Source organism: Aquarana catesbeiana, linkage group LG05 (assembly GCF_042186555.1).
Source record: "Aquarana catesbeiana isolate 2022-GZ linkage group LG05, ASM4218655v1, whole genome shotgun sequence".
Taxonomy (NCBI): domain Eukaryota; kingdom Metazoa; phylum Chordata; class Amphibia; order Anura; family Ranidae; genus Aquarana; species Aquarana catesbeiana.
In genome coordinates, this window is record NC_133328.1 from 366,466,977 (window position 1) to 366,611,155 (window position 144,179).

The 144,179-nt window shown below is 42.9% G+C and overlaps 2 protein-coding genes across 3 annotated transcripts; both read left to right on the forward strand.

Annotated features, from left to right (window-relative positions):
• Nucleotides 1-9,570: 9,570 nt before the first annotated feature.
• On the forward strand, nucleotides 9,571-96,174 carry LOC141144857 (serpin B5-like). The gene is made up of 7 exons (XM_073630938.1): nucleotides 9,571-9,729; nucleotides 32,861-33,031; nucleotides 39,316-39,447; nucleotides 52,732-52,849; nucleotides 58,482-58,624; nucleotides 72,079-72,246; nucleotides 95,347-96,174. Exons 2-7 carry the CDS (start codon nucleotides 32,864-32,866, stop codon nucleotides 95,740-95,742), a joined length of 1,125 nt encoding a protein of 374 aa, XP_073487039.1. The 5' UTR covers nucleotides 9,571-9,729; nucleotides 32,861-32,863; the 3' UTR covers nucleotides 95,743-96,174.
• A 10,866-nt stretch (nucleotides 96,175-107,040) lies between these two features.
• LOC141144858 (leukocyte elastase inhibitor-like) lies at nucleotides 107,041-124,971 on the forward strand. Of its 2 annotated transcripts, none has more exons than XM_073630939.1 (7): nucleotides 107,041-107,132; nucleotides 113,467-113,639; nucleotides 116,560-116,697; nucleotides 119,772-119,889; nucleotides 121,647-121,789; nucleotides 123,193-123,351; nucleotides 124,218-124,971. In XM_073630939.1, the coding sequence occupies exons 1-7, from the start codon at nucleotides 107,120-107,122 to the stop codon at nucleotides 124,617-124,619; spliced, it is 1,146 nt and encodes a 381-aa protein (XP_073487040.1). In that variant the 5' UTR covers nucleotides 107,041-107,119; the 3' UTR covers nucleotides 124,620-124,971. The 2 variants fall into 2 exon arrangements, with proteins under 2 accessions (XP_073487040.1, XP_073487041.1); XM_073630940.1 differs by lacking the exon at nucleotides 107,041-107,132 and adding an exon at nucleotides 109,455-109,607.
• The last annotated feature ends 19,208 nt before the right edge of the window (nucleotides 124,972-144,179 follow it).

The following is a 144,179-nucleotide window of genomic DNA, read 5'->3' on the forward strand; positions in this document are numbered from 1 at the left end:
GAATCACCAGAGATGCTGCTGGTGAATCATCCAGCCTCCCTGAGTCACTCAAACCCTGACTCAGAATAAACCCAGGCTTGGCTGCCAGCTAAGCCAAATTTACCTACACTAAACAACTGTACAACTCATATTCTAGCACACTAAAGAGGATTACATGTCTATTGTTCTTTATTTAATTACAATAGTTTTTTGGCTATAGACCCAGCAACAGGACCTAGGATTCACTGTAACCCATTGTTTGACATTTTCTGGCTGCGTAGCTCAGTGTCCAGTGGTCAAAACAGCTCTCTCCTACATAAGAAATAAAAACAATTCTCTCCTCTAATGCCCTGTACACACGGGCGGACTTTTCGGCAACAAAGGTCCAAAGTCTTTCCGACGGACTTTCAACGGACTTTTGACGGACTTCCGACTGACTTTCTAATGAATGGACTTGCCTACACACGATCACACCGAAGTCCGACAGATTTGTACGTGATGATGTACAATCGGACTAAAATAAGGAAGTTGATAGCCAGTAGCCAATAGCTGCCCTAGCGTCGGTTTTCGTCCGTCGGACTAGCATACAGACGAGTGGATTTTTCGACCGGACTCGAGTCCGTCGGACAAATTTGAAACATGTTCCAAATCTAAAGTCTATCAGATTTTCGACCGAAAAAGTCAGCTGCAGGTCCAATGGAGCCCACACACGGTCGGATTGTCCGCCAGATTCAGTCCGTCGGACCAGTCCAGTCGAAAAGTGTGTACGCGGCATAAGCCCTGGGTTCAAAATGAATGCCGCTTTGAAATCGTGCCATTTCAGGTGCAGCTTTCCAACATCTGTGTGACAGTTGTCCATGAAAGTTGCACACGAAATCGCCAAAAATAGTGCAGGAACCTTTTAAAAGTCAATGCAAGTCAGAGTCGCACCAATTTGAACAGTTCCATAGCCAGAAATAGGTTGCAACTTGTCATGCGACTTTGATCTGTCAAATCGCATGACAAGTCACACTGCTGTGAACAGGGGCTAATGGGTGTATCAATCCATTTTGAAATCTGAACATTTAATGATTCAGTTCTAAAGCTATGTCTCTGAACAAAGTGGTTGGCAACTAATTAATGTTATTTCATTTGCAAAACTCTCTCAAATGATCTCTAAACCGATTATGTAACATACATATCCATATCCATATCCAATGAACTGTAGAAGTGAAGGGTTAATTTGTCCACTGGCCTCCACCTATATGTAAAAATATCACTTTTGGAGTTTATTGACAACTGTGTAAGTTCTTCATTTTTGTAACTCCCCTACCCTCAGGTCCCCCCCTAGACTTATACCCACCTGTTTCCTCAGGGCTGCACAGCCTACTATCTCACTTTTGTCCACCAGGCCCACGAATGCATACCGCAATGTCCCTTTAACCCTTTCATGCATGAATTATGAAAGCTACAGTCAGAATTTTTTTTCTCAGTGTTTTTATTACTTTTTGGGCATGAAAACACAACATTTTACTTAATTTTCTTTGAACTCTCATTTTCCAAGGAGTTTTTTACATATCCACTTGAGTAGATTGCATGTGTTTGAGTTTTTAACTGAAGACTTGACTCAGATGGTGTTTGCGCTACTATCCTATAGCCTTTCTATCATGTTCTGCATTTGAGCTTTACAAATATAGAGACATTAGGGCTGGGTTCACACTAGTCCAGTGCAAATTGCAGCTCCAGTTTCCCTGCAAAAATAAAAATGATTCATTCAGCGGTTCCTCTCCATTGTAGCTGCAGATCAGCTGATCAGGGAGATGGGGGAGGTGTAGGGGGAGAGAATTCCTGTTCAGAACGGAACACATCTGCGAATCAGATGCGTTTCCATTGAAGATTATGTGCCTGCAATTCGCAAAGCACTGCCTAGTAAATGCAAACGAATTGTGTGCAATGCGGAGTGCACATGCAACGCACATATGTGAACCATACCCATTGAAAACAACATGTTTTCAAATGTTCTGCGAATTGGATGCGGTGTAAGCATCCAATTCGCAATAGTGTGAACCCAGACTAAAGTAGTAGTAAAGTCTCCTGGAAAAAATTAAAAAAAGTTCCCTGTGCAGATAATGTACTAGTATGCCTGCCTAGAGAGCCCTCCAGCGCTGCACTGTCACAGCTCCCCCAGGTCCCCGACACTTCCATCCTCACCCTGTTTTCCTTCCAGGTTCCGTATATTCAGACACTTGAATGGCTGGAACTTATCTGCACAAAATTATGTTTGTGTTAAAATAAATTGCATATTACATTCTAATAGCATAAATAAATATATTTACAGCCAAAAAAGTTACTGCAGCTATATTATTTTCAATAAAAAAAACAAATTTTCGGTAACAGTATGAATTGTAGCTGAAAGATAACCAGCGATGCATGATGTCCAATTTTGTGGACGTGATTAATTGTAATTTCTGCCCAAGATAAAATCAATACAATGAAAATGTAATTACAACATGATTATTTACGTGTTACTTGCTGTTACCATATTTATTTATTTTTTCTACCTCTGAGCATCTCCTCCTATAGAAGGATTGGCAAGATATTCCTAAACTGCTCAGCCTTTCTGACCTTCCAACAGACATCTCGGTTTTGAGAATTTTTATTTGCACTTACAATGGCTGACCAGTGGGTGGCAGAGTATGGGATGACTCACTAGTATCCACTATACAGGGTGATATGCAACCACACAATCAGAACACATGCACATACAATAAACAACAGCTTTTTAACTAGCTGTCCATTATTGTGAACACTATGCATAGGAGGGTTAATATATTAGGGCGGCACAGTGGTGTAGAGGATAGCACTTTCACTTAGCAGTAAGAAGGGTCGCTGGCTTGAATCTTGACCACGACACTACCTGCCTGGAGTTTGCATGTTCTGCGTGGGCCCCCTCCAGGTACTCCAGTTTTCTCCCACACTCCAAAGACATGCTGGTAGGTTAATTGGATCCTGTCTAAATTGTCCCTAGTATGTATGAATGTGAGTTAGGGACCTTAGATTGTAAGCTCCTTGAGGGTAGGGACTGATGTGAATGTACAATGTATATGTAAAGCGCTTTATAAATTGATGGCGCTATATAAGTACCTGAAATAAATAAAAATAAATAAAATAAAATATACAGTACATTATACCATACAGAAACAAAACCAGAAATTATTATCATACTTACTTACTTATCAAAGTATGTTTGATTAAAATAGGAAAACTTATGGACAGCACTAAACTTTATCTGTAAACCTAAATTGCGGAATAATTTGAAGCTCTGAAAGTTTGGACATTTTCAGACATGTCTTTAGTGACACATCACATGTACTTGAAAATGATGACAGATGTTTCCTTTTAGTTTGAAGATGTGATGTCTCAGTATACTAAAGCATTCATAGATACAGTATGTAAGAGAATCCTGTGTGTCATTCATACGTACCCAGTTGACATACCATAGAAACAGTGTTGTTTCTGAAAGACTTGATGAATCATTTACTTACAACGTAGATCAAAATTGCCATTTACTTAGATCAAAATTAAGACATGTAAAATGAATGAATTCCCCAATTTTGTCTAAATCTCTAGGTATATCTTCAAAGTATTAGTATGTAAAGAGTGTGCTTGGTGTAAAGCTGGAGATAGGAAGGGCTAAACTGTTAATTAATATATATTTAGTAAAATGTAAATAGGTTGCTAAAGTTTCTCTGACCTTTGAGAAACAAGGTGCTTGCAATGGCAACTATGGATGACACCATGTACATTATCTCACAAAAGTGAGTACACCCCTCACATTTTTGTAAATATTTTAATATATATTTTCATGTGACAACACTGAAGAAATTACACTTTGCTACAATGTAAAGTAGTGAGTGTACAGCTTGTGCAACAGCATAAATTTTGCTGTCACCTCAAAATAACTAAACACACAGCCGTTAATGTCTAAACCACTGGCAACAAAAGTGAGTACACCCCTAAGCGGATATGTCCAAATTGGACCCAAAGTGTCAATATTTTGTGTGGCCATCATTATTTTCCAGCACTGCCTTAACCCTCTTGGGTATGGAGTTCACCAGAGCTTCACAGGTTGCCACTGGAGTACTCTTCTACTCCTCCATGACAACATCACGTGGTTGGTGGATGTTAGAGACCTTGCGCTCTTCCACCTTCCGTTTGAGGGTGTCCCACAGATGCTCAATAGAGTTTCGGTCTGGAGACATGCTTGGCCAGTCCATCATCTTTTTTTACCCTCACCTACTTTAGCAAGGCAGTGGTCGTCTTGGAGGTGTGTTTGGGGTCGTTATCATGTTGGAATACTGCCCTGCGGCCCAGTCTCTGAAGGGAGGGGATCTCGCTCTGCTTCAGTATGTCACAGTACATGTTGGCATTCATGGTTCCCTCAGTGAACTGTAGCTGCCCAGCGCTAGCAGCACTCATGCAGCCCCAGACCTTGACACTCCCACCACCATGCTTGACTATAGGCAAGACTCACTTGTCTTTCTACTCCTCACCTGGTTGCAAAATACGTTATTTTGGTCTCATCAGACCACAGGACGTGGTTCCAGTAATCCATGTCCTTAGTCTGCTTGTCTTCAGCAAATTGTTTGTGGGCTTTCTTGTGCATCATCTTTAGAAGAGGCTTCCTTCTGGGACGACAGCCATGCAGACCAATTTGACGCAGTGTGCAGCGTATGGTCTGAGCACTGACAGGCTAACCCCCCATCCCTTCAACCTCTTCAGCAATGCTGGCAGCACTTATACATCTATTTCCCAAAGACTACCTCTGGATATGACGCTGAGCACCAGAATCTTTGGCCAACCATGGCGAGGCCTGTTATGAGTGGAATCTGTCCTGTTAAACCGTTTGGTATTGGCCACTGTACTGCAGCTTATGTTCAGGGTCTTGGCAATCTTCTTATAGCCTAGGCCTTCTTCATGTAGAGCAACTATTATTTTTTCAGATCCTCAGAGAGTTCTTTGCCATGAGGTGCCATGTTGAACTTCCAGTAACCAGTTCCCCATTCACACCTGACACCTTGTAACACTGAGTCACATGACACCAGGGAGGGAAAATGGCTAATTGGGCCCAATTTGGACATTTCCACTTAGGGGTGAAATCACTTTTGTTGCCAGTGGTTTAGAGATTAATGGCTGTGTGTTGAATTATTTTGAGGGGACAGCAAATTTATGCTGTTATACAAGCTGTACACTCACTACTTTACATTGTAGCAAGGTGTCATTTCTTCAGTGTTGTCACATGAAAAGATATAATAAAATATTTACAAAAATGTGAGGTGTGTACTCACTTTTGTCAGATACTGTATATTCCAACAGAAAATGCACAAATCACCAGCACTCTAGTAGTGTTCTTTTCACCACTTTTTTGTGAAAAATATTGTCACTTGAGATATTCTTCTGTAGCGCAGGTATTTTTGCCTACTAGTGTTATATAATCACACACATAGGTTGGACTTGATGGACTTGTGTCTTTTTTCAACTTCACCTACTATGTAACTATGTAACTATAATGTTATCCTGTGAGCAGTGTTAGAAATTGGCATTTGGCACCATCTAGTGGCTTAAACATGAAATGGACTTCATTTATTTTTCTATTTCAAGAACATGGAGAAATGTTACAGGAAGTGACTGTTTGTTTACATTATACAAGAACTTACCTACCCACAATGCCAGGTGTCCTACCCATGAGCACCAAAAGACCGAACTGCATGATAGGTAGGTTATAAAAGGACCCGAGTGGCCATCTTGGGTGCTCTTTCTGGACGCATGGCCTGCCTACAGGGATCTGTGAGGAGGTGGCATAGAGAGTGCGGCCTACAACACTGCGGAGCGGAACATCCAGAGATCCTGCATTACATCCCTGAGTGAAAGAGACAGTGTGACTGGGCAACAGGATCCAGAGACACCTGACGGAGCCATCTGCGGGTCCCAGCCATCCTGTAAAGTGGAGCGGCGTGCTTGTGCTGACTGACAACAGGATCCAGAGATGACCAGAGCAGAGGTTTCCAGTCCTTCCAGGCCCAGTGAGGTGAGAGGGCAGCTGCCCACAGTTACTTGTTACACTTTCACACTTAGACTCATTACCACAGTGTTGCTGGAACTTGTAGTTCCGCGGGAGAGATTCCATCCAGATGGACTGAATTACCAGCAGGCCTAAAGTCTACACTCCTCTGGGGACTAACACTGTGTGATTTATAGACAATCACACTGGAAGAAATAATAAGTGTGTTACATCTCTAGAACAGTTCCAATAACTATTCTATGGTATGGAATATGCCAACCCAGTCCTCTTCTAAATGTATCGTACTGTTATGCTCTTATCTCTACTATTTACATTAGATGGATGAGTTCAGCTACAGTGCTTTCAAAACGGTTTTATACCCATTGAAATTTTCCACATTTTGTCATGTTGCAACCAAAAACGTACAGGGACAGGGAAGCTGGTCAGAGTTGATGGGAAGATGGATAGAGCCAAATACAGGGCAACCTTAGAAGAAAACCTTGCAGAGGTTCACCTTCCAGGAGGAAAATTACCCTAAACATACAGCCAGAACTACAATGGAATGGTTTAGATCAAAGCATATTCATGGCCCAGTCAAAGTGCAGACCTAAATCCAATTGAGAATCTGTGGCAAGACTTGACAATTGCTGTTCACAGATGTTCTTCATCCAATCTGACAAAGCTTGAACTATTTTGCAAAGAAGAACTGGCGAAAATGTCACTCTCTACATGTGCAAAGCTGGTAGAGACATACCCCAAAAGACTTGCAGCTGTACAGTGAATTGGAAAATTATTCACCCCCCTTGGCTTTTACCTATTTTGTTACATTACAGCCTTTAGTTCAATGTTTTTTTAATCTGAATTATATGTGATAGATCAGAACACAATAGTCTAAGTTGGTGAAGTAAAATTAGAAAAAATATATACATAAAACTATTTTTCACAAATAAAAAACTGATAATTGGCATGTGCGTATGTATTCACCCCCTTTGTTATGAAGCCCATAAAAAGCTCTGGTGCAACCAATTACCTTCAGAAGTCACATAATTAGTGAAATGATGTCCACCTGATGTGTGCAATCTAAGTGTCACATGATCTGTCATTACATATACACACCTTTTTGAAAGGCCCCAGAGGCTGCAACACCTAAGCAAGAGGCACCACTAACCAAACACTGCCATGAAGACCAAGGAACTCTCCAAACAAGTAAGTGACAATGTTGTTGAGAAGTACAAGTCAGGGTTAGGTTATAAAAAAATATCCAAATATTTGATGATCCATAGGAGGGCCATCAAATCTATCATAACCAAATGGAAAGAACAGCACACCTGCCGAGAGATGGCCGCACACCAAATTAACAAACAGGGCAAGGAGGGCATTAATCAGAGAGGCAGCAAAGAGACCTAAGGTAACCCTGGAGGAGCTGCAGAGTTCCACAGCAGAGACTGGAGTATCTGTACATTTTATTTGGGTAGAGATTTTATATACTGCCCCACAAGCAAGAATTACAGTTAATACTTCCATCTCAGATTTCAATATTAGGCAATTTTTCATGGCACCAGACAGGGTTTTTCCCTTTCCCCCTTTTCGCTCTTGCTTTAGAACAGCTGGTTATTATGCTGGGATCTTCCTCTATAATTAATGGCTTTCAGATAAATTCATTTCAAGAACATGTTTTTTTTTTATGCTGATGATGCCCAGATATATCTGGAGGACCCTGATTAATCTCTATTCCATTTATTGGCTCTGCTGAGAGAGTTTGGGGGATTCTTAGGTTTTAAGGGCAATTTGGATAAGTCTTTATTGTTCCCATTGGACCATTGGAAGTGCTCCCAAATGTTCACCCTACCTCTCAACTTAAAGTGGTGCACAAATTTAAATACTGTGGCATAGCGGTACATAATTAAATTCAGCAAAACATACCTAACAATTTTATCCTGCATTTGGAAACTCTCCTCACCAAGACCAAACAATGGATGAGTCTCCCACTGGACCTTATGGGTCAGGTGAATCTGTTAAAAATGCATTTTCTCTCTAAATTCTTATATATTCCAGCCAGCTAAGCCTGCGCTATTCCCCAGAAGTATTTTCAACAAAAACACTCACACTAATTGTACTTCCTTTATATGGAGTCAAGTTACCCCCAGAATCTCTCTTACTACCCATCAACTGTCATCTGAGCTTGCCGGATTAGCATTCCTTTAATTCCATCAATACTATTTGGCAGCACAATTGATTTTAAGAATCTACAGTCATAATGTGCAATCCATCACCAAATTCTTATACTACAATCAGCTTCAACATGCAGCTATAAGTCAGTTCAGAGCTAAAATGTTTTTTGTTTTTTTTTACACAAACCCCATTAGAGAAACTTTTCGTGTCCCAGATAATACTAAATGTATTTCCAGGTATTATGCTACATTGCTTTGCTAGAACAGACCCAACTTCTGTCATCTGAAATAAGGAGCACAATATGATGCCTCAACTGTCAGCAGAGAAATGATAGAATTTTAAGGGATCCTACATGCCCTTGGTTATCACTTCTAAAGACAAAATTATCCAACCAATCTAGAAGTTATTGGGGCTGCTATATTTCTATGCAAATAAACTGACTAATGACCTGGAAATCCTCTCCTCCATCTCTTTTAGAGCTGAAAAACTCTGCCTTTTCTCTATACCAGCTTATGTATACCAGCAGGGGTTCCCCCAAGTGATTTGAGAACATTTGGGGTTCATGAATACATTTTACACTGACTATGGTTATGCCAGGGGACCACATAATTATCTGCATATGTACTTTTTTTCTGATGGAATTTTTTCACCATGGCTGATCCTGTCACCACAACTCTGACGGACAAAAGTTTGTGAAATTGTGTTTACTCTTATACTTTTAATTTGCCTGTATATATATGTAAAACTTAATAATCAGCATCTTAAAAAAAGAACTTAAAGATGTATATAAGGTTTCGATTTTTATACTCTACTGTTGATAGAGGGTCGATAAGGGAACACAGACCTCAACTATTAACATTTTAACTGGTAAATATGATTTCTTCGTCAAATGAGCTATGGAATATACATATACCTGCAGTCAGGTTATTAAAATAGGAATAAATTGTGTGGCCTTGTTTGCTTTGTAAATAAATGTCTTTACTTGTTACAGACCAGGGAAAATCACAAATAAACTAACCTCTTTTTAATACAATGCATGATTAAATCAAACAATGGATGAGCACAGCTGGGAACTGTGAGGGTGTGAATATTTTATAGATGTGACTAAGTGCTACTGCGTTTAATTTATTATGATACTTTTTTGAAAAAAGGACAATAAAGCATGTTTTATATGGACAATAATGCGACTTTGGGGGCACATCTTAAATTTGTATAAACTAAGTAGATTAAAGGAGTCAATGAGAAGTGGATCAGATCCTGTATTTCACAAGACTAACAAGAGGCAGTAGGTTTCATGCATGAGCATGTTCCAGCGCTACAGCCTAATCAAGCCACTACCCTGCTATGCTCTGAAAATGCTGCCAATACTTATCATTTTTCTTGGGTAGGAATAGAACTGACTCATACCTGCCTTCATACATGTTAGAGGGTGTGTTTCCTATGCTCAGGCACAATTACAGCTTATTTCAGCACTTAAGGGCAGCTGAATTCTAACAAAGCTTGTTCTGTTCTGCATCTTGGGACTACTAAACTATCAGGTAAGTAATGCAAATATTCTAAAGTTTTAACATGTATTTTAAAATCTTTAATGTTCCTCCTTTAAAATCAAGAGCTAATATGTATTTATTATAAAGAATAGTAGAGTGTGTTGTCTTTTGCAGCCAGTCTCATATTGGCATTGATATAGCCCTGAGTCTTAGATTAAATTTCGGTGTCCAGGTTCTCTTCTCTATCATTTCCAGATTGCCAAGAACACCTAACAATAATGTGAGCATGTTTTTCCTTATATGGAGTAAAGTATGAATATATGAATACTCGAATGTGTAAATGCATTTCCAGTGTGTGAGATTCAGTACAGGGTTATGTATTTAACTGATACCATGGGGTGAAGTTTAATGTTTCTACATCCTGTCATGATCCTGTAAGTGTACAGATGTTCGGTAAGCCTTTATTGTCTTGATGTATACATTGTATACATACAGTATGTATACACTTAATTTTGTTCTAAAACGTGCCACCGTAAAATAATATACTGTATATACTTAAATAAACCTAATTATACATGTGCAATACAGATTTAAAGTGGTATTAATGCCAAAACCCAAAGTGTATTCTAAAGCAGTTTATCAAGCATTAGATGTGGTGGCTGTATTCATTTTCTTTTTCCAGGCTTTTTTCCCCCTTTCATCTGATGATCTTGCCAGTAACACACCTGTGGGCGGTGCCTACTAGCCCTGCACGTGGGGGTACCTTTCCCACACGTGTGTGCTCATCAATGCCCTGGACCAGGCGAAGTCAACATTATGTAGGTAGCCAGGCTTAGAGATGAGCTATACACTGTGTGCATTGGTACATTTTTCCAGAGTTCCTCTGTAAAATGCATTGTCCCATGTTACTACAAACCTTTCCCGATGTATGTTGCATTTAGGAGGCACGCCGCTGAACCTATGCCCTCTCCACCAGTCCAGCATTCTCTGCCACCTCACTCCCAGTGACAGAATGGGGTCCCACCAAGCACAAGCGTGGACCAAATGTGTGCTCTAATTAACGCCTTCCTCTCTCCTATACCATGCGGCTAGATTTAAAAGGTCTCTGTACTACGGGTTTAGTCCCAAATACTTTGGTGAGACTGACCACTAAGGAGGGAGCCAGAGCATTGACTTACTCGCTCCTGGAGGACCTATCACCTTTGCCGGGTACCACGCTTCATGACCGACTGCTATACTCTTCCCACCAGTCCTTGGCTACCCATGGCAACTGCTCTCCAAATCCAACCTTTCATAGAGGCCTTGCTTCATACCCCATATTTGCTTTACAGGCCCTTTTCTTCTGATTTGCCAAGTACCATCATGCACCTCTTCAGAGTAATTTCAGACCAAGCTCAAGATTCTGGGCCTTACTTAAAACGTCTAGATACATTACAGCAGTTAATTGCAACTCAGTTTATTTCCTAACTAACTATTTTGTGGCTGCCCAAGCATACCTGAGAAGGTGAGAGTCCAAAACTGGCAGTGTCCAATGCTGGTAAATCCTGTAGGGTGGCAGATGAAGGTTAAGTTCCTCTCGATAAAATGGACCTTTCGGCCCCAATGCAGTCCTGTTTGGCAAAAAGCCCTGAGCCTTATCCCTGTGTATATATACTGTATATATATCAACCAGGAAAGAAGGCAGGACCCTAAAAGCCATTAACAAACACTTAACTCTTCCCTGGCCTGAGCAGCCTAAGCTCACTTGCTGTAACAGTATATTCCTTTTGTAGATACCTGTCTGCACACCTCATGAATTAGAGTTCACCCAATCTGGATGAAGGAGCACAGGGACACCTTTGGACAGCAACATTGTCCATCTTCGGGGATGGGAGTGTTCGTTGCACAAGTGGATTTAAATACACTAGCAAACTGAAGCTGAACTCCAAGAACACTTTATAAGCAGATACAGCAGCAATTTTGTTCCTTTTGGGATAAAGGTTTTACATAAATAACTAAAAGATGACCACTGTAAGCACCATTGTCAGTGTTAAATAGTTTGTTTCTGGAACCCTGGTAGGTTATGCCCTCCTATCTTGTGCCCTACTCTATTATTTCCATTAGCCCTATAGGACAGGCAGAAGACTAGGGGGAAATTCCACCCTATCCACACTCCCCTAACTCCTAATAATTTCAAATTAATTCCAGACCTAACTCAATAGTAATTTAACTGGTAAGAAAATAAAGGCTTGTTGGGAATAGGGGATCTCCTAAACGGTAGTGACCTTTACACCTTGGAACACTATTGATCCAAATTGTACCTTCTCCCAACTGAGTTGTTCAGATACCACAAGATCACATCCTTTCTTAAGACCAAACTCAAACTTACTGCCTACCCGATAACTCTGACAGTATTCAAACTCTCATGCAAAAAAGCAATTTCAGCAAAAGGCCTTACTACATAAGGAACCATACATGCACCATTGGGAGCATGAAAATAATATAATGCTAGATTTATTGGACTGGCAGGACATAGCAAACCACCCTAACAGGAGCCATGTACCGTTTAGGAGAGCCATGTAAAATTTCTATCAACACAACCTCAGTAGAATCTAATTACAAACCCTTACTTAGGTGGTACATGGCTCCTGCTGCAATATGTGCAATGACAATATGCACCAAATCTAATTCACATTAAATAGTGACCTATATTAGTTGTTTACATAAGAATGGTAATTATGCTTTTATTATGTCTGGTAGCCTTACTGGGGTAACAAACTGATACTTGGTATTCGGAGCTTACATATCTACTCAATTTACTCATACATACATTCTGTGTTGATCTAGTATTGATGGTTTCTGATAAACTATATATTTACTCTTAATGGGAAACTCTTGTTATACTTTGTTTAAAAAGATTGAAATTGAAATGATTTGTTTCAACCTTCTAACCGCTACATCTGCTGGACAGCTTGTTATGTTGAAAAACAACAGATTTACTGGCTGGATCACCAGGTTAAACTAAAATTAAGAAAGCCTAAAAAATGAATGCAGCCACCACATTTAAGATTTGGTAAGCTGTAATATAATAAATGTTTGCTTTTGGGTTTAATACCAGTTTAAATAAAATAGGACAGATTCTAGTTAAATTTACAAAACATATATGAATTTTATATGTGCTAAAGTGTTCTTTAATTCAAACATGATGCCAGACCGTATGGGGATTAAACTGTATGTATAGCCAAAGAACTTTTTTTTTTTTAGCTTGGGGAGAGTAGAAAATGGTTAGATATAACTAATAAAGATTGACAAAAGACTTTATATTGTTCTGTGGGCCCATTTGAAAGGTGGAACCTTACAATTTGTCCTGATGACTATTGTCAGTGGGACAGGAAGTAATGAGAAATCCATATGTTTATGTTATCACTGACAGCAGGTGAAGGGAAATCTTCCAGTGCCCTGGTGACAACTGCATTTGTGCATTTTCCCTCTTACTTCCTGTTGTATCTACAGGACAGGAAGTAAAGAGAAAACAAAAACAAAAAAAGTTTGGATCTAGACACACTTGAAATTTCGTAGGAACTCAAGAGGTAAATACTGCCTCCAAAGTATATGCACTTGTTAAACTTTAGTAGGACAGAAGGGTTCATCTAATAAATATAACCCAAGGAAAATAGATGTTTTACCATGATCAGCATACAACATAAAAGGTGTCTAAGATTTTTAGGAGGTGGTAAAAAAGGGAGAGCTCTGTCCTGTCAGCAGGGATGTGCTGGATTTTGTTTCCCTGCAAAGCAGGGAATAAAATCCAGCACATCCCTTAGTAAAGGCACCACATAGTTAACACAAAAACACTGGTTAAGCACACATTTAACCCTTTGCTCACCCTAGAAGTTTAACCCCTTCCCAGCCAATGTCATTAGTACAGTGACAGTACATATTTTTAGCACTGATCACTGTATTAGTGTCATTGGTTCCCACAAAGTGTCAAAAGTGTCAGTTAATGTCAGATTGTCCAATATGGCAGTCCCGTTATAAGCTGCTGATCGCTGCTATTACTAGTATGAAAAAAAAAATAAAGAAAACTTCCAGTGTATATGCCATAGTTTTGTAGACGCTATAACTTTTGAGCAAACCAATCAATATACTTATTGGGATTTTTTTAAACCAAAAATATGTAGCAGAATACATATTGGCCTACATTTATAAAGAAATGTGATTTTTAAACATTTTCTATGGGATTTGTTCTATAGCAGAAAGTACAAAATATATACCACCAAAAGAAAGCTGTATTTGTGGGAAAAAATGACATAAATGTAATTTAGGTACAGTGTTGCATGACCGCAGAATTGTCAGTTAAAGTAACGCAGTGCCGTATCGCCTGGTCATGAAGGTGGGTACATTTTCCGGAGGTCAAGAGGTTGTTAAACTTTTTCTTTAGTTTTGGATGGAGTGGTGGTGAGGGGTTAGACCCTTTGTCAGGTTAAGGGTTTAACTCAGGGTTGAGTGATCATACCCCTCAAGATTCCTCCAATTTGATTAGAATCCGGTAAGGCACTGGCTTGTTTTGATATATGAATCTTTAAATGTTCTGCCTTGGCACTTTCCTCCTTGCACACTCAGATTTCTTTGTTGCTCCTGGGGAAGGTCACTATCACCAGGACTAAAATGCAGGAAAAATCCAAAATTTTGAGCTGTCATTGGAAAAAACAGAGGAGAAATCTTCCAATGGGGACACTAGTTTTGGTGACAACTGTATAGGAGGGTATTTGCTTTAATTTAGGTCATTTTCTTTTTGTTTCCTATTTTATCTACAGGCCACAATGTAAAGGGAAATCTTTCCAATTGGACATAAATTACAGAAATAAAAACCAGACAGTTGTTTTAACCTGTCCCTACTCCATCCTTAATGAAAAAAAAAGTGTTGGCCTTAGATAAACTTTAAAAACAAACCCCTCCTTGCAGTTTTCCTGTGTAATGGAACAGATAGGTACAGGGTATCAGCAACTTGCTGTCAGTGGTCATTGCTGGCTGCTGATTGTGCCAGCAACTCAATGCCTCAAAAGTCCTATATGTAGCGAAAAATAAAATCTGCCCAGGGCTAAAGGGGCAAAGAGACTCTGTTCAGTCTTTCATATTTCTATACTTGTCATTGTCTGGAGCTTCCTCCAATGTCTGCTCTGTGCGCCAAATTTTGCTGCTCTCTTTCTTGCCTTAGGCAAGCAAGATAATGAAGCGTCAACTAAAAATGGGTGGAGGACTAATGATGCTTAGATTACAGTTTATTGAGTCAGCATGGCAGATGGATAAATCTTTTTTGCCTGTTAGCATAGCGTAGCTTAGCATTCAAGTGGAAGTCAAGGCACTTGACTTAACGTAGGAAGGTCTGGAGGGTAAACATCTCCAATTGACCCTCGGACAGTAAACCCAGCCTATATGACGTCTTTTTAATTGTTATAACATGCCAAAGCAATTTGAAAGCTGCAATGACCATTTTGCAGTTTCAAAACTGTTAGTTCTGCAAATACCTTATTAAAATATTGTATAGACTAGTTATGATCAATAATCCAGTTATGTAATGTGCAGTTCATTTTTCAGAGTTTTTGCACATCATCAACAATGACCTCATAAAGGTGAAATTTTAACTGATGCTTTTGAAAACAGTGATTTGGACGAGGTCTAAAATTTCCGCTCCACAAATATTATTATATTGGCTGCCAAATTCTTCTACATTCATAGTGTGCTTTAAAAAAGTGTCTTTTTCTTCCCTCCGTTTAGGATAGCCACACTGAACACTTTAACTGACATAAAACATTTCAGCCTTTAAACCAGTGTATGAAAGCAGTTTAAAAAAACAGTGCTGGAATCCAGAGGTGCTGGGATTGTTCCTGCCCAGTAAACTTAGAAGTTTAGTTAGGAGAAAACTGCTGCCATATATGAAAGATAAGCCAAAAAGAGGGCCAAACCCTAAAGGACATGGCTTTCCCATGGTCTTGTAACAGCAGACTGATTCATTACTGTTATGATGGCCTCTTGCTGCTCTTTCAAAATCTGCAGTAAGGGTTCATTATCATGTTACAGGAGAATGTGATCACTTCTATGTTGCAGCAAAGTAAGTGACCGGTACTATGATATAGGAGACTGTAAAGGGTTGATGTCATGTCACCATGTTACAGTGCACTGAGTGACCACCGCTCTGTTACAGGAGAATGAGTGACCATTAACAGGAGAAACGGAAGACTGGGTTATCATGCTATGCTAAAAAACATTGAATAACCATTGACTGGGGGCGTTGCTAGGGTTATGAAAGCCCTGCGGCACCCTTGAACTCCCTGAGGAGAGCAGCAATGGTGGATGTGGCCAAATTATGAGAGGTTCTTAAAGGCATAGAGAAAGGGTAAAGAGAGCAGGGGTCAGGAATACAGAACGGACAGAGCACGGGGTAAGGCTTATTTAACACACTGAATGCATGGGTCAAGAATGCAAAACACAAGGGTCAGGAGTAAGTACCTATTAGGATGTAGAGACCGGAGTACATAACAAAGCCCAGGGGTCAGGAGTATTTAATGTTCACATCAAAAAAGTCAAGAGTGTATAATGCACAAGGCACAGGGGTCAGGAATGCGCATATTGAAGGGGTTAGGAGTGCATAACGTACAGAGGTCAGGTGGGCATAATTTTTGTAAGTATCATTAGTGCCTAATGCTATAGTTCTGGGGTCTGGAATGCATAATAAACAAAGCAAAAAGTCAGGGGTCAGGGTCAAGGTCAGGGGTCAGGAGCGCATAACGCAAAGAACAAAAGGGTCATGAGTGCATAAGTACAGAGCACAGGAATTGGGACTGATTAATACACAGTTTGTAAGGGTCAAGAGCAAGACACAGAGTGCAGGGGTCAGATGTGAGTAATGAAAAGATTGATTTGGTCAAGAGTGCATAATGCACAGAGCGAAAGGGTCAAGAGCACATAAAGTGGTTCTGGGCTCAAGAGTGCATGACGCACAAAGCGAAAGGGTCAAGAGTGCATAATGCACAGAATGCAGGGGTCAGACAAAGTGCCTCTCTCAGAAACAATTCCCCCATCCTTCTCTGGAAAGAAATCGCCTTTAGTATTATTGCGGCCATTGTTGAATGCATCGGACTGCATGTTTTTCTTGAATTTAAGTACTTTGGCTGCTGCTGGCATCTGTTCCTGCCTGCAAAAAAGAGGAATCACCGCTCTAGAGAGAGAGGGTAATTAATCCCGCAGCAGGTAACCCCACAGGTGCTGGCCGGGCTCGCTTGTCTGCCGGACCGTCAGTCACCAGTTAGACCTGGAGCACAGAACTGAGGACGAGTTTTCCAGCACTTTCTTGGCCTTTGTGCTAGAGGTTTGACAGGTGGCCCATTGGATGGCAGGCAGGAACAAAAGTCAACAGCTGCCAAAATGCCCAATTTCAGGAAAGAAATACAGGCAGTTGTGACGTTTATTGTGACGTTTAGACCCTGGGCACTTAGCAAAAGATCTAATTATTATTATTATTATTATACAGGATTTAGATAGGGCCAACAGTTTACGCAGCGCTTTACAATATAAAAGGGAGACAATACAGTTATAATACAATAAAATACAGAAAAAATAAATGCTCAGAAGAGTTTACAATCTAATAGGGTGGGGCAGGTGGTACAAAAGGTTGTAACTGTGGGGAATGAGCTGTTGGAAGTGGTAGGAGATTAGTTGGAGACATGATAGGCTTTCTTGAAGAGATGAATTTTCAGGGATCGTCTGAAGGTAGCAAGAGTAGGGGATAGCCGGATAGATGGAGGTAGCGAGTTCCAGAGGATGGGAGAGGCTCTGGAGAAATCCTGGAGACAAGCATGGGAGGAGGAGATGAGAGAGCTTGAGAGCAGGAGGTCTTGAGAAGAGCAGAGAGGTTGATTTGGGTGATATTTGGAGACAAGATTGGTGATGTAGCTCGGGGCAGAGTTGTGAATGGCTTTGTATGTTGTGGTTAGTATTTTGAATTTAATTTGCTGGGTGATTGGGAGCCAGTGTAGGGATTGGAGAAGAGGGTTGGCAGACACTGAGCGGTTGGTAAGGTGGATAAGTCTGGCAGCAGCATTCATGATAGACTGAAGAGGGGATAGCCTATGGAGAGGTAGGCCAATGAGAAGGGAGTTGCAATAGTCAAAGCAAGAGATAACAAGGGAGTGAAGAGGAGCTTGGTGGTTTTATTTGTTAAAAAGAGGCAAATTTTAGAGATGTTACGGAGGTGAATTCTACAAACTTTTGACAACGATTGGATTTGAGGCTGAAATGACAAGTCAGAGTCTAGGATTACACCTAGCATCCTGGCGTGAGGGGAGGGACTGATGGTTGCATTGTTATTTTTGATGGAAAAGTCATGGAGGGGGGCACTGGCGGGGGGGGGGGGATATTAATAGCTCAGTTTTAGAGAGATTTAGTTTAAGGAAGTGGTGCGACATCCGTGCTGATATGTCAGTTAGTAAGTTAGTAATGCGAGAGGAGACTGAAGGAGTGAGGTGTGGAGTAGACCGATAGATTTGGGTGTCATCAGCGTATAAGTGGTATTGGAAGCCGTGGGCAGTTACTAAGTGACCAAGGGAGGAGGTGTAGATAGAGAAGAGAAGGGGTCCAAGAACAGAGCCTTGGGGGACCCCCACAGAAAGGGGCAATGGAGAGGAGGAGACAGAGTTGTAGGTGACACTGAAGGAGCGCTGTGATAAATAGGCAGAGAACCAGGATAGAGCAGAATCTCGGAGGCCAAGGGAATGTAGTTTATTGAGAAGGAGCAGGTGGTCAACAGTATCAAAGGCCGCAGAGAGGTCAAGTAGTAGGAGTATGGAGTACTGGCTGTTGGTTTTAGCAGTTAGTAAATCGTTAGTGAGTTTTAGTAAGGCAGTTTCCGTGGAGTGCTGCGAGCGAAAGCCAGACTGTAAGGGGTCAAGAAGGTTATTTTTACTGAGGTAGGAGCTAAGACAGTTGTAGACTAAGCGTTCTAGAAGTTTAGAGGTGTATGAGAGCAATGAGATGGTTCTTAAGTTGTTCAGGTTGGTAGGGTCCCGTGAGGGCTTTTTAAGTATGGGAGTGATCTGCGCATGTTTTAGAGGGGAGGGGAAGATGCCACTAGAGAAAGAGAGATTGAAGATGTGAGTGAGGGAGCATAGGATAGAAGAAGAGGGTGACCGTAGTAGTTGTGAGGGAACAGGATCCAAGGGAAAATTGGTTAGGTGGGCATCCGAGAAGTTTTGTAACCTCTTCAGTAGTAGCCAATTCAAAATGATTGACCACAGCATACAGCATACAATTCAAACATTGTTCAGAGCCTATAGAAGGACATAATGGGCCCTGGAAGCTTGCATATTTAATAACTTAAAATGTATTTCCACTTTTTCACTCAAATTTGAGAAAACCCCACTCACACATCATACCTAAAGATGTTTTTTAGAAATATTTCTTACCTTTTAGACGTTTCTAAGGAGAATGTGTCATGACTGACTGCAAGGTTTTTTGAAAAATGTTGACAGTGTTCAAATATAGTTACAATTGATAAGGATGATCTGCCTGCGCATTATAAACAGGATTAAAATGATTGTAAATTCCCTCTTCGGTGCTCCTGGCCCCTCCCTCCTGTCGAGTGCACCCACAGCAAGCAGCTTGCTATGGGGGCACCCGAGCCGAGTCACAACTCCCTGTGTCCATTCAGACACGGAGCCCCGGTTCTGGGTCTGCCTATCTACTGTAAGTTCCAAATAACTTCTAATATGCCATTAAACCAAACCTCTAACTACCTGTGAGCCGTGAGACAGAAGTATAGTTAAATCACACTTGTTTAATATTAATAATAATAATAAGGTAAACAGAGTAAGCATAGTCAAAACAAGCCAGAGTGCAGTAACCGGATCGGCTAGTCAGCCAAGCAAATGTGAGAGAGCCAGAGATAAACGTAGTAGTACAGCAAGCAGGATCAGGAGCCAGAAGGAATGTCAGCCGAGCAAGTCTTCAACAGGAATGCAGGAGAAAGCCTCTGTGATGTTGACAAAGGTGATGGCAGAGATCTTGTGAGCTGGACGACTTTAAGTAGGCAGGACTGATGAGCAGAATCAACAACAGCTGGGTAACTGTGGAGAGAGATGGGAGCTGGCAATTAGCCGACAGCTGAGCGGCCAGCTCAGAGAAGGAAGGGCTGAGCCCAGCCCTGACAGTACCCCCTCCTCAAAGACCCCTCCCCCTCGGAGGACCACCGGGCTTGAGGGGAAAACGTCTATGGAAATCACGAAGGAGGACAGGTGCATGTACGTCTGAGGATGAGACCCAAGAGCGTTCTTCCGGACCGTACCTCATCCAATGCACCAGGTACTGTATGCGCCCATGGAACCTACGGGAGTCAACAATGGATTGTACTTCATACTCCTCATGGTTCTCAACCTGTATAGGTGGTAAAGCGATTGCAGACCAAAGGTTTCAATAAGGAGACATGAAATACATTTGAGATGCGCATACTAGGAGGAAGGTCCAAGACGTAAGCCACTGGGTTAATCCTGCGAAGGATACGGAAAGGCCCAATAAACGGAGGTGCGAACTTCAAAGAAGGAACACGAAGTCAGAGGTTGTGAGACGACAGCCAGACTCTGTCCCCAACCTGGTAGGAAGGTGCAGGTAGGCGTCTGCGGTCAGCATGGAGTCTGTACCTATCATTAGCATGTTGCAAAGCCTCCTGAACTTGTGCTCAAGTGGAACAAAGACCACAGAGATGCTCTTCTAACGCAGGAATACTCAGCAGAACAAGTCAGGCAACATCGAAGGTTGGAAACCATAATTCGCCATAATCGGGAAGCAGAATTCAAGGCACTGTTGTGAGCAAACTCTGCCCACGGTAATGGGTCTGACCAGTTGTTATGATGGTCAGAAATATAGCAATGTAAGAATTGCTCCAAGGACTGATTGGCTCGTTCTGCGGCCCCATTAGACTGCAGGTGATATGCAGAGGAGAAAGCAAGCTGAATTCCCAACTGTGCACAAAAGGCTCGCCAGAACCAGGAGAGAAACTGACTACCCCTGTCCAAAACAATCACCTTGTGTAGCCCATGTAAGTGAAAGATCTCCCGAGCAAAAATGGAAGCCAGTTCCTTAGAAGTGGGCAAGATCAAAGGTGGAATACAATGACACATCTTTGAGAACCGGTCAACCACCATAAGGATAACAGTGTTGCCTTGGGAGTTGGGTGACTCCACAATGAAATCCATAGACAGGTGGGTCCAGGGCCTCTCTCCATTGGGTATGGGTTGTAGGAGGCCCACTGGAAGGTATCAGAGTCTTACTCTGAGCACACACGGAACAGGCAGCTACGAAGGCAGTTACATCAGCCCATAGACTAGGCCACCAGAATTATTGGGAAATGGCCCAAATGAGTTGATTCTTCCCAGGGTGGCCAGTTGCCTTGGGAGAATGGTAAGTCTGGAGCACGGCAGTAAGGAGACTCTCTGGGACAAAGCAGCGATCACAAGGTTTCTCAGGAGGAGCATAGACCTGAGCAGCAAGAATTTTGTCACCCAAAGGAGAAGTAAGACTGGTGCGAACCGTAGCCAGAATACAATCAGGACGAATCACAGGAACCGGAACCGACTCCATCTTGGAAGTGGAGGAAAATTGTTGTGACAAGGCGTCAGCCCTTACATTCTTAGTACCAGGTAAGAATGAGACAATGTAATTAAAACTTGACAAGAAAAGAGCCCATCGCGCCCTTCTGGGAGAGAGGCGCTTAGCCTCAGACAAGAATGTGTGATTCTTATGGTTAGTAAGAATGAAAACCGGCACAGTGGTACCTTCAAGGAGATGTCTCCATTCTTTCAGGGCTAAAATGATCACCAACAGCTCTGTCACCAATCTCGTAATTGCACTCTGCAGGTGACAGTTTCTTGGAAAAGAAGTCACACAGATGCATAGCGCTCTCAGAGTTAGGATGTTGAGACAGAAGGGCGCCAAATCCAGTCTCAGAAGCATCAACTTCTGGGAAAAAAGGCAACGTAGGATCAGGATGTGCCAACAGAGGAGTAGAAACGAAGGCATCCTTGAGACTCTCAAAGGCCTTAATGGACTCCGGAGACAACTCTGTGGGTTACCGTCCTTTCTGGTCATATTAGTCAGGGGCTCGACCAGAGACTTGAAGTTACAAATAAACTTCCGATAATAGTTGGCAAAGCCCAGGAAACGCTGCAGAGGACGTAAACCCACTGGTCGGGGCCACTGTAGGACTGCCGAAAGTTTCTCTGGGTCCATCGAAAAACCAGCAGTGGAAATGACATAGCCCAGGAATTTAACCTGTTCACGATGGAACTTGCTCTTCTCCAGTTTACAATAGAGATTGTTTTCTCTTAGTTTCTGAAGCACACAACAGGCATCTGTGTGGTAGCTCTCCTGGGACTTGGAAAATATGAGGATATCATCGAGATAAACCACTACACATAACTGCAACAAATCTCGGAGGACATTGTTAATAAATTCCTGGAAAACTGCGGGGGCATTACAAAGGCCAAAAGGCATTACGGGGTACTCATAATGGCCTGTTCTGGTATTAAACGCAGTTTTCCACTCGTCGCCCTCCTTAATCCGCACAAGATTGTATGCCCCTCTCAAATCAAGCTTCGTGAAAACCGTTGCTCCCTTGAGGCGGTCACATAACTCTGTGATTAACGGAACTGGGTAGGCATTCTTAATTGTGAAACGATTGAGACCCCTATAATCAATACAAGGTCTCAGTTCACCGATCTTCTTCTTCACAAAGAAGAAACCAGCACCAGTAGGAGACGAGGATTTGCGGATGAAAACTCGAGAAAGTGCGTCTGCAACATACTCCTCCACGGCCTTATCCTCCAAGACTGACAAAGGGTAAACCCGGCCACGAGGGGTTATGGCACCAGGTTGAAAGTCAATTGCGCAATAAGGCCGGTGTGGAGGCAAACTACCGGCTTGACCTTTGTCGAAGACATCGATAAAATCGCGGTACTCCTCCGGCAGGGAGAAGAGTGAAGATATGCACAGGACCTTGGCTACCTTCTGGAAGCATGTCTCACTGCATTGTGGTGACCAGGAGAGAACCTCAGCATGGAGTCAATCAAAAGAGGGGTTATGCTTCTGTAACCAAGGATAACCAATAACCAGCAGAAACCTAGGTGAGGAAATAACTTGGAATTGGATTATCTCATGGTGAAGAGCCCCTACGGCCATGGACAACGGAACTGTTTCATGAGTCACATGGGCAGGCTGTAAAGGTCTCCCGTCAAGAGCCTCAATGGCAAGTGGAGTGTCACGCAGCTGCAGTGAAATCAAGTGCTGCAATACAAAGGCAGCATCAATGAACAGGCCTGCAGCCCCAGAGTCTATTAGAGCCTGTACAGTACCTGCCCGCGAGAATGTGTTTCCAGCGCGATCCCATTGCGCTGGTTCTCGGCGACAGGGTACTGTACATCTCGCGCTGGCTGCAATAGGAAAAACACATTTTCCCATTGCAGCCAGCGCGAGAAAGAATTCCCCTTCAAGAGCATACTAGGCTCTTAGGTCTGGCATGGATTCTAAGGGGAAGCCCCTACGCTGAAAAAAACGTTGTGGGGGTCCCCCCAAAATCCATACCAGACCCTTATCTGAGCACGCAGCCCGGCAGGTCAGGAAAGGGGATGGGGTTGAGCGAAAGCCCCCCCATCTGAACTGTACCAGGCCGCATGCCCTCGACATGGGGGGGTGGGTGCTTTGGGGCAGAGGGGCGCCCTGTGGCCCCCCACCCCAAAGCATCTTGTCCCCATGTTGATGAGGACAAGGGCCTCTTCCCGACAACCCTGGCCGTTGGTTGTCGGGATCTGCAGGTGGGGGCTTATCGGAATCCGGGAGCCCCCTTTAATAAGGGGGCCCCCAGATCCCGGCCCCCCACCCTATGTGAATAAGTATGAGGGTACATCGTACCCCTACCCATTCACTTGGGGGAAAAAGTGTCAATAAAAACACACTAGACAGGTTTTTAAAGTAATTTATTAGGCAGCTCCGGGGGTCTCTTGCGACTTCGGGGGTCTCTTCCGACTCCTCCGCTCTCTCCGGCCTCTCCTCCCGCTCTCCGGCCTCTTCTCCCAGTCTTCGGTTCTTGTCCCACTCTCCGGTTCTTCTACCGGGCTCCTCCGCTATCTTCTGCTCTTTCGCCACTCTTTTGCTAGCATTGGCCCGGTCTTCTCCGTCATCTTCTTCCCTCCTCTTCCGATGTTGACACGACTCTCTCTCCCGCTGTAATGCCGTGTGCGCGGTGCGCAACGACTTATATAGGCATGGGGCATGGTCACCGGGTGATGTCACCAGGTGACCCCGCCCCATATGACATCACCACCCGGGGCATGATGGGACTGTGACGTCATAAGGGGCGGGGTCATTGCTGGGGAAGCAGAGGGGAACCAGACATACCTCTTATAAAGGTAATAATCGAGGCGGGTGCCTGCACAGAGAATGGCGCAGCAGCAGGGATAGCTTGCAACTCAGGTTGTACCTGAGCAGCCACAGTGGGAGACTCCAGGTGACCCGTGTGAGCGTTTGTAACGATATGGCAAACTGATCCATGCGGTGATCTTGCTCATCCAATCTGGAAAAAGTATTACCAACAAGTGGATTGACTGTATCTTCTGAGTTATGGCTGCAGCTAGGTACCATAACCCAGTATCATTTTTTCCCCCAGGTGCTGGTCTTTCTGATAAAAGTGGTCTGAGTGGCGCATTCACTTTTGGAAGCTCCGGGAGGGGGGGGGGATTGATCACCCACCCCTCACCGCTTTTTGGTCTTTCCCGGGTTTACCCGTTCGATCGGTAGCTCCAGGAACCGATCTGGTGAGGAAAGATGGCCTCCGCTCATCCCTATGGCCTAGGAGGATCACAGCGAAATCAGGACATCATTTCCAGTTCTGGTCCCGTGTAAACAAGGCCATTTTTTTAAAAGCAAAAGATCAAAAAACATTAAAAATGTTGTTCTTTTAGACACCAGATCTCTTCATAAAGAGGACCTGTCATGCTGTATTGTTATCGCAAGGGATGTTTGGCTCCTTTTAGTGTGATTTAAAAAAATTGTAAAGGAACAGTATAAAAATTTAAAAAATAATAAAATAAATTAAAAAAACGTTTTTTAAAGTGCCCCCGTCATCGCGTGCTCGCACAAAGTGATGAGCGCATATGTAGGTCACTCCCACATATGTAAATGGTGTTGGCACCACACATGTGAGGTATCACTGCGAACATTAGAGGAAGAGAAATGATTCTAGCAGTAAACCTCCTCTGTAACTCTAAACTGATAGCCCATAGAAATTTTTAAAGCGCCACCTGTGGAAATTTTTAAGTACCGTAGTTTTTTTTCAAATAGAGCTTTATTCAAGTTCAAGAGAGGGTAAAGCTCCAACAGAATAACATAGGCATACAAATATGGGAAATATTGAGGTTGCAGCCTCCAACCGTGCAATATTTTGGAATTAAGGTAATAGTATTACCAACATGTTAATTATTAATTATTAATGCATAATAAAGAAGCCTTATACTGTAACGTCATATAATCAAATAGGGCCAACCCCCCCTATTTTCCGTTTTCCTTTCAAAAAGAGTCAAGGTTAGATGATTCAAAAGGAGAGGAAAAGGAAAAGATAAGGAGAAATGTAGAAGGGAAGGCAAGAAAAGAAATGTTAGTAAGAAAGAAGGAGAGAAGAAAGAAAAGTGAAGGGGGTAGAAGAGTGAAAAGAGGGAAAGGGGGGGAAAACTGAGTCAGTGGGGAAGAAAAGGCGCATGGAGGCAGTGAACGCGTATGACACGGGCCGTCAGAACATGTAAACATAATTAGACAGCGCTAGCTAACGATCCCAAGCAACATCTCTCCATGAGGGGCTATATTAGACAGGTAAACTCCCTCCCAGGAGCGTCTGACCCTCGTCTGAGAATATAAACATGTTCTAAGTATCGTAGTTTAAAGCCATTCCACAAACGAATTTTAAAGCATGACATGTTAGGTATCTATTTACTCGGCATAACATCTTTATATATTACAAAAAATGGGGTATATATTATGTGTTTTTTTTTTAATAAATGAAAGTGTATTTCTTTCAAAAAATTGCATTTGAAAAACTGCTGTGCAAAAACCGTGTGACATACAAAATTGCAACAACACCATTTAAAAAAAAAAATTGCAACAACGCCATTCTCTGCTAAAATAAATATAAATAAATATGTGTATATATATATATATATATATATATACATATATATATATATATATATATATATATAATGTTTGGTTGTTCTAAGTAATTCTCTAGCAAAAAATACTGTATTTTACTTGTGAACAACAAATTTCAGAAAAAGGCCTGGTCAGCAAGTGATAATTATAGATAGAAACCAAGAAATGGTGTATGGTAATACAATTTTTACATGGTAGTTGGTGCTGCAAAGCAGACAGGCAGTTTGTTTTCATTGTGTCTGCAGGGAACATTTTGTTACTCACATGGGTGTGTCAGAGTCATAGACACAGAAAAATGTGTGAATAGTTCTTGTATATGTGTGGGAGGATAGATCATTTCTCCCAACTTTGGAAATTGGCAAAGGGAGACAACATGAAAAGGTAAAAAGATGCTGCGTGTGGAGTGCAGGCTGATTTGCTCAACTATTTTCAGATCTGGCCATTTGGCCCAACTGGCTGGGTTGAGTAAGAAGGGCAGTGCACAGGTGTCATTAGTATGTAGGGCAGTGCACAGGTGTCATTAGTATGTAGGGCAGTGTACAGGGGTCAGCAGTTTGTGGCGCAGTATACAGGGGTCAGTAATTTATAGGCAGTGTACAGAGGTCATTAGTTTATAGGGCAGAGTACAAGGATCAGCAGGGCAGAGTACAGAGGTCAGCAGCACAGAGTGCAAGGATTAGCAGGGCAGAGTACAGGAGGTCAGCAGGGCAGAGTACAGGAGGTCAGCAGGGCAGAGTACAGGTGGTCAGAAGGTCAGAGTAGAGGTGGTCAGAAGGTCAGAGTACAGGGGTCAGCAGAACAGAGTACAAAGGTCAGCAAAGCAGAGTACAAGGATCAGCAGAACAGAGTACAGAGGTCAGCAGCGCAGAGTACAAGGATCAGCAGGGCAGAGTATAGGAGCTCAGCAGGGCAGAGTACAGGAGGTCAGAAGGTCAGAGTACAGGGGTTCAGCAGGGCAGAGTACAGAAGGTCAGAGTACAGGGGTCAGCAGGGCAGAGTACAGAAGGTCAGAGTACAGGGGGTCAGCAGGGCACAGTACAGGGGGTCAGCAGAACTGAGTACAGGAGTCAGTAGAGCAGAGTACAGGAGAAAGCAGGGCAGAGTACAGAAGGTCAGAGTACAGGGGGTCAGCAGGGCAGAGTACAGAAGGTAAGAGTACAGGGGGTCAGCAGGGCACAGTACAGGGGGTCAGCAGAACTGAGTACAGGGGTCAGTAGAGCAGAGTACAGGAGAAAGCAGGGCAGAGTACAGAAGGTAAGAGTACAGGGGGTCAGCAGGGCACAGTACAGGGGGTCAGCAGAACTGAGTACAGGGGTCAGTAGAGCAGAGTACAGGAGAAAGCAGGGCAGAGTACAGGGGTCAGCAGACAGGAGGTCAGCAGGGTAGCATGCAGGGGGCCAGTACAGCAGTCAGTATTCTGTAGTGCAGAGTGTAGGTGAGACATTGCTATCTGTTTTGGCACCCTCTTTCACCCATCCCATGTGATGTCACATACAAGTGCCTAGGATAGATGAGAGAGGAGTTGCTTCTCTACATCGCTATACCCATCACCTGCCTGCATTCAACATGTAGATTGTGGTTGAGGGGGTACTGATTCCTGCTCTAGAGAGACGGAGCAGGGAGATGACACCAGCAGTGTTCTGGCTTTTGGGGGCACAGCTTGGATCCATGGGACACTGGGACTCTGTTAAAATTCTAGGACAGTCTGGAGGCATCCAGGATTATTGGGAGGCATGATAGATATTGTAGATAGACAGGCAGAATAAATACTGTAATGTAGTTATTTTTTTTAAGTAAAAGCGCTTTTATTGAGGTATCAAAAGCATAACAAATTAACTCTGTATACAGAGATTATCTGAATGTAGTTATTTTTTATAGTGCATAGGTATATTGTGATAATACTATATTTTTAATTGCCAGTTGACACATTGGGAGTTATTTACGAAAGGCAAATCTACTTTGCACTACAAGTGCAAACTACAAGTGCAAAGTGCACTTGGAAGTGCAGTCGCTGTAAATCTGAGGGGTAGATCTGAAATGAGGGGAAGCTCTGCTGATTTTATCATCCAATCATGTGCAAGCTAAAATGCTGTTTTTTATTCTCCTTGCATGTCCCCCTCGGATCTACAGCGACTGCACTTCCAAGTGCACTTTCAGTGCAATTTCAAGTGCACTTTGCACTTGTAGTGCAAAGTGGATTTGCCTTTCGTAAATAACCCCCATTGTTTAATTTGCTTTGCAAAATGTGGCCCTGATGTACAGCTTGTCTAAAACTAGCTACCTACAGATGAGAGATATGTGGACCTGGCTCTCTTCTCCTCTACTTCTCTCCATTTATAGGAACAGGAATGTTCAGCTACACCGAATGAGTAGATGGGACTCAGCCTTTGTGATGTGTTAACGTACACATGTTAATGTGTTATGGTTAAGGGCCCGTTCACACTGGTGCATTGTAAAATGCATTGTAACATTTTTTGAAAATGCATATTGCGTTTGTAGTGCATTTTTAATATGTTGCCTTCAATTTTATGGTAATGCAATTTAAATTGCATTTTGCATGCCTTTTCCTCACTGGTCACCTGGCAAAAAATTGACACGTGACTCACAAATGCACTTAAAAAAAAAAGTATGGTGCATCTTTGGTGCCTTTTTATTTACTGTAATTGAAGGTGTGTTTTTGGTGCTATTTTGAAACAGGTGCACCAAAGATGCAGCAAGCAGAACTTTAAATTGCTGCACACAGTGCAGAGATGTGAACATAGAATTTAAAAAGAACTATTTTTCTTGGGCTTTTGTCATGCTGGAAAGCAGCATTTTTGCACAGCAAAATCGCACCAGTGTGAACAGGGCCTAATAGACACAGCTGACAGCATAGCACCAAGACTTCCTCTCTGGTCCCCTGGTCTCATCATGTACCCACCCCAGAGCTCATCCCTGCTCAATAAATGGGTCCAAATATATGTCTTTGCGTTTTACATGGGCTGCTGCAGTAGATTTTTTTAGCACATGTGCACTTTTTTTTATTTCCAACACACCATAACGTACAGATGTTTTATAACTGTGCGCTGTGATGCTCTAAAATGCAGGATTGTTTTGGTGTGTTAAGGGTGCACCAAGAGTTGTGCTTTGCCATGGATCATGGCAAGTAGGGATGAGCCGAACACCCCCCTGTTCGGTTCGCACCAGAACATGCGAACAGGAAAAAAGTTCGCTGGAACACGCGAACACCGTTAAAGTCTATGGGACACGAACATGAATAATCAAAAGTGCTCATTTTAAAGGCTAATATGCAATTTATTGTCATAAAAAGTGTTTGGGGACCCGGGTCCTGCCCCAGGGGACATGGATCAATGCAAAAAAAAGTTTTAAAAACGGCCGTTTTTTCAGGAGCAGTGATTTTAATAATGCTTAAAGTCAAACAATAAAAGTGTAATATTCCTTTAAATTTCGTACCTGGGGGGTGTCTATAGTATGCCTGTAAAGGGGCGCATGTTTCCTGTGTTTAGAACAGTCTGACAGCAAAATGACATTTTGAAGGAAAAAACTCATTTAAAACTACCCGCGGCTATTGCATTGCCGACAATACACATAGAAGTTCATTGATAAAAACGGCATGGGAATTCCCCAAAGGGGAACCCCGAACCAAACTTAAAAAAAAAAAAATGACGTGGGAGTCCCCCTAAATTCCATACCAGGCCCTTCAGGTCTGGTATGGATATTAAGGGGAACCCCGGCCAAAATTAAAAAAAAAAAATGACGTGGGGTTCCCCCTAAATTCCATACCAGACCCTTCAGGTCTGGTATGGATTTTAAGGGGAACCCCGCGCCAAAAAAAAAAAAAAAAAAAAACGGCGTGGGGTCCCCCCAAAAATCCATACCAGACCCTTATCCGAGCACGCAACCTGGCAGGCCGCAGGAAAAGAGGGGGGGACGAGGGTGCGGCCCCCCCCCTCCTGAACCGTACCAGGCCACATGCCCTCAACATTGGGAGGGTGCTTTGGGGTAGCCCCCAAAACACCTTGTCCCCATGTTGATGAGGACAAGGGCCTCATCCCCACAACCCTGGCCGGTGGTTGTGGGGGTCTGCGGGCGGGGGGCTTATCGGAATCTGGAAGCCCCCTTTAACAAGGGGACCCCCAGATCCCGCCCCCCCCTGTGTGAAATGGTAAGGGGGTACAAAAGTACCCCTACCATTTTACTAAAAAACTGTCAAAAATGTTAAAAATGACAAGAGACAGTTTTTGACAATTCCTTTATTTAAATACTTCTTCTTTCTTCTATCTTCCTTCATCTTCTGGTTCTTCTGGTTCTTCTGGCTCTTCTGGTTCTTCCTCCGGCGTTCTCGTCCAGCATCTCCTCCGCGGCGTCTTCTATCTTCTTCTCCTCGGGCCGCTCAGCACCCATGGCATGGGGGGAGGCTCCCGCTCTCCTCTTCTCCTTCATCTTCTTCTCTTCTTCTCTTCTTCTCTTCTTCATTTTCTTCTCCGGGCCGCTCCGCATCCATGCTGGCATGAAGGGAGGCTCCCGCTGTGTGACGGCGCTCCTCGTCTGACAGTTCTTAAATAACGGGGGGGCGGGGCCACCCGGTGACCCCCCCCTCTGACGCACTGGACATGACGGGACTTCCCTGTGGCATTCCCCGTGACGTCACAGGGAAGTCCCGTCAAGTCACCGTGCGTCAGAGGGGGGCGGGGTCACCGGGTGGCCCCGCCCCCGTTATTTAAGAACTGTCAGACGAGGAGCGCCGTCACACAGCGGGAGCCTCCCGCCATGCTAGCATGTGTGAGGAGCGGCCCGGAGAAGAAAATGAAGAAGAGAAGAAAAGAAGAAGAGAAGAAGATGAAGAAGAAGAGAAGAGCGGGAGCCTCCCCCCATGCCATGGGTGCGGAGCGGCCCGAGGAGAAGAAGATAGAAGACGCCGCGGAGGAGATGCTGGACGAGAACGCCGGAGGAAGAACCAGAAGAACCAGAAGAACCAGAAGATGAAGGAAGATAGAAGAAAGAAGAAGTATTTAAATAAAGGAATTGTCAAAAACTGTCTCTTGTCATTTTTAACATTTTTGACAGTTTTTTAGTGAAATGGTAGGAGTACTTTTGTACCCCCTTACCATTTCACACAGGGGGGGGGCCGGGATCTGGGGGTCCCCTTGTTAAAGGGGGCTTCCAGATTCCGATAAGCCCCCCGCCCGCAGACCCCCACAACCACTGGCCAGGGTTGTGGGGATGAGGCCCTTGTCCTCATCAACATGGGGACAAGGTGTTTTGGGGGCTACCCCAAAGCACCCTCCCAATGTTGAGGGCATGTGGCCTGGTACGGTTCAGGAGGGGGGGGGCCGCACTCTCGTCCCCCCCTCTTTTCCTGCGGCCTGCCAGGTTGCGTGCTCGGATAAGGGTCTGGTATGGATTTTTGGGGGGACCCCACGCCGTTTTTTTTTTTTTTTTGGCACGGGGTTCCCCTTAAAATCCATACCAGACCTGAAGGGTCTGGTATGGAATTTAGGGGGAACCCCACGTCATTTTTTTTTTTAAATTTTGGCCGGGGTTCCCCTTAATATCCATACCAGACCTGAAGGGCCTGGTATGGAATTTAGGGGGACTCCCACGTCATTTTTTTTTTTTTTCAATTTTGGTTCGGGGTTCCCCTTTGGGGAATTCCCATGCCGTTTTTATCAATGAACTTCTATGTGTATTGTCGGCAATGCAATAGCCGCGGGTAGTTTTAAATTAGTTTTTTCCTTCAAAATGTCATTTTGCTGTCAGACTGTTCTAAACACAGGAAACATGCGCCCCTTTACAGGCATACTATAGACACCCCCCCAGGTACGAAATTTAAAGGGATATTACACTTTTATTGTTTGACTTTAAGCATTATTAAAATCACTGCTCCTGAAAAAACGGCCGTTTTTAAAACTTTTTTTTGCATTGATCCATGTCCCCTGGGGCAGGACCTGGGTCCCCAAACACTTTTTATGACAATAACTTGCATATTAGCCTTTAAAATTAGCACTTTTGATTTCTCCCATAGACTTTTAAAGGGTGTTCCGCGGCATTCGAATTTGCCGCGAACACCCCAAATTGTTCGCTGTTCGGCGAACTTGCGAACAGCTAATGTTCGAGTCGAACATGAGTTCGACTCGAACTCGAAGCTCATCCCTAATGGCAAGGCAGGTTACCTCAATGCAAAAATATCAGTCTAGTCAAATAGTCTGTAGCCAACCCAATACTATCCTTAGACATGACATAGAGGTTGGGAGATCGAAAGCCACCAAAAGGATCAATCTGTTGACTGTGGTATAAACATGCATGATTATTTCAAATATGCATGTTAATGTGTGAAGCAGACACCTATAACGTATTGCTTATTTCAAGGGAATACTACAAACGATCTGCAGAAAACTATTTCCCATAGGTTTTCCAATCTGACTATTACCAGCCAGACTAGATAATTCAATGTTTGCAAATAATCTAACATTTCTTGAAATGTATTAACGTAGGGAACCCCGTGGGATTTCCTGCCACGTATTGCTAAGTCTTAGCAAATATAGGAGTCTTTGAAACAAGATTATAGACGCTGGATCAACATGATGACAGAATTGTCAAAGAATAAATAAATAGCTTAGCAAATACAGACAGAAGCCAAACTAGTTTTGCTTGCTGTTCATAAAGTGTCCCAGGAAATAAATAGCTAAAACAGGGAGTAAGCATGAGAGCTTGGAAAGTTAACAAATATTTTTCTCCTTATCTGACATTACATTTTTGTTTGTATACTTTGCTGTGTTTTTTTTTTTTTCTTTTTCATTTTGTGCTTACTTTTTCCAGTTACATCCATTTTATTCTACATTTTTCTAACATATTTTATATAACCTATAAAATATATATATCTTTGGATATATACAGTGCAAAAATGTATATGTGTGTGTGTAATGTATACCACTCCATTTTATGTTTTATGTTGTAGATAATGGAGGGTTTCCGTCTGGCAAACATATCTTTGGCCATTGACATTCTAAAAATGTTCTGTGAAAAAAACAAGACAGAAAATTTCATCTTTTCTCCGATCTGTGTTTCTTCTACTTTGGCTTTAGCTTTTAAAGGAGCCAAGGGAGACACAGCAACTGAAATAGAAAAGGTAGGTGATAGTTTCATGTTTATTCCTTTTTATTCCTTCCTGTTTATTTACAATACATTTCTATGAGGACTTGGATAGCTAGGCTGCAAAGCAGAGCCAGATCTAGCCTGTCTGATGTGGGGTTGCAGTAAAATAATTAATGGAGTCAGAGGCTGCGAGGTCAGCAGGGCAGTGTATAGGAATCAGTAGGACAGTGTACATGGTTGAGATTGGACTCCCTTAGAGAAACAGCCTTTATCTGCACAGTGTGTAGCAGGATACTGTAAAAATGGAGAATGGTTAGGGTGCTCAGAACTTCAAGATAAAACAATGTCTCTATACAAAAAGTCCAGTAATGGCAGTGATAGCAATAATATGGAGGTTTCTTCCGTACTTATGGCTACAGCTTACAGAATGAAGCAGTTTCTTAAAAAACACAGAACAAAGAAAGGGCGCCTCTAAGTGCAGAAGTAAATACATTTTAATATCCCCAACGGGATTAAAAACACTTACAAGATAAAAGGGCAAAACCGGCACATCATGAGAGTACGTGGAAGGATGCGTACTGCAGCATTGGAAAGGGTCACAGCGGAAGAAAAATCCCCAGGCTGTAGGTGTGTAATCACAGCGGATCCAGTCACAGGCAGCAGCAGAGTGTCCAAGACACTGGAACGCCAGTGGAACTGACATAATCCAAGGAAAGGAAGAGGAGATCCGGAAGTGATGTCAGCGCTGAGGGAGAGCAAGCCAGCCTGGACCGCAGCGCAGAGTGGATAAGGTCATAAGAAGGGATGCATTTCCGAACTCTCAATGGTTCCTTTATCAACCTATGACCATAGGAATAGCTGTACACAATTTATATTCTATGGGCTGGCCGTGGGCGGGAACAATAATGAAAAAAGAGGGAATAGGCAATATAAGAAAGCGTTCTTAGAGAGAAAATATGCATAGAAAAATATATGTATAAGAATATATTTAACACTTTATAATAAAATAAATGCTAAAAAAAATATTTTTAAAAAGGATGAACTAGTTTAAAATAGTTGTAAAATTTGGAAAGCACATATAAATGGAGAGAAAACCAACAGCAATCAACGAAATATGAATGTGTATGAGCTGGTGTGCTATGCAGGCTTGTAAATAGTGTATATTGTGTTCTGAATATAGGCGTGTAAGCCTGTGCATATACACACACATACACACATATATGCACATGCATACTGGAATTTTGCATATCATGAGTATGTGTGCACGCTAAGATAAATATAGTTGACGTATGACGTCACATATTTGCAGAATCAAAAAAATATATAAATCATGAAAAAGGTGGTAATAAACGGTCTGCAGTATATAAGATCTAAAGTATAGCACTGACTTCAAAGTCCTCATTTAACCTTCCAGGAGCCAGAACATTTAATAAAAAAATCCAATACATTTCCCTATGACATAGTCTTCTGTAGCGCTCAGCTGGAGGAAGATCCCTAGGCATTGCCTCAATGACCCAAACTCTAAGGCCATCCGTGGATTTATCATGATATTATTATTATTATACAGGATTTATATAGCGCCGACAGTTTACGCAGCGCTTTACAACATGAGGGCAGACAGTACAATTATAATACAATTTAATACAGGAGGAATCAGAGGGCCCTGCTCATTAGAGCTTAAAATCTAGGAGGGAGGGTCAAGTTATACAAAAGGGTAATAGCTGTGGGGGATGAGCTAATGGAGAAAACAGTGCAGTTGTTAGATGGAGGTAGGATAGGCTTCTCTGAAGAGGAAAGTTTTTCAGGGATCGCCTAAAGGTGGATAAATTTGGAGACAGTCTGACAGATTGGGGTAGGGAATTCCAGAGTATGGGCGAGGCTCGGGAGAAGTCCTGGAGGCAGATATGGGAGGAGGTGATGAGGGAGCTAGAGAGCAGGAGGTCTTGGGAGGAACGGAGACGGAGATTAGGTTGGTATTTTGAGACTAGGCTAGTGATGTAACTGGGCGCAGAGTTGTGGATGGCTTTGTAACTTATTGTTAGTATTTTTAATTTAATTCGTTGGGGGATTGGCAGAGAGGGGTAGCAGACACTGAGCAGTTTGTAAGGTGGATGAGTCTGGCAGCAGCATTCATGATGGACTGATGGGGGGATAGTTGCAGTAGTCGAGGTGAGAGATAACCAGGGAGTGAATGAGGAGCTTTGTGGTTTCATTGGTTAGAAAGGGACATAGTTTAGAGATGTTGCGGAGGTTGATGCGGCAAGCTTTGGAAAGTGATTGGATGTGGGGCCGAAAGGAGATAACCGGATAACACCTAGCACCCTGACATGTGGGGAGGGGTGGATGGTTGTGCCATTGCTCTTGACAGACAAGTCAGGGGAAGAGGCACATGGGGGAGGAAATATTATAAGCTTGGTTTTGGACAAGTTGAGTTTGAGGAAGTGGTGTGACATCCATACAGATATGTCGGTTAGTGATAGTTAGTGATGGGCGAGGAGACTGATGGGGTGAGTTGAGGAGTGGAGAGATAGATTTGTGTGTCGTCAGCGTAGAAATGATATTGAAAGCCGTGAGAGGCTATCAGCTGACCCAGGGAAGAGGTGTAGATAGAAAATAAAAGAGGTCCAAGAACAGAACCTTGGGGGACCCCGATGGAAAAGGGAAGAGGAGTGGAGGAAGTAGAATTGTAAGTGACACTGAAGGTGCGTTGGGATAGGTAGGATGAGAGCCACTGAAGAGTACAGTCACGGAGACCGAGGGAGTAAAGTTTTTTGAGGAGGAGGGGGTGGTCAACCGTGTCAAAGGCAGCTGAAAGGTCCCCAAACACTACCTTCAATATCATGATAAATCCATGGATGGCCTTACAGTTTGGGTCATTGAGGCAATGCCTAGAGATTTTCCTCCAGCTGAGCGCTACAGAAGACTATGTCATAGGGAAATGTATTGGATTTTTTAGTGTCCCCAAACACTACCTTCAATATCATGATAAATCCACGGATGGCCTTAGAGTTTGGGTCATTGAGGCAGTGCCTAGGGATCTTCCTCCAGCTGAGCGCTACAGAAGACTATGTCATAGGGAAATGTATTGGATTTTTTTATTAAATGTTCGGGCTCCTGGAGGGTTAAATGAGGACTTTGTAGTCAGTGCTATACTTTAGATCTTATATACCTCAGACCGTTTATTACCACCTTTTTCATGATTTATATATTTTTTTGATTCTGCAAATATGTCACGTCATACGTCAACTATATTTATCTTAGCGTGCACACATACTCATGATATGCAAAATTCCAGTATGCATGTGCATATATGTGTGTATGTGTGTGTATATGCACAGGCTTACACGCCTATATTCAGAACACAATATACACTATTTACAAGCCTGCATAGCAAACCAACTCATACACATTCATATTTCGTTGATTGCTGTTGGTTTTCTCTCCATTTATATGTGCTTTCCAAATTTTACAACTATTTTAAACTAGTTCATCCTTTTTAAAAATATTTTTTTAGCATTAATTAAATATAAAGTGTTAAATATATTCTTATACATATATTTTTCTATGCATATTTTCTCTCTCTAAGAACACTTTCTTATATTACCTATTCCCTCTTTTTTCATTATTGTTCCCACCCACGGCCAACCCATAGAATATAAATTGTGTACAGCTATTCCTATGGTCATAGGTTGATAAAGGAACCATTGAGAGTTCCGAAACGCGTCCCTTTCTTATGACCTCATCCGCTCTGCGCTGCGGTCTAGGCTGGTTTGCTGTCCCTCGACGCTGACATCACTTCCGGGTCTCCTCTTCCTTTCCTTGGATTACGTCAGTCTTGGACACTCTTTTGCTGACTGTGACTGGATCCGCTGTGATTACACACCTACAGCCTGGGAATTTTTCTTCCGCTGTGACCCTTTCCAATGCTGCAGAAGGCATCCTTCCACGTACTCTCATGATGTGCTTTTTTTGCCCTTTTATCCTGTAAGTGTTTTTAATCCCGTTGGGGATATTAAAATGTATTTATTTCTGCACTTAGAGGCACCTTTGCTTTGTTTTGTGTAGCAGGATACTGCAGCTGACATTATAAACTGGGAATTTCCCAGGTCAGAACTGCAACACAGCAGCCAGCTACACACTGTGCCAAAATTCTCCCCAAACAAAAATGCCAAAACTCCCCCTTCTCTCAGTCCAATTCCACCTCCCAGTACAAATCTTTTTCCCCAAATCCCACTTCTTAGCTTAAATCCCCCCCACCCAAAAAAATCAACCCTCCTAGTGCACATATTCTTTCCTCTCAAATTTTCTATCCTAGCACAAATCCCCCCCAAATCCCCCCTCCTAGCATAACCCCCCTCCATCCACCCTCTTAACATAACCCCCCAAATCGCTCCTCCTAGCACAGCCACCTCCAAATTACACTTACCAGCACAAATACTCCCCTCCATCCATATTTCGCCTCCTAGTGCATATTCTCTCCCCCAAATCCTCCCTCCTAACACAACCCCCAGTACAAATTCTCTCCCCCCAAATCCCCCTTCTAGGACAAACCTCCAAATCCCCCCTCTTGGCCCAAATCCCTCCATCCCCTCCAACACAACCTCCCCCCCCTCATCCCCCCCCTACTAGCACAAATCATCTTCCCACCCCCCCAAATCTCCCTTCTAGCTCAAATTCTCTCCTCCCCATATCCCAACTCCTAGCACAAATCCACCCCCCAGTACCCTCTTAGCCCAATTTCCCACAACCCCTCCTAGTACCAATTCCCATCCAATTCGCCTCCTAGCAAAAACGCCCTCCCCCCCCAAATTCACTTCCTAGCACAAATCCTCTGCCTCCCAAATCCTCCCTCATTATGCCCCCTTTTATCCCCCAACCCTCTCTACACAAATCCCCCCACCTCCTCCTCGCACAAATCCGCCCACTCAGATCCCCTCTCCTAGCACAAATCCTCTCCCGCCAAACATCCCCTCCTAACACAAATACCCCTCCATCCCCCCGTCTACACAAACCTCCCATCCCAAGCACAAACAATTGTTACCATCACCCCATTGTGTTCCCTGTACAATTCCCCCACCCCCACTCCCTCTCAAACTTACAGGCAGGAATTCTACAGGAGTAGTGACAGTGAAAGGAAGTGTGGGCTGTGCTGTGCTCTCACCAGGTATGGTATATTTTTACATAGCTACATTGGTCCAGCTTGTAACTATGTATATACAGTACCTGGCTGATGCCCCTGCAAGCTGCAAATCACTGAAGTGGACACCACTACTCTAGTGATCTCCACTGGCTTCTGGGTCCCATGCTGAGTGGCTGGTCTGACGCATTGTGAAAAGAGGAGGTCATCTGTGTTACACGGGCACCATTCAGAAAAGCTTTGTATTTTATGAATGAATGCAAAGCATTCTTTGATTGGACAAGGTGGAGAGTGTGACGTCACCGTGCTGCCTCTCCACCTTGTCCAATCAGAGAACACTTTTCATAGAAAATGCAAAGCATTCTCTGAATGGCACACATGCTAAGTGGCCGACCTCCTGTGTTCACAATGCATCAGGACGGCCACTCAGCCCAGTACTGGGAATCAAGTGGAGTTCACCAGAGTAGCAGTGTCCACTTCAGTGATTTCCAGCTTCCAGGAGCATCGACCAGGCATGCTATATACAGAGTTACATCGGTCCTGGCTGGAAAAATATGTAAATATATGCCATGCCTGGAATGTATTATTCTTAAGGGAATAAACCAAGTATTTTCAAATATTAAAACGCATAACAAGCTCTCCTTCACCAATGCTACATTTGTATGATAACAAGGAGAACAAATTAGGATAGCCTCTAGCTTTCTCCATAGTTGTAACTGCTGTTTGTAGTGTCTTACCTGTTGATAAAAAAAAAATTAAGTATTTTGTGACAGTGCACATAACATTAAATAGGAAATTAACTATTATTAAGATCATTTTGATAAGAAAAAACAAAAATGTGCATGCTCTTGGTTGACCTAACAGGGTTGATTTACTAAAGGCAAATAGACTGTTTGCTTTGCAAGGGAAGTGGTATGGGAATTATTCTCAGAGTTTAATGAATGAGGTGAAGCTCTGCTGACTTCCATCATTCAATCACGTGCAAGCAAAAAAATTTTTTTTTTAAATTTTATTATATGATATGACTGGGTATTCTATGCAAAGTAAAATTTCAGCAAACACACTAACCTCTAATGCAAGGTACTTCCCTTGCAAAGTGAACAGCCCATATGCCTTTAGTGAATCAGCCTCAATATGTTCAAGTATTTTTCATAGTAATACAATTTCTTCTTTTATACTAGGTTCTTCACTTTGAAAAGGTCAATGATTATGATTTTGGATTTCAAACACTGACGTCAGACATTTCCAAAATGTGTTCCCCCCTTAAAGTTGTAAAAAGGGTTTACATTGACAGTAGTTACAAATGCACTAAGGTAAGCATCCGTTTGTGTTCTGTGTACACACTAAAAGTCTTATCAGGCTTATAGAAAACTAAAAACAGAACTGCTATGTGACCAAGCTTAGTTTCTGCAGCTCACAACTGCACTGCTATCCATAAAGTGTTACTAAACCCGGGACCCTGCATTCACTATGCCTGGTCTTCCACAGTACACAGAATATGTAAATGCAATTACCGTATTTATCGGCGTATAACACGCGCCGGCGTATAACACGCACCCCAAGTTTAGGAGAGAATTTTAAGGAAAAAAACTTTTAGGAGGGAAGTTTAAGGAAAAGAAACTTACATTAAAATGCCCATCAATGCAGCCTCATCAGTGTTCATCTGCAGCCTTTTCAGTGTCATTGCAGCCTTTTCAGTGTCAGTGCAGCCTTGTCAGTGCAGCTTTGCCCCAGTGCAGCCTTGTCAGTGCAGCTTTGCCCCAGTGCAGCCTTGTCAATGCAGCCTTGTCCCCAGTGCAGCCTTGTCAGTGCAGCCTTGTCCCCAGTGCAGCCTTGTCAATGCAGCCTTATTAATGCAGCCTTGTCCCCAGTGCAGCCTTATCAATGCAGCCTTGTCCCCAGTGCAGCCTTGTCCCTGCAGCCTTGTCCCCAGTGCAGCCTAGTGTCCATGCCTCCTGCCGCTGCCGCCGTCGCCATACACATAGAAGTAGTTTTAAATATGGCGCCGCGGAGTTCGGAGAGACTCGGCGCCGGCGGAAGTGAACGAACGCCGCCGAGATACACATAGCCGAGGGTTCTCGGCTCTTTCCGGCGCCGCTCACAGTCCCGCCCAGTCCCGCCCTATGATGGACATAACACAGGTCCAATGGCGGGACTGGGCGTGACAGTGAGCGGCGCCGGAAAGAGCCGAATACACCCAACTATGTGTATCTCGGCTCTGCGATTTCGGCGGCGCTCGTTCAGCACCGCCGAGTCCTTCCGAAGTCCGCGGCGCCATATTTGAAACTACTCGTTATGTAAATGTCGGCGGCGATCGCCGACATTCACATAGCGATAGCGGGGATCGGCGTATAACACGCACCCACGACTTTCCCCTGATTTTAAGGGGAAAAAAGTGTGTGTTATACGCCGATAAATACGGTATTTTAGCAAATATAGATGGCTAAATACTTTTTCTAATCAGCGGTATATAGCAGTCTTGTGACTTCTATTAGTGTCTGGTTAAAGCTTGTAGGAGGAGTTTTAATACTGCACTGGCTGTCCTATCAGGATGCAGGACCCCTGACCCTCTGTCTGGACAGTGCTGATTGGCCCTTTGCCGATCACATGCACCCTCCCAAGAAAAAAAAAACTTTCTAGCAATGCACACCAAACTGAGCATGTGCAGAGTGCACCCAAGGCTCTGTAGCGTCAGCAGATAGATTGCGTACTGTGGAAGAAGGTGAGGATCAGAGAAGACAGGATCAAGCAGACTTTTTACACAATGTAGAGAATCAACCCCTTAGGTTCCAAAGTGATTATAACAAGCATGCTTTACTGCATATACAGACTGATTTTTATGGTTGTGGGTTTTTTTTTTTTAACAACAAGGTTGGTCTTTATTGAGAAGACATCATAAAACAATCAATAGTCATATATTAAGCTCATATAAGCAACAGGAATATACAGAGTACAATACCAAAATTAAAATAATAAAAGGAGAGATCAAAATCGAATGTAAAAAAAAGAGTAAGCTATACAGGTCGGTACATTCAGCACTATACATAACTGTCCACATGTTCATGTTCTATAACGTTAGGTTACAGTATTATCTCTTATCCATGAGGGGTGGATTATACCAGCATATATTCTTGTCACCCTACCCTGGGGCGGTGCCTTACTCGTTATATGGTGGGGGTATTAGAACTGTTCAGTCCAGGGTGACCATATCCGATTGAACTTCTGTGGGCAGCCCCTGTTAGTGTATGTCATCTTATATAGGGGTAGTACAGCATTAACAGTGGCGTCCCATACCTCCACCTTTGGGGGGGACGGTGAGGCCCACTTCTTAAGGACTTCTTTCTTGGCATAGAACAACAGCAGTGAAATAAGTATTTTTGTATACCGAGGTCTCTGTTCATCCTCCTGGATGCCCAGTAGAGCCAGTTCTGGCGAAACCGGTAATGTTAATTGCAAGCGGATATTAATGCTTTAAAAAATCGCTGCCCATAACTTCCTAATGAGGGGGCAAGACCAGAACATGTGCATGTAGGTGCTATCAGGGGACTGACATCTGGGACAGTTCGGTGACCTATTAGGGTAAATCTGGTGCAGTCCCTGTGGCGTGTAGTAAACACGATGCATAAACTTAGTTTGCAGCAGCTTATCTCTAGAAGATATCACCAACCTAGAGCCATCCTCAAAGCACTCCTCCCATGTCTCCCTGTCCAGGCTGGGAATGTCAGCCTGCCACTTGGCCCAGAGGGTGCTCATTTTAGGGGAATCAATTTCTTTTTTTTTTTTAATCCAACAAGATTTTATTAAGTTTGCAGGGAAAGCATTACAAGCATTGTAGCCAGGTTTACACATCACCTCTTGTGCTACACATAATCCAATAGTAGAGTAACAATCTCCATATAACATTGCTAAACGGTTATTCTGATCACAGTCAACCTCTATCCAGGTCTCACCCGGCATTAATACCTAACAACCTGTCATATACCAGTTCCATAGGTGCCAATCCCGGTACATCTAACCATGGACCCCATATTTTTTCAAATTTTTGCATGCTACCTCTATGTTGGTAAATCAACTTTTCCATTTTTAGAGTTGTGTTAATACTTTCAGTCCACTCTTTAACAGTCGGTGACCTATCGGACTTCCAGTGAGTCATAGTCAGTCTTCTGGCTTGAAAAAGTACTCTATGCACAGCTTCTCTGTTGTGACCTTCCCATTCGTATTCCTCCAGAGCACCCAAGAGACACGCTCTAGGGTCCTGTGGAAGACCCACATCAAAGATTGAGTTAATAGCCTGAACCACTCCTGCCCAGTACTTATGCAACTTGGGGCATCTCCACAGCATATGAATCAGATCTCCATGTTCCCGTTTACACCTAGTACATGTTGGTTCCGTCAGCCTGTTCATTAGATGTAATCTGTGCGGAGTATAATATGTTCTCAATAGAATATATAATTGGGTGAGTTTTTGTGACACATTAAGTGAACATTGGTTCACTGCCTGAAAGATCTCCTCCCACTGATCCTCGTCTAACTGCCCCACCTCTGCCTCCCACCTCTCTCTCACCCTCAAGGGATGCCGTCTCATCACGGATTGCAACAGGATGGCATAGCATTGAGAGATAAATCCTTTAGATGAGCCAGCATCCTCCAAAAGTTTGAAGACCGGGGTTGGGGACAAGTGCCACTCCGAGGAGCGGCCCTGTGTCTGTACTGCGTGTCTAAGTTGCATATAATAGAATAACATTGATGCTGGCAGGTTATACGCTTCTTTTAAATCAGCAAATGTTCGCAACACACCTTCCCTAAATATATGCTTGATATGAGTAATTCCAAACTGCTTCCAATGAGTTCCGCATTGTAGTTTAGCTAGTTCCCCATATGTGTCATTGTGCCAAATGGGACTATATTCCGTATATCCATCTACGTTTTGGAGATATTTGGACTTATTCCACACCTTTTGAATTAGGCTAAACGTTGGGTATTTTTTATGTGGTTTAGTGAAGGCCAATGCCTCTAAAGCCATGTGTATCGGTCCCTTACCTACTGTATGGATCATTAGCCTGTGGGATGAGTTGTGTGACGGGACAAATGTACCAATCAGATGCTGCAGTTGGGAGGCCAGGTAGTACAGCCATGGATTGGGCAATGCCAATCCACCGCAGTCCCTGGGTCTCTGTAGGTGTTCCAATTTGATCCGGGCGGGACCATTTTTCCAAATAAGGGTTCGGAAAATGGCATTGACTATGTGAAATATTTTTAAGGGAATAACCATAGGGGTATTGTGTAGAAAATAAAGTAACTGGGGCATAAGAATCATTTTCACTAAATTTACTCTACCTGCTACTGACATTAAAAGAGAGTTCCATGTCTTAATTTTGTCTCTAAAACGCTGTAGGAGTGGAAATATATTTAGATGTATAAAGTCTCGGGGTTGGGACGTAATTTGAATCCCCAAATATTTGAAAGTAGTGGCAATCGGGATGGGGCAAGTGGCGCAAACCTCCTGTGAATCATCTCCATCCAATAAGAGAAGGGCAGACTTCGACCAATTTATGTGAAGGCCAGAGAACCTCCCAAATTTAGATATGGTCGACATGGCCTCCTGAAGGGAGGGGCCAGTGTCACCGAGTAGGAGCATAGTATCATCAGCATACAACATAATTTTTTCCTGCATGTCACCGTAGCAGAAGCCCGTAATGCCCAGATTTGCCCTGATCCCGATCGCCAAAGGCTCAATAGCCAGTGCAAAGAGGAGGGGAGACAGGGGGCATCCCTGCCTTGTACCCCTCCTCAACACAAAACTTGGGGATAGGTAGCCTGCAACCCTCACAGCGGCCTCCGGCTGGCTATAAAGGAGCCTAACCCAAGAGACATACCGGGGGCCGAATCCGAAACTCCGCAAGACCGACCACAGATAGTTCCAGTCTATGCCGTCAAATGCCTTAGTGGCATCTAATGACAGCAAGGCCCTGGAACCCATATTGTCTGCCCTGGATTGCATGTTAAGGAATAGCCTTCTCAAATTGACTGCCGTCGACTTGTTGGGCATAAAACCAGCTTGGTCTCCATGGACAATTGAAGTAATAACTCCATTTAGTCTAATGGCCAGAGCTTTCGCTAATATTTTCACGTCACTCTGTAGCAGAGAAATCGGGCGATACGCCCCGGGATCTACTGGATCCTTACCAGGCTTGAGCAACAAAACAATATTGGCCTTTGACATTGATTCTGGTAGACGGCCTTCCTCCCGGGCTCTATTAAAGACTTTAAGCAACTGGGGCAATAATTCAGTAGTATACTGTTTGTATATTTCTATGGGGATTCCGTCTTCCCCGGGCGCTTTGCAGTTAGGAAAAGATCCAACCGCATCCTGTAGTTCTTCTACTGTAAGAGGATTCTCCAGGAGCCCTCTCTGATCTTTGTTTAATCTAGGGAAATCTATCTGTTCTAAGTATTGTTCTAACTCCTCAGATGTATAAGATGTATCCTGCTTATACAAATCTTCATAAAAAGTGTTTAGTTCCTGCATCACTTTCTCAGGTGTGTTAACTATGTTACCCGCTTTAGTCCCGATAGCACCTATAGTTGGGGACTTCTGGTACGAATTTGCGATTCTCGCTAGTATGCGACCTGTTTTCTCGCCCTCCTCAAAAAAACGCCTGCTTAGCAAAGAATCTCTTCTTATCGGCCGAGGAGGATAGCAGCTGCCTGTATGCAGAGAGAGCCGCCTGCCATGCCTCCCTGGTCGAATCAGAAGGATCCGTGACATATAACTGTTCCATCTCCTGTACTTTGGTTTCAAGTTCATTTTTAAGTGCGGAAGATTCCTGTTTAACCTTATTCATTTCAGCTATTAACACACCCCTCAAATATGCCTTGAAGGCATCCCATTGCCCAATTAGCGATTCATTTGGATCCTGGGTGCGGAAAAACTCACACATGCTCCCAACTATCCCCTCATGTGAGCGGAACAGTTTCAACCAAAAAGCATTGAACTTCCAAGGGGCTTTAGGTAGTGTAGCTATTGGGGCAATTATAAGCCGTATAACCACTGGTGAATGGTCGGATACACTGCGGGGCCTATGTATCATATCAGAAACAAACGGGAGCATGTTTAAGCTGCACACACCCAGGTCAATTCTAGATAAACAACCATGTGTTTTGGAAAAGCATGTAAATTGTCTCACTCCTGGGTTCCTATGTCTCCAGACATCCACCCAGCCCACCTCTTGCAACAACCGCGCCAGGGGGGTAACCCTGGAGAGGGCAGAGGCTCCGGGTCCTGGGTGTCTATCTTCCACTGGATTTAAACAGCAGTTAAAGTCCCCCGTTACCAACAGCGGTGCGTCAGGCCTGCCATCTATAAATGTCAGCAGGGACCTAAGCACCGCCGTCGTGAAGGGGGGGGGGGATATATACTACCGCCAGCACACAAATCAATGTGCCCAACCTGCAATGAAGAAAAACATATCGACCTTCACTATCAATTTCATGTGCAATTTCTTCAAAGTCCAGGTTACCATGGATCAACACGCTCACCCCCCTGGAATAGGAGGTGTGCATGGAGTGATAGGCCTTTCCCACCCAGGAGTATCTCAGGAAGCTCACAGTGTCCGCAGTCAAGTGGGTTTCTTGGTAGCAAAGAATTCCGGGAATGTACCTCTTCAGGCACATGCGAATCATGGTGCGCTTCAGCGGGGAATGTAATCCCCTAACGTTCCAGGATACTAATGGGATGTCCGCCATGTCCGCTGGTAGGTAGGTAGTGTTGACCGGTACTTTGGGTGTCCACTTCTGTAGCGAGGTTCTGCTAGGTTTGACGTAAGGTTGATGTATTCGTGTCCTGTTGAGATATTCTTCTCTCTGCTTGTAACTCTTATTGCTAAAACTTTCCCCGCTTCAATTGGGGGTGGTGAAAAGGAAAACTTTCTTGTGTTATAAACTGCACATTCTGCCAACATGGCAACTTTAGCAACGCATGCGACAGTACATCGCTCTTTTTTACTGGAAACAATCATTTGTAGGTTCGACTTTTAATCCAATTCGCTCTCATTGCACTGCTTAGGAATATTCAGTCCCCCAGCCAAGGAACATCTGACAACACTGGAAATTAGAGAATGAGGTATGCTCTGGTTACCCATCTAGAAAAAAGGGGGAACAAAACGACTGTTTCTATTATCCCAGTCATCTGCAAGTGTCCGATTTAGTCTTGTCAATCTTCTTCTTGTGGAGCTTGCCGTTTCAGTGCCTGCTCATTTCTATCCAACCAGACTGAGGCATCCCCAGCAGATTCAAAGAATTGTGCTTGGCCTCTCACCACAATCCGAAGCTTCGCCGGATATAACATGGCGTATGGGAGTTGCAGAAGTCGCAGTCTGCGTTTCACATCTGTGAATTTAGCTCTGCGCCTCTGGACCTCTGCCGAAAAGTCCGGATAGAAAGACACCCGAACACCATTGTGGAGGACATTTGCCTTCTCACGAGCATGTCTCAACACTGCTTCTCTATCCTTGTAATGTAAAATTCTTGCAAGAATGGATCTTGGAGGGCCCCCCGGCGGAGGAGGGCGTGAGGGCACTCTATGGGCACGTTCCACCGCAAACAATGGGGAGAATGCATTTTTCCCAAAAAGTTCCATTAGCCAGTTTTCAACATAGGTGGTGGGGTCCCTGCCCTCCACTTTCTCAGGCAACCCCACTATGCGGACATTGTTTCGCCTTAAGCGATTTTCCAAATCCTCTGCATGATCGCATGCATCCCTGGCTAATTGCAGTGCTGTTCTGGTATCCTGTGTCATGGGTGGTAGCTGGTCTTCCATGTCACTGACTCTGCTTTCCACAGCCGTGGCGCGTTCACGTATCTTTTGCATGTCTTGCCTTAGTAATGACACATCTTCTCTCAGACCCCCAAACTGCTCCTTCAAAGTGTTAACTGAAGCTGTGCAGTTGTTCACAGCTCTGAGTATGTCAGCTAGAGTAGGCTGCATTGCGTCCGGGTCCGCTGAGCTTTGTGGTTCCCCAGATTCAAGGGCCGACTGCTCCCCCTCCTCCTCTCCCCAGGGAGCCTGTGTGATGTCGGCCTGCATAGCATGTGTCCCAGCCTGGCTAGATGATTGCTCTGTTCCCAATGCCCCAGCCATTTTCTGAGCATAATAAACCATATCTCTGGGGGCGTCTTTACCAGTGGTTTTAGGTGTCTTACTTGCTTTAGGCCAAGAGTCCTTCTGCCTGTCCTGTCCGCGTGGTGTGTGTTTCGCTGAAGACGCCGCGGCGCCATCTTGGATCTCCAGGCCCGTCATCTCAATCTGTCCTTTTCGGAACTTTCCTCTAGTGCAGAGTGCCGGCGGATGATCCCCTGGGGTCTCAGGATCGTGCCCGTGCTGCATAGGGCAAAATAAAGTCGGTAAGTGGGCTGGGGGAGGATCGGTTACCGGATCACTGCTGGGAGCTGTGGGAGATGCGTCCTCTCACATGCCTGCCTTGGCCACGCCCCAGGGGGGGAATCAATTTCTAGTAGGGCAAGATATAGGGTAGAAAGGGTTTTCTTGAGGGTTTCTTGTGCCAGAATTTCCTCAATGGGATCAGTTTTTAAGCTTATAGGGTAGGGGAATTGAGCCCTAGCAGCATGTCGCAGCTGGTAATATCTAAATACCATCCTCCCCGGGAGTCCATATTTCTCAGCTAAGGCCTGAAAGGGAAGGAGTGTCCCTTAGTGGATAATATCTTGAAGGACCTTAATCCCAAATCGGGCCCATAACTGCGGGTCTGGTATTGTCCTGAAATGAGGGAGGGAAGGGTTCCCCCACAGTGGAGAAAAGGGGGAGTGCTAGCGGCGGCGCAGGAATTGTTTCCTGGCCACTGTCCACACTTTGAGTGTTGCTTTGGTGGGGTTCGGGAGTGAGGGGTATGCAGAAGGACCTCTGTACAACAAATTACCCAGCTCTGTGAGAGAGCTCAAAATAGCGGCTTCCAAACATGTAGCCGCATTTGATCTGGATGCTCAAACCACCATCTCACAGTGACCAGCACAGCCGCCCAATAATAAACCAATAGGTTAGGTAGTGCACGACCCCCACAATGAACCGGAAGCTGTAGAGTCGACCTAGCTAATCTGGGGGAAGACCCTTTCCATATAAACGAGCCAATGCACACGTCCAATTCTTTAAACAAGGAACCAGGCAGCCATATTGGGCAGTTTCGAAATACATAATTGAGTCTAGGTAGATACAGCATTTTCAAAATGTTGATACGGCCCAACAAGTTAAGTGGTAATTCCTTCCATTTAGTGCAATGCTCTTTTAACCTTGTGATAATGGGTTGAAGATTGAGGCGACGAAAGGTCTGAAGGTCCCTAGGTACTTAAATTCTTTAACCCACAGCAGCGGAGTCGATGGCATCGCTGCCTGGGTCTGAGAATCCATTGGGAAAATGACCAACTTGGACCAATTAATTTTCACCCCAGAAAACCTCCCGAACTTATCAAAGATCTTCAGTGCTGCTTGCAATGAGGCACAGCATCCTGCAGATACAGCAATGCGTCATCCACATATAAAGAAATTTTCTCCTCCAGAGGGCCAACTCTAAGCCCCCGCACCTCGTGCGATTCCCTTATCAGGATAGCTAATGGTTCAAGAGCCAGCGCAAATAAACTAGGCGACAACGGGCACCCTTGCCTCGTGCCCCTCTGGAGGAGAAAATAGTCAGAAACGGTGTCATTTGTACGGATCCTAGCCCTGGGGGATTTATAAAGTAATTCTAGCCAAGTGAGAAATCTAGGGCCGAACCCAAAGCGCCTCAATATCTCCCACAGGTATCCCCATTCCACGGAGTCAAAAGCTTTCTCCTAGTACCTCCATTGTCATGGGCCGTATCAAGGTTAAGAAAAAGCCTGCGTAAATTGATATCGGTACCTTTCCCTGGCATGAACCCCCCCTCTGATCCTGATGAACCAGATCTTCAATCACCGTGGCTAATCGAAGAGCCAGGATTTTAGCCAGTAACTTGGCATCTGCGTTTATTAGAGATATGAGCCTGTAGGAGGCACATTCTTCAGGGTCCTTTCCAGGTTTAGGCACCAACACCACCACCGCCTCGGACATGGAGCCTGGGAGGGAGCCATGAGTATAGAACTGCGAGAGGAGAGAGGTCAGTCTAGGGGCCAGCAGTTCCTGATACAGTAAAACTCTATGGGTATACCATCCGGACCCGGAGCTTTTCCTGCCTGCATACAGCCCTTCTGAATCTCCTCCAGTGTTATATCCTCCTCCAGAGCTTTACTTTGGTCTGGTTCAAGTGTAGGTAAGGTATGAGGTCTAGGTATTCAGATAGGTCAGTTGCTGTGTAATCTACCCTAGAAGAGTACAGCTCCCTGTAAAACTGTAAAAATCTATTGCTAATTGTCTCAGGGGTGTTCAGGAGTGAGCCATCCACGCCCCGCAACCTACCTATATGAGTCGTTGCATATTGCCCTTTGGCCAACCAGGCTAGAAGTCTGCCATTTTTGTCCCCGTACTCAACACCCTCTGGGCACGGTTGTGGGTTTAGTAACATGTTAAGAGCAGTATATGTGACTTCCTAAGGTACTGTGTTGACTAGCTTTTCTTGCATTTTCATACAAGTCTACGCAAATGCAAAACCCGCTTGAAGCAGGTCAAATGCAAGTCAGAAAAATGGCAACTGCAGTTCAAATGCACCTGTCAATAAATTCTGAATGATCTCAGAAGCGTCTCAAACTAATGTCAAACTGTTTCCATCAGCACACACTCAAAACCCTTTGTTAAAGGCCTTAATGGGGTCTCACTGACCTACAAAAATTGATAACAATCATGCAGTACAGCTACAGCTTTGGACTGTCTTAAAAGTTTACTCTGACTTTGGTGTAAAAAAGATCCCTTTTCACGTGAATTATATATATTGCAAGGAAGGGGAAAAGTAGTTAGCCAATCACACAAGTGGGATTTCTGGAAGCATTATATACAGTGGGGACGGAAAGTATTTAGACCCCCTTAAATCTTTCACTCTTTGTTATATTGCAGACATTTGCTAAAATCATTTAAGTTAATTTTTTTCCTCATTAATGTACACACAGCACTCCATATTGACAGAAAAACACAGAATTGTTGACATTTTTGCAGATTTATTAAAAAGAAAAACTGAAATATCACATGGTCCTAAGTATTCAGACCCTTTGCTGTGACACTCATATATTTAACTCAGGTGCTGTCCATTTCTTCTGATCATCATTGAGATGGTTCTACACCTTCATTTGAGTCCAGCTGTGTTTGATTATACTGATTGGACTTGATTAGGAAAGCCACACACCTGTCTATATAAGAGTTTACAGCTCACAGTGCATGTCAGAGCAAATGAGAATCATGAGGTCAAAGGAACTGCCTGAAGAGCTCAAAAACAGAATTGTGGCAAGGCACAGATCTGGCCAAGGTTACAAAAAAATTCTGCTGCTCTTAAGGTTCCTAAGAGCACAGTGGCCTCTATAATCCTTCAATGGAAGAGGTTTGGGACAACCAGAACCCTTACTAGAGCTGGCTGTCCAGCCAAACTGAACTACCAGGGGGAGAAGAGCCTTGGTGAGAGAGGTAAATAAGAACCCAAAGGTCATTGTGGCTGAGCTTCAGAGATGCAGTTGGGAGATGGGAGAAAGTTGTAGAAAGTCAACCATCACTGCAGCCCTCCACCAGTCGGGGCTTTATGGCAGAGTGGCCCGACGGAAGCCTCTCCTCAGTGCAAGACACATGAAAGCCTGCATGGAGTTTGCTAAAAAAACACCTGAAGGACTCCAAGATGGTGAGAAATAAAATTCTCTGGTCTGATGACACCAAGATAGAACTTTGTGGCCTTAATTCTAAGCGGTATGTTTGGAGAAAACCAGGCACTGCTCATCACCTGTCCAATACAGTCCCAACAGTGAAGCATGGTGGTGGCAGCATCATGCTGTGGGGGTGTTTTTCAGCTGCAGGGACAGGGCGACTGGTTGCAATCAAGGGAAAGATGAATGCGGCCAAGTACAGGGATATCCTGGACGAAAACCTTCTCCAGAGTGCTCAGGACCTCAGACTGGGCAGAAGATTTACCTTCCAACAAGACAATTCCCCTAAGCACACAGCTAAAATAATGAAGGAGTGGCTTCACAACAACTCCATGACTGTTCTTGAATGGCCCAGCCAGAGCCCTGACTTAAACCCAATTGAGCATCTCTGGAGAGATCTGCAAGGAGGAATGGCAGAGGATCCACAAATCCAGGTGTGAAAAACTCGTTGCATCCTTCCCAAAAAGACTCATGGCTGTATTAGATCAAAAGGGTGCTTCTACTAAATACTGAGCAAAGGGTCTGAATACTTAGGACCATGTGATATTTCAGTTTTTCTTTTTTAATAAATCTGCAAAAATGTCAACAATTCTGTGTTTTTCTGTCAATATGGGGTGCTGTGTGTACATTAATGAGGAAAAAAATGAACTTAAATGATTTTAGCAAATGGCTGCAATATAACAAAGGGTGAAAAATGTAAGGGGGTCTGAATACTTTCCGTCCCCACTGTACACTAAGGGGCCTATTGATCATTGTTTTCTCCCAAGGTTCACACTACTTTCATAAGGGTTTCACCCATTTTCACCTAAAATTTTATTGAAAAAAAAGGGTAAATCTTAGCCGAACATTATGTAACTCTTGGCTGAAGACAAGAACCCTTCCAGGTTGCGATATTGCATGAAAGTGACTTTTGACTTCTTAACAGTTTTAGCAATTTATAATATTGAAATGCAAAGGTGATTTTTAATAACATTAAACTACTAAAAAGGCTTGCATTGATACTTTTGGACAAATTGAGCTTTCTTCTAAGTCTTCGTGATACATTTAACAAGTTAGACTGTTTGTAGTAAAAAAAAAAAAAAAAAAAAAAAGAAGATAATTCAATGAAAGATTAAGCCCCACACTTTTGTTTTGTGGTAACCAAACTTCACCTGTATGCATTGCAATAACAAGTGATAAAATAATCCGGTGTGCTGGATGAATGGGCAGGAAGTCCATTGAGGGCAAGAAGTCCAAAGAATATGAACTATCAATTCAGCTAAGATGACTGCAGCTTAGCACCACTAAATTTAGAGAGACACTATAAAGGGCAGGGTGGGTACATGCATATTCAAAAATGATGATAGAGATTCCTTCATTTTCTTTGTGCTGTGATTTGCAAAAGTCTAGCTTAGAGTAGGCATACTTTATGCAGGGTAAATGGGGTTTAGCTGGAGTAGAAGATTATTAGGATATAAGAAAAACATTGGATGTGTAAACAGTTCAATCGACAAGACAAAACAATTTAATCATGTGAGGTTGATTTACTATAACTGGAGAGTGCAAAATCTGGTGCAGCTGTGCATGGTGGCCAATCAGCTACTAACTTCAATTTGTTCAATTAAACTTTAGCAATTAACCTGGAAGCTGTGTCTTAGATGCTACAAATTCCTTGAAAGTTTACTGAACATATTTTTATGCTATGTATTGATTCCTTCCCATAGTGTTGTGTTTTTTTAATCCAGTACTTACAAATACCAGAATGCAATGTTCTCATTTCAAATTATTTGTAGGAGTTCATAAATTCAACCAAGAAGCCCTATTCATTAGAACTGGAATCAGTTGACATTAAAAGTCAAGTAGAAAAGGCTCGACTCCAGATAAACACAACTGTAAAAGACCTCACTGATGGTAAGTAGCTGAACTTACAAATGTTAACAGGGATGGGTGCCCTAAAGGAGTCCTAGAACCTGCAAATGTTAGTTTCAAGGATTTGATCCATTTTGTCTGGGTGTATCGGTTTCTTCTTCTGATTCTATTTTGTCTGTGGCTGCAGTGTGCTGTCAATCACACTCCTGTGAGGAGGGAGCAGGGGCATGGCTTAATGGCTCCGTGTGTGTCTATGGATGCACACAGTCTGGCTTGGGAGCGTGAATGCACAGGTGCCTCTTTAGCATCTGGTTTGCTAAGGAGGCACCCAGGGTAGTGGAGAACAGACAGTGCTAGCAGGGGACTGTCAAAATAAGGGGTAAGGGAACTTTTTGATCTATATTATTGCACAGACTAGGTAAATATAATCTCTTTTTTATTTTAAACAGCCTTTAGTATCACTTTAACCACTTCGGCGCTCACATCTGTACACCCCTTATTGACCAGAGCAATCTTAACATATCTGCTAGTGGTCTGTTTATTTGGTAATAACTTTACTTTAAACTGAGGTTGAGTATATATTTTTGGACATCAAACACATAAGGCATGTGACATGTGTATTGGTAATGTATCACATTATTGCAGGCAGCCGCTTCTGGTAAATATCATCCCTGCTGGGCCTAATACATATGTTATTTCTTTTTTTAGGACAAACAAGGCTTTCTTTTGATGATATTTACTTGAAAAAATAATGCAATCCATAGATCAAATCAAAACTAAGAAAACTTTCATTATAGTTTAAAATGGCACCTTAATTATGATTCTGGTACAAATCAAAGATATTTACAAATTAATTAAATGCTCCCCCCCCCATGTTATGCTTTTTTAAAACTAGCAAAAAATTAAGCAAAAAGGAAAAAAAAGGTTAGAAAAATAGAAATAAACCAAAAAATAAAGAAAAACTTTAGGAATATAATAGCTATGGAGAGAAAAAATGGGGCTAAATAGATGATAGTGAATTAGAGTAAACTACGTTTTAGTAAGGGATTACATTAGAACAAATTTTATATAAAAAATAAAAAACTTTTTTTTGTTAGGTTGCTTTAACTGAGATCATATGCAGGTTGAAGCTCATCTCTTTGAAACAGAGTAAAGTAAAACCTTGGTTTGAGAGTAACTTGGTTTGAGAGCGTTTTGCAAGACACGCAAAATTTTTAAATACATTTTGACTTGATATACAAGCGATGTCTTAATATACAAGTAGCATCAAGTCACAACTGAGTATAAAAAAGAAGAGAGGCGCCTCTAAGTTTAGCAATATAGTTACATTTAATGAAGGTACAACATTTAGCAACTCACATGGTTGATGATTAAAACAGGCACATCTAATTATGCAGGCATCCGGGGTAAAGCTGTCCACATAGACCGCCATTGACGTTGTCCCTTCCTCGCTGCGCTCCACGAGCCTCGCTTTCAGATCGCTCTACTGCAGGGTAGTCCTCCTGGTCACGATTGCAGACTGACAGCGGTGAGAGCTGACGTTGCAGGTGATGGTCTATGTCAGCCTTTTTCAACCTTTTCAACACAGAGGAAGGCTTGAAATAACTTTCCAGTCTCAGGTAACCCCTGCTAAAAATGACTAAGTCTACAACTCATGATTCATTAGTGTGATGGTCAGTGGTAAGCATGCCCCTTACCAGGGCAGCCATCAGAAATTTTGGGGCCCCTTACACAGCTTTAGGTCTGGGGCCCGACCCCAACATTCCCCTGGGCCCACCCACTGGCCATCCCACCGAGTCCTTCAGTGCACCCACTTTTATTTTAACACTCTTACACCAGCGTCATCAGCGCTTTCAATACCTAACAGTAATGGATTACAACCCTCCCTTAGCCCTTATTTCTTCTGTGATACATGAATCAATCAATATAACATCTCTTGACTGACTAAAGCACAATACCTTTATTCTCTTTAAAATCCAATTTAACTGGTCTGGATGGTGCTGGGCGTGGGTGGGGATGCGTTGTGGAGGCTGGTTTGGAGGGATGGATGGTGCTGGACGTGGGTGGGGATCAGTGGCGCCTGGTGCTCAAAATTTTTTGGGGGGCGCAAACAAACTGAAAAATACTGAACCCCCCCCCACCAATTGCAGCCACTTATGCCCATCATATGCAGCCACTTGTGCCCATCAAATTATACTTCATATTCCCATTGCACACATTCCTGGATGAGCTCTCGAGTTTGGGTGCTGCAGCAACAACCAGCTGGATACTGGTTCAAGTCACAGTGAAGATATTTGCCAGCACACCATGGAACGACATAAATAGCATCCAAACAGGTAATTTATTGCATGATCACAACACAAGAAGAGTGCAATGTTTCGGAGTCACGCAGGAACCCTTCGTCAGGCATGTGTTGTGTTGTGATCATGCAATCAATTAACTGTTTGGACGCTATTTATGTCGTTCCATGGTGTGCTGGCAAATATCTTCACTTGTGCCCTTTAAACGCAGCCATTGTGCCCATCAAACGCAGCCACTTCTGCCCATCAAACGCAGCCACTTGTGCCCATCAAATACAGCCACCTGTGCCCATCAAATGCAGCCATTGTGCCCATCAAAAGCATCCATTGTGCCCATCAAACGCAGCCACTTTCCCATCAAATGCAGCCACCTGTGCCCATCAAATGCAGCCGTTGTGCCCATCAAACGCATCCATTGTGCCCATCAAATGCAGCCATTTTCCCATAAAATGCAGCCACCTGTGCCCATCAAATGCAGCCACTTGTGTCCAAACGTAGCCATTGTGCCCATCAAACGCATCCATTGTGCCCATCAAATGCGCCACTTGTGCCCATCAAACGCAGCCACCTGTTCCCATCAAATGCAACCACTTGCCCATCAAATGCAGCCACCTGTGCCCATCAAACGCAGCCACCTGTGCCCACCAAATGCAGCCACTGTGCCCATTGACCCCCCCACTCCCCCCTCGCACACTGTTTGTGGCTCTGGCACCCCCCCGCGTGTGGATCGCGGTTCTGGCACCCACGGGGGGATGCAGCCGGCTAAGCCAAGGTGACTTACCTCTCAGAGCGGCGGCGACCTCCCCTCCAGCGCGAGTCTCCTCGCTTCTCTTCTTAAGCGCCAGGCATCCAATAGTGTGACCTGGCGCTTTGGCCAATCAGGAAGCAGGTTTGACGTCCTGCCTCCTGATTGGCCGGGAGGAAGGTTGGTGTGAAAATAGGAAAAATTAATTCACTATTGTCACACAATTGGGTGGGATCAGGGCGCACTTTCTGCACCCCGAGCCCACCCTATTTTGAAGCCTATTAGAGCCTCTGGCTCTAATCAGATGCTTCAAAATATACCACCCCCTCCCACCCCGCCATAGGAATCCATGTGTTCGGGGTCCTGAAATGGGCAGGGCGCGTGGATGGGGGGGGGGGGGGGGGGGCGGCGACCGTGCGCCCACAGTGCACGGGCCGCCACTGGTGGGGATGTGTTGTGGAGACTGGTCTGGAGGAATGGAGTAGATGCTGGGTAGGGATGAAGATAATTGAGCTGCATTGTGAAAATGGATGAGGATGACTCTGGGTGGGGATGAGAGTTACATAGTGAAGAGGCTCTCCAAAATGTAACTCTCATATGCATCCAGAGTCATCCATTTTCACAATGCAACTCAATTATACCACATTACATTTTGGAGACTTACCCTCCATGCAGCAATCTCGGATCTATCCTCATGGCACCTGTTATTGCTGTGTCCTGTGTCCATGTGATGAGCTGGCCACTCCCCTGCCGACCCATCACAGTTCAATAAACCAGCAGTAGCCATCAGGCTCTGCCTCAGCACGACGCGATCACCTGCTGTGTGTCAGTCTGTGTGCAGAAGAATCCTCAGAAGAATATTCTGCAGCGGCGCGCATCGGCTGTCCTTGGGGCGGTGGAGGTTGGGAGGCTCTTGTGTTAGCTCTCAGAAATGAAAGTGTCCGACTTGCACCTGCATTACCCCCTTACAGATACCTAAAAAGATCAATGGTGTCAGTGGGAACTTATCTGAGAGGCAGAAATTCTCATTTCTGAAGGAACCCCTAGCAACCTCTGGAGGAACCCTGGTTGAGAAACCCTGGTCTATGTGGACCGCTTTACCCCGGGTGCCTGCATACTTTGACGTGCCTCTTTTAATCATCAACCATGTATCCATATTGCTACACTTAGAGGTGCCTCTCTTCTCTTTTATACCCTGTAGTTCCTGCTGGATTTTGCTTCTAATCCCCTTGTGGAGGCTTCCATTTGTGGATGGACATTTTATGGTTACACAACCTATCACAGTGCTATAATCTTTTTATATGTACTATAAACTGAAGGACTTATGAATAAATGGTTGTGGAATGAATCATTTGAGTTTCCATTTTTTCTTATGGGGAAATTCGCTTTGATATACAAGTGCTTTGGATTACAAGCATGCTTCCAGGAACGAATTATGCTCTCAATCCAAGGTTTTACTGTAAATGCAAACATAAAAATTGGACACCCCACATCTATGTAAGGTGGGGAAAAACAGATGAGACTCTGTATGTGCCACACATTCAAAGTCCCATCTGTTTGCCCCACCTTACGTAGATGTGGGGGTGCCCAACTAGTACTCTATGTAGGGATGATGCCTATGGAGAAATAAAAAAGGAAAGATAGGACTATTCCACCTGTTTTTGGGTAATTAAATACAAAAGTAACTTTGTTACTAGTCCTTGTCTGAATAGTGTTTATAAACACTGTGTTAGCATGTCTGTTTTTTTACAGCATCAGCTGCATTAACTGCCATGATTACACAGCACTCCCAGCAACTTAATTTGACAGCCTCAGCTAAAAAAGAATTTTACTGAGCTGTAAAATAGGCAGACCTCTTATGTGTAGATGGACGTAAAGTCCAAAGGCCCTCCACTAAACCAGTGCAAAGCACAGTAAAGCCCATTGTCATCAGTCACAGTAAGTGATGAAGAATGGTAAAATTAACTGAAAGATTCTTGCATCCTACCTATTAAAGATGTAGTAAATATCTACATGAATGCTGGAGGTGTTCATTTGAATTTATTCAGATTGGCTTCTTCTGACATCTGGTCAAATCAGAGGAAAATTTCATTCTTGGTGATTAGTTTATGCTGTCAGGACAATAAAAATGGTGGATGCTTGGTTATTGTAGCTAACACTTTGCTTTATTAAATACAAAAGGGTTGTTAGCTGCTATTTTTGCTTTTGTCTCTTAACCAGACAAGAAAAGGAAATGCCAGCTTCAAGGCAGACAGAAGTTTATGATTTTCAGCAATACACACATAAATGTTAACCTCTTCATGCCGTCGATACGCATATATGCGGCCTCTTGGCGGGTGGGCCTTAACATCGAGCGGCCACATATTTGCGTACCAGAATGTAAACACAGCTGTGCCAAGAGCACACGCCCTGCATCCTCCAGTTACTGGCAGCCAACCCGGAAGCCCCTGATCTCTACTTTCTCTACTTGCGATTGGGAGTTTTCCAATCATGTGACTGCTGTGACAGCCAATAACAGCGGTCACATGTTTAGAAACCCTGCCCCACCTCCCGGCTTCAGAGATGCGTGGGCGTTATGTCTTTAAGCAACTACACAGCATAATAACAATCTATGTGTTTCATTTTGCAGGTAACATGGAGACGGTATTGGATGAGGGTTCACTCAGTGAGAATACCAATATGGTTTTGCTTGGAGCTGCATATTTGAAAGGATGCTGGTTATATAAATTCAATGAATCTGAAACCAAAGAGGCAGAGTTTCATATTAACAAGGTATGAGCTTCTTTTGTACAGGATGGAGAATGTTGGGAAATAGGCAATAATAAGAATAAAGTGTAACTAAAGGCAAATTAAAAAAATAAATACAAAATTATGGATAGAGTAAGGGAGGGTCATAACCCCTCTCATGCTTTTTTTTATCATCTGTGTCCCATTGGAGAGATTTCCCTTCACTTACTGCCTTATAGCCAAAACAGGAAGTCAGAGAAAATCCCTCCAAAGTGAGGGAATCACTGTGTGCCACCAAGGTCACCAGAACTAGTGTCCCCATTGGAGGATTTCCCCTCTATTACTGGCGTCAACCTAAAATTTGGGATTTTCTTTTACAAACATTCACTTTCAATGATAATGGTTAACAGGAAAAAATAGACAGTGATTCTCCCTAATGGGGGCACTGACAGCAATAAATACTGACAGGTGTTCTCATCCCTCTCCACTCTATTCAAAACTAAAAAAAAAAAAAATTTGTCTTTAATTACACTTTAACAGTGTCAATATAGGTGCAAATAATGTAGCTGGTAATTTAAAGCAGTATGAAACCTAAAAGTAAACATTTATTATATTGCAGTTCATCAATTATTAGATGTGATGGCCGTATTAGTTTCCTTTTTTTAGGCGATCCTTCTATTTTCATCTGGTGATCCAGGCAGCAAATCTATTGTTTTTCAAAAGCACAAGCTCTCCAGCAAAACGTGTCAGTTTACATGGATAAGACAAACCACCTAACACTGACAGGGGTGATTAAAATGATCAGCTTTTATTTATTTATGCAAAACCTTTATCCGACTAGGAAAAAATAACTGTTGGTTGTAACTGCTTATAAAGCAAGAGCTGGAGTTTGGCTTCAATTTATTAGTGTATCGAAATCTTCTAATACATTTAACACGCCCCTCCCCCTCAGACTGAGAATGCTGCTACCTGCTGTGCCTCCTGTTCTCATTCCTCCAGAGCTGTGCCTCACTAATACAGGAGGTGTGTTACTGGCCTGATCACCAAGTGAAAGCAGGGGGAAAAAGCAAAAGAAAAGAAAACGTATGCAGCCGCCACATCTAATGATTGGTAAGCTGCAATATAATACATTTTGGTTTTAGGTTTATTACCGCTTTAAGATGGATAGTTTATGAGGAACAAAAAGTAGAAAACATTTCTTTTTCATGTTCATCATTTGCTAAAGTAAAATGACGCGTTGTTCACTTCAGCCATCCTGACATGTGTAGGGGAATAAAACAAAAGAACTTTTTCTGCGCCTGTCTGGAGGATTGAAGAAAGTGTAGGTTCACTCCGCTCCGCTTTAGTAATTCAAGCCTGTTACTTTTAAAATCAACATCAAACTGAGTTTTAGATGTTCATGGACAAGCTAATTAATTTGATTTGATTTTTGTAACAAAAATGAAAACAATTTTAAAGCATTTTTTTTATCAGCAATAATTAAATAAACAGACGGTATGGCTTTTAAAGAAAACTTGTTTATTCAACATAAAAATGCACATAATACTATTCAATTGATCAGCTTTATTTTAATCTTTCTAAATATTTTCTACTGGGTAAATGTCACAGAGAAGACATCAGTAAAACAAGGCTGCCCTCTGTTGGATTTGCTGTTAACATCACTTGAGGCTTGAAACAGCCATAATAATATTTTTTACATGAACAATTTTTATGTTACTTTTCACTTAGTTTCTTTATTACTAGAAAAAGGTCAAACTTCCTTTAGAAACTAAATCATGTAAACAAGCATTTTTTTTCTTTTGCATATAGCTGAAGATATAATCATCATATACATCACCTATTTAGACCAATGGTGGTCAACTTTCTTGATATAATTGGCCCGAAGTGCAGCCCATCACTAAAGGGCCAAACATATTCATTGAATATATGCTACAGAAAGCTGTCAGATACTGCAGACATGCAACCGAAAATGGTCAAAGATTAAGGGCATATACATGAGGTAGTCAGAGACTGCGAACATCCTATAGGAGTTGTTGGAGAATGGAGACATAATTGATAGGTTGGTCACATTATATGAGACTGCTAGAGATCACTGCTTTTATAGTCCCCTTACAAATCAATGGTCCATCATTTGTAGCCCCTTAAAAATGACCTGAGATTTCATGCAGTAAGATCCATAAAAAAACTAAAAAAATTGTGGAATAAAAAAGAATAAAAAGAGAAAAAGGGGTGGTGGTCAAAGAAAAAAGTAAAAAAAAAGTCAAGAAAAAAGATAGTGTAAAAGAAAAGAACAACTAGAATACAGTTTAGCATCTGAACCAGAAGGTTATGTTACTGATCGCAGAACTCTTTTTCTTCCACAAGATGGCAGTAGCAAGTATGCTTTAGTTAGCGTGTGACTGACCTAAAGCCTCATACACACTATCAGATTTTTGTCTTCAGATTTACCAAAACCACAAAGTGCAAGGGCAGGCCCGATTGCATATAAATTGAAACTCCTAAGGTTTGACCTCATATTATATGGTTTTGTTAAATCTGAAGGAAAAAAATCAGCAGAAAATCTGATAGTGTGTATGGGGCAGACTGTCAAAAAGTAGTATTGATATTCCCATCGCACACTTTCCTGGATAAGGCTTTAGGAGTAATGGGTGCTGCAGCAACAACCAGCTGTGACTGGAGACCTCACTGATCAAATGCACATATTCTCCAGCACACCATTAATCGTCAAATACATCCAAAGTCTTTTATTGAAGAATGATCACATCACAAAAGACATAGTGCAACGTTTCAGAGCCGAGCAGGACCCCTTCGTCAGGCATATGACTGTCCTGCATGGCTTCAAAATGTTGCACGATGTCTTCTGTGGTGTGATCATTCTTTAATAAAAGACTTTGGATGTATTTGACGATCCGTGGTGTGCTGGCGAATATATGCATTTGACCTTAGGCTGTGACACTCTGGGAAATGCAGCCTAGAGGAGGATCTGAGCCAAGGCCATCACCATCTATAATACCCCATGAGACCTGAGAGCAGGAGGTTCTGATAAAAAGGAAAAACCTAGAAAGGAATGGGGCAGTTAGGAAGAGCGCCAACCGGAGAGAGGAAGGGAGAAGAAGTGCTGTGCTGTCCTGAGCTGTGTTGCACTGAGTTCACTGCACCATCTGCTGCTCCAAGGCCTGCTTTGAAATGCCAATCCATGACCCAGGTGGCCACCACCCAGGCCTGCTGGGGAACTGCAGGAGTGAAACGGCAAGGTGATCGCCATCTCACCTGCCATACATGACAATATATACAGTATCTCACAAAAGTGAGTACACCCCTCACATTTTTGTAAATATTTTATTATATCTTTTCATGTGACAACACTGAAGAAATGACACTTTGCTACAATGTAAAGTAGTGAGTGTACAGCTTGTATAACAGCGTAAATTTGCTGTCCCCTCAAAAAAACTCAACACAGTGAAAATGTCCTAATTGGGCCTGTCAATATTTTATGTGGCCACCATTATTTTCCAGCACTGCCTTAACCCTCTTGGGCATGCAGGTCACCAGAGCTTCACAGGTTGCTACTGGAGTCCTCTTTCACTCCTCCATGACGCTGGTGGATGTTAGAGTCCTTGCACTCCTCCACCTTCTGTTTGAGGATGCTCCACAAATGCTCAATAGGGTTTAGGTCTAGAGACATGCTTGGCCAGTCCATCCCCTTTACCCTCAGCTTCTTTAGCAAGGCAGTGGTCATCTTGGAGGTGTGTTTGGGTCGTTATCATGTTGGAATACTACCCTGCGGCCCAGTCTCTGAAGGGAGGGGATCATGCTGTGCTTCAGTTTGTCACAGTACATGTTGGCATTCATGGTTCCCTCAATGAACTGTAGATCCCCAGTGCCGGCAGCACTCATGCAGCCCCAGACCATGACACTCCAACCACCATGCTTGACTGTAGGCAAGACATACTTGTCTTTGTACTCCTACCTGGTAGCCACCACACACGCTTGACGCCATCTGAACCAAGTACGTTTATTTTGGTCTCATCAGACCACAGGACATGGTTCCAGTAGTCCATGTCCTTAGTTTGCTTGTCTTCAGCAAACTGTTTGCAGGCTTTCCTGTGCATCATCTTTAGAAGAGGCTTCCTTCTGGGACAACAGCCATGCAGATCAATTTGATGCAGTGTGTGGCGTATGGTCTGAGCACTGACAGGCTGACCCCCCACCCCTTCAACATTTGCAGCAATGCTGGCAGCACTCATATGTCTATTTCCCAAAGACAACCTCTGGATATGAAGCTGAGCATGTGCACTCAACTGCTTTAGTCGACCATGGCGAGGCCTGTTCTGAGTGGAACCTGTCCTGTTAAACCGCTGTATGGTCTTGGCCACCATGCTGCAGCTCAGTTTCTGGGTCTTGGCAATCTTCTTATAGCCTAGGCCATCTTTATGTAGAGCAACCATTCTTTTTTTCAGATCCTCAGAGAGTTCTTTGCCATGAGGTGCCATGTTGAACTTCCAGTGACCAGTATGAGAGAGTGAGAGCGATATCACCAAATTTAACACACCTGCTCCCCATTCATACCTGAGACCTTATAAAACGAATGAGTCACATGACACGGGGGGAGGGAAAATGGCTTTTTGGGCCCAATTTGGACATTTTCACTTAGAGGTGTACTCACTTTTGTTGCCAGTGGTTTAGACATTAATGGCTGTGTGTTGAGTTATTTTGAGGGGACAGTAAATTTACACTGTTATACAAGCTGTACACTCACTACTTTACATTGTAGCAAAGTGTAATTTTTTCAGTGCTACATAGTTACATAGTTACAAAGTTACATAGTAGGTGAGGTTGAAAAAAGACACACGTCCACCAAGTCCTAACTTTGTGTGTGATTATATGTCAGTATTACATTGTATATCCCTGTATGTTGCGGTCATTCAGGTGCTTATCTAATAGTTTTTTGAAACTATCATTGCTACCCGCTGAGACCACCGCCTGTGGAAGGGGATTCCACATCCTTGTCGCTCTAATGCCCCGTACACACGGTTGGACATTGATCGGACATTCCGACAACAAATTCCATGGATTTTTTCCGACGGATGTTGGCTCAAACTTGTTTTGCATACACACGGTCACACAAAGTTGTGGGTAAATCCAATCGTACTGAACGTGGTGACGTAAAACACGTACGTCGTGACTATAAACGGGGCAGTAGCCAATAGCTTTTGTCTACGTTATTCTGAGCATGCGTGGCACTTTGTGGGTCGGATTTGTGTACACACGATCAGAATTTCCGACAACGGATTTTGTTGTCGGGAAATTTTATAGCCTGCTCTCAAACTTTGTGTGTCGAAAATTCCGATGGAAAATGTGTGATGGAGCCCACACACGGTCGGAATTTCAGACAACAAGGTCCTATCACACATTTTCCGTCGGAAAATCCGACCGTGTGTACAGGGCATTCCAGTTAAGAACCCTCTACGTAGTTTAAGGTTTAACCTATTTTCTTCTAATTTTAATGAGTGGTCACGTGTCTTGTTAAACTCCCTTCCGAGAAAAAGTTTTATCCCTATTGTGGGGTCACCAGTACGGTATTTATAAATTAAAATCATATCCCCTCTCAAGCATCTCTTCTCCAGAGAGAATAAGTTCAGTGCTCGCAACCTTTCCTGATAATTAATATCCTCCAGAATGATGATAATAAAGAAAAAAGCCGCGCTTAGGACAAACCTAGAACAGTGAAAGGTTGCTGCCTCCCCTACTAGGGCTCCCCTAGTGGAACTCTAGATAATGACAAAACAAAGGAATCTGTAGGTGGGGTAAAATGGAGCTACCTAATACCAAAGGCATAAAAAGTATGGAGGGCGAGGAGGTTATACCCTAGGTATGCAATGGATTATACCCTAAGTATGCAGGACCATGTAGATGGACCGCTATACAGGGCACTCCCTAAAAGGGGGTAGCCACAGGGTCTGTCCTAGAGGTACATAGTGTGTATAAACCCGTAAACATCAGCATAGATAAAAGGAAAAGGGAAATGTATAGCACGTGTGTCCTACCAGTTACAGTGATAAGTTATACAGGAGTGCATATAAGTATGTGTGCTCAGAAAAATCTGTGAAAAGATGTACAGACAAATCTGTGAAAAAATATACATATGTGTTACATCCAGCATACAAAGGATAAATAATAATAAAGTGCAGAGTGAAAGGTATCCAAAAGAGTGGATTAAAAATTATATATATTAAAGTCCCGAAAAAACAATATCATAAAAAATTTAGCAAAGTTCCAAACATCAAAAGCCCACCAAGGTAGGCGTATGGCATCTATGTATGTGAATAAAAATAAGTAAATGTCCACATATAGGTGTATGTCAAAATTGTGCCCATAAATATAACATAGATCATCACAGGTGACTTGAGTGCTTGCAGTATCTTCAGGTGACTTATGTGCTCCCCCTCAAGGGTCCCTACTCACTGAATCCTATCACCCCTGCAGGGGTAATACGCCTGTAGTTGCACTCTGTTGCGCTGGTTCACCAAGATGTCCCAAAGGTATCCCTTTAACTCCGGTTAGGGTGGACGTGACCATTAATATATTCCTGATGGAAGAAAGAGATTGGCTCCCATAGTGTAGTAAAAGTTATATGCATCCATTTATTTAAAACGTAGATAAAAACAGCATACAAACAGCATGCAAAAAGTTCAAAACAGCATATAGGTCTTCAGCCGGCTCTAAGGCCGCCGGTGAGCAAGCTGCAGACAAGTACTATTGTAAACCCAAGATAGGGGACAGCAGCAGCCCGCTGCGCTCCAGCTGCGTTCCACCCTCTCGAGTACCCAGAAGTGACGTAGTGTGCGTGGCTCCATCGTACGGGTTTCGTCATAGACCGCCCCGCTAGTGGCCGAATACCGCAGCTAAAACAACGGTAAAGCTACAAATAGCGGCGTTTTACCGATGACGCCCCTACCGCCCCAGTGTGAAAGGGGCCTTAGTGATGTCATCTCTCAAATTCACTTGTACATTATTCTTGATATATAGGCATGCCACTCCCCCTTTTTTACCCTCTCTATCCCTGCGATAAAGGGTATACCCATGAATGGTTGCCAGCCAGTCATGAGAACTGTTGAACCAGGTCTCTGAAATTCCCACAAAATCCAAATCCTCCTTGTGCAACAGTATCTCTAGTTCACCCATCTTGTCCGCCAGGCTCCTGGCATTGGTGAATGTGCCACATAGTATGCGACCGGTCACATACTATCCTCTTATTGGGTGTTCCGAGATTGCAACTAGGACTTGTTACTATACTTACCTTGGGTTTATGTGCTTTAGTCAACCTACTACTAATGCCCCCAATACTACCCTCTGGAATATGTTCTGTGCTGACTATCTCTACCTCTGGGCCCTCCCCCCGTCACCTAGTTTCAAAGCTCCTCTAACGTTTTGGCCATCTTTACTCCTAGCTGATCTGCACCCTCCTCATTTAGGTGCAGTCCGTCCCTTCTATAGTACTGGTGATCGACTGAGAAGTCAGCCCATTCCTGCAGGAACACAAACCCCTCCTTACTACACCAGCTCTTCAGCCACTTGTTTACTTCCCTAATCTCCCTCTGCCATTCTTGTGTGGCTCGATGTACCGTTAGTATTCCTGAGAATACTACCTTTGAGGCCCTTTTCCTCAATTTAGCGCCCAAGTCTCTAAAATCGTTCTTTAGGACATTCCATCTGCCACTGACGTTGTCATTGGTGCCAACATGCACCATGACAGCCGGGTCTTCCCCAGCCCCTCCCAGTAATCTGTCCACCAGATCCGTGATGTGCCGAACCCGAGCGCCCGGTAGACAACATACAGTTTGGCGCTTCAGGTCTTTGTTACAGATTGCCCTCTCTGTCCTTCTAAGAATTGAGTCCCCTACCACCAGAATCTGTCTTTCCTTTCCCTTCGCTCCCCCCCCACGCTCATTGGAGGAGTTCTTCCCCCGGCAGGTAGGAGAGTCCCTCAGCTCCAGCAGTGCTGGTCCCTGACTGGTTTCACCAATGTCACTCAATGGAGCATACTTATTGGGATGCTCCAGCCCTGGATCGGCCTGCGTGGCACTTCCCCCGTTACCCTTCCTGACTGTCACCCATCTACTCTTTCCTAGTGCCTGTACCCCTTTGTCTCCACCCGCCTCTGTGCTGACACCTGCGGTGTACGTTTCTGGCTCTCCTTTAGTATGGAGGGACTTCTCGGTGCTGACAGTTGCTTCCCCAGATTCAGAACCTGGGCTTCCAGGGAAACAATGTGCTTACATTTTGCACAGCAGTATTCGCCCTCGATCGGATGATCAAGGAACGCATACATGCCGCAAGATGTACACCGAGTCGCATCTCCACACCCACCAGGCATCGTACCTACTAATTTAATGAGGATTGGTGATTATACCCTGTCCAAATCACCTAATAACTAGCTTCCTGACACTAATACTCAACAAGACAATACACAGGTACTCAACAAGACAATACACAGGTACTCGCTAACCAACGTGCACTCGCTGACCAACGTGCACTCGCAGACCCACGTGCACACACACATAAACACAAATAATAACGATCCACACACACTACTCAGACAACACTCAGGTACTCACAATACACAGGTACTACCTGACACTAATACTCAATACAGCCCACGTGCACTCGCAGCACTCATGTACTTACAATACACAGGTACACACTCACCCTACACAGGTACTTGACCCCTGTTACAACCTCTTGTTTTCAACTCTGTTTTTTTAACTCACCACTTAGTCCAGCTCCACTAACTGTGTTTTTTAACTCACCACTTAGTCCACTTCCACTAACTGTGTTTTTTAACTCACCACTTAGTCCAGTTCCACTTGGTCTAAGTTCCAGCAAGCTCAAAGATGAGCAGGCTCACAATGAGTTCTACAGAAGGTTATATAGGCCTCAAGCACCTGTGACCAATTAACCACTCCCCTTAATTAGTAGACTGAAGGAAGCAAAGAAAAAAAGCTGTTCAAAAAGTGACAGAAAAGGGTGTTAAAAAGCTACAAGAAAAGCCCCAAAAGAACCTAAAATGCAACCCAGCAATCACCAGCAGTCAAAAAGCAAAACTTGTTCACACTCTCCACTCAAGGTCCCCACTGTATAGCTTACAACCAGCAGTTTGATTGTCACATGAAAAGACATAATAAAATATTTACAAAAATGTGAGGGGTGTATTCAGTTTTGTGAGATACTGTAGTTTGTAATGCTAGGTATTTAGAAGGTTACGGTGGGTGGAAATATCTCTAAAGAATAGGCAGACGTTGCATTTTGCTACTAGGTCCCCTTTAAATGGTAAGTACTTTATACATATCATTTACAGTCATCATGTAGTGCTCAACCCCATAGGGGCTCCTGATAATACAGAAGTCTCCCTTACCTGTTAAGAGGCTCCCAGCCCTGGTACCACCTCCAGAAGCGCTTAAACAAAATTTAGGCTTAGTCTAGGGTTGTCTTTTGAAGTTTTATTGCAGATCTTGAACATAGGCAGGAAGAAGGAATGAGGGAGCAGGATACATGCAGGTCTTGGAAGACAGATGCGCAAAGTCTTGTTTCAGCAGTATTAGGCCCAGCAGTAGCAGCCTCAAAGTAATGCTGAAAGTAGAGGGGACAATCAGGTAACCTGAGACTCTATATGAGCAGTCGTAGTCCCTGCAGGAACCTCTGGTGTCTACCCCTCAAAGCATTTGCACATCTGGAGCTATAGGTGAAAGGTCTGACTCACATTGTCCAGAGGCAGCCCCCAACCAGCTCCCCTGCAAAACCCTTCATTGTCACCCAGCAAGTTTCCCACCAGCAAGTCAAGCTTCTTTCAGGCCCTCGCCATAATGCATGCTGAAGCCTAGCAGTAGTAGCTCCTCTGTATCACACACAGGCTGCTTCCCAGTGCGGAGACCCCAAGGGAGGGAGCGCTGACCCTCTCAAATATTTATCTTTTCTCCAAGCACACCTTCTAGGCCTGCCTTCTAGGGATTGGCTAAGGTCAGATAATTATTCATAATGCAGTGACTGATCCTCCTACACTATTTCGGGAACATTCTTTCATCAGCCAGCAGGTGTAGGGATAAACCTGATCAGATCTAACAAGCAAATTTCAGCTCGTTGATTACAGCAAAGCTATGCACTAAATTTAGCCAGTCCAGTGTAGGGGCACTGCAAATATACATTCACTGGCCACTTTACTAGGTATACCTGTTCAATTGCTTGTTAACACAAATTGCTAATCAGCCAATCATATGGCAGCAACTTAATGCAGTTAGACATTTAAATGTAGTAAGGACGACTTTGAACGTGGCATGTTTGTTGGTGCCAGACGGGCTGATCTGAGTATTTTAAAAAACTGCTGATCTACTGGGATTTTCACGCACAACCATCTCTAGGGTTTACAGGAAATGGCCCAAAAAAGAGAAAATATCCAATGAGCGGCAGTTGCGTGGATGAAAATGCCTTGTTGATGTCAGAGGAGAATGGACAGACTGGTTCGAGATGATAGAAAGGCAATAGTAACTCAAATAACCACTCGTTACAACCAAAATATGCAGAATATCATCTCTGAACAAATTGAATCTTGAAGCAGATGGGCTACAGCAGCAGAATACCACACCGGGTGCCACTCCTGTCAGCTAAGAACAGGAAACTGAGGCTACAATTCACACAGGCAAAATTGAACAATAGAAGATTGGAAAAAACATTGCCTGGTCTGATGAGTCTCGATTTCAGATGCAACATTCAGATTGTAGGGTCAGAATTTGTGTAAACAACATGAAAGCATGGATCGATCCATCCTGCTTTGTATCAACGGTTGAGTCTGGTGATGCTGGTGTAATGGTGTGGTGGATATTTTTTTGGCGCACTTTGGGCCCCTTAGTACCAATTGAGCATCATTTAAACTCCACGGCCTACCTGAGTTTTGTTGCTGACCATGTCCATCCCTTCATGACTACAGTGTACCCATCTTCTGATGGCTTCCAACAGGTCACAAAGCTCAAATCATCTCAAACTGGTTCCGTAAACATGACAATGAGTTCACTGTACACCAAGGGACTCCACAGTCACCAGATCAATCCAATAAAGCACCTTTGTGATGTGGTGATAAGGGAGATTCACATCATGTATGTGCAGCAGACAAATCTGCAGCAACTGCCTAATGCTATCATGTCAATATGGACCAAAATCTCTGAGGAATGTTTCCAACACCTTGTTGAATCTATGTCACGAAGAATTAAGGCAGTTCTGAAGGCAAAAGGGAGTCCAACCCGGTACTAACAAGGTGCCCCTAATAAAGTGACTGGTGAGTCTATATTTAATGCTTAATGCTTAATTTACTACTTAATATGACTCCAAAAACATGTTAAATAAAAAAAAAACACAATCATAACTCTGTAGTACCTCTGTCTCAAAAACTGTGTCAAAAAAGTAGAGGTGGCTTTGTGGACAGTGACCAATGAGACCTGGAAGGATTCTAAATTGGCTGACAGTCAACACTTAAACTGGATTGAGCATATAGTTGTATTGAATGAAGCAACCATTCGAAAATATGCTTTATTTTCGCAACCCTTTCCAGAAACTATATGGAAATAGATTCATACTTTAGGATAGTGGCATATGGATTGGATATTCTAATATACAATACTGTATATAAAATATGTAAATGTTGTGTATTAGGTACATGACATCTAAAGTAATTATTTCACTTTGGCTTTAATTTAACTTGCTAATGAAGAATTTTTAGGTCAGTACCTATTTTGGTGCCTAATATGCTTTTTTGGTAGAATACCAGTGATATTTTACAAGAAAAAGCAGAATTAACAGTTGTGACATTATGAAAGGCAAGTTAATTGGTGGAAGTTATGTTTCACCTCGCATGCGTTCATTTGCTGAGAAGTAAGGTGGAATCCGGTCCGGGTTTCAGCCACCTTGGCAGGGTTGGTTCCAGACCAGATCTTGCAGTCCACTTGTGTCCACCAACAGGTGGTATAAATAAAGGAGGTGTCGGATAAAGGTACTCACCAAGGTTAAGATGCTGAGAGCGGTAACCTCTTGTAACTAAGCGCACTCCACTCCTGGAGATGGTACAGGGGGTGAAGGACACAAAGAGGCACAAGTCACCAGCAGGCAGGGCAGGTCTTGCGTGAAGGTCACCGGCAAGGAGACAGCTGTGCAGGACTGGAAGGTGCTGAAGCTCAAGAAGGAAGATGAACAGCTAATCCAACAACAGGCCGGGGGTCAAACACCGATGACTGGTAAGAGACTCTTAGATAGGCAAAACAGTCTAGTGCAAAGGACTGTTAGCAGGTCTGTCAGCAGGCTGATGACTTAGTACTGAAGATTGATAGCAAAGTCCATAAATAGGCCGAGGGTCAAACACGGTAACTGGAGGCAAAGTCTGTGAGCAAGCCAGGGATCCAGCACTGAAGACAATAGCAAAGTCCAGGAGCAGGCTGAGGGTCACATGGGGAGCTAAAAGACAAAGCAGCAATCTGGTCATGGCACAGAGTAGCTTTATAGGCCAGTGGGAGGCTCATGTTGTGCGCGCGCTATTGCGAATGCGCGTTCTCCATTTCATTGAATCGCGCATGCGCTTTACCTATTTCGCTGAATTGCACACACATTAGCCTTTTAGCTGAATTGCGCACGTGCATTAGCCGCTTCACTGTATTGTGCCCAGGGATGCGCCAAAAGTGCCGCTCTACCGCGCATGTGCGAAGGAAGGCAGTGATATTGGCAAGACTGGTACTTTCCTGACAGCAGGACTGGAGCAAAGAATTGCTCTTGGCCTGGGATTCAGGAAGCCAAAACCTGAGAGAGCTGCTTATGTGAAGTTTGCTTTGTAAAGTGAAAAGGTTTGCATTATCTTTGCTTTGTGGGTGACTGGGGTTAGAAACCTGCAATGTTCTGTTAGACCCCTTTCACACTGAAGGCGCTTTTCAGGCGTTTTAGCGCAAAAAATAGCGCCTGTAAAGCTCCTGAAAAGTTTTCCCAGTGTGAAAGCCTGAGTGCTTTCACACTGGGGCGGTGTGCTTGCAGGACGGGAAAAAAAGTCCTGCAAGAAGCGCCTTTGGGCTGGTGGGGGAGCGGTGTATACGACGCTCCTAAACCACCGTTGCCATTGAAATCAATGGGCAGTGCTGCCGAAGCACCTGCAAAGCGCTTTGGCAGCGGCATTTTTGGGTGCTTTTAACCCCTTGTTAACCCCTTCTTTGGCATTAAAAGCACCCCGCTCCCGCCCCCACAGCACCGGTAAAGCGCCGCTATAACGAGCAGCGCTTTACTGCTAGCGCAGGGCGGTCCTCAGTGTGAAAGGGGTCTTAGTGCCTTTAAATAAAGCTGGCTACAAGTCAGATTTTAAGAAAACCTGCAGTTTGGACTACCCTTTTTCCCAGGGAAGGTGATCCCCTTTGAGCTAACCCCTGACACAGTATAAAATTATATATATTCTAACATAGGTCAAACTCTTTTTTTAGACTGAGACTAAGCCTGTACAAATGATGCAGCAGGAAGCACGACTTGGTGTTCGATCCTTGAAGGAGTTAAATTTGACAATCCTGGAAATTCCGTTTACAGGGAAGCAAATGACTATGCTTATATTACTGCCAAAAACAACCGAAGATGAAAATACTGGATTAGATAAGGTATTATCACTGGCTTATTCATTTTGATTGACTTAGTTATCTGACCAGATTACCCAGAGGTTACATACATGTGCCCAACAGACTGCTTACTGTACAATTGAAGGGGGCATAGATAACAAATGTGTTTTGTAATTTTCTCTACTGTATGTCCTGCTATAAGTCTAGATATTGCATACAGTATGTACCAGTGGCGGCTGGGTGGGACAGCAAACAAACCTGGCCCCCTCACTCGTCGGTTGCTTCTCCTCTCGGCCAATCAGGTCTCAGGACCCGCTTCCTGATTGGCCAGGAGGAGAAGCAGGAATACAATAGTAAATATTAATTCGCTAATGTCACACACACGGGTGGGCTCAAGGCGCAGTGCTCTGCACACCTAGCCCACCCTTTTTGTAGCCAATTAGAGCCTCAGGCTCTAATCATGTGCTTCAAAAAAAAAAAAAAAAACCTCAATGAAATGCGCCTGGCGCCCTGCATGGAGATTATGGGCCAGGCGCATGGATTGGGGGCGGTGGTGCCCCTGCGCCCCTTATGAGCGGCTGCCACTGGTATGTACATTAAATAATTCATACATTCCTCCACTCAGAATCTGTGGTCATGCTATGGACATTTAAAGTGATACTTTTTCTTAATCAATATACAGCTGTCACATGACCCAGATCTTTCACAGCCTGGCTGCAGGGAAACATAAGCAGGAGGAGCATCTTTTCCTCTGCTACTGGTCACATGTTAAAAAAAAAATAGCCTTTGGAAAACAGAGTCAAAATAAATATAAAATATCAATAAACTGTTTTAAATCGGCATACAAATATATATTTGAAATCAAGTCTTTATTATTTTGTGGAAATAACATGGTGTGTGTAGATTTCTGCCAGTCACAAGCGGTGTCATGGCCCTCCAGCCTGTGTCTTAAAATAAGAAGCAGGTGAAGCCTCCATTAATCTACATGTAATATCCCGCCCCCATAGTGTTTAGCTGGTTCGTGGGCATGGGGAAGGAGGGAGGGAGTGGGCTGTCATTTACCACTGTGTATACGCCCACATGTGTGACTTTATAGTCACATGAGCTGCTCAGGTGTGATAGGGAGGAAATGCTCAGCATAGAAACTCACTGAAAACTGAGCATGTGCAGAGTTACAGCTGCAAAATCCCTATCTGAATTGGGGACATGAACAGAAGGTGAATATCGAGCAGCAGGATCAACCAGGTTTTTTTGCAGAATACAAAAAGCAAATCTCATAGTCGCTGAGTGAGTATGAACAGCATATAATACAGCATTTATTAATAATTTTTATGACGTGGGTCTAGTGACACTTTAACCACTTCACGCCCGCGCTATAGCCGAAAGACGGCTACAGCGCGGACGCCGATTGCTGGGAGGGCGTCCCTGGACGTCCTCCTGTTTACTTCCGCGATGCGCACTCCCGCGGGCGCGCATCGGGGGAAGTTCTGTGCTGGCCGTGTCCCTTGGACACAGCCAGTCACAGATTGCTGTAAACGGCCAATCACAGCGGCCGTTTACAGCACGATCGGCGGTGCCAATGAGAGATGATCTTATTTGTAAACATATGAGATCATCTCTCATCGCCGGAGCTAACCGCTGCAGCGTGAGTCAAAAAAAAAAAAACGAAAAAAAAGTGACGTCAGTGCCATCTGTCCCCACTGCCATCTGCACGTATCAGTGCCATCTGTCATCAATGCCACGTCAGTGTCACGTGTCATTGTCCTGGTGCTCCAGGGCCTTCAAAAATGTAATAGGTAGTCAACTAGATGTGTAATTTATGCTCCTAGAACACCTGATGGTTCTCCCTGCATGTTGGGCCTCTCTATGTGGCCAGGCTGTGAAAAAGTCCAACACATGTGGTATCGTAATACTCAGGAGGAGTAGCAGAATGTATTTTGGGGTGTTATTTGTGGTATATACATGCCATGTGAGAGAAATACCTATTATAATGACAATTTTGTGGGGAAAAAAAAGAAAAAAACCTTCATTTTGCAAAGAATTGTGGGAAAAAATGACAACATCAAAAAGCTCACCATGCATCTTACTAAATACCTTGCAATGTCTACTTTCAAAAAAGGGTCATATGGGGGGTATTTTTACTTTCCTGGCTTGTTCGGGTCGCAAGAATTGAGGCCGTCAGTACATCAAGTGTGATCAATTTTTTTATGATTTGCATCACAGCTTGTAGACTCTCTATCTTTCACAAAGACCAAATGATATCCACTAATTTGGGTAATTTTTACCAAAGATATGTAGCAGTATAAATTGTGGCCAAAATTTATGAAGAAAAATTAGTAATTTGCAAAATTTTATCACAGAAACTAAGAAAACTTCTTTTTTTTTTCAAAATTTTCGGTCTTTTTTCATTTATAACGCAAAAAATCTAATCAAATACCACTAAAAGAAAGCTCTATTTGTATGAAAAAAAGGACAAAAAATTCATTTGGGTACAGTATTACATGACTGAGTAATTGTCATTCAAAGTGTGAGAGCGCCGAAAGCTGGAAATTGGTCTGGGCAGGAGGCAGGGCTGTGTTTTGGCCTAGGCCGACAAGGCCTAGGCCTAGGGCGGCACTTTGCGGGGGGCAGCAAAAAGGGCCGCCCCCCCGCATGAGATAAAGCCCCCCCACCCGTCTTGCTGATTCCCGACTCCCGCTGCCGCCTCCCGCACACTTGCAGCCCCACGGCGGCCGGCTTTCTGTAGCGGCGCCACTGTGTATGGGCGTGCTTGGCAGAGGATGGGGGCATGTATCTCACGCCCCCCTACTCTCTGACAAGCACGCCCATACACCACGGCGCCGCTACAGAAAGCCGGCCGCCGTGGGCTGCAAGTGTGCGGGAGGCGGCAGCGGGAGCCGGGAATCAGCAAGACGGGTGGGGGGGCTTTATCTCATGCGGGGGGGCGGCGTGTCACTCGCGCCCCCATAAGCAACAGGTGACAGGTGGAGCCTTAAGCTCCGCCTACCCTCCCCTGCACTGCATCTTCTCCTCGGCCCTGGGGCTGTGACGTCAGGAGGAGAGAGAGGAGCACGAGGGAAACCCCCAGGACAGCAGGTACAGTGTTTTAATAAAGTATATCAGTGTTATGGACACTGGCAGCATTTGATGGGCACTGGCAGAATTTGATGGGCACTGGCAGCATTTGATGGGCACTGGCAGAATTTGATGGGCACAGTGGCTGCATTTGATGGACACAGTGGCTGCGTTTGAGGGCACAATGGCTGCATTTGATGGGCACAGTGGCTGCATTTGAGGGCACAATGGCTACGTTTGATGGCACAATGGCTGCATTTGATGGGCACGGTGGCTTCATTTGATGGGCGCAGTGGCTGCATTTGATAGCACAGTGGCTGCATTTGATAGCACAGTGGCTGCATTTGATGGGCACAGTGGCAGCATTTGATGGGCACAGTGGCTGCATTTGAGGGCACAATGGCTACATTTGATGGCACAATGGCTGCGTTTGATGGGCACCGTGGCTTCATTTGATGGGCACAGTGGCTGCGTTTGATGGGCATGGTGGCTTCATTTGATGGGCACAATGGCTACGTTTGATGGCACAATGGCTGCGTTTGATGGCACAATGGCTACGTTTGATGGCACAATGGCTACGTTTGATGGCACAGTGGCTGCGTTTGAGGGCACAATGGCTGCATTTGATGGCACAATGGCTACGTTTGATGGCACAGTGGCTGCGTTTGATGGCACAATGGCTACGTTTGATGGCACAATGGCTGCGTTTGATGGGCACAGTGGCTGCAATTGATGGGCACAGTGGCTGCGTTTGAGGGCACAATGGCTGCGTTTGATGGCACAATGGCTACGTTTGATGGCACAGTGGCTGCGTTTGATGGGCACAGTGGCTGCGTTTGATGGGCACAGTGGCTGCGTTTGATGGGGCACAGTGACTGCGTTTGATGGGGCACAGTGGCTGCGTTTGATGGGGCACAGTGGCTGCGTTTGATGGGCACAGTGGCTGCGTTTGATGGGGCACAGTGGCTGCGTTTGATGGGGCACAGTGGCTGCGTTTGAGGGCACAATGGCTACGTTTGAGGGCACAATGGCTACGTTTGGCACAGTGGCTGCGTTTGAGGGCACAATGGCTGCGTTTGAGGGCACAATGGCTACGTTTGATGGCACAGTGGCTGCGTTTGATGGCACAATGGCTACGTTTGATGGCACAATGGCTGCGTTTGATGGGCACAGTGGCTGCAATTGATGGGCACAGTGGCTGCGTTTGAGGGCACAATGGCTGCGTTTGATGGCACAATGGCTACATTTGATGGCACAGTGGCTGCGTTTGAGGGCACAGTGGCTGCGTTTGATGGGGCACAGTGGCTGTGTTTGATGGGGCACAGTGGCTGTGTTTGATGGGGCACAGTGGCTGTGTTTGATGGGGCACAGTGGCTGTGTTTGATGGGGCACAGTGGCTGTGTTTGATGGGGCACAGTGGCTGCGTTTGATGGGGCACAGTGGCTGCGTTTGATGGGGCACAGTGGCTGCGTTTGATGGGGCACAGTGGCTGCAATTGATGGGGCACAGTGGCTGCAATTGATGGGGCACAGTGGCTGCAATTGATGGGGCACAGTGGCTGCAATTGATGGGGCACAGTGGCTGCAATTGATGGGGCACAGTGGCTGCAATTGATGGGGCACAGTGGCTGCAATTGATGGGGCACAGTGGCTGCATTTGATGGGCACAGTGACTGCGTTTGACGGGGCACAGTGAGGCTGCAATTGATGGGCACAGTGAGACCCCCCGTGATAGCATTAAAACTCAGCAGCTAAAAATACTGTAGCTGCTGACTTTTAATATTAGAACACTTACCTGTCCAGGGATCCAGCGATGTCGACACCTCAGCCGATTTTCGGATTGGCTCTCGGGTTTTGCCACTATCATTCATGGTAAGGGAAACCGACCGGTTCCCTACTGCACATGCGCGAAGCACGTTGCACTTTCTGAATGGCCCAGTGGAGGAATGAGGAGGGGGGGCAAACTTCAGAGGGGACAGCGCAGTCTCCCAGAAGTGGGGAAGGGTACCTGTCAGAAACAGGTACCCGTTCCCCCCTGAAAGGTGCCAAATGAGCCTAAAGAGGAAGGGGTGTTGTTTACAGATGATAGGGTGGGTCTTAAACAGGAAGGGGTGTGGCCTTGGCAGGATGGGGTGGGTCGTATTTAAATTAGGGGGGTGCATGCGTTTAGTCAGGCCTAGGGCAGCACAAAACCTAAATACACCACTGGCAGGAGGGGAGTTTAAGTGCCCAGTAAGCAAGTGGTTAAGTATTTTTCATATGCATAACAAGCAGTAAATGAGCTGTGAAATGAGGCCTTGCTGAACTCTGTAGCTGCAAGCATGGTGGAGGAATTCATCCTCAGATTTCACAGCATAAGCACTAAAGTCCTTCAAGTTCTTCTACCAGCAGCTCCGCTAATTTTGCCCTCTCAGCAGTGAGTTGGCAGCCTTCCATCCTTCTAATTTCTAATGTATTCATTTAGCAGATGCACTGGAAAGAAGGGGGGCATTGTAAACTAAGCTAGGGAGAGAATAGAGAATAACTGTAATTACTTAAGTGTTTCTCCTATCAACTTGAGGATACGCTTCTTTACAGTGTCTGCAGCTACTAAAATCAATAAAAACTTGTTGGGAATATGTAAAAATATATATGTAGCGGTATCTTCGTAAGGGCTGCTAAGTGTTGTGGCCCACCTGTCAGCCTGCCCTAATTTCAGTTATTAAGCCAAGTAAACCATCTTTAGGCCCTGCCAGCCCTCCTGGCTGCAGCTGCCCTTCTCCACTGCCCATGACACCACAGTCCACACTGCTGGCTCTGCACCCATCCCAGACTGCATGCTCCCAGTCCTCTCAGGCGTGCCTCCCCAGTCCTCCTGACTGTCCATGTCACTCACAGGGGCGGGCTGACCATTGAGCCACTCGGGCACAGCCCGAGGGCCCTGGGCCACTAGGGGGCCCCATCAGGGTTGCCAGCCTCAGTAAAAACAGGGACAGTATGGACCAGGGACAGCCAATAGACAGTATGGACCAGGGACACAGTATATACTGTGTGATTGTATACTGTGTGTGTGTGTATAGTATGTGGCCCCATAATCTTCGATTGCCCGGGGGCCCCATGAGTTGTCAGTCCACCCCTGGTCACTCACCAGCCCTCTCCTGGCTGCGACCAGTTGTTCCTCTCCTTGGAGTCCTGCCCAGCAGTGCTCTTTCCTGTTGTCCTCTTTGCTCCTCCTGTCCAGAACACCTTCACAATTTCTTGAAAGGGCTGTGTCCACACTCGGGCCCAGGCCCAAGGTCACCCCCATCCAGACTGGGGAGCTCCCTCAAAGGCCCCGACAGACTAGCATTCTATCTCCAAGCTCTGAACAACTCCAACTCCCCCCCAGCTGGGCTGACCCTGGGTATTTAACCGTTTCAATACAGGGCACTTATACACCCTTCCCGCCCAGACCAATTTTCAGCTTTCAGTGCTCTTGCACTTTGAATGCCAATTACTCAGCCATGCAACACTGTACCCAAACAACATTTGTATCATTTGTTTCATACTTTCTTTTGGTGGTATTTAATCACCACTAGGTTTTTTATTTTTTGCGAAATAAGTGAGAAAAGAGTGAAAATTGTGAAAAAAAAAACACTTTTTTTTTTTTAGTTTCTATGATAAAATTTAGCAAATAAGTAATTTTTGTTCATAAATTTTGGGCCAAAATTTATACTGCTACATAATTTGGTAAAAATACCCAAATCAGTGTCTACAAGCTATGGTGCAAATCATTGAAAATTGATCACACCTAATGTACTGACTAGGGATGGGCCGAATACCCCCCTGTTCGGTTGGCATCTAGAACATGCGAACAGGCAAAAAATTTGTTCGAACACGTGAACACCGTTAAAGTCTATGGGACACGAACATGAAAAATCAAAAGTGCAAATTTTTAAGGTTTATATGCAAGTTATTGTCATAAAAGGTGTTTGGGGACCTGGGTCCTGCCCCAGGGGACATGTATCAATGCAAAAAAAGTTTTAAAAACGGCCATTTTTTCGGGAGCAGTGATTTTAATAATGCTTAAAGTGAAACAATAAAATAGAAATATTCCTTTAAATTTCATACCTGGGGGGTGTCTATAGCATGCCTGTAAAGTAACGCATGTTTCCTGTGTTTATAACAGTCCGAGAGCAAAATGACATTTCTAAAGGAAAAAAAAATCATTTAAAAGTACTAGCGCTAGTGACGGCTATTAATCAATTGGCAGTCCCGACAATACACATAAAAGTCATTGAAAGTCATTGAAAAAAAAAAAATGGGTGGGGGTGCCCCAAAATTCCATTACCAGGCCCTTCAGGTCTGGTATGGATTTTAACCACTTCAGCCCCGGAAGGATTTACCCCCTTCCTGACCAGAGCACTTTTTACAATTTGGCACTGCGTCGCTTTAACTGCTAATTGCGCGGTCATGCAATGCTGTAACCAAACGAAATTTGCGTCCTTTTCTTCCCACAAATAGAGCTTTCTTTTGATGGTATTTGATCACCTCTGCCGTTTTTATTTTTTGCGCTATACACGGAAAAAGACCGAAAATTTTGAAAAAAAATGATATTTTCTACTTTTTGTTCTAAAAAAAATCCAATAAACTCAATTTTAGTCATACATTTAGGCCAAAATGTATTTGGCCACATGTCTTTGGTAAAAAAAATGTCAATAAGTGTATATTTATTGGTTTGCGCAAAAGTTATAGCGCCTACAAACTAGGGTACATTTTCTGGAATTTACACAGTCTTTAATTTATGACTGCCTATGTCATTTCTTGAGGTGCTAAAATGACAGGGCAGTACAAAACCCCCACAAATGACCCCATTTTGGAAAGTAGACACCCCAAGGAAATTGCTGAGAGGCATGTTGAGCCCATTGAATATTCATTTTTTTTGTCCCAAGTGATTAAATAATGAAAAAAAAAAAAAAAAAAAAAAAAAATTACAAAAAGTTGTCACTAAATGATATATTGCTCACACAGGCCATGGGCCTATGTGGAATTGCACCCCAAAATACATTTAGCTGCTTCTCCTGAGTATGGGGATACCACATGTGTGGGACTTTTTGGGAGCCTAGCCGCATACGGGGCCCCGAAAACCAATCACTGCCTTCAGGATTTCTAAGGGCGTACATTTTTGATTTTACTCCTCACTACCTATCACAGTTTTGAAGGCCATAAAATGCCCAGATGGCACAAACCCCCCCCAAATGACCCCATTTTGGAAAGTAGACACCCCAAGCTATTTGCTGAGAGGCATGTTGAGTCCATGGAATATTTTATATTTTGACACAAGTTGCGGGAAAGTGACAATTTATTTTTTTTTTTTTTTTTTTTTTGCACAAAGTTGTCACTAAATGATATATTGCTCACACAGGTCATGGGCATATGTGGAATTGCACCCCAAAATACATTCTGCTGCTTCTCTTGAGTACGGGGATACCACATGTGTGGGACTTTTTAGGAGCCTAGCCGCGTACGGGACCCCGAAAACCAATCACCGCCTTCAGGATTTCTAAGGGTGTACATTTTTGATTTCACTCTTCACTGCCTATCACAGTTTCGGAGGCCATGGAATGCCCAGGTGGCACAAACCCCCCCCCCAAATGACCCCATTTTGGAAAGTAGACACCCCAAGCTATTTGCTGAGAGGCATGGTGAGTATTTTGCAGCTCTCATTTGTTTTTGAAAATGAAGAAAGACAAAAAAAAAAATTTTTTTTTTCTTTTTTTAATTTTCAAAACTTTGTGACAAAAAGTGAGGTCTGCAAAATACTCACTATACCTCTCAGCAAATAGCTTGGGGTGTCTACTTTCCAAAATGGGGTCATTTGGGGGGGGTTTGTGCCACCTGGGCATTCCATGGCCTCCGAGACTGTGATAGGCAGTGAAGAGTGAAATCAAAAATTTACGCCCTTAGAAAGCCTGAAGGCGGTGCTTGGTTTTCGGGGTCCCATACGTGGCTAGGCTCCCAAAAAGTCTCACACATGTGGTATCCCCGTACTCAGGAGAAGCAACAGAATGTATTTTGGGGTGTAATTTCACATATTCCCATGGCATGTTTGAGCAATATATCATTTAGTGACAACTTTGTGCAAAAAAAAAAAAAAATAATAATAATTTGTCTCTTTCCCGCAACTTGTGTCACAATATAAAATATTCCATGGACTCGACATGCCTCTCAGCAAATAGCTTGGGGTGTCTACTTTCCAAAATGGGGTCATTTGGGGGGGTTTGAACTGTCCTGGCATTTTATGCACAACATTTAGAAGCTTATGTCACACATCACCCACTCTTCTAACCACTTGAAGACAAAGCCCTTTCTGACACTTTTTGATTACATGAAAAAATTATTTTTTTTTGCAAGAAAATTACTTTGAACCCCCACACATTATATATTTTTTTAAAGCAAATGCCCTACAGATTAAAATGGTGGGTGTTTAATTTTTTTTTTTCACACAGTATTTGCGCAGCGATTTTTCAAACGCATTTTTTGGGGAAAAAACACACTTTTTTACATTTTAATGCACTAAAACACACTATATTGCCCAAATGTTTGATGAAATAAAAAAGATGATCTTAGGCCGAGTACATGGATACCAAACATGACATGCTTTACAATTGCGCACAAACGTGCAGTGACAACAAAATAAATACATTTTTAAAAGCCTTTAAAAGCCTTTACAGGTTACCACTTTAGATTTACAGAGGAGGTCTACTGCTAAAATTACTGCCCTCGATCTGACCGTCGCGGTGATACCTCACATGCATGGTGCAATTGCTGTTTACATTTGACGCCAGACCGACGCTTGCGTTCGCCTTAGCGCGAGAGCAGGGGGGACAGGGGTGCTTTTTTTTTTTTTTTTTTTTTTTCTTTATTATTTTTTTGCTTTTTTATCTTATTTTAAAACTGTTCCTTTCATTTTTTTTTTTTTTTAATCATTTTTATTGTTATCTCAGGGAATGTAAATATCCCCTATGATAGCAATAGGTAGTGACAGGTACTCTTTTTTGAAAAAATTGGGGTCTATTAGACCCTAGATTTCTCCTCTGCCCTCAAAGCATCTGACCACACCAAGATTGGTGTGATAAAATGCTTCCCCAATTTCCCAATGGCGCTATTTACATCCGGCGAAATCTAAGTCATAAAATGCTCGTAGCTTCCAGTTTCTTAGGCCATAGAGATGTTTGGAGCCACTCTGGTCTCTGATCAGGTCTATGGTCAGCTGGCTGAATCACCGGCTGCATTCTCAGGTTCCCTGTTGAGACAGGAGAGCCAGAGAAAAACACGGAAGACGGTGGGGGGGGGGGGGGGGCATTCTCTCCCACTGCTTGTAAAAGCAGTCTAGAGGCTAATTAGCCGCTAGGATTGCTTCTACATGAAAGCCGACTGCTGGCTGAAAAGAATGATACCAAGATGATACCTAAACCTGCAAGCATCATTCTGGTATAACCACTCAAAGTCGTGAATGCTGTACCTGAAGACAAAAATATGGTTAACAATAAAGCACAGTAAACGGTAAAGTATAAAAAATTGCAGACCTGAAAAGCAAACATGATAAAACATAATAACAATAAAACATTGCAGAATAGAATACAGTAAAAAAGAGCAGAACAATAGAGAGAATAGAGAGAGAGAGAATAGAGAGAGAACAATAAAACGACAACTATTATTTTTTATTTTATATTTTTGTTTGTTTTTTTTTTTTTTTTTTTTTACACTTTTTTTGTAACTGTAACTTTTATAACTGTAACCGGTTCCAGGTTCGGGTCTCTCAAAATGCGATGGCATCTTGGGAGACCCTGTGAAAGTGTGTCCTAGTCTGTGCAATGCTGTACCCTACGCTAATACTCAACTAGTGTATGGTAGCGTTCAAAACATTCACCAATGCAAAGACCAGGATTGTCAGGACAGGAGGGACAATAATAGCGGGTGTCACGCCTATATCCGCGCTTGCTGCAGACACAACATCTTTTTTGGGGGGGTTCGTCGGGTAGGGGTACTCGGGAGGACATAAAAATGCCTCTCATGCAGCCGACTGCATTTGGTTGGGGATGTGAATGGGGGAAGTACGGGCGCTGCAGAAGTGGTGGGTTCCCAATTAGGATTGGCGAATGCAGCAGGAAGGGCACTATGGGCATGACGGGCCTGTGTTTGTCTTCTTGGTGGCAGCGGGACACTATTTGTGCTTGCCACCTCACCAGCTTGAACTGCACTTATGGGACTCGCCACGTCACCAAGTGTTACTGCAGTGCTGGTTTGACTACGACCGGGGTGTACTAGGCCGCTGGCGCTTGCCAGTTCACCAAAACGCTACCAAAAAAACTGTTAACGATCGCAGGGATCAGGCCTGACTCTGCGAACGCTGCAGTTATGCATTTAGTGTTTTGTAAGTGACAGTGATCGATCGATACTGCACTTGGGTGGGCTGGGCTGGGCCGGGCGGAGGGGTAAAACGCAGGTGCTAGCAGGTATCTGGGCTGATCCCGCTAACACTGCGTTTTTGGGAACCCTAAACTGCTGGGGACGCCAGTATAGATCTGATCGGATCAGATATTGATCAGTTCAGATACTATACCACTAAGGGAGGTGTACAGTGCGTGCGTGGGTGTTAGCGCTACTGGCACTAACCTGACGCTGCCTGGGGCTGGTGCTTGCCAGTTCACCAAAACGCTACAAAAAAAACTGTTAGCGATCGCAGGGATCAGGCCTGACTCTGCGAACGCTGCAGTTATGCGTTTAGTGTTTTGTAAGTGACAGTGATCGATCGATACTGCACTTGGGTGGGCTGGGCTGGGCCGGGCGGAGGGGTAAAACGCAGGTGCTAGCAGGTATCTGGGTTGATCCCGCTAACACTGCGTTTTTGGGAACCCTAAACTGCTGGGGACGCTAGTATAGATCTGATCGGATCAGATATTGATGCGTTCAGATACTATACCACTAAGGGAGGTGTACGGTGCGTGGGTGTTAGCGGTACTGGCACTAACCTGACGCTGCCTGGGGCTGGTGCTTGCCATTTCACCAAAATGCTACCAAAAAAACTGTTAGCGATCGCAGGGATCAGGCCTGACTCTGCGAACGCTGCAGTTATGCGTTTAGTGTTTTGTAAGGGACAGTGATCGATCGATACTGCACTTGGGTGGGCTGGGCCGAGCTGGGCGGAGGGGCAAAACGCAGGTGCTAGCAGGTATCTGGGCTGATCCCGCTAACACGGTGTTTTTGGGAACCCTAAACTGCTGGGGACGCTAGTATAGATCTGATCGGATCAGATATTGATGCGATCAGATACTATACCACTAAGGGAGGCGTATGCTGCGTGCGTGGGTGTTAGCGGTACTGACGCTAATCTGACGCTGCCTGGGGCGACGCATATCACCGCCGGACGATCAGGGGGCTAAATCTTTATTCGGTAATAAACGGCGGGTGCCCTGACACTATAAAAAATAAACAAACTAACCAGCGTCACACGTAACAGTTATACAGTGATCAGTGGTGAAAGGGTTAACTAGGGGGCAATCAAGGGGTTAAAACATTTATTAGATAGTATATGGGGGTCCCTGTCGCTATAAAACTCTGACGGCGAACCTAAATATTTACGTCCCTAACTAGCATCACCAGCGACACTAATACAGCGATCAGAAAAATGATCGCTTAGCGACACTGGTGACAGGGGGTGATCAAGGGGTTAAAACTTTATTAGGGGGGGTTAGGGGGGTACCCTAGACCTACAGGGGGCCTAACACTCACTGCCCTGACACTGTAACTGTCACAAACTGACACCAATACAGTAATCAGAAAAAAAAAAAAAAAAAAAAAAAAAAAACTGCTGGTGTCAGTTTGTGACAGGGGGGGGGGGTGATTGGGGGGGGATCGGGGGGCGATCGGGGGGGGGATCGGGGTGTTTAGTGTGCCTGGCATGTTCTACTGTGTGTAGTGTGTTGGTGCACTTACATTGCAGTCTTCTCTCCTCGGCCCGGAACGGAAAATACCGAGCCGAGGAGAGATGACATCATTTCCTCTGCCTCTGTGTACAATACAGAGGCGGGGAAATGATCCCATTGGCTGAGAGCGATCGCGAGGGGGGGGCCACGAATGGATGGCCTCCCCCTCACCTCCGATCGCCGGGGGAGATTTGCCGACCGCCGCAGGCACCGGGGGGGGGTCCGATCGGACCCCCCACCCGCGGGCAGGCAAGGACGTACATATACGTCCTTTTGCCTGCCCGTGCCGCTCTGTCGACGTATATAGTCGTGCGGCGGTCGGCAAGTGGTTAAGGGGAACTTCGCGCCAAAATAAAAAAAAAATGGGGTGGGATTCCCCAAAAAATCCACACCAGACCCTTATCCGAGCACGCAACCTGGCAGGCCGCAGGAAAAGTGTGGGGGGGGGGGGGGGCGAGAGAGCGCCCCCCTCCTGAACCGTACCAGGCCACATGCCCACAACATGGGGAGGATGTCCTCATGTTGATGGTGACAAGGGCCTCATCCCCACAACCCTTGCCCGGTGGTTGTGGGGGCTTATCGGAATCTGGAAGGTGGGGATCTGGGTGTCCCCTTTGTGGATTTTTGGGGGAACCCCACACCATTTTTTTAAAAATTTTGGCGCAGAGTTCCCCTTAAAATCCATACCAGACTTCAGGTCTGGTATGGATTTTTGGGGGGAACCCCACGCCATTTTAAAAAAAAATTTGGCGCAGAGTTCCCCTTAATATCCATACCAGACCTGAAGGGCCTGGTAATGGAATTTTGGGGGACCCCCACACATATTTTTTTTGTCAATGACTTTCAATGACTTTTATGTTTATTGTCGGGACCGACAATTCATTAATAGCCAGCACTAACGCTAGTACTTTTAAATTACTTTTTTTTCCTTTAGAAATGTCATTTTGCTCTCAGACTGTTATAAACACGGGAAACATGCGCTACTTTACAGGCATACTATAGACACCCCCCAGGTACGAAGTTTAAAGGAATATTTCACTTTTATTGTTTCACTTTAAGCATTATTAAAATCATTGCTCCCAAAAAAAACGTCCGTTTTTAAAACTTTTTTTTGCATTGATACATGTCCCCTGGGCCAGGATCCAGGTCCCCAAACACTTTTTATGACAATAACTTGCATATTAACCTTAAAATTAGCACTTTAGATTTCTCCCATAGACTTTTAAAGGGTGTTCCGCGGCTTTTCGAATTTGCCGCTAACACCCCAAATTGTTTGCTGTTCGGCGAACTGGCGAACAGCCAATGTTCAAGTTGAACTCATGTTCGACTCGAACAGATAGCCCATCCCTACTGGTCACTGGAAGTTCAACATGGCACCCCATGGCAAAGAACTCTGAAAAAAGAATTGTTGCTCTACATAAAGAGGGCCTATAAGAAGATTGCCAAGACCCTGAAACTGAGCTGCAGCACAGTGGCCAAGACCATACAGCAGTTTAACAGGACAGGTTCCACTCAGAACAGGCCTTGCCATGGTGGACCAAAGAAGTTGAGTGCACGTGCTCAGCGTCATATCCAGAGGTTGTCTTTGGGAAATAGACGTATGAGTGCTGCCAGCATTGCTACAGAGGTTGAAGGGGTCAGCCTGTCAGTGCTCAGACCATACGCCGCACACAGGAGGAAGCCTCTTCTGATTATGATGCACAAAGCCCGCAAACAGTTTGCTGAAGACAAGCAGACCAAGGACATGGATTACTGGAACCATGTCCTGTGGTCTGATGAGAACAAGATAAACTTATTTAGTTCAGATGGTGTCAAGCGTGTGTGGCGGCAACCAGGTGAGGAGTACAAATAAAAGTAAGTCTTGCCTACAGTCAAGCATGGTGGTGGGAGTGTCATGGTCTGGGGCTGCATTATTGCTGCCCCCATTCGGGAGCTACAGTTCATTGAGGGAACCATGAATGCCAACATGTAATGTGACATACTGAAGCAGAACATGATCCCCTCCCTTTGGAAGACGGGCCGCAGGGCAATATTCCAACATGATAATGACCCCTCCACCAGTCGGGGCTTTATGGCAGAGTGGCCTGACGGAAGCCTCTCCTCAGTGCAAGACACATGAAGGCCCTCATGGAGTTTGCTAAAAAACACCTGAAGGACTCCAAGATGGTGAGAAATAAGATTATCTGGTCTGATGAGACCAAGATAGAACTTTGTGGCCTTAATTCTAAGCGGTATGTGTGGAGAAAACCAGGCACTGCTCATCACCTGTCCAATACAGTCCCAACAGTGAAGCATGGTGGTGGCAGCATCATGCTGTGGGGTGTTTTTCAGCTGCAGGGACAGGACGACTGGTTGCAATCGAGGGAAAGATGAATGCGGCCAACAGGGATATCCTGGACGAAAACCTTCTCCAGAGTACTCAGGACCTCAGACTGGGCAGAGGGTTTACCTTCCAACAAGACAATGACCCTAAGCACACGGCTAAAATAATGAAGGAGTGGCTTCACAACAACTCTGTGACTGTTCTTGAATGGCCCAGCCAGAGCCCTGACCTAAACCCAATTGAGCATCTCTGGAGAGACCTAAAAATGGCTATATATAAACACAAAAGATGCAGTGCTGAAAATATGTGAAAAAGTTGTAACTGAAGAAAACTAAATGTCCAGAAATTAAACGAGATGATGTGGGATCCTCCGCTCAAAGAGGGGCTTAAACCAGAGTGCTTGTGTTTCATTACCTCCAGGAAGAGAAGAGCCCCAGGTGCTGGCTAAATGCTGATGCAAGTAGAAGAGAACGAGAAGAACTGGACAGCCACACACCGGAATGGATAAATCCATCTTTCCTGACAGACTCCATGGCAGCCTACGTGTGGGTTAACCCCGCCTCCTCTCCAATGCTATAGGACCCTCTACCCTATAAGATTGAGCTCACCTGTATAGACTGTGTTCCTTTTTTGTCCTCCTCCAATGGACCTACACACTGTTCACGTCCGGTCGGATGTTTCCAAGATTTGGCATACCATTTATGCGAAGCAGCTCAGGGCCCAGCCACAGGCAGGCGTGTAGTTTCCTAGGCACTAGATTCCCCAGTGGTGCAGTGGAGTCTGCCTCTGTATGCCTGAAGGACCGGAGCATCAACGGCTGGCAAGGTCTGCGACCCTCTTCTTCATTTTTCTTCCATGGCAGTCGCCTTTGTGTTTTCTGTGTTGTCTATAGCCACATCTATGCTTTAATTCAGCTAAACTGTGTCCCCAATTCCCTTCATGGTGGCTGGAGCGCTTTGCATTCCAGCTCGCCGCGGCGCATCCGGGTCGCGGCCGCCGCCATCGTCTGCGCATGCACAGGGCTCCTGCGAAAGCGAGGCTTGGCTTGCGTGTGCGCAGATTGGTGGTCTCCCTGGCGGCCGCGCAGGTGCAGTTCGGCTGCCTCCCCACAGCGCAGGCGCGAGGTGGGGGGGCGGTGACGTCACGGGCGGGGATTTCAAAAGCGGCTTCTAGCTCCTGCCATAATAGGATCTTCCCAGGCAGTGAGCAGAGGCAGCAGCTTTCCCCAGCCCTGGTCTGCCTTAATAGGTATTTTTTGCCTGGTGCCCTTTTTTCTTAAAGGAAAGTGCGTAATGTTGAAAAAAAAAAAGAAAAATATATATAAATATTAATATGTATATGTGTATATATACTTATATATATAAATAATAAAGGAGAAGGAATATGGGAGAATTATGTCATATATGTATTTTACATATTTTAGTGTCTATTTCATTCTTATTCCTTTTTTCCTAAAAGGAAGGGAGATATGTGAATGTTGATACAAATTCATTTTGTTTTAAAAATAAATAAATAAAATAAAATAAATAAAAAGGAAGAGAGGCAGATAAGTTCTTTTTCTTCCCTGGCTCTGAGTACATTTGGCATTTTCAGGCCTTTTTGCAGACCATCTGTTCGTGACGTTTTTGTCCAGAGGTCATGGACAAGTCACCGCCTTCATGGGGCCAGCCCTTACGCACAAGGTTTGTGCAGGTGAAGGGAGGGGTTGCGGTACAGTTGCAAGTGTGGCACTTTGTTGTCATATCTCGCCTCCAACCCCCCCCCCCCCCCCCAATTTTCTCCTTCAGTTCTTTCAGGTTGGATCCTCAGGTCGTGGTCCAGAACGACAGAGACCTTGCCAGACCACAACACAACAGCCGAGGAGACGTTCCCATTCCTCCTCCAACAAGGAGATGTTTCCATACCTCCTTTAGACAGAGGAGATGTTCCCATTCCTCCTCCCACAAGGAGACGTTCTATTCCTCCTTTAAACAGAGGAGATGTTCCATTCCTCCTCCAATAAGGAGATGTTTTCATTCCTCCTTTAATCGGAGGAGACGTTCCCATTCTTCCTCCAACAAGGAGATGTTCCATTCCTCCTTTAAACAGAGGAGACGTTCCCATTCCTCCTCCAGCAAGGAGATGTTCCATCCCTCCTTTAAACAGAGGAGACATTCCCATTCCTCCTCCCACAAGGAGATGTTCCCATACCTCCTCCAGTCACCGTACACACCGCCATGACAGCCACTCTGATCGCAGAGCCTGCTGGGGATGTGGGACACGACTCCCAGAGAGCAAGTCACCGTGTGACCTATCTTTTGCCCGGGCGACTGGAAAGCAAGAGACACAAATAAGATGGAGTCTCTTATCAAGCGTGTGATTCTTCAACCCCTAGAGGAGTGGGATGCAACATACACGTGGAGCCAGTCCACCACCCTATCTGGCTCCCTGGCTGACGAGGCCCAGGAAGAACCAGGCCTATTCCAGCCCTACGATACCTCCCCAGGCTCTTAAGTCAGTGATTTGAAAGGAGATGAATTCATCTGAGCTTTTGATTTCTCTCTGGTTTCCCCACTAGTCATAGTGGTCAAAGAAGCCCTGAAGTGGGAGGAGCCTTCCACTTCATCAGCTAAGCAAAGGAGAATAACCTGGGGAAGGAATGTTCTGACTTTCTGCTCTTAGTGGAATTGTAGGAGCAAAGTGGACAAGAAAAACTTCCATGTCAAGTAAAACCTCTAGTCTTTATCCCTTCGAAGCAGAGGGGGTGAAACATCTGGTAAATGCTCCCCTCATAGACGTAGCATTACTGCTACATTATTGCTACTGCCTGGCTAAACACGTCTCCTTTTTCCTAGAAGATACCGTATCCTTTGAGACGGGCTCAAGAGGAGAATAGTCCAAGGTCTTGTGAAAATTTACGGGTTAGCTGATATGACTTGCAAACCCGTCCTGTCCCTAGCAGCTTGTCCAAGGCGATGGAAGCTTGGACAGAAAATGTGTACTCCATTCTAAGGGGGAAAAGCTAGCCATGGGCCTGACAGTTCAGGAATTGAAGCCGGCAACGGACTTCCTGGGGGCTACGCTGTCCTGGGTTACGGCCGAGCGACCTTATGGTTACATCCTTGGTTCGCTGATTTAAGATAGGCGTCTGTTTGACTGGGAGTGACCCCAGCCCAGAAGACGCAGCATTAGACATTCATGAGAAGCACGCTCGTACAGGCCTGGCCAGGAACTTCAAAAGTAATTGATGCAGGGGGCAGACGCCCTTCTGAAAACCCACAAAGATCCAGGTATCCAGTGGTTGCGAGCCGGCTAAGTCATTTCGAGATTAGGCCTGCCCAGGCAGGTCGGGAAGGGGTTCGTGGACCATCAAGACGGTCTCATCAGGTCACGCACAGTCCTTCGGCGGCACTCCTTTCCCCGGATTCATCTCTACCCTGCTACCATGGTTAGAGGAGATATGCAAATGTGTACGCCCTACGTGAATTCGCTGAAAACACAGGGAGCAGTGCCTGTCCCGAACGGCGAGAGTTTGGAGGGGTATTCTTCCTTCTCTCTTCCTAGCTCAGGAACGGAACGGTGCTTGGTGCCCAGTGTTAGTCCTGATTTATCTATCCAAAACGAAGAATCTGGCGACCATTCAGCAAGCTACACAACCAGGAGATTGGTTAATCTCAATAGACTTGAAGGTTTCTTATTTCCACGTTCCTGTGCAGAGGTTATTGCATATGCCTTTGGTTCCAAGCTGGCCAAGAACATCTGCAGTTTACCTGCCTCCACTTTTTGGCTGACAAGCTCTCTCCAAGTATTCTCGAAAGTCCTTCGGGCTTTGGTGGCCCTCAGCCGAACAAAGGGATACACTTGTACCACTACCTAGGCGATCTCTTGGTGTTGTCCCTAGTCAAAAAAAAAAAAAAAGCAGCTGCTGGTCCACAGGGAGCAAGTTATCTAAATATTGATAGAACTCGGGCGGTTCCTAAACCAAGAGGAAAGCCAGCCAGAACCAGTCCAGCGCTTGGTATACTTAGGGGCTCAGTTCATCAATGATGGAGAACACCATCTCTCTTCCAGTAGAGAAGATTCCAGTCGTCCTTGGGAGAATCTGTCTGTCTCTGAGCTCCGCACGCCGGAAGGCTTCAGTGCTTGAAAATTATAGGTACGGTGGTTTCTACGATCCCCATGGTCGAATGGGCCCTATGGATGGTACGCTCTTTTTAGTCAGGGCCTCTTCAACAATGGAATTCAGGAGACGTCAATCAGTTGACTCATATGACATCATTGATGAAGAACAGCCTCTTCTGGTGAGGCAAAATTCTATCAAGTACCACTCCATCGCTCCGGTCTCCTGAAGTCACGGTCACAGCCGATGCCAACAGGGCTGGTGGGGGGCCCTCTGCAGGGTGGAACTTGCACAAGCCAAGTGGGATGCCCATCTTTTCAATCTGCGCTCGAATATCCTGGACCTTCGGGCAGCTGGGTATGCCCTTCAGTCCTTCTCCTGGATGGGGAGTCAGTATTATTGAATATGGGTCTCCCACAGGAAGGGACAAAGGGATACCAGGAGCTCCATCCTGCTCCAAGAAGTCTAGTCCATCATGTCTTGGGCTTAGAAATGTCTGGCCAACGTTTCAGCAGTCTTCATTCCCAGTGTCCAGAACGTCCAGGCGGACTTCCTGTTGCGCACTCAGTTAGACAACAATGAATGGTCTCTTCATGTACAGACATCTGAGAATGATTGATTTAACTATTTTTTCCTTCATGAGCTCAAGGAAGAAGTGCTTGAATAAAGTTTATAGCTGAATATGGGCCAAGTCGGTCAGGTTCTCATCTTCGACGGACGGTTCAGGTAGAAATCCAAAAGCTCAGGATATCCTCAGCTTCCTTCATTCCAGTCTAGGTCTATCTCTATTTATCGGCTCTCCTAGAGTCTGAGCTTCAACCTTGTCGGCTTTCTCTGGTACATCATGGGCTGTTCACCCTTTAATCCAGCAGTTCTTCAGTGGGGCGTCAAGACTCGGACCACAAAGGAGACCAAGTTTTCCCAAAGGGGATCTTCCCCTTGTTCTCAACTCACTGTCTCAAATCAGTATCATGGGATCCTCCCGCTTTCCATTGAAGTCCTTTCTACTAAAGTCACCTTCCTAGTAGCCATTACCTTGGCTAAAAGGGTACCAGAAGATCGGGTAACTAGGTCACGAAGAACCTTTTCTGACATTTTTCCGGACCGGGTGGTCCTTATTCCTAGGCTCGGCTCAAATACAAAGTTCCCTCAGGGTTCCTTAAGTTTCCAGAAATCATCCTGCCTACATTCAGGACCCCGGGGTCCAATAAAATTTCATTCTCTAATCATAGGCAAAATTTCTGAAAGTATATCGGCAAGTTACTTCCTCCTTCTCACGCTCTAACTACCTGTCTGTCCCGCACTCTAGCAGTAACAGAGCGACTACGGCCTGGATTGTCCAGTTCATCCAACAGGCTTATAGAGCTAGGGGCCTGGCTCCTTTGGAGGCAGTAGTGGCATGCTCTACCAGGGGTATAGCGGCTTCATAGGCAGCAGCCCGGAACGTGGCTCCAGACGTCATCTGCAGGCGGCCTCATGGGCCTCTATTAAAACTTTAACGTCACATTATTATATTGAGCCTGCTCCGCTATCTTCTGTGAACTTTGCTTAATAAATCCTGTCTGTTGACGGGTCAAATTAAATTTATTTCTGTTCAGCATACCCACCCGTGTGGATTGGCTAGTTATTTCCCACACGTAGGCTGCCATGGAGTCTTTTAGGAAAAAGGAAAATTTATTATCAAATACTTACCGTAATTTTCCTTTCCTGATGGACTCCATGGCAGACGGAGTTCCCACCCATCGGTCAAGAGTAGGCTAGTTACGGAACACAGTCTATACAGGTGAGCTCAATCTTATAGGGTAGGGGGTCCTATAGCATTGGAGAGGAGGCGGGGTTAACCCACACGTAGGCTGCCATGGAGTCCATCAGGAAAGGAAAATTACGGTAAGTATTTGATAATTTTCCTTTTTTTTTTTTTCAAAATACAGGATCATGGGGTACACATACATGGGGTATAGCTATTTTTGTACCACCCCACAGTCGTGTTTTGTGTACCCCATGATCCTGTATTTTGAATAAAAAGACGGATTTATCCATTCCGGTGTGTGGCTGTCCAGGTCTTCTCGTTTTCTTCTACTTGAAGAAAACTAAGGCGGAGTCTCATAAGCATATCAACATGTGATCAATGGTGAAAAATTCATATGAGGCATAATCTAGTGAACAATCATAAAAAAACATATATAAAACTTAACATAAGAGTAATGCAAAAGAAAAAGTCCCATCAAAGTATTAGTCCATGAATGAGCAAGGAAAAAACACCCATCCGTGAAAATGCAAGGAAAAAATGTCTGTCCACCAATGTTTACCATCCAACCTGACAGGACTAGAGAGGATCTGCAAGGAGGAATGGCAGAGGATCCCCAAATCCAGGTGTGAAAAAACTTGTTGCATCTTTCCCAAAAAGACTCATGGCTGTATTAGATCAAAAGGGTGCTTCTAATAAATACTGAGCAAAGGGTCTAAATACTTAGGACCATGTGATATTTCAGTTTTTCTTTTTTAATAAATCTGCAAAAATGTCAACAATTATGTGTTTTTCTGTCAATATGGGGTGCTGTGTGTACATTAATGGGGAAAAAAATGAACTTAAATGATTTTAGCAAATGGCTGCAATATAACAAAGAGTGAAAAATTTAAGGGGGTCTGAATACTTTCCGTACCCACTGTATATGTCACATATTCACATTAATCTATAAGGGCTCTTGCACATGGCTGTATCTGGCCATATGGTTTTATATATAGTGAATTTACCTACCAGGGAGCCCACTGGTGCTGCTCACCGGCAACAATAGTCAATGGCTGTACACGGCTTTATGTGTGTATACTCAAGTATCTGCGTTAATGCATATATATAAGGTCATATAGCCCTGGATTAAATAGGGATCATGGGCTTTTTGTGTTATATGCAAACTGTAACTGCATGTAGCTACAGTGTGTGCCTTGTGGAAGCAGTCACTGGCTTCTGAACCTGCTTGGCATAGTCATATGACATGTGTAATGGCACATTGAATGTCATGTGCATTTGAAAGCTATTCTAGCATGCTGTCAAATTATTCAGTTGGAAGTTGTTGCACACAAATGTAGTACTTGGTAACCACTTATTAGAACTTAGAATCTGCATATGTTGTTATTATATTTAATATTCCATCACACCCATATTTGCCCTCCATCACACCCATGTACTGCAGCTCTCTAACACACCCACACATCTCCCATTGTATGCACGTGCTCCAGCATTGGCTCCACATCATTGCTCTGGACTAGCTTCTGCACAACAGTTTACTGTGCCTGTTGGCACTGTTCACCAGGGCACATGTGACATTCGGGTCGATTTACTAAAACTGGAGAGTGCAAAATCTGGTGCAGCTGTGCGTAGAAACCAATCAGTTTCTATCTTCAGCTTGTTCAATTAAGCTTTAACAAAAAAACCTGGAAACTGATTGATTATTTTTGCACAGCTGCACCAGATTTTGCACTCTCCAGTTTTAGTAAATCAACCCCATAGTAACAATGCATGAGCAGGACAGTTGTCATCACATAACAGGAATTGTCTAAACAAGAACTTTCATAGCAGGATTTTAAGGGAACATCTACGTTGCCAATCTTGAAGACTTTATAGATTTGGAGAAATAATATATTTGAAAAATGTTTTATATGATTTAATACTGTAACATATTTCTTTAATTGCTGTTCTAGCTGGAAAAGGAGCTCACATATGAGAACTATGCCCGTTGGGCCAATCCCAGTATGATGGCCAACAGCAAAGTAAAGTTGTCTTTGCCTAAATTCAAGATTGAAAGTTGTTATAACCTGAACGACACACTGAATAGCCTGGGGATTAAGAATGCTTTCAACGATGAGGCGGCTGATTTTTCTGGCATGTCAGACATTAAAGGATTATCAGTATCTCTGGCAATATGCAAAGCAACAATCGAAATAGACGAGGATGGCATTGAAACCCCAGATGTGACAAAAGAGAGATACCTGATGCCCAAAACAGAATGCATCGCCAACAGTCCTTTCATTTTTATTGTAAAACACAACAAAACTCAAAGCATCCTTCTTTGTGGCAGGTATTGTGGCCCTAGCTAAGGTTGCACATCCCCTTAAGTTCATTCTACCCAATATTTTTTTTAAAGCAGACATCTACTAAATGTATTTTTCCATTATAGATGGAGTGGGGCATAGTCTGATAATCCACTGTGTCTTTCAAACTCTGGTAGGCCATACTTGGCTTTTCAGCTGAGGATGCAGTTCTGTTTCCTAAGATGAAAGGGGTGGAGACATAGCAATCCATTTTGTGCGGTGTTCTGCTTTAATGTATTACCTTCCTATTACTAAACTGTGGTTTTACTAAAGCCACAAAAAGCCATTTTGTATACAATATTAAAATTGTAAATTAGTGCAGAACTACTTCTTCTACAAACATTAAACCCAAAGAAATTGACACGCCTAGGTTTGTGTTTATATGATAAATAAATTTGTAATTTAACTTGGTATTTTTAAATAAATTGGCATATATAATCGTTTGTGTCCATTTTTATAGATAGTTAAAGATGATAAAGGCTGTTTAAAACGAATGAGTACAATGCAACGGAAGAAAAATATACCTTCTAAAAGATCCTACTATAAACATGCATGCTGGGATGCCTATGCATTTTTATGGCTACTGAATAAAGTGGAGAAGAGCATAAGGACACCAGCTTTATAGTAAAACAGTGAAAACTTGTTAAAATAAATCCAGAGTGGCTATCACTAATTCCTCCAAGTTTGATCAATGCTTGAAGCCATTTTCTTATCTGAATCATCACCTAATCTGATTGATCAGCTTAATCAGAGGATGGTCACCTTTTGTCTGTGGCTGCCAACCTGGGGGGGTGACTTGCTTTGTTATGCATTTTGATGTGTTCAGCAGCAATTTTGAAGGAGCCAATTCAACACGCTTAAATGGATGCACTTTCCAATTAAATACTCAAATACAGCAGAAACCAAGGATTACAGCCAGATGCTTAGTAAATATCTCTGACAAGACTGTTTTAAGTAAGCATGTGTAACCGTCTTTTGGCCTCCCCTAAATAGGACTACACCTGTAGGTAAACAAGAGAATGAGAACCTTCGATAAGTGGAAGAAAATATAGGATAATAATAAAGTTAGCTGTGCCTCCACCCCAGACAGGGCCTCTGTAAACAGTAATTGACAGAAGAGGAGCTACTGCACTCAGCATATAACATTAGGATGCACACCAGTATGGAAAAAAAACAATCTTTATATAATAAAAGATTAATAATGGTACATACATTCAAGGTACAAACACGTATTATCAGCAAAGGGCCCAACAAGAGTCTTAGTGTAATTGTGCACATACTGTATATACCAGTATAAATAGTCAGGGTTTTTTTCAGACGGAATGCGGCAGAATTATCATGATGTAGCTTCTGTTTTGGTGTCAGAGACCTGAAAACAAGATTAGCGATAAAGAGGAGATCCCCCAGCCATTGTCCAACTAGCCTGGAATGCAGCTTCTCACAGGAAGAAACTGTAGTGTGGTACTAGAACTCACAGTTCATATATCCACTCTGTATCTTATTTCCTAGTAGCTTCTAATCTGTCATGCAAATGGACGTCTACCAAGTGGCCGTAGAATGCCTAACCTGGCTCTAGCCTATGCTGGTTTATAACCCCTGAGTTAAAACTAATAATATAATGACTACCAGAAGGGGACAGGGTTAACTAAAATAAAAAGAATTACATATAAACTCTATTGCCATAAACATGTTTGCTTACTAACATGCAACAAAGCTTCCACCACACATGCATATAGACTTAGTTATAGTACATGTAAGATAACAACAAGGGGGCAGACATACTTCTGTCATGAGTCGTTAGCTATATATAGGTACACCCAGAAGTTATGGGCAACAATAATAAACTATTAAACATAGGAGCACTTGCTTAATACCTCCTGCTTCTGGTCTATAGATACACTTGAAGTCACAAAAGTCTAAAGATAGCAGTGATAAAAGGGTAGATTGCAGATACAGAGATTGTAGAGGTTCCAACAATCAGCAGTGTGAAAGCAAAGTATTAAAGGGAACAAATATGAACATCTGTTTTGATGAGAAATATTGATGCCTGTAAATAGAGATTGTACTGTACAACAAATATCCCACTTTGACCTTGATTAAAATGATTGTGTTGTATATACCTTGTAAAGGTGATCATTTTAGTAAAACACCCTTATTCCTAGGTCTCCATGGCAAGAGCGTTCATAATATACCATGTTATTTTCAAACAATACATTTTTTTCAAAACTACGGCATTGTGATATACAGTATATGCTATAAGCTAAATTAACTTCTTACAAGGCCTAAGCTTAGTTAAACACCAGGTAGCCATTTGTTATTGTGATTTGCATCGTTGGGACCTTGACCAATTCTGTCTTTTTGACCTTCTGCCTCACAACTGTTAGGTGATCTATGGCCAGAATACAGTATTTCAGTGAAAGAAAAGCTGACTTTTTACCACTATTCAGAAAAAAAAATTAAACTTATGGGAAGGTTCTTTATGGTAATTTTTACATTTTTTGGGAAACCTAAAGCTTGGTACACGCTACTAGTTTTTTTTCATTCAACCCAGCAGGGTTGAACGAAAAAAAAACTGACAGCTCGGAAGGAGCCGCTGTACTAACTATGCAATGTTAGTACATCGATCTTCCCTGCAATTGTGTACTGACAGGGTGATGGCCCCCCGCCAGAACACTCCGGTCAGCCCTCTCAGCCATTATCTGAGAGGGCTGAACGGGAGCCGACCAGCAGACCTTTTTCGGTCATGCCCCTGTTGGACAGGCTGCAGTGCACGTGGCCTAAAAGTCTGCCCAACATGTGTACTAGGCTTTACTCTTGTAGAAAAGTGCATCTCTTAGATAAGGTATTTTTTCGAAATAATGTGACCATGTATTTTCCAGCTTTGTAAATAAGGAGCTATATTCATATTTAAGAAAAAAATAAATAAACAGCTGGATAGAGAGAAATCAAGGGTATAATACAATTTTAGAAAAAAATATTTTTATTATCAAAAATTTTGCAACACTTAGTTTATTGGCAAAGCTGCAGTGCTCTTTTGCTGTGCACTAGAGTCAATCTAACAGAGTGAACATGTTTATAGGATAATAGAGCAAATGGATAACCTCACCATTGTGCTGCTGATCTTTCATTGTAATGGCACAGGTTGTGGTGAGTACAAGACTTGACTACTGTACATTGCTTAATGCTCAACTCCGGTAAACTAGAAAATTATCGCTTACAGTAGGCTGCGTCTTCACTGCAAGGATTAAAATGGTTCTAAAGGTTGATTTTTTTTTTTTACCTTAATGCTTTCTCTGCATTAATGTAAAAAACCTTCTGAATGCAGTTCCCACCCCTTGCCCCTCCTGGTACTTACCTGAGCCTGATCTCGAACCAGGAATGTGCACCGTCCCCTCCTTCCTCATTCGCTCAGACACAGCAGCAGGATCCATTAGACCATTGGCCACTGCTGTCAATCTCAGCCAGTGAGGAGGGAGCCAGGGGTGGGGCCGAGCTGAGCCTGCTCTGTGTGCAGGGCTGGTGCAAGGATTTTTGACACCCTAGGCGAAATCTCATTTTGCCGCCCCCTTTGACTCCACCCCTGACTCCACACCCTTTTCCCTGCCCATGTATACCCCACCCTTTTTAATGAAGCGCCCATCATATGCAGCCCACCAGCGCCCATCAATGTAGCCTCACCAGCCCCCATCAATACAGCCTCACCAGCGCCCATCAATTGTAGCCTCACCAGTGCCCATGAAATGCAGCCTATAAGCACCCCTCAAAGCATCCTATCAATGAATGTTTGCTGGCTTCCATTCATTCAGGAGTCGGGACACAGACACAGTCCTCCGTCGCCGCTGCACCTCTGACACTATGTGCTAATGGAGCAGCGGTTGCCTGCTGATGCTGAGGCTTAGTTATTTTCTACAGAGAGAAGAGAGTAGGTACACCAGTGGCCGGGCGCCCTAGGCAGAAGGGCGCCCTAGGCGGCTGCCTAGTTTGCCTAGTGGAAGCACCGGCCCTGTCTGTGTGGACACACTGAACCGGCTTTGGAGCAAACCTGCACAAGTGCCCCCATAGCAAGTGGCTTGCTATGGTGAAGACTCGGTGTGGGGGGAGCCAGGGGCGGCGGCGGGGGACTCGAGAAGAGGAGGATTTGGACACAGAGCAGGTAATTATACCATGTTTGTTATTTAAAAAAAGGGTTTACAATCATTTTCTAGGGGAATAGAAAAGAAGATTTATGTACTGGATCCTCTATGCTGCTAGACCATTCCCTGCAGTGCCTTCTCCCCTATGCTCTGGCGGCCTGCAGTCTAAGGTCCTAATGTCATCAAAGTCCAAGGCCCTGCATTGGATGTAAAGATGTTGAAAAACAGTACACTACTGGAGCATAGGGGGGTGCCATCTGCCAGGGGAGTGGATAATCGTGTAATTATAATTGCTTTTATTCTCCTCTAAAATAACCAAGCAGTTAACCCTTGCAGTACGGGCACAACTCCAATGAAAGGGAGAATTTTCAGATTTCCCAGAGTTGGGCTTTAATTACACTGTAGTCTGCAGGGAGGTCCAGGCTTTTCAATGTACTCTGTAAAAGTTTAGCTTTGAAAAGTACAGTGGTTAAGTCTTGCATCAGCTTGCTGTGCACGATCTATATATAAAATAAAGATGAGTAATTCTATTGTCTAATACTCATTCATCTTAAATCCACTATAACATCTATAATTACAAATTTAGGGAAGATATGTTCTATTACGACTAATTATGGCTCACCCAACAAAATGGTGTTGTTATATAACATAAACAAAACTCTGTGCATGAAATACAGAATGGATGAGCTATGCATGTTAGCAGGTTCTTTAGTTTTCTTTGCACTTGGGGGCCAGCATTATGTTTACTATATTTTACTTATTCTGGTTCATTTACTGTATAGCAGCTCACAGGGGTGACCATTAACCTGCATATGTTCTCAATTAAAAACTAACTCCAGGTATATTACGACTTTAAATAGTTTGTTTGGACCAGGCAATTACAATTTACACTGGAAAAACAATAGCTGCCACCACAATTTAATGGATACACACAACATTTACAATATTTACTGTAGCAAGAAGTGTCTGTTATACTCCATGCCATTGAAACAAAAAAATTGATCGCACTCTGAGATTTCCAAAACTTGCTTGATGTACCTTTATTGTCACAAGTGTATAAGACAAACACAGGACAAACAGTTGACGCGTTTCACAAGCGATAGCTTGTTTGTTCACAACCTGGACGGTGGTGAGCTGAGGTCTGCACCTGATATCCATTTTGCACCTGAGTATTGCCTAAAGCGGTGTATTTTTCTTCGGTTCTTGCTTTGATATACTCCATGCCACGAAGACAGGAAAGTAACAGAGGTAAAATACAGCAAGGCTCTTTAAAGAAGCAGAAATTCTTTACTTTCTGATTATAGCAATTAGAGAATCAGCTAAAATATTTTAAAATATTGTTCTAATGAAAAGAAAAGAAGAAGAATAACTAAAAAAAAAAAAAAACAAAATAGACAACAAGCAACAGCATACATTAGAGCCTGCAGAATGCTCTTCTAATGGTCTTACGAGGTGGCAGTTTTATAAAGGGGCTTAAATTAAACTTGTTTGTGGCTTATAGACTCTGTAATTACTGTTTATGCAACTAAATATGCTCAACCTGGTGGTTTTAGTAAGGGGGTTATATCATGGAATGTTTCATCCCTCTATGTGGCCCTATAGATACAAGATTTTAATCTGATGGTTTGTCACAGACTTGCATTTTTTTTTTTCAGAAATAAGGATGGCACTGTGTGCAACACAACAAATCGGTGTAAATATAAGCACTTGCTGGTTTAACCATTTCTTTTTGGCATACTAATTCTTTATGGTCTGTATAACTGTAGAGCTGGCAGTTGTGTGTCTTTTGCCCACACAATTTGTGCACTTTTTTATCTCAGATAGTTGGAAAGTATGCACTCATGTCTAACCCAAATGTACACCAATTAACATTTTTGTTGAAATTCCTGAGTGAGAGTGGCTCGGCTACCTATAAAATCAACCTCTGGATAACAAGTTTAAAGTGGATGTAAACCCTCACATATATCCAGTGAAGTTTACAGCCTCAGATGATACACAGAGATGAAACAAATCTCCCTACATGTATATCTGCTGTCTTCAGCTTTATATACTGTCTAGAAAGTGCACATCATGTTAGAATTATCACTTCCTCATTCATACTTACCAACTTTCCCGAATTCCCCAGGACATTCCCTGGATTTGGACCTTTTTGCTGATTTTAGCATTTCCCGGGAAATGTCATGGGAAATTATTTTTTCCCCGATTTTTCGTGGCTCCCCGCCGCCTCCGCTAGAAGTCCACGGCCGGCGGTCTGTTTTTGACCTGTTGTGGAAAGGGGCGGGGGTGGGCGGCACCGCAGCTCAATTTTTATTGTAGCCACTGGGCCGGCTCCACCTCTTTCTTGATTGCCTCGGCCTGTTACTAATAATGTACGATAATGGCAGCGGAAACTCCGCTGCAGGCACACCTTATGTAAGGAGGGGCTCCACTGGGAACACCAGATGTAAGGAGGGGCTCCGCTGCGGACACCTGATGTATGGAGGGGCTCCACTGGGAATACCTGATGTATGGAGGGGCTCCGCTGGGGACACCTGATGTAAGGAGAGACTCTGATGGGGACTCCAGATGTAAGGAGGGGCTCCACTGGTAACACCTAATGCAAGGAGGGGCTCTGCTGGGGACACCAGATGTAAGGAGGGGCTCTGCTGGGGACACCAGATGTAATGAGGGGCTCCGCTGGGGACACCTGATGTAGGGAGGAGCTCCACTGGGGACACCAGATTTAAGGAGGGGCTCTGCTGGGGACACCAGATGTAAGGCGGGGCTCCACTGGGGACACCTGATGTAAGGAGGAGCTCCGCTGGGGACACCAGATGTAAGGAGGGGCTCCGCTGGGGACACCTGTTGTAAGGAGGGGCTCCACTGGGGGCACCAGATATAAGGAGGGGCTCCGCTGCCAGGGACACAGATCTGTAAGAAGGGCCTCTGCTTCTGGGGGCACCTGATGTAAGGACGGACTCCGCTGGGGGCACCTGATGTAAGGACGGACTCTGCTGGGGGCACCTGATGTAAGGATGGACTCTGCTGGGGGCACCTGATGTACGGACAGACTCTGCTGGGGGCACTTGATGCAAGGACGGACTCCGCTGGGGGCACCTGATGGCATCTGGTGGCAAACGACGTGGCAGGTGACACTCTCAGGAGTCCCACTGATTCTGGATTATGGTGGGTTGAGTGATTTCATTCTATATTACAATGTAATAATGTTAATAATGCGCTTCAATCACCCTGACACCACAACAACCATGGTGCTGGGATGATTGAAGTGCTAACACCAGGTATTTTTAAAGTATCTTTAGCTGCTGATTTGTTAAACTCTGGAATACACATTTCTATTGTGGTGTAGGATCTGGGCCTGATGTCCCTCCATGCCTCTTTCCTTCCTTCTCTCTCCTTCCCTCCTTCTTTCCTTCTTTCCTTTTTTCTCTCTCCCTCCCTCCTTCTTTTCCCCTTTCTTTCTCCATCTCTTATTCATCTCAGACTCTAACCACACCCCCATTTGAACCACGCCCATATAAGCCATGCTCACTATTTCCCGTAAACCACAGCCATTTTTTACCACGGCGTGCAGCACGTGCCGCATTTTTCTTTTTTTGCTATGTCACGCCTACAAACGCTTGTTCCGCCCCCTAATTATAATAAGACTCTGTCTACAGCCAAAAAAATGTCCCTATAATGTTGGCAATTATGCAGTAGCAGTGTAGTGTTGGATTACACTGGGAGACAGCTGATTGAAGGAAAGGCACACTCCACCCTCAAGATAGGCAGAGACTTTCAGAGCTGTCCTGTGAGTAGAGCAGCTTTCTGCTAATCTATTTATAGCACCCACCCTGAAAAAATTCAGGCTGTTTTTATCACATGTGTTGGAGAACTTGGCAGAAGTCATCATGCTGATAACAGAAGAATGGAGCAGAAGAAAGCCCGGGACATAGTGCTTTGAAGAGAGATAAGAAAACACTACAGATAGATGTGCCCAGCTCAAATGTCATGAATCAGGTTTACATCCACTTTAAGTTATTACAAATATTTTTGTTAATCCGAATGTCTCAAACTGTGGTACATTTAAATGACAGGCATTTAAACAGTGCTGACAATTTATACAATGCTTTACATGCTATAGACCTCAGTCCCTGCCTTCAAGGAGCTTACAGTCTGAATCCATGTCTCATATGCATACATAAACATACTAGAGCCAATTTAGATAGGAAGCAGTGAACCTACAAGCATGTCTTTGGAGTGCAGGGGGAAACTGGAGTATCAGGAGGAGACCCACACAAGCACAGAGAGAACCTGCAAACTCCTTCCAGGTAATGCCTTGGCTGGACACTTGTAAATCAATCTCTGGATAACAAGTTTACATTTTTGCAAATATTGTATCATAGCCACCCTGGCTTTATGATTATGTCAGATTTTTGCGTCTCAAAGCAGTACAATTATTTTGCATAGAAATTTGGGGTTTTATATTGTAAGGCTTGTAATTCTTAGCAATAACACACTTAAATTTGTCCAAACAAATCTAGTTGTCCAAAGAGTCTAGTAGGTATCCCGGGTATGATAAAGTTTGAAACACAAAATCATAAATTATAATATAATAAATAACTATAAATAATTATAGAAAATAATAAAATCAATTTCCCCACAATTCACTATCGCTCAATTCTGCAAGTGTTCTAATTTACTATCGCTGTTTTCTAGCTGGTCTAAAACCACCTTTGATGTAAAGGGACACTTTTTAGTTGCTTTGGACAATCTCAAGTTTCCAGTCAGAAAGAACATTATATATAATATAAAAGTGCATGCAGGGCACTGGACAAAGCACGAGGGACAAAAGGGATGTGAAATGATTTGATACAGTAATGTAATCTGTAAGATTACAGTGTACTGTATGTGTTATGAATTTTCTATTTTTTGAATTTGCCACTGGGCTCCGTCCCCGTGCGACGCTCACAGGGAACGGAGCCCGGCACACAGAGGCATCGGGCAGAGGACAGAGCCCGCAGACACAGCGGGGGGGACATCGCAGGATCCTGGGGACAAGGTAAGTACACTGCACCAGGATCCTGCAATGCAATCCTGAGTGTGGGTTACCGCTGATGGTACTGAAATTTAACCCCGAGCCACACTCGGGAAAACCGCCAGGGAGGTTAAACAATTGAAGTATATAACAAAGCAAAAAAAAAAAAACAAAGCAAAACATATTAGTGAATTTCTGCAAAGTGTGCACATTTTTCTATGATTTATCCCTTCAAACACAATGCAGGTACATAAAAATAACTTTTCATGTGTCAAAAATGTAGACCTGCTTAATGTGTTATTAAGGCTGACAGCACAGGGGATGATTTACTAAAACTGGTGCATACAGAATCTGGTGCAGCTGTGCATAGTAACCAATCAGTTTCTAGGGTGTAGCCCAGGTTCATATTGGGTCTTTTTGACATGCGATTTGACATGTCAAATCGGCAGCTATTGCCAGCAACGGCACTGTCTGAATCAGTGCGACTTTGCAGCGGTGCACCGATTCCCAAAAGTCCTTCCTGTACTACTTTTGGTGACTTTGGGGGCGATTTGAATAGACATCTGTGCATGAACTCGCACGATTGCAGTTTTGCAGCGATTGTAACGCGTGTTTCACTTTGCTAAGCGCGAAGCTTGTCGCCGGAAAGAAGCTCCTGCTCCTTTTTGGGCGACAAGCTTCGTGCGATGCAGCTTGTTGCAAGTGCCGCACGTTATAATCTGCGACAATTGCGGCAAAAGCGCACCGCATTTGAGGTTCCCTTAAAAATGAATGGCATCCAAACACATATGGTGCGTTTTGTCACTATTGCAGTGCAATTTGAAATCGTGGGCAGAATCACTGCAAGTCTGCCTGTGATCCCAAATCACCAGATGTGAACAGGGCCTAATGTATAACAAAACATGTTTGATGGTATTTTTACCAGACCAAAAGGAAGCTAATAGGAGAAGTTTATTGTTAACCGCTTGCCGACCGCCTCACGCAGATATACTGCAGCAGAAGGGCTCGTACAGGCAAAACCACGTACCTGTATGTTCCCCTTTAAGAGGCGGCCAGCGGGCGTGCGTGCGCGCCTGCGGGAAGCTCCATGAGTAAGGTCGCGGGTCCCGCGGACTCAATCGCCGCGGGGATACCCAAGATCGCCTCACGGGGAGGAAGAATTGGGAGATGCTAATGTAAACAAGCATCTTCCCGTTCTGCCTAGTGACAGTGTCACTGGATCTCTGCTCCCTGTCATCGGAGCAGAGATCAGACACATGTCACACACAGCCATGCCCCTCACAGTTAAAAACACGCCCCTAGGACACACTTAACCCCTACACTGCCACCTAGTGGTTAACCCCTTCACTGCCAGTGTCATTTACACAGGAATCAGTGCATTTGTATAGCACTGATTGTATAAATGACAATGGTCCCAAAAATGTGTCAAAAATGTCCGATGTGTCGCCATAATGTCGCAGTCATGATAAAAATCGCTGATCGCCGCCATTTAAAAAAAAAAATTATTAATAAAAATGCCATAAAACTATCCCCTATTTTGTAAACGCTATAACTTTTGCGCAAACCGATCAATAATCGCTTATTGCGATTTTTTTAATCAAAAATATGTAGAAGAATACGTATCGGCCAAAACTGAGGAAAAAATTTGTTTTTTTATATATTTTTGGGGGATATTTATTATAGCAAAAAGTAAAAAAATAATGCGTTTTTTTCAAAATTGTGATCAAATACCACCAAAAGAAAGCTCTATTTGTGGGAAAAAAAGGACGTCAATTTTGTTTGGGAGCCACGTCGCACGGCCGCGCAATTGTCAGTTAAAGCGACGCAGTGCCGAATCGCAAAAAGTGCTTTGGTCAGGAAGGGGGTAAATTCTTCCGGGGCTGAAGTGGTTAATACACGTTCAGTCTGATGTAGATTTATTTTACTATTTCAAAAATATTTTGGGCTTTTAGCAAATGTACCTATACATTAAGTGGGCAATGAACCTCCCATTTAGAGAGCCTTTTAAACTAAATGATGTGCATATACAGGTATTTGTAATAAACAGTGATACATTACATAATTATAAGAAATTACAACATGCACCTTGTCATGTAGGTCTGGGATTCAGGATGACTCATTTGTAATAACCTTTATGTAATACCTATTGTATTCAAATGTGTTCTGGATTCTATTAATGCATCCACTTGTACTGGCAATGGCAACGGCATAAGGGAAAATAATCAAGGGACAGCTGATGTGTCATACAAGTGAGTATCAAGGTGCAGTAAAGCTCTGGACAAATTGTCTTCTTTTCATCTTCCATGTCATAACCCATCAGGGTGGATGTCCTCTTGCACCTAAATCAAATTCTTCCCTTTGAAAAAAAGTTTTTTTTTATCCACCCAGGTTTAGAGAATTAATGTAATAGGTTATCATCAACCTCAGTTACCAAATTTTTGCAATTTGCAGGAGTATGAAGAATATTTTAGATGGTAATTTTCCGTGGTTAAGGACGCTGCGGTTTGGCCGCCTGCTGAGATGAAAAAAAAAAAAAAAAAAAGAACGCTGGAAACTGGTGCTTAGCAGTGGTTAGTTTAGGAGCTTGTAGGAGCTTGTAGGAGCTGTCAGCATTTTTTTCTGCCAGCAAAAAACCCCCCAAAAAAGAGTTTTTTTTTTCTGCTCCTAGAAGCTGAAGCTTCAAAAATGCTTCTGGACTAAAATAGTCTAGATAACCAGGGCTTTTTTTCAGCAGAAACTAGAGGGAACTCAGTTCCACCACCTCTGGCTCAGGTCTTCTGCTCCCTGCTCACCGCTATCACTTGGTAACACTGAAGTCCAGCTTCTGCTTTTACAAGTGATAGCTTATCTCCCAGTAGCTCCCACAGGTCAGATCTCCTGCGCAGATCCCACTGAGTGCCTGACAGGAACAAGGAGATACAGAACAGGTGCACCCTAGGTGGTCTCCATTTTTTCTCTGGTGACCAATTGTTGATGCTCCTACTGCATGATCTCCCTTACAAGTGACTGTAGTATAGTATAGTATGCTGGGAGGTACTACAGCTGGATAGGTGCTTCAGCTTAATATTGCAACAAAGGTAAGACATATGACAGATGGTGGAGCTTTTAAGGGGGGGGGGGGGGGTGAGGGCAGTGGAGGGAGGGGTTGTATGCAGATGGAAGAGCTACTATTTGATGCCTTTTGTAGGTATATGTGTGGTGGGCATGGTTGAGTTCCTGCACCTTTTCTCTGAGAAAAAAAGCGCTGTAGATAACACTAAGATAATACTATTTGCTTCTAGAGGCAAAAAAAAAAAATGCTCAAACGCTGCTGCTAGGGGCATTTTTGTAAGCTAGTGTGCATGGAGCCTTATCAATTCCATCCACTAATGCCCCACAGTTATAACCTTTTTTGCCACTTGCCCCACCCTATTAGATTGTAAGCTCTTATGAGCATGGCCCTCCTAACCCTCTTGTATTTTATTGTACTGTAACTGGACTGTCTCTCTTTAGATTGTAAAGTGCTGTGCAAACTGTTGACGCTATATAAATCCTGCATCATAATAATAATAATGGAATGCCAGTGTAGCCTTAGATTTTACAGTATAATTTTATTACCGTATTTATCGGCTTATAACACGTACATTCATTTTAAGAGGGAGGTTTCAGGAAAAAAAATATTTAAAAAAAAGGAACTTTGAAGCAAAATAAGGGTCAGTGCCCATCTGCAGCCTCACCATTGCCATCAATGCAGCCTGATCAATGCCCATCTGCAGCCTCACAAGTGCCTCAATGCAGCCTCATCAGTCCACATCAATGCAGCCTCACCATTGCCATCAATGCAGCAGCCTCACCATTGCCATCAATGCAGCAGCCTCACCACTGCCATCAATGCAGCAGCCTCACCACTGCCATCAATGCAGCAGCCTCACCACTGCCATCAATGCAGCAACCTCACCATTGCCATCAATGCAGCAGCCTCACCACTGCCATCAATGCAGCAGCCTCACCACTGCCATCAATGCAGCAGCCTCACCATTGCCATCAATGCAGCAGCCTCACCCTTGCCTTCAATGCAGCAGCCTCAACATTGCCATCAGTGCAGCCTGATCGATGCCCATCTGCAGCCTAGAGGGGATAGGGAGGGGGGTAGGACGAGTGCCGACAGATTACATACAGTGAGAATCTCCTATGATAAACGGAACAGTGGTCCAATGGCAGCCCAGGAGACAGGACTTCCTATTACAGAGGCCGCCAAGTAAACAGGAGGATGTAATCTGATGGCGCTCATCCCGCCCCCCTCCCTGTCCCCTCCGAGGCAGCTAAAATTGAAGTATCGGTGTATAACACGCACACGCTATTTGCACCCGATTTTCAGGGTGAAAAAGTGTGTTATATGCCAATAAATACAGAAATTCAATTAACTATAACCACAGAAGTGTTTTTGGTGGAGTTCATTTTGTAGGTGGGGAGGGTTTGTAGCACAATTAAATTTCATATGAGAAGTGAAAGCACTACAAAATATTAAAGCATGTCACAGCTGCAGCCTGAAACCACACCTAGACCGGAGAACAATGCAGTGAGGTGTTTTTTTTTTTTATATATTTTCTCTAAACGATGTCTCATTTGTTCCTTATACCAAATAAAAACATATTTCATATTGCCAGGGGAGTGGCAATGTATTTATATTTGATCAAATTACTTGTGCAGCTCAGAGCGCTTGATCTACAGGACAAGCAAACAAGGTAATGTCGTTTTTATCTTCCTCTTTATAATGACAAATATTCTTGATATAAATATTGACTTGAAACTAAACAGAACCAGAATTCCTGATGTTTTAAGATAGTAAGCTTTGTATAAATTCATACATTAGACTGACTTGTAGCTTAAATATTAATGATTTAGTTATTATTTTTCAATATGTCGCTGTTTTATTTTTTATTTTTTTATGTATACATATTTTCACTATATTTCAAAAGCAATGGGAAAAAATCAGCAACATCTATTTTGTAGATAGATTTTCCTTTTATACAGACTTTCTTCCAATTTTTTTTCCAAAATTCTCTCTGAAAGTGGAAGTCATTCTCAACTTCTGAGCAATCTGCTATACTTAAAGTGGACCTTTCAGTAACTTTAGTTTTTGAAAAATATGTACATATAGTTATAAAGCAGGGAAAACAAAATCCCTCCCTTGCAGTTGGGCTGCCCCACCATGCAAGGGTTGCATGCTCATTTAGGTCTATATTACTGGAAAGAAAAGCACTTTTATTCACTTGATCCCCTGCTGCCACAGGCTCCCGCCATGCTGCTAGCCTGAACCTGCAGCCTCTTCTCCCTTATGCTCCAGTGGTCTCAGGTCCTCGGATGTCATCACGTACAATGACGGGTCCATAGCCCTGCACCGGACGTGAGGACGCCAATGGACAGTCCACCACTGGGGCATAGGAGAATAGAGGAAACCGCCAGCTGCCCGGGGAGTAGGGATCAGGTAAGTAAAAATCATGTTTCCGTATACCTGAACCTGAACGAGCATTTAACCCTTGAAGTGCCTACCGCAAGGGAGTATTTGTTTTCCCTGGAGCTAGGCTTTAAAAAGCAGTTCTGGAGCTGCGGTCACAAGACTTTGCCCTAGGCTGAGATGATGTCATGAATTTGCTGCAGATAGAAGGCAACTTTTTCTCATTTTACTTTCCCCCCCAGTGATCAGACTGCAACATTGTAACTTTGTAGCAAGGAGGGAGGCTGCGATAGGGGCAGATCTATGCCAGAAATTTGTGAACACAGCCAAGAACAACACAGACGCTTGATTTACATGATTGGTTAATTTCCGAGCCAGCATCTCAGTGCAGGAAGTACATGCTGAAACCGGATGATAACTCAAGGAAGTTGTCACTGGCAAAGTGGCAGAATAGAGGGAGAACCATAGTGGAACAAAAATCCTTTACTTTTTAGCTGATAATTTACAAACAGTCCCAGTATATCCAAGATCAGGAACTGTAAGAATGCCATGATTTGTAATAATACTTGTTAAAGGAAATCTGTTGTATGCAATTCAGATTGAACACATCTGCCTGACCTTGCCAGGCAAATAGTATTTTCAGACGGGCACCAACAGCAGCCCACAGATTATAATAAGTGCAGGGAGAATACAGTGATTACCGCTAGCAGCTATAGCAGCCGCTTGCAATAATCACAAGAGAATCCAGCAGGCTGGCTGTACATTCAGCCTGCCCATTAACATTACGAATTCCGGAGGGTTCCTGCCGGTACCATGTATGGCCAGGCAAAGCCTCAAATTGGGCGAAACACGTTAGAGGGAGGTTCTCCCATGGGTGGAGACCAAGCTGAAACTGCTTTAACACACTTGTGATCAGTACTGTGCCTGGACAGTGTGCAGGTGGGCACCATTTTGATGTAGTCCTGGACAAAAGATGCAGTTACAGTTAAAACATTTTTTATTTTTTTTGAGGAATAGGGGTCTTTTTTAAAGCTATCTATCTAAAGTTTAGTTCTTAATATTTTAGAATGGAAGAAAAGAAAACAAAAATGTACTTGTTCCCAAGATAGTGCCTCTTTACTGTGGGTTTAGCTCATAGACTGAAGTGGCTCAGAATTACTTTTGTCAGGTTGCTGGTCAAAGGCGTGTACAAACGTGTTCTCCAAGTAATAACTGTAGGTGTAACTCCTAATATATTGTTGTGGGTGGGAAGCAGTCTTTATAATTAATGGTATGAGATGTAAAATTAGTTTTCCTGAAGAACATTCCTACCTTCTACCTAAATATAGCATCTGTAAACAGTTACTTAAATTCAGGTGGATATACAAGAAGGTGCGCATTGGCTAATTACTTTTATGAAAATTGTCATTGTCAGTATTTGTTTATCCTTTGTTGGTGATTAGTATAGCTAATAAATTTGTCTCCAGGAGACCAGTTTATTACACACAAACCAGCCATAATTTCTGAATGAAAACACGTACGTTTTATTACAGGGCTTTAGCAGACAAAATGACAAAATGACAAAATATAAAAGCGTGTATATATATGTTAATAATAACCAAAAAAGATCTAAAAATTGCCTGTTCCAAGAACACAATATTCCACTAAATGGCAACAAATCTTGCAGAATAGTTAATGATTTTTTGAACAACCCTACAGATTTAAAGTAGAACTATAGGCAAAACATACATTTTTTTAAAATTTTGGATAAAATAAAAGAGGGTTATAATCCCTGCAGATTTTATTTTGTCATCTGTGTCCCATTTCAGAGATTTCACATCATGTTCTGTTCCATAACCTAACAGGAAGTGAGAGGAAATCCCTGCAAATTAAGGGAATCCCTTGGAGACCCCCAGGTCATCAGAAGTAGTGTCCGCATTGGAAGATTTCCCCTTTATTACTTTTCTGGGGAGAACAAAAAAATATGGGATTTTCTTTTACTTTAACTTTCAATGATAATGGTAAACAGGAGACATAGAGAAGGAAAATCTCCTTAACAGGGGCACAGGCGGCATTAAAAACTGACAGGAGTTCTAATCCATCTCCACTCTATTCAAAACTAAAAAAAAAAAACAAAGTTTTGCTTTTAGTTATATTTTAAGTAGTCTACTATATTTCTTTTGATTTTCACTACTTGAAAAGGGGACAGAAGAATACAGTACATAACTTATGAAAATAATGTGCTACAACCTTAAAATGGAGAGATATACATAGAGTATACTAGAGTTACAGATTTGTACTCACTCACGAAGGTGCATGAGTAGTCTGACATAAAATGAACGTTTTTATGCAGTGGTTGTTCCACTCATCAGTCATTACAACTTTTCAAAAAAAATGTATATATTGTTCCCTTATATTTTTAATTTTAAAAATGTCAAATTAAGGTAACAGGTACTACCCTGCTGGGTATATTAGCAGTCAGTGAAAAGTCAATTGATAGTGCGTATATACATTTGAAAATGCTTGTATACATGTTGAGAACATATTCATTTCTGTGAGCATTCGCAGGTAAGAGCCATCATTTTTTTGTGTACCATTGTGGAAATTTTCCTAGAAATGCAACAGGAAATTAAATGAAATCCCCCAAAGTGAGGGGAATTTCCCCCTTAAACACAAGTGTCCCCATTAAAAGATTTTCCCTTGCCTCCTGTTCTTGGAACAACATCTGTAATTCCCCTAACTTTCTTTCTCTGTGATTATGGACACCAGTACAGATAGAGGAGATAATATCTCTCGTGGGGGCACACACAGCAATTCAAAATTTAACAGAGGATCTATTTTTTTCCCACTCAATCCAAAATTAGAAAAAAATGGTTACTGGCCAGATCACCAGGGGAAAATAGAGAGAAAAAGCCTAAAAAATAAAAAGAATGCAGGGGCTGCATTTAATGATTGGTAAACTGCAATATATTACATTTTTGGTTTGGGGTTCAAAATCACTTTATGAATACGCTTGGGATGTTGGTATATTGTAGTTGAATACACTTAAGAATAATAACGCTTTACTGGTTAAGGCCAGAAGTATAATAAATAGTAATACTGCAAGTATTGATACAAGTGTTAGTAATGCATCCTTTCTTTTTTAACGTTTTCCCCATATTTAACAGACATAAAAATGGACGTATGTGCTTCAAACAATCAGTTTGCAGTTGATGTTTTCAGAGAAATAAGTAGGAATGCTGAAGGTCAAAATGTTGTATTCTCACCACTCAGTTTATTTACTGCATTTGCAATGGTGTTTCTGGGAGCAAGGGGTAACACAGCTGCACAGATAAGTAAGGTAAGTTTCCACATTTAATATATATATATATATATATATATATATATATATATATATATATATATATATATATATATAATTACAACAGTTAAATGCCTTGAGAGGAATAACACCCTAGAATGTTGATTCAGTGAGTAAAGTAGAAGGCTAAAGAATAAACCTACTTTAAAAAGTTGCCACCCCATTGCTCCACATACATTTTAGCATCAATCATGATGTAAATACCCCTTTTTTTTCCAAGTTTTTTTGTGCAGTAATGTGATCACAAAGCTCCGGTTCTTCTGTAAAATATAGAGGGCTGACAATGGAGCTGTACCTAGAGCAGCGATGCCACCTGGGAAAATTACTGCCTACCAGCTGCAGTAGCCATGTGTAGTAGGGTAAGGATTGTGGGGTGATCGTCAGGTCCTCCATGTTTCTCTCCTTGTTGGGCGCCAAGCAAGGATTGCATGTCAGGCCTACCCTAGGCACTTTGTTCTGGGGCACTGCACTACACATGGGGTACCTTTACTTGATTCATGCTCACGACCTGTAAAGTTAGGAGGGACATGCAGAACCCTTGCCCTCTCCACCTGTTCAGCATATCACTGCTAACTCACTCCCTGTAACAGTATGGGCTCCCACCATGCACCTAGCAGACTCCATGTGTGCACTTCACTTAACTCTTCCGTATCTGTGTACAGGATGAGGGCCCTGGCCGAAGGAGTGCAGACCACATCTCCCTTACTCCTTCGCACCTGTCACATGTACACGCTTACTACAGGCTGCTAGAGAAACATTTGTTACCCTTGGTAACCACTGCACTGTATCTTCACACTGAATTAACTCTTGTACTGATGTCTTCATACCTCTCACTCTTTGTATACTCCCTTGCGGTAGGCACTTCAAGGGTTAAATGCTCGTTTAGGTTCAGGATACTGGAAACATGATTTTTACTTACCTGATCCCTACTCCCCTGGCAGCTGGCGGTTTCCTCTATTCTCCTATGCTCCAGTGGTGGACTGTCCATTGGCGTCCTCATGTCCAGTGAAGGGCTATGGACCCATCATTGTACGTGATGACATCCGAGGACCTGAGACCGTTGGAGTATACAATCTCTCTCTTTCTGGGTCTGGACCTCCATCCCTTTTATATTAAACAGGTTTGACTCAGCAAAACTCACCAAGAAAAACCTAGGAATTACAGTTAACCCCTAACTTCCCGCTGGAGCAGCAGTAACCACTACCTGCCTACATACCACTCCCCTAAAATACAAGCTGTCCCGACTGTGTAACACACCCCAACATTTTACATTACAGAGTAGCACAAGATGTAAATAAGGCAACAACAATAAAACAATAATCCCCAAAAATGCACATGGACATTCCCTAGATCAAGAATCCAAGGTGGTAATACTTAATATTATTACTTTTATTATTATTATTATTCATAGCTATTTATGTTATGTGTTTTTAGAAACACAGTCGTTTTTTTTTTTAACATTCTACTTGGCTAGCTAGGACCAGCTTCCGAGGAAGGCTTGTCCATGCTTGTACGTGAGTTACTGTGATGAAGCCTTTCTGTATACAGAGGTTAAAGCACTTTTTCTCCAGACGCAACGGGGGTAGTTACTAAAACTGGAGAGAACACAATCTGGTGCAGCTTTGCATGGGCTTTTAACTTCAGCTTGTTCAATTAGGCTGTGACAATAAAACCTGGAAGCTGATTGGTTTCTATGCAGAGCTGCACCAAGTTTTGCACTCTCCAGTTTTGGTAAATCAACCCCAAAGTGTGCCCCCTTCTTCACTTTAAAGTCCTTTGCAATGACTTTAAAGTGAAGAACGAATTTTGCAGCAAGTTCACTACATGGACCATTTATGTATATTTAAAGGTGGTCATATCCACTCTTTATTGCCTCTTCTCAAGAGAGAATAAATTAATTTTAGTTGATCTATCCCCATAGCTGAGTTCCTTCAAGCCACTTACCCATTTAGTTGCCCTTCTCTGCTCTCACTTTAGTTCCACAATATCTTTTTTATTAATTGATGCCCAAACGGCATATGCACATGAACTGCATTTTTAAGATGAAGCCTTACCAAAGCTTTAAGCTTTGTATAGGGGCAATTATGTCATTCTCTTTCTCTGGAGTCTATTGGGTTGGTTTAGTAAAGCACCTGTGCACTTTGCAAGGGACTTTTCCACAGAGCTCAGTAAATGACTCCCATGTGCAACAAGATTGGTTATTCTTTGCAAAGTGAAATTTCACTAGATTCGCTAAGCTATGCAGAAAATTCCTTTGCATAGTACAACATCCCTTGCAAAGTCAATAACTATTTCCCTTTAGTAAATCAACCCTGCTACCTCTTTTAACACAAGATAATATCTTGCTCATCCTAGAAACCTCAGCCGGGCATTGCATACTGTTCATAAATCTATAATCTACCAAAACACCTAGATCCTTCTCCATCATTGACTCCCCCAGTTGTATTCCACCTAAAGTGTATGATGCATGCATGTTTTTTGACCCTAAGCTATCAACATTAAACCTCATTTACCACATAATTGCCCAATCAAACAGTGCATTTAAGTCAGAAACATCTTGTAGATACTTTATTCAGCTACAAAGCTCAGTGTCATCTGCAAATACTGAAATGATAACTTTATTCCCAAACTCTATATCATTTCTAAGCTGGTTAAAAATGAAAGGCCCCAACGATGAACCTTGGGGACCCTTGGGGTACACTACTAACAACCTTGGACATGTGTGGTTCATAAGGGAACAGGTAGACCCGTTTCAATCCTGACAACACTATTAATGTCTTTCCTGGGCTTTTTTTCAAACTAGAAAGATGATAAAGGAATGATTATTATTGATAATTACTATTTAATGTTCATTGAAAAAGTCAGTCTCTAATAACAATATACTTCTTAATATTTCAAGGCACTGCACTTCAGCGATGTTAAAGATGTCCATTTTGGGTGCAAAAATCTTTGGGAGAAGTTAGAGAAAAAAGGCGATGGACACATTTTGATTATTGCCAACAAATTATTTGGGCAAAAGTCCTTTGAATTTTGTCAGGTAATCTAAAATGTTTATTTCTTTTTCTTTCTTTCTTTTTTGGGTATATTCCATTTTTTTCAAGTATGAACTGAGTATTTAATTAATATTTACATTTCTAAAATTAATTATAGGATACCTAAATCCAGGATTACAAATGCAATATATTTCAAATTACCACGTCATTAGATTTAGTGGCTGCATTACTTGTATCAGACACAATGGGGGTTATTTACTAAAGGCAAATCCACTTTGCACTACAGGTGCAAAGTGCACTTAAAATTGCACTGAAAGTGCACTTGGAAGTGCAGTCGCTGTAGATCTGAGGGGGACATGCAAGGAAGATAAAAAACAGCATTTTAGCTTGCACATGATTGAGTAATAAAATCAGCAGAGCTTCCCCTCATTTTATTTGTAGTGCAAATTGGATTCGCCTTTCGTAAATAACCCCCTATATTTTTTGCAAATACCTGTTGCTTGAAATTAAGTTTCCTTGTCTCTTCCTGAGCTGGATGAAACCAAAATGATCTCAATTTCTCATGAAAACTACTAATCCCATTAATACCCATGTTATGGATATGAACAATAGCTGACATGTTTGAAGTCCAGCCTGGGTGACAGCCATGGCTACCTCTATTGATATAGTATAGAAGAGAGTGCAGTCATGCAGGGACAGGAAGTGAGTTACTTGGAGAATAACCAGGTGAGAATAATGAAAAAAGAGCAAATGCAGCCATCACATCTAAGGCATGCTAAGCTATAATACAATACATTTTCAAATTTATAGGGGGGTTCTTCCAAACATTGAATTGGTATACAAGAATATTAGAAATCTAAATGGTCATTAAAAGTAATTTAAATATTATGTGATTATTATGAATGACCAGATTCTGATGGCAAACTAGGTCTTATTAGATGGGCTTGGCCCTTATTAATCATCCTAAGATTTCTTCTTTCTGTATGTTTAAAAAAAGAAAAATATATCCAGTCACCTATGATATTTGTAAAGCCATATCTGTTGAAGAATATTCAGGATGACGACTCTGCATGTTGACATATCTATATTACTGAAGATATGTACTAATAATAAGGTAGAAATGTGTAGTACACTTTGGGGTTGATTTACTGAAGGCAAATAGAGTGTGCACTTTCCAAGTGCAGTTGCTGTAGAGCTTAGTAAATAAGGCAAAGCTCAGCCGACTTCCATCATCCAATCATGTGCAAGCAAAAATGCTGTTTTTGTAATTTTCTTTGCATGTGATTGTGTAATCTTTGTAAAGTGAAGCTTTAGGTCCTTTACTAAGCTTTGGAGCAACTGCACTTGCAAAGTGCACAGTCATTTTGTCTCTAGTAAATCAACCCCAGAGTGTTTAAAATAATAACGCTATCTGCAGGACATATTTCAACAATGTAATGAAACATTGGGACTGAGCACAGGACAGATTTGCTCCCTCTTGGCCTGTTAGATATACCTATAGATCTTTCCAGAAATTCAGTGGGCTTGTAAATTCTTATGCTCTGTGCCTTTGTTGCACTGAAATCCCAAGAAATGTTTTTAGTTCTGCCAAGTTCGATTACAGGTCCCCCCCCCCCTATGTTATGGAGATGTTAAGAGAGGTAGGTACTCTGTAGTTCAAATCAGGAGTGAGCAGATTGTGGTAACGACGATGCTACTCTAAAGATACAGTATGGTGAATGGGCAATAACATTCTAGGTTAGGAAGTCAGTTATTAGTGGGGTCACAGGTAATAAAGGAAACAAAGTTTGAAAAATTAAGGCTAATTCAGTCACCACAAGGCAGGGAAGCTACAACGTACTTAATTTTTCTTTTTTTGTTTGGATACACTTTAGGTATATCATGTTATACTTAAATTACATTAGCGTGATATTACTGATGAAAAATAGAGAACAGGAAGATGGAAAAAAATAGCAATGTGTTCATAAACATGTGTTTATAAACATAAATGTGTTCACATCCATTCAATAAAGTCATAACTAAACATACCCCCCCCAAAAAATTTAAAGTCAGCAGCTACAAATACTGTAGCCACTGACTTTTAATGTAAGAACACTTACCTGTCCAGGGATCCAGCGATGTCCTCACCTGAGCCAATTATTCGGTCGGCTTCAAGTATTAGAACACTTACCTATCTATCGATCCCACGATGTCGGCACCCCAGACAATTTTCTGATCGTCTCACAGGTGCTGCCATTCGCAATAAGGGAAACCGGCAGTAAAGCCTTTCAGCTTCACAGCCAGTTAACTACTGCGCATGCGTGAAGTGCGCTGAGCTTTCTAACTGGCCCGCCGGTTTCCTACTGCACATGCACGAGACACACTGCCCTTTGTGAATGGTCCTGCAGTCTTCTGGGACCTGCGATGTGTCCCAGAAGGCTGCGGGGGGAAGAAGGGGGGCCGAACTTCCACTCGCTGTGGTGATCTGACTGGAAGTGGGAGTGGGTACTTTTCAAAACCAGGTGCCCACCCCCTCCCAAAAGTGGCAAGAATGGCAGTGGAAGGGGGGATGCAAACAAACGGAACTTCTCCTTTTGGGTTAAGTTCCACTTTAATCAGTCTTTGCGCTGCTCTTTGGTTCTCCTGTTAGCTTTATTTAAATCTGAACTTCAATCATATGCAAAAGACACAGATAGATCCCACTCTCTATTCATTAATAAATCATTACATGAATTTTTAAAAATGACAAGCAAAGGGCACGCTGATAGGAGAAAGGAGTAGAGTGACAGGAATGTAATCAATCTGCTGCTCCCCTTTTTCACCATCTAACTACACGATGGGGGAGAGACAAGACCTGTAAATGTTACTTAACTGCAACAGAGAAAAATCAGGCCTTCTGCCCTGTCAAAGAGGACTGTGCTTTCTGGTTGAGCTGTGTAAATCTCAGAAATGGATAGACAGAGAAACAAATTCTCTGGCAGGTTAAACAGCTTCCTTATATGTATGTTATCTATGTATTTAGCTTTTTGCCTAGAGCTCAAATTTAAGACATATTGCAAGTTTGGATATTGATTTAAGTTATTTCAAAATGGAAAAGTGAAAAAAATTATAATTTTACATTGTTGTATTTTGTTTTCAGGCATTTTTGAAAGATACTAAGAATCTGTATAGTGCAGGCTTGGAACAACTTGACTTTTTTAATGATGCAGAAAAATCAAGACAGTATATTAATAATTGGATTAGTCAACAGACAAATGGTATGTTTCATGGTTTTATTTAAATAAGTACAGTAAAAATGAAAAGAAGAGCATCTACATTTTTTTTTTTTTATAAGATATTCAACACAGTACCATTACAATTTAAAATGTTAATTTAACATAACTAGAATTATGGATTTGCAGTAAATTAGGTGTCTTGAAACACAGAGAAGAATTTAATGTACTCTAACAATCTGACAGCTGAGATCAGTCTCCTGTGATTCCCTGCCGCTGGTAGTTCCTTGTGCATGCCTATGGGGGGATTCAAGGATCAAAGCAACACCTACCAATATTAATGTTGCCACTCCATGTTGTGATTTTACCTTGACAGAGCCAGACAATAGAGTTGATTTACTAAAATAATAGCGACCATTCACCTAGCAAATTTCATTTTAGTGAATAGGGTGAAACTGTGTTCACTTTGAATATCCAATCATATGCTTGCAAAAAAAAGAAAAAAAAAAAGGAAAACTGTCTTCCCTTTGCACATGATCAGGTATTTATATTAATTTAGTAAATCAACTCCAATTGGAGGCATTTTACTTAGCAAAGTGTATGTTGTAAATAAAGCGAACATGTATTCATTTCAAATACTCAAACATGTGATAGGGAAATTAGACATATGTTTTGGTACCACATAATTGGGTGTGAACAGAATTTAACTTATTTACTAATGTTCACCTGCCAAAGTGAACATACACTTAGCAGAATTATGTGATGCAGCAAAAGTTTCTATACCAAAATATGCACCATCATGATATAGGCTGAAGTGCAGCACCTTCAATAGGAGTTTTGTATGGTGGAATGACCCTTGAAGTGCTATCATCAGCCCAAAGCATGCTCAAAGGCCTGTCGAAGCTTCAACTTGAAATATTCATTTGATCTACGTAGGAAATCATGCCCTTTCATCCTGGGTTACTGCAAATGTTGGTATATTGCAATGCTGTCCATGAATTACAAATGTAGCAAAGTGATAGTAATGTCATCCATTGAGGAAAAACACTGTAAAAGCCAGAATATGCAGTTTAAGTTCAGTTCTAGCAACAGGCTGGGAAATTATCAGATGACACAGAAAGCAAGGTCAGTTAATCTGGGTCAATGATCGTACAATAGAATGGTATTTGAATTAATTATAAACTCCCATGAGTCAGAGTCTCAGTTTGAAAAACAAAAATAGATGTAAGTACAGGGTAAAAAGCGGAACATATCTCAGCGGCACAGAATACAATAAGGAAGCTACTCAAATATATTATATGTCTAACTGATGTTTGTCAGATGTTGGAACTTGAAAACACCAATAGGCCTATGCATGATTTATAAAAATTGTAATATATGAATAGATTCTCATTTGTCCCAATTTTTTGCTGCAGTTTTCTTAAATCAGCCACTTCAAGGGCCAATTCATCCAAAAGTTGTATTTTAGCTCAAAATTTAACCTGGTGGTCCAAGTCAACCTTTGCCTAGTGGCCATGATGTGGTATCTGGAAATTATGTATATTATGGCCACTAAATGGTGCTGATGATCATAGGAAATCAACATATTAGGCAACATACAATACGGCCAGCATTTGTGAGGGTTGGGCAAATGCTTACGACATTCATTTAACAAATTGTCTTATACCTACAAACCAAAGAGTTATTGCCTGTTTACAGTAATAAAAGTCCCTTTGGTCACATTAAATCTATGTTTTGCAAATAGGCAGCAATTATTTACTGCAATTTACAAATTCCAATGTATTTACTTTATTATTTTAAAGGGAAAATTCAGCAATTATTGCCAGCGCAATCCATTTCACCGGACACAGCACTGGTTGTTACAAATACATTATATTTTGCTGCAAACTGGACAAAACCATTTCGTGAATCAAGGACCCATGAGGATACCTTTACCTTACTATCGGTATGTACATCTATACATATTATGATCTATTTATTTAAGAATAGCTAAACCAAAGAGCAAAAATATTGTATATTGCAGCTTACCCATCCTTAAAAAAAAAAAAACATTTCCGCTAAGTACAGAATATTACCTGTTGATGCTGACAGAAATTCAGTATGCTTGTAATGTGTGCTGAACTGAAATCTCAGAGAATGTTAGCAGCTTTCATGAGTTCATTTCTCTGAACTACAGCATACATACCCTGTATGTTATGCAAATAGGAGGTGTTTATAGTCCTAATCAGGAGAGCTGTCTAGGGTAACATTGCTGCTTCTCCACAGATAGATTATGGTATATGAGTATTGTCATTGTTGGACAGGAAAGTTGTTACTGGCGGAATGTTCTCCTGTCCCCGTCTTGTAGATAAACCCCTCATTATTTATTCTAGAATATCTTTAGGTGCATGTAACATCATTTGGCCTTGTAATGGGCATGGTATTTGAAAATGTATATATTAGTTGGAGCAGGCCTTTAACCTACTCTTATGTTTTGGATTGTGGAAGGAAATGGAACACTCAGAGGAAACAAGCACAAACACAGCTAGAACATGGTGTGAAATCTAGCATATCTTTGGGTGCATGTGTCGCCGTCATTTGGCCTGGGAGTGGGCATGACATTTGGGTAAAAAATGGGAATTTAGCCAAACAGATCTCACCACTGGCTTCTCCAAGAGGCATAAAAAGACAGCCAATCATCGAATATACAAGCACATTCAATGGAAATATACAGTATGTATTAGTTGCAGCAGGCCTTATGTTTGGGATTTTGGCAAGAAAATTGAATACTCGGAGTAGACCAGTGCAAACACAGCGAAAAAGCAGTATATTAGTGAGATTTTCCAAATGTCGTTTCTTGCTTTGTTTCTGCCTACCTTGGGATATTCTCATTCCCTTGATGCATTATTCATAGTACAAATTTAATAAGAGATCTAACTGGGAGCATGGGACTGCCTTGCAATTTTTGCTGCAGATGTGCTTGCTGGGGAAATCTAGGGGAGAGATAACACCAATTGAATCTATGAGAAATGTAAGAAACAGGTAGTTTCCAAACATTCCACCATAAAAAAATAAAAATAAATAAATATCAGTTTTGTGTGCAATGACCCTTTTACATAAAAATATATTTACTGAACTTAAAAGGATTTTCCACCATATGTATATTATTACAGATTTATCAAACAACCATGAGGTGGCAATGAAGTGCCAATCTACAGTTTGAGATTATACTGAAAGATCCTATGACAAAGTTTGATATTGTTAATTCTTGCTGATATGTTTATCATTGTGAGAATATGTACATTTATTATTGCACAGTAATAACCGTGAATGATAAAATAAATTTCATATGATTTGAATGTTTTTCAGAATGACCAAGTAACAGTGAAAATGATGACTATGATAAATTACTTCAATGTAAAATATGTAGCGAATCCTGGCTTAAAAATTGTGGAACTTCCCTTTGGGCCAAAAGAAGATTTTAGTATGGTGATAATATTTCCAGATAATAATGCCATTTTTAAAAAGGTAAGTCAGAGCAGTGCTATAGAATAGAACAGTTCTAGAACACAAAGCCTTGATATTGTATAATTTAAATGGAACCTGCCAACCCACAGAGGATTTCTATATTCTTTTACTGCATTGAACGAATGACTGCATTATGACGCTTTACTGTGTACATTGTCCCATAGACCAAGCACTTTTCAACCAGTGTACTGTGGTACCCCGTTGTGCCTTCTGAGTTCTTCAGGGGTGCTTTGGCAAATGCCTAAAAATTGCCACAAATTGTCAAAAAATTGTCCACAAGCCAGCCTGGCTTTTTGTTGCACACAGCCACAGGTTTTTATTGTGCAGCATTAAAACCTTCAGCACTGTGCAGGCCAGCCAGTGACATCCTAACAACCACTGATGTAATTGATTAAGGAGGACACTGGCACAGCATCCTTGTTTGCCCCTCTCCTTCCCCTCTCAGGGAACTCATTAGCAGAGCGGGAATGAAAGTGAGGGAGAAGAGAAAAGCTAGAATACCAATCAGTACCAATTTGAGAAAGTAGAGGACTATATCACCTCTAATGTTGGATGGCCCACATATAGTATGTGTATGTGTTACTGGAATTAGTACAAATATTAGTTTAGTTGTTTACATTTTAGAGTGGGGTGCCTTGAGATTGTGCATACATTTAGAGGGTGCCTTGGTTTAAAAAAGGTTGAGAAACGCTGCCATAGACAACAATGATGATAAGTTTGAAATGCAAAAATGCATTTATCTTATTTTATTTTTTAAAAGAGGCCTTTAAATTTAAGGTTGATGGTGACCTGTGTAATAAGGATTAAGGTTCAGACCAGCTCAATGCACATTCATTCTTCAGCTGTATTTTTTTTTTCTAATACAGATACAAAACATGGATTCACATAAAGACCTGACTGCTTGGATCAGCCCAGAGGGTATGAAGATGACTAATATAGATTTACAGGTGCCAAAATTCAAAGTGGAAAAAAACTTTTCACTTAAAGAAACACTGAAGTCCATGGGAATTACAGATTCATTCAGCCAAGTCAAAGCTAATTTCTCTGGGATGACAAACCAAGGCAATATGTTCATGTCTGATGTATACCACCAAACTTTCTTTGATGTAAATGAAAAAGGGACTGAAGCAGCTAGCTCTACTGCTTCTGTGATGTCATTTCGTAGTCTTCCAAGTGATGAAATTAAGTTAGATCGCCCTTTTTACGTTGCCATCAAGCACAACCAATCAAACTGCATAATTCTTTATGGAGTGGTGAACAAACCCTAACATAATGTATGCAAAGATTACCACTTCTTAAACTTTCAGAACTCACCTGTATTTTTAATGTATATAATTTATCAAAGATAATTTATATTTTATTTTATATATATATTAGATAATATATGTTTGACATTATACCGTTGTTACATTTTAGTATCTAAAATGGCAGGGGAGTCCTGTTTTTAATACTTGATCTTGTGGTAACCTTGTAAATAAACCTTTTTTAATTACTGTATATATTTGAATGTGTGTAACCTTTCAGTGCCAACAAGAAAACTGAACTTTCTATAGTTTCTATGAGTATCTGCACTTTGTACACCTTCATTGCTCTTAATTAATAAACCTATCCGTATAGCTATTCCTTACAATCTGTTGACTGACCCAGAAACAAAAAAATACCCCACTCTATCACAAAATTTCCCACTGTGAGCTTTTATGGAATACATTTTTGCCTGTGGAAGTTTATAGACAAAAAAAAAAATTTTCTGTTTCTACATAATATACTTTTCTTTTTCATACATTATCTTTTTGCCCAGGTGACAATTTTTCCATTTTAACACCTATAGGTAACTTTTCTGTACATTTTTAGCTATGCAAGTAGGTAAAAGTAACCAGCAGTGAAATCAACAAAACAATCTTCTCTTTTGGGAGGGTGTGTAGCATAGGGGTAGCACTAGAAAGGAATACAGTGCCTTGAAAAAGTATTCACACCCCTTGAAATTTTCCACATTTTGTCATGTTACAACCATGAACGTAAATGTATTAAATTGGGATTTTATGTGATAGACCAACACAAAGTGGCACATAATTGTGAAGTGGAAGGAAAATGATAAATGGTTTTCAAAAATTTTTACAAATAAATATGTGAAAAGTGTGGCATGCATTTGTATTCAGCCCCCTTTACTCTGATACCTCTAACAAAAATCTAGTGGAACCAATTGCCTTCAGAAGTCACCTAATTAGTAAATAGAGCCCGCCTGTGTGTAATTAAATCTCAGTATAAATACAGCTGTTCTGTGAAACCCTCAGAGGAATGTTTGAAAACCTTAGTGAACAAACAGCATCACGATGGCTAACGATCACACCAGACAGGTCAGGGATAAGGTTGTGGAGAAGTTTAAAGTGGGGTTAGGCTTTAAAAAAATATCCCAAGCTTTGAACATTTCACGGATCACTGTTCAATCCATCATCCAAAAATGTATGTATGGCACAATTGCAAACCTACCAAGACATGGCCGTCCACCTAAACTGACGGCCAGGCAAGGAGAGCATTAATCAGAGAAGCAGCCAAGAGGCCCATAGTAACTCTGGAGGAGCTGCAGAGATCCACAGCTCAGGTGGGAGAATCTGTCCACAGGACAACTATTAGTTGTGCACTCCACAAATCTGGCCTCTATGAAAGAGTGGCAAAAAAAAAGCCATGTTGGGTGCATAATTTGAATTTGTTTGATTACCACCACTTGATATCTATTATGTTTATTCATTGTTGAATGTATTGTTTCCAATCTACATTTACAAAGATTGCGATGACTGTACAACTGTTAAACTTTTAATGATCCAATACAAACTTTATTGACATAAAAAAAAGAAAAAAGCCATGATGAAAGAAAGCCATAAGAAGTCCCAATTGCAGTTTGCGAGAAGCCTTTGTGTGGCATAAAACTAGCACATCACTTTGAACACACCATCCCAACTGTGAAACATGGTGATGGCAGCATCATGTTGTGGGGGTGCTTTCTTCAGCAGGGACAGGGAAGCTGGTCAGAGTTGATGAGAAGATGGATGGAACCAAATACAGGGCAATATTAGAAGAAAACCTGTTAGAGTCTGCAAAAGACTTCCAGCAGGACAATGACCATAAACATACAGCCAGAGCACCATGTGTGTTGATGGGTGAATCATGCAAATTTCTTTCCTGCAACTCGTGGTTGCAAGAAGGAAAGTTGTACCGCGTATTGCCTGCCTAAGTGTATCCAGGGAAATTATAGACTGTTTTGTAGGATAAACTGGGCCTTTGTTGGGTCCTAAATGTTAATGGATATCTCCGGTGTTTTTTTATTATCAAAAGAAATATGGCCAAAATAGTAAAAAAAAGACCTTTTTTCCTGATGATCCCAGAGATACAACATATGTGTAAATTGTTTGTTGTCTATATCTAGCAATGCTTGTTTTTAAAGTGTATGTCTCTGCAATCACAAAGAGATTGTACCAATTTAATCTGCATGGGAGGTGTGTCAGGAAAGTGGAAAATTGTATCAAACACTTACCGTATTATATAGATGGATGGTGCCGCGCTAATCCTAATTAAATATGTTCCTACTATTTAGATTAAATATCCAAGTGATAAAACCCACTGTGCCGACTAAAATAAATAAATAAAAATTGAAAAATTACGTGGGTCTAAGCAATATGCAGTCTACAAGCTGAAAAAAATATAAATCGATCTTGACTGACCAAAGATATAAATATTGTGATATTGTGGCAAAAAATCAGTATATTAACATATGACATATAGTGCTGGCATGCGCATGTAGCAGTTAAAGTGCCTGGTGACTTTAAGTTTCATGCAGCTTCGTGTGCAAAACACTCCAGTGAGCAGTGGCCCCTTACCTCATGGGAACTGCTACATGCGCATGCCAGCACTATATGTCACAAGATTTTTTTACTAACAAGGACGTGCTTTCTGGTGTGATTTACTTTGGTTTACTCAATTTGTTGGGACATTCAATTTTTATTACTATTTAATTTGGACTTTACACGTTTATTTTTGCTTAATTGCACGTTGCACTCTATGGACAATTTGTTGATTCACAGTATCTAGTTACTCTACGATTTAGATATTTAGGCTGCACAGTGTTAGCACTAGGCACTGTGCTGGTTTGTGTTTGCCTATTATTTTAATTATATGTCACTTTAATACACTGAATTTTGCCACAATATCACTATGTTTATATGATATTTTATGATCCAGATATTTAGGTTGCACAGCGTTGGCACTAGGCACTTTGTTGGTTTGAGTTTGCCAACTGATTTATTTTAAATATATGCCACTTTAATATACTGATTTTTTGCCACAATATCACAATATTTATATCTTTGGTCAGTCAAGATCGATTTATATTTTTTTCAGCTTGTAGACTGCATATTGCTTAGACCCACGTAATTTTTCAATTTTTATTTATTTATTTTAGTCGGCACAGTGGGTTTTATCACTTGGATATTTAATCTAAATAGTAGGAACATATTTAATTAGGATTAGCGCGGCACCATCCATCTATATAATATTTACCTAGGCCAAGTGTTATCTATTAGGTGCATGCAGCTGTCCCATCTATAGCCAATTCCATATCTGATAGCGCAGGAATACCATTTTGTACCAAAACACTTACCGTAATTTTCCTTTCCTGGCACCAATTAATGGCAGCATACATGTGGTAGTACTCCCCTCCTACTTCTGCCCACAGGACTAGTGCAAAGCTATAAAGAGTTAACGCCCACACAACAATACAAGAAACATACTGGGTGGGTTTAGTATGCTGCCATGGCTTGGCACCAGGAAAGGAAAATTATGGTAAGTAGTAAGTTTGATGCAATTTTCTATTTTCCTGGAGCCAACATGTCAGCATACATGTGGTAGATCAATAACTAGCTACCAGGGTGGGAAGCTTCAGTAAACCCTATCATATAAAAAAGTGAGTAAGCTACCAGCTTCCCTTCAAAGACAACTGTAGTAAAGACTACTAAGCCCATCAGTAGTGCTGAAAGAACGCGCCATAAGAGAACCTGATTGGCTGTCCTGTCTATTATGTTGGCTGGCATCGCCACATAAGGTGCCCACTTTTTCACAATGTCAAGATGCTGCTGGTCCAACTTACAACAATTACTTTTGATGGCTGCAGCCCAGCCTTTTAGTGGGCCCTTAGAATTACCTTTAGGAACCACAAGGCGATTGTGCGTTGGAGCCTTCTACCCTTGTTGGTTTCTAAGAAACTAGGTATAGCTGTTATGGCTAGCTAAGGACTGTTTGCAAGTGTGCTATCATTGATCTGAATGTATTGAAGGAGCACGTCACCTAAAGTTGGTCAAAACAATTTCACTATTGGATAGGCAAGCAAACGTCCACAGGCTCTTGATGCAATGACAAAGCTGTGAACTGCCTGTAGCTCGAAGGGGCTGCTCAAGGATTCTTATACCAGGAGCTGGCTTCCAATAAGGCTGAATGTCCACCTGATAGAAAAACAATTGAGCAACATCTGCGATACCCACCAACATCCAAATCCCAGGGCAAGCCCCCAGCCTTGCCGATCTGAGAAACAGTAGTCTGCAGCTAAAAACTCAGGAAGCAATCATAAATTTTGTAGAATCGGCTGTTGTGTGGGCGTTAGCTCTTTATAGCTTTGCACTGGTCCTGTGGGCAGAAGTAGGTGGAGCTATTACCACATGTATGCTGCCATGTTTGCCAGAAAAAAGCTTTTGCTATACAAATGAACATTAGGGCAAGACTACAGTTTGCCATTATATGTATATGAAAAGAACAGGCCTTTTGGAAATCTCTGCTTTGGACTCTTGAATCAGTTGAGTTGTTTGCCTGCAGTTTGCCTGCAGTAACTGTGGACATGTTAGGAGCAAACCACAGGGCAGCTTTTCAGAAAAAGAGAACCTCATACCAATCAGTGAAGCATTGTGGTAGAAATGTTATAGTTTGGGATTGATTTGCTTCTTTAAAGCCTGGGAAGTTTGCAGTTATTGAATCAGAGCAGGCTTGGTGAGAAGAGATGAAAGGCTGCACACCACCACTGGACTTCAATCATTTATCCCACCAAGTGTCAAAGGGCAGAGAGCACAATGATACAGAGGATACAGAGTAACTGTTGATGTGTTTCACACAATTCAGAGCTTACCAATAAGTTAAATGGCAAGCCGTTCATCATTTCAACTTCCAGTGTGTTTACGGTGGCGAGCCGCAGTGAGCACCTACATGGGAGGACTTTAAGAAGGTTGTCAGTGTCTTTCCTGGAGCGTGACTTTCTTCACTTGCTTGATGAAAATCTGAGGCCAACTGCCTGAAAGTTGAATTGTAAATAGCTCTTTTAACACATTGATGAACCGAAGTACACTAGCAAATCCACCAAACACTGGCTCAGCAAGAAGAAATGGAGTGCTATGGACTAGAGCCCTGGAGCCCTTAAAACATATAAACACATTAACTCAATGGGGCACCATTCCTGCTCAAATCTACCAAAAATCTCCTACTCACAATGCCACCAGAATGGTGGGAGGGGAGAGAGAAATACAATGGGTGTGCCACCAAAGAGTGCAAACAATATATGTAAAACACATTTTTTTATTTACAAATGTTAACAACACATAGCATATTATAAAGTAAGTGCCATATACTGTACATATTTCCACAGATATATCTATTAATGGGCTTAAAAATGGGTAGACGCATTTCGCAAAGTTGCTTTCTCAGGATTCATGCCACTTGATACTACAGTCAACAGTTATCTATAAAATAATTCATTCATTACATACATTAAAGACATACCATATAGACACATATATATATATATATATATATATATATATATATATATATATATATATATATATATATATATATATATACATACAGTGGGGATGGAAAGTATTCAGACCCCCTTAAATTTTTCACTCTTTGTTATATTGCAGCCATTTGCTAAAATCATTTAAGTTCATTTTTTTTCCTCATTAATGTACACACAGCACCCCATTTTGACAGAAAAACACAGAATTGTTGACATTTTTGCAGATTTGAGAAAAACAAGACCTAAGGCCTGAGTGGGACTTTATATGAGGCAATACTAACATTTACCGCCATCCCCAATGCGTTTTTTCTCTCATTGGGACCTGCTCTGTTAGATGGGGTTGGGCTTTGCATCGTTGTTGCCAGGAGCTGCGACTCGCACCGGGGCCCCCCCTTCACCCCCTCTGGGGGGGCGGGGTGGGCACTTGCTGCGAGTCGACACCACGCCCACATGCCTAGCGGGTGACTTCATCCATGACGCCGCGCCGCTAACATACGTCTCCATCTGCGTGTTCCACAAGGGGATTTTGGGCGCCAAACGCCGGGCCGGCCCATAGGCTCGGGTGATGGTGCTGCTCCTCCCTCTTCACGCCATGTGACGTTGCCGGCTATCATTGGTCTACAGCTGATACACATTACTACACATGCCCCCTGTTTACACTTTAGTTCGAACCACCACCTAACACACTTTTGCACCTCTGGATCATATATGTTTGTCTCTCAACAAATCCTTAAAGGTAATTAGGTACTTTCTTTTTCATTACCTATTCTATTTATCCACAACCCTATGTCATGCCATATTTTTGGTCTTAACCTTAAACTATTTCTTTCATTTATATTTTTTCTTTTTTTACCCCCATGGACATTTCCCCTATATACACACACTAGGTTGCATTCTATCTAATATATCAGCTGTGGTCTCAGTTCACTTTAATGTAATAAGAATATTCCTGCGCTACCCAATTGGAAAAAGAAAAGAAAACAAGAACTCAGAAAAATAGTAAAAACGCACGTATGCGACTGGACAGCTGCATGCACCGAAGCAAGGGTCAGACATAAGCCCAAAATCAAACTGAGGTATAAGGGGGGAGGTGCTGCGCTAACCAGAAGGAAGCTGTAAATCTCTGTCTGTGGTCAATTAATAAAATGACATAAAATCGCATAATAAATCGCATAAATCGCATAAATAAGTGTTGACACTAAAAAACATTCAAGTCTTAATAATCAGCATCATGTGTATGTGAAAAAAAGTGCATAAAAAATCCTTTTCAATTGGTATATACTAAATGACAAAAAAATCGCATGTTAAATCGCATAAATAAGTGTTGACACTAAAAACATATAAATCTAGATAATCATGTGTTGGTGCACAATATCTAGATCACCTTTAAGCACTGGCACTTTGTACGTTTTGCACCATTTATAAGGATATGTTTTTGATGGTTATTTCTGATTTATTCTATGTATTTTTATTTAGAATTATTCACATGAAGTAGTGTTTATGTCCCTTTGTGCCCCAACACATGATTATCTAGATTTATATGTTTTTAGTGTCAACACTTATTTATGCGATTTAACATGCAATTTTTTTGTCATTTAGTATATACCAATTGAAAAGGATTTTTTATGCACTTTTTTTCACATACACATGATGCTGATTATTAAGACTTGAATGTTTTTTAGTGTCAACACTTATTTATGCGATTTATGCGATTTATTATGCGATTTTATGTCATTTTATTAATTGACCACAGACAGAGATTTACAGCTGGTTAGCGCAGCACCTACCCCTTATACCTCAGTTCACTTTACTTTAACAATCTTTTACAGATAAGCTTTGGCAAGCACTTACAATGTGAACCGGTTATACTATCAATCACTTATACCCCAGTTGGAATCTGGTTATCTTTCCTATCTTGGTGGTTGGTTTTAAAGCCGTGCTTCCACTGGTACCGTCTCAGCTCCCGGGGACAGCGTCTCTTGCAGTGCCTTCTACCATTAATATCATCACCAGTCGTACCCATATGTTATAGATAGGTGAGAGTGTTTGGGACATTTATGTTCCCCCTCTTTCTTATATATTTTCCTTTGGCATTTTTTATTATAGATACCCCTAAAACCATGCATCTGCTCCTGACGAGTGGTAATGTAACCACGAAACGCGTAAAGCTTTTTTGTGATGCTACGTCACAGTTTCTAGGCCCAATATCTACCATATTGAAGTCTATAAGAACGAACCATTTCTTTATTGTTACTATACTTATACGCTATCATTGCAAATGTAGTTTACATACCATAAGTCTATTATCATTTACCAAGATGTCGAGACAAGTGCTTTATATTATGTATTGTTCAGGTTCTATATACTGAGATCTAATATCATATTTTTACTATGCACATTATGTTGAGACATGTGTTTTATCATGAACTATCTAGGAATGCTATTTATCCAGTAAGATTTAATATTATATTACATTATTGTATTACTTCTATTACCTTATATGTGTATGTACACCCTTTGTAATAAATTACTATGTTTTACATGGATTGGCTCGTCTGACTTAGTTATGTGCTTCATTTAAAGTCCCACCATTCATTTCTCCTTTTTATTTTTGCTGATTTATTAAAAAGAAAAACTGAAATATCACATGGTCCTAAGTATTCAGACTCTTTGCTGTGACACTCATATATTTAACTAGGTGCTGTCCATTTCTTCTGATCATCCTTGAGATGGTTCTACACCTTCATTTGAGTCCAGCTGTGTTTGATTATACTGATTGGACTTGATTAGGAAATCCACACACCTGTCTATATAAGACAGTACAGCTCACAGTGCATGTCAGAGCAAATGAGAATCATGAGGTCAAAAGAATTGCCTCATAAGACAGAATCGTGGCAAGGCACAGATCTGGCCAAGGTTACAAAAAAATTTCTGCTGCACTTAAGGTTCCTAAGAACACAGTGGCCTCCATAATCCTTAAATGGAAGACGTTTGGGACGACCAGAACCCTTCCTAGAGCTGGCCGTCTGGCCAAACTGAGCTATCGGGGGAGAAGAGCCTTGGTGAGAGAGGTAAAGAAGAACCCAAAGATCACTGTGGCTGAGCTCCAGAGATGCAGTCGGGAGATGGGAGAAAGTTGTAGAAAGTCAACCATCACTGCAGCCCTCCACCAGTCGGGGCTATATGGCAGAGTGGCCCGACGGAAGCCTCTCCTCAGTGCAAGACACATGAAAGCCCGCATGAAGTTTGCTAAAAAACACCTGAAAGACTCCAAGATGGTGAGAAATAAGATTCTCTGGGCTGATGAGACAAAGGTAGAACTTTTTGGCCTTAATTCTAAGCGGTATGTGTGGAGAAAACCAGGCACTGCTCATTACCTGTGCAATACAGTCCCAACAGTGAAGCATGGTGGTGGCAGCATCATGCTGTAGGGTTGTTTTTCAGCTGCAGGGACAGGACGACTAGTTGCAATCGAGGGAAAGATGAATGCAGCCAAGTACAGGGATATCCTGGATGAAAACCTTCTCCAGAGTGCTCAGGACCTCAGACTGGGCCAAAGGTTTACCTTCCAACAAGACAATGACCCTAAGCACACAGCTAAAATAACGAAGGAGTGGCTTCACAACTCCGTGACTGTTCTTGAATGGCCCAGCCAGAGCCCTGACTTAAACCCAATTGAGCATCTCTGGAGAGACCTAAAAATGGATGTCCACCAACGTTTACCATCCAACCTGACAGAACTGGAGAGGATCTGCAAGGAGGAATGGCAGAGGATCCCCATATCCAGGTGTGAAAAACTTGTTGCATCTTTCTCAAAAAGACTCATGGCTGTATTAGATCAAAAGGGTGCTTCTACTTAATACTGAGCAAAGGGTCTGAATACTTAGGACCATGTGATATTTCAGTTTTTCTTTTTTAATAAATCTGCAAAAATGTCAACAATTCAGTGTTTTTCTGTCAATATGGGGTGCTGTGTGTACATTAATGAGGAAAAAATGAACTTAAATGATTTTAGCAACTGGCTGCAATATAACAAAGAGTGAAACATTTAAGGGGGTCTGAATACTTTCCCTGCCCTTTATAGTTACCAACCTGCACCATACAGTGAAAATAGGGAAATTAATGCTCAGGTCCAAATAGCTTCACCCTAATGATAATAATAGCTTAGCCCATTGCTATAGCAAACTATTGCTTACAAAATGGGGATTCTTAGTTACCATATATAGAAATGCACGTGCAAGCTGGCTAATTGCGTCAAAGTGGTACCTCCCTGGCCAGTCCCTGCTCTATCTTGCAGATTTGCCAACTCATATTTGCTAAAATAGCTACTCTTCAGACTGTAGACATATAGTGCCAATATGGGGCAGACACAGCTTGGGTAAAAACAGCTCAGGACCAAAATAAAGCTGTGCAAATCCACAATGGGAAAAAATACAAAGTTTAAGAGGGTGGACAGCACCAGCAGGTAAAACTAGTTATCTATGCAAGTAAAAAGGTGGATCTAAAAAAAACCACCAAAATCTATATAAAATACAAAGGGGTTATAGCACAGTGAGTAGAAACTTATATCCAGTAAATTAGCAACTTCAGACATCCTTGCCCTTTATAAATACTAACCTGCACCGTGTAGTGGAAATTAATGCTCAGGTCCAAATAGCTTTACACTGTATATACAACACATGAAAAACTGAGGAGATGTTGACACTGGTTATCCCTTTCCTATAGGAAACTATTGTACACGCAGCTTGATGAAGAGCATTGCTATGCTTGAAACTGTGCAGTCGCTTATTTGTCTTTAATTCTGTATGAAGATGAAAATTTAGAAGTATCACTGCAAGATATAGGGATCGCATCCTCATTTGTTGAGATATATACAGTATCTCACAAAAGTGAGTACACCCCTCACATGTCTGTAAATATTTTTTATTATATATTTTCATATGACAACACTGAAGAAATTACACTTTGCTACAATGTAAAGTAGTGAGTGTACAGCTTGTATAGCAGTGTAAATTTGCTGTCCCCTTAAAAATAACTCAACACACAGCCAATAATGTCTAAACCGCTGGCAACAAAAGTGAGTACACCCCCTAAGTAAAAAATGTCCAAATTGGGCCCAAAGTGTCAATATTTTGTGTGGCCACCATTATTTTCCAGCACTGCCTTAACCCTCTTGGGCAAGGCATTCACCAGAGCTTCACAGGTTGCCACTGGAGTCCTCTTCCACTCCTCCACGAGGACATCACGGAGCTGGTGGATGTTAGAGACCTTGTTCTCCTCCACCTTCTAATTGAGGATGCCCCACAGATGCTCAATAAGGTTTACGTCTGGAGACATGCTTGGCCAGTCCACCACCTTTACCCTCAACTTCTTTACCAAGGCAGTGGTCATCTTGGAGGTGTGTTTGGGGTCAATATCATGTTGGAATACTGCCCTGTGGCCCAGTCTCCGAAGGGAGGGGATCATTTTTTAATACATGTGAGAATACGCTTATGGAGATGATTGTTTATATGAGAAATATCAAACTTAATCTACTGGAAACAAAAATCTCCCAATCAAAAGAGAACCTGTTTCCCTTTGTAGAATCACAGGAATACAAAGATAAATCCGCACATTTAGAGAAACAACTCACTAAGTTTGACAATGATGTTAAAAAGAAAAAGTAAAAAAAACATCAAAGAGACATTAAGGACTATAAGGAAGGTAAGATATATAGGTGGCAGGAGGATATGGTTAAACCCATATCTCGAGAATCTTCACTGGAACAGGAGGATAGACCCAGGAAAGATCATGGACCCAGGAAAGATCATGTGGTTAATCACCCTGGGAGAGGTGCTTCTTCGGCAGGGGAACCTAGGAGGCCAGCCATGAGCTATCCTTAGTATAGGATCCCCACGGAAAATAGATTCCTACCCTTGAGAGAAAATACCCCTAGACGGTATGATCAATCAAACTATTACTCACAAGAAACATCTGGTAGTAATTACAAATATCAGGGTGAAAATGCTGAGTATTATAGAGACAGACCATACTCCAGAGACCCACCCCCACCACCTTATAATAGACACAACGGCACTCCTCAAAGGAGACCCTATAGAGGGAGACCTTTTAGGGGAGAAAACCAGGGAAGAGGTTTCCCAAGACCTCCACCGCAAGGGTATGAGAATCATTATTATCAGCAGTCAGGGGAATGGAGGGATTGGAAGGAACCTTACAAGGCAACTTACACTCCTCCACAAAAACGGGAAACAAGAGAAGGAAAAGAGGCTGCAGAGGAGGCAGACAGAAAAAGAAAGAGAGACAGAGTCAGCTATATTTAATCTGGCGGGGGAGGCTTTCACCAAGGAGGAGTTGAACACTCTCCAGGAGGGTTTGAAGTTTTCTCCAGACAGATTTTTGAATAAATTCGACACTATGATAGATGTTGAGAAATTTTCCAGGAAGCTTAACATAAAAAAATTATTTATGGAAGTGAAATCTAAGGAAATTCAAGTTAAACAAACCACCTATGAGCATAGCGGGTTGAAAAATAAATCCACTTTTAATCCGAAGCCATATAGTCATAAATACATTGATGCTTTTAAAAATATGGTACAAGAAGATATTAGGAGGATAGAAAGTGATAAAAAGAGGAAAACCAAGTTGGTGTGGGAAGCCATTAAGGAATTCAAAAATAAGAAAGGAATAGTTATTAGACCTGCCGATAAGGGAGGGGGTCTAGTAGCCCTCAAGAAATCTGAATTTATAGCAGAAATGAATAGAATTCTGAGGGATAGAGACATGAATACTAAACTCCCAGGATTCCTTACACGCAAATTAAAAAAAAATGAGAAGGTAAAAGGGTATTAAAAAAGGAATTCTAGACAAAAAGGAAGCTAAATATTTAAACCTAAGGGCCCCCAAAATCCCTGTAATGTATCAATTACCAAAAATGCATGAAAATAAGGTAACTCCAGCAGGGAGACCGATCATTAGCAGGATAAACTCTCTATACTCTCGGACTGGTGAATATCTGGACTTTTTTTTTCAACCTTTGGCAGCGAAAGGGAAAGCCTTCTTGAAAGATGACAAAGAACTAAAAAGACCATTAAAAGATGTTCATGTTGAGGGACTGGCTTTGCTGGTAACAGCTGATGTCGAGTCTCTCTATACGAACATCAAGCAAGTTGACACATTAGATGCGGTTAGATGGTCTCTGCATAAACACACAAGTTTGAAACAAACTCAAATAGCATTCTTGGTTGATGGACTAAAGAAGGCAATGTCCAATAACTATTTTTGGTATGGTGGTGACTTTTTTAATCAAGTGAAAGGCGTCGCTATGAGAGCCAAGTATGCTCCCAGTGTGGCTAAATTTTTTCTGAATAAATGGGAAGATGAGGATATTTTTACGGAAGAGTGGCTGCAGTTGAAGCTATATCGGAGGTACATTGATGACCTGTTTTTCATATGGAAGGGGTCTGCTGAAGGCCTCAACATGACCCCTAAGAATAACAACCGATATGACATCAAACTTACCAGCAAATGGGGCTTTGAAGAGTTACAGTACCTTAATTTAGAGATTTTTAAGAAAGAGAATAGGCTATACACGAGAACCTTTTTTAAAGAAGTTGATACAAATGGATATATATCTATCCAAAGTTGTCACCACCCAAGATGGATAAAAGCTATACCAAAAGGACAATTTGTCAGGATTAGAAGAAATTGTGATTTGGATGAGGATTACTGGGCTCAGTCTGTGGTTTCTAAAGAGGAGATTTTTGGAAAAGGGATACACAGTCTGACCTTCAGAAGGTCAGATTGGAGGTATCCAACATGGATAGAAGAGACATGTTAGAAAGAAAAATCATTAAAGAAAATAAACATAAGATGGCTTTTATCACTGGTTTCAACTTGGATTATAAGAAAGTCGAAAAGTCGCTTAAAAAGTTCTGGCCTATTCTTCTGAAGGACACCACTTTAAATAAGATTTTGCCTCGAAGACCTTCTTTTATTTATAGGATGGCCCCTGGACTCAGAAACATGATTGGCAAGTGTATAGTAGACCCTCCTAAGATCAGAAAGAAAACGTTCTTGGATACTATTGGTTTCTATAGATGTTAAAGATGTATATCCTGCAGGACCACCACTGATTAAAAAAAAAAAGTGTTAATCGGAGGCAATGAGAAAGAATATTGGATTGATAAATTCATATCTTGTAATACAAGATACTCTATGTTGTTTATCTCCTTACATGCCCATGTGGGTTGATTTATGTGGGCAGAACCACCAGAATCAATGAGCATGTAAATAATATCAAAAATGGTTTTAGAAAACATAGTGTCTCCAATCACTTTAGGATATATCACCATCAAAACCCTGCTCTTTTCAAATTTTATGGGATTGACAAAATATTGCCCCACTGGAGAGGTGGAGATATGAGGACCCAGGTCTCTCAGGCAGAAAATAGGTACATTTTTGAGCTTGGTTGTCTCATGCCTATTGGCGTGAACATTGAGATAGATCTAAACTGCTTTCACTTGATTTTTAGTGAAACATTAGAATATAGGCTTCTATTAATTAGTAGTAGTACTAATTAGTAGTTAGTAATTAGTAGTAATAGTAATTTCTAGTGTATGGGAATTTCTAGTGCTCTATTATTCTTAGGAGTTAAAACATCCAGTGATGGGACTCATATACTAGTTCTATGGAGTTATATATGCGTAGATTGTACCACTTATTAATCTATAATTACAGTTTTTATAAAGATGTAATTATATGGTTTGCCCTCTAGATGGTGGTATAACCTATATTGCTTGTTGTTGTAATATTTAAATTGTAATTTTTAACCAGTAAAGATATAATTATGTATGTTTTTTTATGAACACATTTATATGTTAATACCACTCTCTCATGGACGCAATTATGGTCTCAATGTTCACTATTTTTTATTACTATAAATAGAATATTATTATTTATAGCGTATAAAGGGTAAGCAGAAAGCTCTTTTTATTTGGGAATTTTTGAAATTGTAATTATTTTTGCGATTTTTGGAAGCTTTAATCCATTTGGGTTGATTCTGACCAATGGCGTTGGATCTATTAGTATTTAGGCTCCGGTATAATGGCGTCAGGCTTACTTCCTGATGACGCCTGCTTGAGCGTGAAATGCATTGAAGCAAGGCCTTACATGCACACTTATAGGAGTCCTCCACTTCTGCTTGGGTAGCTGAAACTCACGCCACGAGTCACATAGCGGTGACGGATCGGCTTCTGCTGCCCCTGAGCTGTTTTTATGCCTGCTGCACCCTGTACTGGACTATGTAAGTGCAAAATTTTAAGATATTTAAAAAAGCAATATTACACTATTCCTGCCTTTTATGGCTCTTTAATTCTACAGAGTCTTGTGATGTGAGTTGGATGTATTCAGTAGGGGACATATGAGGCTGAAGAAAGTCACATTTATATACCATTGCATATTGGATTGGAATAGTTTTTATCCACATGCAGATGATTGATTGTGATGAGATTCTTGAAGGGGCTAAATCAATGAAACGAGGAGTTTCCTATATCACACGCTTAATGGTTAATCTGGTGAGCGCATTTTATTACCACTTCGGGTGAAGCACTATTGATTTGAGATTTTAGAGTACAAAGCACTTTAGAAACACGGTGTTGGAGCATATACAGAAGAATTGTTCACAGTGCTTTTTATGGACTTTTTAGAGTTATATATACATTGTGCACTTAATTGTATTAACACTGTTTATAGATTTACAATTATTATTCTGTCAAATTGCACCCTTTATAAGTAATATTTCATGAGTTATTAGTTATCACAAATTTTAGGTGCAGCATTAGAATATTTAGATATTTGCATTTGGTGCCGTTACCCCATTTCCTTTTTCTATGGTGATAGAGTGTTACTGGGGAACTTAGGTGTCCCTGGGAAACAAGCTGGCTGATCGCTGGAAGTCACAGCCTTATGCCTAGTACACACGAGCGGACTTTCCGGCAGACTTGGTCCGACAGTCTTTCCGGCGGACTTTCCGGTGGACTACCTGAACGGACGGACTTGCCTACACACGACCAGACTTTCCGGCAGGCTAGGTCCGCCCATCTTTCTGACTTTTGCCGGAGTTACGGCGAACTTTCAGAACGGACTTGCCAACACATGGACAAGTCCGTTCATTTTGAACGTGACTCGGGTACAATGGGACTAGAAAAGGAAGTCAATCTCGCCGCTTTTATCGGTGAGATTGACACCTTGCGAGCCCTGTCGCGGGGCATACCAGGCCCTTAGGTCTGGTATGGATTTTAAAGGAAACCCCCTATGCTGAAAAAACGGCATGGGGTCCCCCCTAAAATCCATACCAGACCCCGATCCGAGCATGCAGCCCGGCCGGTCAGGAAAGGGGGTGGGGACGAGCGAGCGCCCCCCCTCCTGAACCATATCAGGCCGCATGCCCTCAACATGGGGGGTGGGTGCTTTGGGGGAGGGGGCGTCCTGTGGGTGCCCCCCCACCACAAAGCACCTTGTCCCCATGTTGATGAGGACAAGGGCCTCTTCCCGACAACCCTCGCCATTGGTTGTCGGGGTCTGCGGGCGGGGGGCTTATCAGAATCCAGGAGCACCCTATAATAAGAGGGCCCCCAGATCCTGGCCCCCCACCCTATGTGAATGAGTATGGGGTACATGGTACCCCTACCCATTTACCTAGGGAAAAAGTGTCAATATTTAAACACACTACACAGGTTTTAAAGTAATTTAATAGACAGCTCCGGGGGGGTCTTCTTCCGGCTTCGGGGGTCTTCTTCCGACTTCGGGGGTCCCTCCGGTTCCTCTTCTCCCGGTGTTCCAGTTCTTCTGCCGGCTCCTCCGCTATCTTCATGCCGCACTTTTGCCAGCGGAGGCCCAGACTTCTGGCTTCTTGGCTTCTTCTCTTCTTGGCTTCTTGGCTTCTTCTCTTCTTCCGATGTTGACACGACGGTCTCTCAGGCTGGAATGCTCTCTGAGCACTCCGATGTGACTTATATAGGTGGAGACCCCGCCCCCTTATGCCGTCACAGTCCCTGGGCATCCTGGGACTGTGATGTGGGTGGGGGGCCGGGATCTGGGGGCCCTCTTATTATAGGGGGCTCCCGGATTCCAATAAGCCCCCCGCCCGCAGACCCCGACAACCAAAGGCCAGGGTTGTCGGGAAGAGGCCCTTGTCCTCATCAATATGGGGACAAGGTGCTTTGTGGTGGGGGGCACCCGCAGGACGCCCCCTGCCCAAAGTACCCACCCCCCATGTTGAGGGCATGCGGCCTGGTACAGTTCAGGAGGAGGGGGGCGCTCGCTCGCCCCCACCCCCTTTCCTGACCGGCTGGGCTGCGTGCTCGGATCAGGGTCTGGTATGGAATTTAGGGGCGCCCCACGCCGTTTTGTCGGCGTAGGGGGTTCCCTTTAAAATCCATACCAGACCTAAGGGCCTGGTACGCCCCGCGCTCGCCGCAATAGGAAAATTTGTTTTTCCTATTGCAGCGAGCGCGAGATGTAGTAGCCTGCCCTTGCGTCGTATCTGGTCCGTTGGACCAGCATACAGGACGAACGGGCTTTCCGTCAGGAACTGAGTCCGGCGGAAAGATTTAAAACATGTTTCAAATCTAGGTCCGGCGGACTTTTGGGAAAAAAAAGTCTGCGGGAGCCTACACACAATCGGATTGTCCGGTGGACTCTGGTCCGCCGGACCAAGTCTGCCGGAAAGTCCGCTCATGTGTACGAGGCATTATATTATCTGTAAGCAGCTTCCAAGACTACCAGTATACCAGATCCGCCCAGAAGGAAGGGCAAGCCCAATAAAGACCTGGCACCGTAATCACCTACTGCTGCTGACGCAGTTCATGTACAGACGCAGTTCATGTGCCTCAACAACCAAATCCACAGCCTACTCGAACTACCTTTCCGAGATCATGTCCAATAACCAGCTCTCAGTTTGTGCCACTGAACACAGATGAAGAGGATAGCGAGGATGAAGAACTAGGCATGGACTGGCTGTGGCAGTCTACGCTTTCAGAAACTGTCACTGAAGAAGATACGAGAACCCTCAGGCCTGAGGCACCAGAGTTCATTCCACAGAGCCAACCATTGGCAAGCCAAAGAGATCTTCCAAGTTCTCTGACTGTAGAAAACAGAGAAACTTCTCAACCTTCTGTAGCATCAGAGGAAGAGGCTACTATACCTGAAACACCTGAGCCCAAAGAGCAGAGAGGAAAACGAACACCCACCAAAAATGCTGACTTAAAATACTTTAGGCGAAAGTTCTGAAGACGCTATTCTCACATCTCAGAGAATTCAAAACCCGCCGACCCTTTCCACTACAGATTTAGTGGAGGGCAACTCCAACTCAACCCCTGGCACATCTAGGTGGCCATCCCAATATCGGTAGCTTGTGGGCAAGAAAACCTCACCTCTTATAACAAATGGTGGGAGGTTCCCTTGCAAGGTTCATACGTGCATGCCAATTCCATGTTTTCTTACATGTTCTTTCTTTTTTTCTCCTTTCCAATTTTCTACTTGGGTACAGTTATTTTATCCTGTTTAGCAGCCTGTGTCTGAATTTGCCTGATCTGTTGTTTAATTCTGTTTAAATTGCCTTTTATGCTAATCTGCATTAATAGATTAAGCAGGTTATCCAGAACCTGGTGTGTGTGTTTTTTTCTACTGGCAATACATCACAGCCAGTGGTGGCCCGTCCATAGGGGGCGACCGGGCGCCGCCCCCCCACCCCCCAAGCAGTCACAAAAAAAAAAACAAAAAAGGAAGAAAAAGTCCTTAAATGCACTGTGTTCAGGCACAGTGCACTATGGGAAGCGCCACGTCAATGCAATCATGAGAAAGACAGGAACTAGCTGGGGAGAGTCACAGACGCGGCTTGAAGGAGGGCTGTGCTGCTGGGGACACAGATGTGAGGAGGACCCTGCTGCTTCGCTGGGGACACAGATGTAAGGAGGGGCTTCGCTGGGGACACAGATGTAAGGAGGGACTCCGCTGGGGACACAGATGTAAGGAGGGGCTCTGCTGAGGGCACAAATGTATGGAGGGGCTCCGCTGGGGACACAGATGTATGGAGGGGCTCCGCTGGGGACACAGATGTAAGGAGGGGCTCCGCTGGGGACACAGATGTAAGGAGGAAAAAAGAAAAAAATGTTTCAGTGCAAAGGTATAAATACTAGCTCAAGGATTGGAACTGGTTAATGGAACTGCTGCCTCTACCAATTACTACCACTAGGTGGAGTAAATGAGAAGTGAAAAGAAAACAAAGTAGATATGGCGCTGTTCTGTTAATATATATGTTCTTGGTAGCAGATATTTGTTTGGAGGGTTAAAGGGAAATGGTAGTAGACCCACTTCCACTACCATTAGTGGATTATAGTCAAATGGGAGAGACAAAGATAGAATACATCTAGTACTCTTGGTAAGTAGGGATGAGCCGAACACCCCCCTGTTCGGTTCACACCAGAACATGCGAACAGGAAAAAAGTTCGTTCGAAAACGCGAACACCGTTAAAGTTTATGGGACACGAACATGAATAATCAAAAGTGCTAATTTTAAAGGCTAATATGCAAGTTATTGTCATAAAAAGTGTTTGGGGACCTGGGTCCTGCCCCAGGGGACATGGATCAATGCAAAAAAAAGTTTTAAAAACGGCCGTTTTTTCAGGAGCAGTGATTTTAATAATGCTTAAAGTCAAACAATAAAAGTGTAATATCCCTTTAAATTTCGTACCTGGGGGGTGTCTATAGTATGCCTGTAAAGGGGCGCATGTTTCCTGTGTTTAGAACAGTCTGACAGCAAAATGACATTTTGAAGGAAAAAACTCATTTAAAACTACCCGCGGCTATTGCATTGCCGACAATACACATAGAAGTTCATTGATAAAAACGGCATGGGAATTCCCCAAAGGGGAACCCCGAACCAAAATTTAAAAAAAAAATGACGTGGGAGTCCCCCTAAATTCCATACCAGGCCCTTCAG

What these genes read in the sequence shown, in the direction of transcription:
- LOC141144857 (XM_073630938.1), top strand. Translation starts at nt 32,864, where the DNA reads ATGGAGGGTTTCCGTCTGGCAAACATATCTTTGGCCATTGACATTCTA. An exon ending in CAGCAACTGAAATAGAAAAG is followed by an intron (nt 33,032 to 39,315) that starts GTAGGTGATAGT and finishes CTTTTATACTAG; the next exon opens with GTTCTTCACTTTGAAAAGGT. An exon ending in AAAATACTGGATTAGATAAG is followed by an intron (nt 72,247 to 95,346) that starts GTATTATCACTG and finishes TTGCTGTTCTAG; the next exon opens with CTGGAAAAGGAGCTCACATA.
- LOC141144858 (XM_073630939.1), top strand. An exon ending in AGTCCTTTGAATTTTGTCAG is followed by an intron (nt 116,698 to 119,771) that starts GTAATCTAAAAT and finishes TTTTGTTTTCAG; the next exon opens with GCATTTTTGAAAGATACTAA. An exon ending in ATACCTTTACCTTACTATCG is followed by an intron (nt 121,790 to 123,192) that starts GTATGTACATCT and finishes AATGTTTTTCAG; the next exon opens with AATGACCAAGTAACAGTGAA.